The sequence below is a fragment of the Centroberyx gerrardi genome, chromosome 2, assembly GCF_048128805.1.
Source record: "Centroberyx gerrardi isolate f3 chromosome 2, fCenGer3.hap1.cur.20231027, whole genome shotgun sequence".
Taxonomy (NCBI): domain Eukaryota; kingdom Metazoa; phylum Chordata; class Actinopteri; order Beryciformes; family Berycidae; genus Centroberyx; species Centroberyx gerrardi.
In genome coordinates this window covers 30,577,532-30,721,710 of record NC_135998.1, presented here as the reverse complement: position 1 = coordinate 30,721,710, position 144,179 = coordinate 30,577,532, and the positions used below count along the sequence as shown (strand labels likewise).

General features: G+C 40.0%; 2 protein-coding genes across 3 annotated transcripts; one reads left to right on the top strand and one right to left on the bottom strand.

The window, feature by feature from the left end:
• Positions 1–24,767: 24,767 nt before the first annotated feature.
• Positions 24,768–81,210, bottom strand: pbx3a (pre-B-cell leukemia homeobox 3a). The gene is made up of 11 exons (XM_071917547.2): positions 81,008–81,210; positions 80,457–80,530; positions 47,027–47,268; positions 46,502–46,692; positions 44,537–44,672; positions 43,421–43,450; positions 36,474–36,639; positions 33,880–33,957; positions 32,126–32,238; positions 30,136–30,222; positions 24,768–26,649 (listed from the first exon to the last, which is right to left on the bottom strand). Exons 1-11 carry the CDS (start codon positions 81,208–81,210, stop codon positions 26,557–26,559), a joined length of 1,413 nt encoding a protein of 470 aa, XP_071773648.1. The 3' UTR covers positions 24,768–26,556.
• A 9,041-nt stretch (positions 81,211–90,251) lies between these two features.
• Positions 90,252–135,800, top strand: mapkap1 (MAPK associated protein 1). 2 transcript variants are annotated; one of them, XM_071917554.2, is made up of 13 exons: positions 90,252–90,392; positions 92,990–93,474; positions 98,099–98,137; positions 98,679–98,768; positions 100,513–100,661; positions 105,428–105,600; positions 107,856–108,032; positions 115,250–115,359; positions 123,333–123,440; positions 124,319–124,459; positions 128,893–129,030; positions 133,273–133,370; positions 135,160–135,800. In XM_071917554.2, the coding sequence occupies exons 2-13, from the start codon at positions 93,192–93,194 to the stop codon at positions 135,280–135,282; spliced, it is 1,629 nt and encodes a 542-aa protein (XP_071773655.1). In that variant the 5' UTR covers positions 90,252–90,392; positions 92,990–93,191; the 3' UTR covers positions 135,283–135,800. The 2 variants fall into 2 exon arrangements, with proteins under 2 accessions (XP_071773655.1, XP_071773656.1); XM_071917555.2 differs by lacking the exon at positions 98,099–98,137.
• The last annotated feature ends 8,379 nt before the right edge of the window (positions 135,801–144,179 follow it).

The following is a 144,179-nucleotide window of genomic DNA, read 5'->3' as shown; positions in this document are numbered from 1 at the left end:
TGGAGGAAAAACTGCCTGTCATCCATGCTTCCTTCCTGTGGCTGAATATGGAAAGACTCCACTGGAAATGCCATCTTTCCTTGCCGCTACTGATTAGCATAATCAGCCAGTATTAATTATTCACGCATGTTGCCGCAGTGCTCTGGGGGTCTGGCCTTTGCTCTGTCTAATAACTCGCTTTTAATATTAAAGAGGTACACAGCATGACTGATTTGCATTCCTTTTATCTTGCCTCAGGCTCCCATGGATTCAGGAAAGTTGCCTCAAGCTCTCTGGCCTATTTTTGAGGGTTCCCAACGTCCCTTAGTGAACAACTTCAAGTTTAAGTTCAAGTTCAAGTTGGTAAGGTGCACCATGGAACATCAATATAGTTGTACTGGCACATTTTCAAAAGCTTTCCAATATATATGAATGTTGTGTTGTCTAACCCTAACCCTAATCACTACAACATAAATAAATGACAGGGAATAATGAACAAATGCTATCATCTGCAAAACAAAATCTTATTGTATATTTACACTATATTCAAATGTCACAAAATAATTGCATACATTACTATAAATGTGGAAAGTCATTACTACCAAAAGGATATAAGCATACTAATCTCTCAAAAAAGTAGTTCTGAGAAATCACTAATGCGCTTACTGAACATGGACAGAGTTCATGCAGAATATGAGTATAATATTCTGTCTGAGCTGAGAAAAGGGGAACTTTCTTGGTTTTCATATGACTCTGCACTGGTCTTTACAACCATTAAATGTATGTGTCAATCAAAACATATGTGCAATATTTGGCACTTACAGGCTATCTTGCTGACTGTCATGCACAACCAAATATAAGACTAACCTCACCCACTTGCTCTTATTGATAAATGCCTTGTGATTGTTTCAATAATGAAGCCATCACGAAGACATTTCAGTGCTTAGCGCTGTCCTATCTAAATTCTATTACCGACCAGTTTCTACAACCTCTGCAGTTTGCTAGCAGGGCAAATCAGTGAGTGAATGGTGCGGTCAGCATGGACCTACATTTTGCCCTGGAACAAGACACCCCTTGCTCCTATACCAGGATCATGTTTGAGGAACACCAGCCCCTTTATCTGTGTGTAAATATTGGACTTCTTGACAGATTGAGGGCAATTAGTGCAGCTGTGACCTTACTGGTCTGACCTCCTTGCTGTGGAGGTCTTCTACTACCTGTGCATTAATGTACCTGGTGCTACCCCTCCATCAAATTACTCCAGTTTGCGAAAGACTCTACCCTGGTGGGCTTCATTACCAAAAATCTTGAGTCTGTGTACAGGCAAAAGGTGGACCAATTTATGTCATGATGTGCCATGAACAGCCTGGACCGGACACACTGAATTCTGTAGAGTTGAGCACTGACATCCAAAGGACCCTGCCTCCTCATTACCCCTTTGCGATCTATATGGCTCAACTGCAAAGTTGTTCAAACCCAGGGTCCACGATTACCCACACCTGGGTGAAAGCCTTAGAGAGGATGTTCTTCCTTCAGCAACGGAAGAAGCTCTTATATCTCAACCAATTCTGGTCCAATTTTACAGTCAATAATTAAAAACCTCTTCACATTCTCCATCACACTCTGGTTTTGGTCTGCTTCCTTTGGTTCCAAGATCATTGTCATCTGTCCTTCCATTGAGAAACTGCATGACACTAAGTTGAAGAAAAGGGGACAAAGGATTACCACTGACCAGTGCTTAATTTGTAAATGATGAGGTCCCGGAACACCAAGGGGTCGGTGTTCCCGCGAGTCGGTGTGGAGGGAAAAGGTTCCAGAACATATCAAGACAATTGTGCATTGGAGGCACAGTGGTGCTCAGTACAGCCATATAGGCCTAGCTTACTGTAGACCTAACAGCATAAACATTATGCCCGACTATATGACCTTAGAGCTCCGATTACTGGGGATCTATAACAATATTTGATTATTGCATAGGCTACATAATGCTCATTTTTACAAACCTGCCCTTCAAGTAGTAGACTAAAGATATAACTGCACTGTCTGTGCACAACATAAAAATGCCCACATAGGTTACTATGAGACATCCTAATCATACATAAAGGAAACTGCAATGGCTTCAACCATTTACCAGACAAATTCTGGCTCGAGTACTTACACATCAATATTCAATACAAATACTTTCATAGGAAATCAATTTTGAATGGAACTGTGGGACTTACAGGTCCGCACTCCAAAATATTTCTATTTCACAGTCATCTATGCAAATATGAATTTAGATGTTATTGTCCCAGCAGAGACCTAATAGATTACAGAATATGCTAACACCTTTACAAACAAAAAAAATCATGCTTACCTTGTCTAATTTTCCAAAATAATCCACACAGCGGACATATAAAGGACAGCAAATTCAACTTTTAGCCATGACGCTGTCTGAAGTTTATCATAACACAGCTCACATGTGTGAGATGATTACTATGCACTTGTTGCTACTTTCTAATATAGTAAACACCTGTCTTCATATGGAAATGAGACAGGTTTTTGGAAGGGAGGGGAAAGGAAAGAAGAGTCAACTATTGGGAGTATTACATCGCAGACAAAAAAAAATGTTTCATGCCACCAGGTGCCAGGTCCACGCAAATAGGTACCGGAATGCAGGTAGTCCAAAACTGCAAGGAGCCGGATCCTGTTCCGGCAGGATCCGGCACAAATCAAGCACTGCCACTGACTCTACTCAGCCAAGCAACCATCTGCTGGTTATCAACTATATGGTACACACACACACACACACACACACACACACACACAAACACACCCCACTACACCCAACAGGGGACATAAATTCAATTTTTTTGCATCTTTTTGAGAAGTGGTGTAAGATATATCCTTCTAAAAAATATGCCTGGGGGGGTACATCCTATCCACTACATTAATGCTAATTGGCCCTACTGGCATGTTTTGTAAAGACTTAAGGATAGAGTCTATGAAGCTATGGGGGACACCACTGGAGCTGCTCAGTGGGAAATTATTCTGTAGGGGTATGGAGGAAGAGTGTGTGTGTGTGTGTGTGTGTGTGTGTGTGTGTGTGTGTGTGTGTGTGTGTTCACATACGCTTGTGTGTATGTCTGGGAGACAATGAAAGAGAGTAAGAATGTATGTTTTCCCATCCCTGTATGGGGATATTCAATCTGTTCCCATCCAGCTCAGCATTTCTACACAAAGAAATGAGTCGAATCCAAATGAAAGTCATCACACTTCATCTTTCAGGCTCGCCAATCTCAACTGGCGCCGACAGGAAGGTATGCTGATCAAACACACAAAGGGAGCATCCTCCTTCACTTTGGCACCTTGGGCTGTGGGGGAGAAATTGAACAACCACTCTCAACTTATTGCATGTAGCCTTTGCGGCTGCAAATCAGTAAGACTAATGATCCAGAAATGGTCCTGTAGGCTTACCCTCTCTTTTATAATGTCACTGGCCAGGGCTCTATTTTGTGTCCTGTTTCTGACTCCTCCCATAATTTAACTACCACAGCTCATTTAGGTATAAAAACACAACCAATCTGTGGGTCCACAACATTACTCTTTTATGAATTATCTATAGAACAGCTGGAGATTTTACATGTTGCTTTCCTCACAGGTTTGAATCTTAGCTCCCTACATTCTGGCTTTGGGAGAGTTGTTCCTGTTTACAAAGATTGAACTGTCCTTGACCACAGGAATAATACTGTACATAAATTTAATTGGAATTGAGTGATATTCCCCTTTTAATAAGAACCTCTGTGGTGAGCACTGACCTCTTAGTGATAGTGAACACACAAACCAATATCAATAAATACTGACTAACCTCTTGGTGCAAAGCACTCATCCTGAATTAGTATTCTTCTTCACCACATTATTTAGCTGTTTCTGGCATGTCTGGAGCGGTATCAAATGTAGCAATTTTGAAGGCCTACTTTAAACTGATATTAACAATAATCAGATCTGCTTTGACCAAAAAAAAAGGGTAAATCCATGCTTTACCCTTGTGGATTGCCTTACCCATTGTTAATACTGTAGATCAGTGGTTCTCAATCCCAGTTCTTGGGAATCAGAGCCCTGCTGGATTTCATTCTAGAGACTTCTCCTGCTGAACCGATGCAGGTTGGTTGGACCAAACTGGACACCACAGAGAGACAGAGATGCATCTGGGAGAACTGCTGCTTGTACTGTGGCGGACCTGGCCACTACGAATGGAAGACCGAATTCAAAACACCCAGCGAGTACCTGGTCATGCCATTCGGCCTTACCAATGCCCCTGCTGTATTCCAGGCTCTGGTAAACAACGTCCTAAGGGACATGATTAACAAGTTTGTTTTTGTGTACCTTGATGATATTCTGATTTTCTCCCAGTCTGTTGAAGAACATGTCCACCAGGTGTGTCAGGTTCTGCAGAGGTTATTGGAGAACCAGCTGTATGTCAGTATGCTAGCTGTATGCCAGTCTCGTTCCTAGAGTTCATCATCACTGATGGGAGCATCCAGATGTATTTGGCCAAGGTCCAAGCAGTCCCGGAGTGGACTCCACCTACTATGCAGAAGGAGCTGCCCGCATTTCCTAGGGTTCGCCAACTTTTACACACGGTTCATCAGGAACTACAGCTCCATCGCAGCCCCTCTTCACGGCCTCATCTCCCAGTTTGTTGCCTTTGCATGGACCCCAGAGGTGGAGAGGGCTTTCTGCTCCCATTCTGATTCACCCCGATCCAGAGTGTCAGTTTGTGGTGGAAGTGGACACCTCTAATGTTGGGGTCGGTGCCATGCTCTCCCAGCGATTGTGCACTTTGTGCACACTCATTAACAGCAAATTACGTGTTGGTGGAAGGTAAAGTGTTAAAATTACGTATTCCCAGCACGAATGGTTACGTGAAGGAAACACAACTATAAACAGGAAGAAGTGTCACATTGAAGTACCGCAGTGGAAAGTCAGGGTGTTGTGGTCGGGATGGTGGATTGGCGTATGCGTTTGCCTTCAATGCTGGCGACTGGGGTTCAATTCCCAGCGTTTACAAAGGACATTTCAACCGTAAGTCACATTTTTATTTTTAACGAAAGTTTTTCTTATTTAACCATGACCAAACCATTTCCCTAACCTTAACCAAGTTGTTTTAGTTGCCTAACCATAACCTTAACCCAAACCTTAACCAAGTAATTTTACTTGCCTAAACTTAACCGTTTTTAACCCCAACCTTTGGAACGTAATTCAATTTGTGGCGGAGGAGCATATTTAAATTTGTGGTGGAGGAATGTATTTCAATTCATTGCGGGGGAGTGTAATTCCGTTTGTGGTGGAGAAATGTTATTTTCCCATAATACGCGTCCACAGCACGTAAATAGCCGTTTCAGAGTTCGTGTTCATTTCACCACTTGTGTACTTGTTCTATTGTGAAAATGTGACTTAAAAAATGTGATGTATTTCTGTCAACTACAGTCTTGTCGTCGACAAAGGTCAATAAAAGTTACTTAATGCCACTTTAAATATTTCAAAGTATTTACTCTCATCACATTCTCTTATTTCATCTCTTTCCTTGACAGCCATGAAGGTGTGCACTATTCCTCTATCAAAACATATCTCCTTGGCCTCCAACTCATGCATTAAGTCATGCGTGCCTCTATGTCCCGCTAGAAAATTAATAACCATCTCCTTCTCTGCACTATTAATAAACAAGTTTTTGAACAAGTTTTGCTCCATCCTCATATTGCCCATACCAAAGACATTCTAATGAGCTGCATATCAACCCTTCTTCAGCCCTGAAGCTATGTTTTTGTTAGCATATTAAGGATTTCTCTACAAGTTCACTACACCCTCTTTGCAGTTCTCTTCCTCACACCATCCCTGCTTCAGGGATCTAACTATTATTGATTTTGGCACTGTTAATTTCAGCAAAACAGGGATCACATAACCCCATACTTTTTCAGTTTACCTTCACCTTTAGAAAAATTTCAGTTCATTAGTTACTGTATTTATTACTATTCTCAATCACCTACTGCACCTCACCAGCCACTTTTCATTGTAGATCAAACTGCCATTCAGTATTGGTCTCAACTCAAAGAGACTCTAATCAGCTTTGGTTCCCCTGCTCATTAATTCTCTTCTCATTCCTTCTGTATCAGAGGTGCTACTGTGATGGCTAATAATGGCCTGCCATTATTATCAAACAACTGTTAAGATGTATTTCTAGTGCCTATGAGACTTGAAAATTATTGCTTCTAAATAATTAATTATTCTATAACCCAGCTTTAACCTGTTCTGCTCCAATCTGTATTGCTAAGAGTTAAATCTCCTTTAGTCTGACAAAATTCCTTGCTGCATCTTTGCAGGTTCTCCCTATCATCTTTATGCACTCTCTATGCAAATTCCTTCTTCAGGGTCTTTTAGGAAATCATGATCTGTCTTCTGCCAGTACTACCTAACTAAAGTAAGATTATCATGCTGACCCCCTGAGAGTTATGCAGCAAAACCTCTGTCCATAACAGAGGGACAGTATTTCTAAATAGTGAATTATCTGTGACCAAGGGTTTAACATTTCCAGGCGTTGTGTAGTCAAAATGATTGTGCATCTCATCACTGTAAGAAAACAAGGTACATAGTTGTACCTGGGTTTGTACCTTTTTTGTCAAAATGGTACAGCAGTGACAAAATGTATACGTCTGTACCACCTCTGCACTTTGTATAAGGTCTAAGATGAGTCACTCATGCACAATCTCTGTCTGCGACTGAGTGTATGTTTCTTCAAGCAGTGTGCACATAAATTCAGCCTGAGCATTGTGACCCACTCTGTTGGCCTATCCTCTTGCTCTGCTTGCAGGTTGCTGGCAGGCAGAGTTGGGTGGGTTGTTTCTTCAAATCAATAAGCTGCCAGAGAATAAAGGGCTGGTTTAACTTTATTTCCATTCAACGCCCTCCACACCCTCACTCATGCAGGGGATGAAGCAAAGAGCATGGGCCGGATTCAAACCGACGCTGCTGCAATTAGGACTCAGTCTTCATGGTACACGGTCTACTGGTTGACCGGTCACTGCGTCAGATCTGGTCACTGCGTCAGATCTGGTCACTGCGTCAGATCCTGTAACTGCTGTCCATGCTGAGGTGCAAGAGCAGAGTTTGACCCTTCAACGGTGGTTGAAAGTGACTCTGGTTACTTGCCTTATATTACTGAGGGTCACGTGTCACTGATGGGGAGTGATGCAAAGGTATTCGTCAAAATCTTGAGAGATACAGCTGTTAGGTTCCTTCATTCTTGACTCTGTGTTGACCTTTCTCTTCTCAGTCGGATACTGGAACTAGTGTTCTGATTTGGGGTATGGGAGTAAATGTCTTGTCTGTCCCTCTGCATAAGTTGACACTTTTTTCAGATCGGGTGCAAGGTGAAGTGTCCCTAGGAATACGCCCATCTCTGACAGTTGAAGGGGTGCAAGTGATCTTGGGGAACCACCTGGCCAGTGAGCACGTATGGGCTGACGTGCCACCGTCTCTGGTGGTGGTTGTCACACCTTGGGTAGACGAATCTGGTAAGATTGAACAAAACCACTCTGAGGTCTTTCCAGCATGTGCCTTAACACATGCTATGAGCTGCCAACCCCAATTCCTCTCCCTCTCTAGTTATGGAACAGGTTGTTTTTCCTTTGCCTGCCTTTCCATTGCCTGTGTCTCGTAGTGACCTTGTGAAGGAGCAGAGAGAGGACTCAACACTCCAGGAGCTGTTCAACCGAGTTCTCCCCAGTGATGAGGTGGAGAGTGCTGCTCAGGGGTACTTTCTCCAAGGTGGTTTGTTGGTTAGGAAATGGATGCCCCAGGGTGACTATTTTGCTGGAGATGAGATTTTCCAAATAGTACTGCACCCTAGGCTTAGAAATGTGGTCCTACAGACTGCTCATGATGGGGTTGCAGGACACCTGGGGGTCAGGAAAACCTTGTGGTACTTTTACTGACCCCGCTTGAAATGTTGATCGATTAATCAAATTTTCTATTTTAATATTCGATTCATTGTTTCAGCCCTAATATTTTCTATTTGTTCAGAGCAATATGCTTCATTTGCTATTTTACAAAGGTCTGTGTTTGTGTGTGTTTTCTTTCAAAGTAGATTAGAAAGAATCACAGACCAGGACCTTAAGAAGGCAGAGGACTTTGTTAGTGTAATGAGAATCTTATATACCTCAACTCTCTGTGTTTCTGCGGAGAATACCCTAACTTGCAGCCAGATTCTCCCGATCATCCAAAAGCTGGAAGACCACTTTAAAGTTTGAGATGACTAGGACTCCTTCACTGCCATTATCAAGAGGAAGTTCTAGGATGACTTCTCTAAGCGGTACAAAGTAAGTTATTTATGTTGGGCTTTTATAGGCCATGCATGTACAGATTTAGATTAGAAATGCATTTTTTTAACTTGTATTTGATTTATTGTATGCCTTATGTTGTTTGGTCTGACAGGAGCATAGGATCAGGGCATTACTGGAGGAGGCCACCGCTACGGATCAGCGATTTAAATATAAAGTCCAGGATGCTGCCGTGTGGCCGAGACTTGAGGAACAGGCTTGCTTGCTGATCGAAAGAAAGTTACTTCAGCAGGGTTTTTATCAAGCCAACAGGCTCTGTATGGTATTGACATTATTGTATATGAAATAATCCTGAACATATTTCTTTACATTTATAAAGGAGCATCAATCTGACGAAGGCCAGGCGGGGGAAGAAGAAAAGGAACCAGAAGAGAATGAGGAGAATGGTGAGGAAGATGTAAGAGACAAGGAAAATTATGTGCTGTTCTGAAACATTTCGCTTTCACCTGCTTTTTCCAGATCCCGCCACAGAAGAGACCAAGACCCCTGAGTGCACTCGGTGAACTCTTTGAGGAAGAAGACAGGGCTGTAACCATCAGCGGTAATGCAGAGGGCACCAGCAACATCACACTGGCTGACACAGTGAGGACAAGAAAGGAGTTGGAGTTGTATAAAAGCTTACCTGCTGTGATGACCTCAACCAATCCAGTGGTCTGGTAGTGGGAGAGAAAAGAGACTCTACCCATCTTGTTTGACTTAAGTGCTAAGTACTTGTGTCCCCAAGCATCCTCCACTCCTTCTGAGCGCACTTTCTCAACAGCTGGGGACACCATGAGTGTGGAAAGAGTCTGTATCCTCCCAGAAAAGGCAGATATACTTATCTTCCTCAAAAAGAACTGCTAACTGCTATCACAGAAGAGATTATCTGTTTAAATGCAAACCTGTTCCTTGATTTCCCGTGACCATTAACACTCTACCACACACACACACACACACACACACACACACGCACACACGCACACACTCACACTAACAGATTCTCACACGCACACTCAACACTCTAACACAGATTGTAACACACACTCTTAACACTAACAGATTCTAACAAACGCAATACAGATTCTAGCAAACACAATACAGATTCTAACACACACACACACACGCACTTAACACTAATCATACACACAATAACATTCTTAACACACACAATAACATTCTAAAACACACACACACACACACACACACACACAGTGCACAGAGTTGGATTTTCTTTGCTGTCCAAATGAATGTCCTAAACATTCATAATTTCAGACAGCTTTGGAATGGCACTTTATTTTCTTCTCATTCTGTAATTTTACAATGACAATTGTAAAATTATGTATATATAATATTATGTTTACATAATAAAACGCTCTTTTTAGAAATAGTAAAGAATGAGCTTCACTGATTTCTAGAACATAATATAGGGCTTGACAAGGCAAGCATTTTACTTGTGTTAGCTCCTAAAAATAACAATGTGTGAAAAAAGTCAAAAACGAATCTGTGCATATAAAAATGCCACAAATGTATTTTTTAAAACGCAGCCTACAAGGTTTTCATTCATACAAAGCATACTAACATCATATCATTCATACTAATCCTCGAAAAAATGATCGAATAGGTATCGGTATCAAATTAAAGGTATCAGTATCAGTAATTTATTGGTATCTGTAATAATTTCAAACGATACCCAGCCCTGGTCATAATCATTTGGTCAGTCAATACACTTGTGGCAGGAATGTGATTCTGGGACTGCGCCTTAATTATGAATGTATCTGTAACTATTCTTATGGTCCATATAGTAACACATTACTGTGACTCAATTAATTAATTAATTACTGGTTTGTTTGACACCAAATATTACAATGTTATGTACATTCCAAATTACAGTTTTTAACGATCGCTAGCAAGCGTTTTTCAATACTTATAATACTTTTTCTAAACTCTTCACACACCAACTCACCTACAACACACAGTTGGCAAAACAGTTAATTTTATGCTCAAAATCACATATTGTAAACTAAACACCAACACTAATTTTCAAAATGCAAGAATACTTTGTCAAAATACACTAACTCTACCAAAACACTGCAAACATGTCTCAAAATCAAATAATTCTTTCAAAACTCTAGCACATGTTTTCCTCCAACAGGAACATTTAGTCAATCACAGCACAATGACATACAAAATACTAACAGCAGATGGTATTACAGAAAATGCATTACTTTACATGTGTCAGTTCTACCCTTATACAATAGACAGTATATTGATAGTCAATTGTTTTTCGCACTGCAGTTTCTTTTGAAGTCACTCTACATTTTTCTTTTGAGTGTAGTAAATGTACGCATTTTTTTCTTGTTTTTTGCAAACATTCTATATCAAAAGTGAATGACTCATCTTTACTTTATAGAATGTACAGTATATGAAAAAGGAATAAGTGACAGAATTGCTGCAGTAAAGGCTTTATTTGCAATAGGAAATTACTGCAAGAGATCAACAAAAATCTGTAATATAGCTGCTGGTTACAGTGGTGTAAAAATAAAATATACAAACAGAAAAAGGCACAGAAGAAAAAAAAAGAAAAATACACAGTCCTACCCGGTCTTCTGCATTTGGCGTCTTTCCCTCTCTTTCTGCTGCTCTATATTGTTCTGTGTCCACATTGAACAAGATCAGTCCAAAGAGCTCCCCTTTTTACGTATATGGTCATGCAATTGAAAGAACCTCAACACCGTATGTCTTCAACTTAGATGGGAATCAGCTATGATTGGTCTATTTGCATAACTTCAATCAGTTGTTTCTCAATAGCAATAAAAAAAATATAGGACATATATTTGTGTTTCAATATACAATGTGAACTGCTGTTCACTTCAACTGTAGCCTATAAGTTAGGTTTAGAACATGAGGTTATCTGTTCTGACATACAGTGTGAAAGCATTTGTAAATTTGGCAGTAAAAATCCATAGTTTTGGTCTTGGTTGAGCTTGTGTGTAAAAGAAATTCAAGAGTTTTTAAAATGTGTTCACTGAATGCATTTTGTGTCAAAGGAACAAGAAATGTGTTAATGGTATGGCCCGCAACAGACCGATGTTGTGCTAACTGTGTTAAGAGTTATGAAAATGTGACTACAGAACTGATAAAAGGTTGCTAGCAATCGTAAAAAACTGTAAGATGAGTGGAAAAAGGCACGTTCCACACTTTGTAAACGTAATCAAACACACATGTAACACTCAATGTATTTCTCCACTGAGTCCTTGACATGAAGCCCAATTAAAGTATGTTATTTGGTATATTTAGAGAGTTTTGCACAGAGCAGGAAATATTCCTTTGTTCTTCTGCTTTGTGCACAGGTGAGGCACATTCACGCCAGATCTCTCTCCAGTCAGGTAAGACCCCATGGGACAGGGATCTGGACCTCTAGGGAGCACAGGGCTGTGACCAGACCATACTGTTGTTTAGGTTCTTTTGATCACAGATCCTTTAATTAGTGTGTAGAGTGGAGATCCTGTGGGGAGCTGTTTTTGCCCATGATGGGTTTTCCTTTGGCACTGTCCCTACTATAAGTGTATGGCAAGGGTATGGCAGCACTAGGTCCATGGCCAAACTAGCTTACTCAGAGCTCAGCTAGTTCAGAGTCAGAGTCAAGTTGACGGGCCGCAAGTTCACGCAAGTTACTGACGTGCATCGGCAGTCGGAAGTTGCTTTCAGTGTGTTTTTGGCTTCATGCTGACATTGAGCTGTGCAGTGTTGTGGGAGATAGTCAGCCCTGCAACAGCAGAAGACAGAGAAGGCAAGCTAGAGTGGAAAGAACTAAGCTTGTTGTGGCTGTGCCTGAGCCAGTTGAAGAGTTGAGTGTTATCCCCAGTGACATAACAAAGCTGTAGAGACAGGATCCCACTTTAAAGCTCCAGGGACAATAAATGTGTCCCTGATTCAACTCAAATCACAGAAAAAGGCAGAGAGGTTTTCATTTTGAAGGGAGAGCAGCTGTGTCGTCATGGTAGTTCCCCAGTCTTTGAGGTCTACAGTCTTAAAGCTAGATCATTCGCTCACCTGGGCAGGGCATTTAGGACAGCAGAAAACCTTTTCCAGGATGGTGGCTCGGTTTTATTGGCCCCAGCAATATGCAGACACAGTGCAGTATTGCATGTCATGTCCACAGTGCCAGCTGACAGCACCGCAGGTGCTGGAGTACCACAGGTAGTCTGCGACTATGCCACAAAATACCCTGAAGTCTTCCCTCTCAAGAAGATCAAGGCCCATCAGATCATCAACTGCTTGATCCAAATGTTCTCCAGGGTGGAGATTCCCAAAGAGATCATCATGGACCAAGGCACAAATTTAACCTCAAAGCTGCGCTAAGATGTCTAAAGCATGCTGGATATTCATGGCATGAAGACCAGTCCCTACCATCTTCAGACAGATCTCAGACCTTGGCAAAAAATTCAACAAGACACTCAAGTCCATTCTGAGGAAGTTTGTGGAGGATGCTGGTTCTGACTGGGATCAGTGGCTCCAATTCTTCCTGTTTGCATACAGAGAGGTCTCACAGGCATCTACAGGTATCTCCCCATTCCAGCTTCTGTATGGTCATCATGTGTGGAGTCCTCTTGATGTTCTTGATGAAGGAGGTGTGGGAAGGCCAGCAGCCTGAACAGCAGTTCAGTGTCCTTGCATATGTCCTGAAGATGAGAGATAAGCTGGACGAGTTTCAGGAGCTTCCAAACAACCACCTTGCTCAGGCACAGCAGTGGCAAAGAAAGAATGTTGTTGATGAGGAGAAGCTGCAGGAGTGGTATTTTCCTTCATCAGCCGATGCCCCAACATTCCCTGACCGGAGCCATCTCCCAGCAGACCATTCTGAGCTGGAGGATCACATGCCAGGAGAACTGTTTAGCAGTAAGCCAGTGCACAGACCTGATCCAGCATGACATCCATCTGGTTTCTCCAACTCAGCGGCCCACAAGAAAAACTGCTTGCAGAGTCCCATCCAAGCTCATGCCTGCACTCAAGCAAGAGGTGGAGGAGATTCTGGCTATGAGGATAATCAAGCCTCCGTGCAGTGAGTGGTGCAGACCAGTGGTCCTGGTTCCAAAGAAAGACAACCCTAAGATGAGATTCTGTGTCAACTTCTCAGGTCTCAACTCTGTGTCTGCTTGACCCTTTCCCCTTGCCACGGGTCGATGAGATGATCGAGCGGCTGGGGAATGCCTAGTTGCTGATGACCCTTGACCAGTGCCAGTTTCAATGACGTCAGTGCTATTAGGAAGATACCATTCTTGGGGTTTATTGGTTACTGCTGTACTGGTTGTCTTGCTGTAAAGTAAATGTTAGTGAACATTTGCTGTAATTTCCTGTGTTTCCTGTATTTTGGAAGGAGAGTTAAAGTGACATCATGTAAAATATTTCCTATTGTTAATGATATAACCGGGTTGATGCCTTTATATTCAGTTGTCTGTAGCTTTATGGGAGGATGGTCAGGCCATGCTGCTCTATACACGTGCCTTATTTTGAGTTAAAATTAACTATATGATGTGCAAGCATTGTTAATGGTATTCATATTTTACTTTGGACAGTGGAAGCTGGGTGTAGGCACAATAGGATTTGCACAGGTGCCATTTCAGGGTGGGGATAGGCAAAATATGGGGAATATATAATTTAGTTTACAAAAATAAAAGAGGAAATTAAAAAGGCATACAATGTAGGCCTGTGGTATGTTGTCATGTATGCAATGCACTTTCATCTCATTTCATGATGAATATCCCAGAGAACTTAAGGTTATACAGTTTAATGTTATTATTAGTCTCATACACTTTCCTCTTTTTCTGTCAAGTTCTGAATGAAGATTTACCTCTCACTAAGTTGTGTTCAAGAAGTTTAAAATACTTGTAACCACTGCAAATTCAGTTATTTTCTGCAGCAGTCATAGGTACATTTACTTTGACCAAAGAAGCCTTTTCAAAATTTTGAGGAAAAGGTTGGCTGGATGAGCCAAAGTCATTGCTTTTGAAATGCGAAAAATCCTCCATTCACCTGTGACAGCTGAGAAAGGTTAATGTAATGTATTGAAATTCCACACAAGAAAGGGAGACGGGAGTTAAAACTCAGATAAGGCCTTCGAATGTGTTAGACATTTCATCAATACACAATTTTCGCTTTTTCGTTGAGAGCTTCTGGATAAGTGGACTTTAACGTCAACGCTCACTTATGAATAAAAAGTCTCTCATTGATATGGGAGACACGCAAAAACCTTCATGTTGGCTTTTCTTCTCTGTCTCTCAGTTGGGGAGAAAAAGGTAAATAAAAAATTAAAAGCCTACTGCATGCCATTAGAAAAGACTTCATATTGCACCACTGACATTTTCAAAACATATCACCGATTCACAGCCTATCACTTTGAAGGATCGACAAAAACCATCAGTTAGTCTGACACTTTTGACATGGGATTTTGAAATATTTCCCACTAATCTCCCTGATTTACGGAGGCATATCCAGGTCCATCGAGAGCGATCACAGGTTTATCACCCTGCTGCTGGAATTATTAATGATCGTCAATTTGTCGAAGCTGATGATAGCGCAGTGGTGCTCGTGTGGTAGAGTCAGCGAAGGCTGGTGTTGTATATGTGTTGGATGGGGTTTTCTTCGGGATTACTTCATTCAAATGTAATTTATGTTTCTTCCCTCCTGTTAGCCACCTTGGCCTATGAGAATAAAGGGCTATGGGGCAGGTGAAAAGCATGCACTGAATTTTCTCAAGACATGCAAAGACTCAAGGGCAGAGAGGAAAGCAAGCTGTTCAAACAATATACTTCATTTCATTTTTCATTTTTTATGCAAAATTGGCACAGAGGAGTGAATTAAGATTAGTCTGTGACATCTAAGGTCACCATCAAACTCTTCCTAGCATGTTTATTTCAACTATAGCTTCATTGCATTGTTACGCTAACTTTTGCAAAAATATTGCCATGCACACTGGACAGGGGGAAAGCTCTACTCTTTAAATAAACAAGTTGTCTAAATAATGCACAAAATATTTTATAGTATTATGTAAATGCATCCAGTGATGACAACAACAAAAATTATAAGTGCATTCACCCACACTCTAACAACCATACATATATGGTTACACACATATGTAATAAAACACAGTATGGATAATTTAAGTGCAAACAGAAATCCCCACACACTTCCTTATCTTGCCAAGCATCTTAACCTCCCGAATGCATTAGCATCATGGCAGCTCGGTCTCATCTGTCCTCCCTTGGGACAGAGCACCCAGCAGCACTGAGAATGGAACTGGAACATGGGCTGCAACACTCCCACATCAACATGACCTAAGGCAGCTGGAGGTTTGTGACAGGTCAGCACTCCAATCCACTCATTTCCTCTTAGCTCCCTCTGCTTGGAGGGATGACTCACTGGAGTATTTACGCGATGTGAAAGATCTTCAGCAAACTGTTTACTGCCGGGCTCAGACAGACATGAACAAGGGTGGCACTTTGCCAGTTTGTGGCAGTGTCTCTTTGCAGACTGCATTGTTTTGACGCTGCAGCAGAGATATGCTCCTGCTAAGACCGCTGCCATGTTTTGCCATGGGCTAAGTTTGTGAGTTTTCTTTTTCCTTCATTGAGATTTGAAGTTTGTAACTACCCAGTTAGGGATTCTGGGGGTAAAAGTAACCCAAGAAAGCCTGAGGTACTCTACATTCCACGACTCTCACAGTTCAATGCCTTCAAAAACAGCCAGAGGGGAAACAATTGTGCCATGGTTCCTCTTTCTCAGGACTTTCTTTCCTGGAGCCCAATCCCTCTGTTTTTAAAGGGATTGGGCTCCCTCCAACATTCCCCCCAACATAAATCTACTGAAGTGCTTAGACGTTTATGATGATCCTTCATAACATAGAATTTTTGATTTGCAGTCATTCCTGCACAATGACCTGAAATCATTAAGCACCTTCCTGCACATAAATTATATTTTTCTATACGTTTTTTAACAACACAGAGACCTTCAAACTCATTCTCTGGGAGGCAGCATTTGAAACTTGGTCCAGGCTTTATGCCTTTTATTCAAGAGTTTGTTCCACTCTGACCGTTGACAGAAAAATCAATACAAATGCCACTGGCGAATAGCCGGGCCAGAGCAAATTGAGAAGTGACATCTCCAAGATAAGAGGCTTTGAGAGGGTGAAGGCCCGGCTGATTTCTCCAGAGAGAGAGAGAGAATGGGCAATAGGGTTGTAGAAAGAGACAAAGACAGAAAGATAGAGGTAGAAAGGGGGAGAATGGAACGGTCAAGAGAAAGAGAGCTTCAAAGACATGTCACTTTCCCACTGTTCAGCTTTTGGAGAAGATGAAAGCTCACAAGCTTGGCTTCAGCCCGGCTTTGCCTACGCCTCTCCTCACTGTCTTCAGCTTTTGATAAGCGGATGAAGGCCTGTCGAGGTAATTTGACAACTTTACCGTGGGGGCTGACATGAGAAACCTTCCAAAGACATGAAAGGTATCGGGGCAAACGAAGATGAGTGTTTTGTAGTGGACACTCAAGCATTCTCACAGCCATTCAGGCATCCTTGACAAGCCAGCTTTGACTCGCTGAAAGGAAAGAGACATGGATAATCAACAACATAGCCACTGCTTTAAGAGAATAGCCGGCCACGCTGAAAACAAAGCTTCAAGGCTTTACTGTTTCCTTACCTGCACGTCCCATCAACACTTCTCTGTCTAACAATACATCTGGAACATAGCTCTCATTGCTTAAACTGTGCAGAATTACAGTTCTCTATTTCTTCTCTTTATGTTACCATATTTGAAGAAAATGCTATGGACATCAAATGTGAAAAAGGCATTCAGCCCTCCTGGCAAACTAAAAAAATCTTGTTTTCTAATCCTCACCACAGTGGTGCAGTGGAGCTGAATGGCTCTTAACCGACTGTTCGGAACATAAAGTTCACAGCCCCATACGGCCAATTGACCCTAATTGTCACAGGCTCTCCAAGGATGGTGCCTTTATGTGCTGCTATTCCTGCCGACTTGCAATGGGAAAATGTATTTGGTATCTGCAGTAGGTCGTCCCCATGGGCATCGCAGTCTATGTACCTGATTAGGCTGTGAGCCAGCCATGCTGAGCTGTTGGCACTGTTTCCTGTTTCATCCGATTGCCTGTGACCTCCTGAACAAAATAAGGTCTTGAGGATCCCACACTTACCTGAGATGTTACATATAACCCCCCGATACTGAAGCATGTATCACCTTATTCTGTTGCCTATTGGTTTTACAGCTGTGTAAGTTCTTTTTGCATGGTATTGGTCAGAAGATCTCTTTTCTTTACCTTCTCTTTTATGTATTTTCTTATATCTGTGGGAAATAAAGATGCATTTAGAAGTAGCTTACCCCTAATAGGCCCTTATGAATATCAGGACAGAATAACGTTTTTTGCTCTCTTCAGTTTACATGTTACTTCTACATAATGCACATGCATTTTCGCACACAGACATTTTTCTGTACATGTGGTACCTCCGTCCTGAGACAGCCATTATTGGTGAATACATAACAGAAGTGAATACATTTGATAAGGTGTTTATATTTTTTGTATAAAGCCAGGATACATACCATGACACTATCTGTACATATATATGGCCGTCAGTAGACTTGTTAATGTGAATACAATGTATATTTGCACATCATGCTGCAAATTCACATACTTGCTTCTTCAGTTTTCACACATCTTTCTCATTGTTGTATTCTGATTATATTAATATTTTCATATTCAGTCCACTCAATCCACTATTTCCTGTGGTATACATACTGACATTTTATATTTTTATTACGTTATTACAATGCAAAGAGCATTGATCAAGTGCAACCAAGAAAAGAATGTGCTTCACAGTCAACATCCCACACAACTAACATCTCCTATCTTTCACAATTCTGGAGATTCACTGATAAGGGCACAAATTAATTTTTATACCAGTTCAATTGACACTGTGGAACTCTGAAACGTCTACCTGATTGGAGCAAATCATATTGTGGGTAGAGAACATGAGAAGGATCTGATGTTATTTTCTGAACCTAACAGTCTATTCAAAAATGATGTGTAGAGATGGGTGTTGCCCACCTTCATCGCTGTTTGCATCAGATGATGATGAGATATGATGATGATATACTGTAGCCTGACTTTAAAATTGCCAAACCAAGCTGAAATCCCATAGCATATAATAATTTCAATAACAGCCTGATAAAATAGCAGCATCACCTTCTGTTCCACCCCAAAGACTCTGAGCCTGCGCAAAAAGTAAAGGCGTTGTTGGATCCTAGAACACACACTTGACCTTATTGACACAGAGGCCGTTTTGAACACTCAAGGTGGGAAACTCAACCTGGAAGACTGGCATATAGCCTACTAGCGTTACTTCAACACATAAGTGAGGACTGAAGATGGACCTAACAGTTATCAAATTAGCTAGCAATCTCGGGAAGAACCACAACAACTGCTTGAAATTACTCGAGAAGTTAGTTGGCTAACTAGCTAGCTACCCAGGCTAGCCTCTGGTAGCTAGCGATAATGGGCCAAATATATTAAAATGTGAACCTATGTCTCTCTGGATTCTTGAGTTCCATTTGTTTCAGTGTGGAATGTTTTTCAGTGGAGAATCTGTGAAATGCTAAATGTTTGTATGATGTGTATCTTGGTACACAACAGTAGGATATAGCTGGGCTGTACTTTTGCTTCCAGGTAGAGTTTTCCACCCCGAGTATTCAAAATGGCCGCCATGTGAATAAGGTCAATTAACATGAACACTACAAGACAGGTTGTGGCCAATATAGACACCCAGATATTAATAAGAGAGGACCTGAATCAATCACATCATGAATCAATAACTGTGAGTTGTCCCCCACAATAATCTTTGGAATCAAATATTATTTCCTGGGTTTTGTCCACATTTACAATAAGATAGTGTTCGTCACAACACTGCACAAACTGCTGTACCTCTGACCTGTATGCAGAAATATCACTGTCTTTCTCCATCAGTCCCAAGATGGCAGTATCGTCTGCCAACTTCACAATGAAGTTGTCAGGGTAACTGCTTGTACATTCATTAGTGTACAATGTGAATAAGATGGGAGAGCTCGTACATCCTTGTAGGATACCTGTACTGATGGTCCTCTGGTTCACTCGGACCTGTTGGGTCCTGTTTGTCAGAGTGATACATCTGTCTGAGTTTTCTGAGCATGAGATGTGGATCTGCAGGGTGTTACATGCAAAACTAAAATCTATAAATAACAGTCGGACATAGGCCTTAGGGTTTTCAAGGTGATGTTGAATGAAATGCACTATGCTTAAAGAGTAACTAAACCCAACCCAAATTTGTGGTGAAGCCTACTGGTGAAAACTAGGGTACTGAACTGGCCATCTGCTATTGGCTGGTCTTTGGTGCCAGGTGATGTCACCTTCTATAGAGTACAACAGGTGGTGGCATCACCTGGCACCAATGATCAGCCAATAGCAGATGGCCAGTTCAGAACCCTACTTTTCACCATTAGATGTCAGGCTTTACCACAAATTTGGGTTTGGGTTCAGTTACTCTTTCAGATTACATCATCAGTTTATCTTCATAGGCAAACTGATAAGGGTCCAACTGTGTATTAACATCTGACTTCCACACCATCATCTTTTCATTACAATCGAGGTCAGAGCAACAGGTCTACAGACATTTTTCTTGGGAAGGGGGAAAAGTTAATAATGACTGCCTCCTTCCACAGAGTTGGAACTGTATGTGAGTCAACAGATTAGGAGGAAAGTTGATATAACATCGTCTGTTGCCTTATTGGTGCTGATTTGCTTAAAAACTCCCTGAGACTGCATTACAGTCATCAATAACAGTGTTGAATACATTCACACACTCAGTGAAGAAATCATGTGAATCAAACTTACAGTAAAAGTTGTTCAGTTCACTTGCCAGTAAATTTTCATCTATTGTGTGCAGTGGTTTCCCAGCAGAGGACATTTAGTAATGAATTTCATAGTAGCCCACAACTTCCTAGAGTTGTTATGTTGGAAAACAGCTCTTTTTGGACAAATCTCTGTAGTCCTTGGTCTTTATCCAGGAAAACCCACTTCTTCTGATTGATACAGTCCTTAAGACCACAGTAACATAGTAGTAACTGCACTAACAACTGTAACTCAGTCCACCTTAATCCATACTCCCTCCCCATATTTCCAACCAATGCAGTCTATGTAATGTGTTTACATTTTCAACAGCATACGTTTGTATAACCCCGAAATTATTTACATTCTATGTTATTGCTTTATTGTTTTATTGCTTTTATCATTTATTTTACTGTTTTTTCCCGCTGATTTTATGTTCTATTAGTGTGCTTATATTCTGTTATTCTATATATATTCCCAGGTGAATCATATTACTTTTGCTGTTGCAACAACCTGATTTCCCCATGGGATAAACTAGTAATCCAAAAAGACATTCCTGTGTATCACCATGATTTGTAAATACCAGCGCCACTTGGGTGACAGGGTCGAACAGGACTCTGACGTGGTTGGTCGCTTGACAGTGGCTCACTGCCTTCTTGATTATAATGGGGGTCAGGGTGGTGTTTCTATTTCTGCTTGTCTGAGTCACAGGATGGGGGGAATGAAGGGGGGGGGGGGGGGGTGAGGGGGTGCTGTCCTGATAAGTACAGAAGGCAGGCAAAGGGGGCTTCGCTCTCTGACACTATGGGTCACGCAGCCCTGTTGGTGGCACAAAGACTAATCCCATGTGAAGGTTTCCCTCAAACTGCCGAGAGTGCTGCAGCCAACAATAGAGATGGGTTTGTGTGTGTGTGTGTGTGTGTGTGTGTGTGTGTGCGTGTGTGTGTGTGTGCGTGTGTGTGTGTGTGTGTGTCAGACAGGCAAAGGTTGGCCTGAAAGATGGCTGGTAGGCAGTTGGACATGGACCAGCCTTCCACACAGATTGCTGTATGCCTAGCCCAATCAATTACCATCCCATGCAGAGATTTCAGAGTCAACCAGTCATCTTCCATGCTCATACTTGTCAACAGCAGGTGCGAGCCATGCACATATTTTACAAAGTTAATCCACGTTGGTTTAGTATACTTGGACATCCTGATCATCATCAACCTACAAAGTAACTAACTAAGATAACCGCTGCGAACTATGGAGCACCAGATTAGTCACAATTAAATACATAGGTCGGTGAAATAAATAATTACATAAATAAATACAGAAATATGTAATATAATCAGTAAATACATTTATAATTTATTGTTTTTTTCTTTAATTTCAAAATTATTAAATATGATTATTTCATAATTATTGTTTTCATAATAACATGATTATATTTAATTGTGTTTTTATTTCATAAAAACCTTTTTTTTTTTTAAATGGCATTTATTTTCTATTACATGATGATATTATTCAGAATTACATTTTTCAAAGTGGTTCTTTTATTTCCCTTTTTCCTTTTTCATTGCTCCCCTTTTCATTTCATAATGACACTTTTCACAATGTCTCAGCTGTCTGTCAATCAAAGTGAATGGGGCGAGAGTCATGGTCATTGGTGACAGAGCAGTCGGTCGGTCAGTCACTAATTCCGATGTCAGTCGGACAGGTGCCACCAGTGGGGCGGTATCTCAGTTTGCCTCAGTCATTGCCGACAATGAGCGGCCTGCCTAGCTAACTTTATTAACTTGGCTTACCATTAAAGACAACAAGTATCAATGAGTATGTTGATGATGGTTATTTTAGAATTTAATTTAGTTGTAGTTTTACATCATCCTATACAGTTAAAGCCTGGGAAACTGATTTAAAATGTGTCTGTCTCAGAGGCAGACTATTGTCTTATAGCATGGACAACACCCTATCCAGAATCATCTGCAGCTGCCTCCAAAGATAATTGATACACACGGAGAAGCAGAAAAGACAAAGAAGACAGGAAACAACCAGGAATTACCCAGGCGATATAAGATTCACATTCAAATCACATATATTTAATTGGTAGAGCTATTTGGTATTTTTGTTAGCTAGATATGTTGTTAGCCAATTCTGTCATGCTATGTTGACTTTTACACATTTGGCTGTCCCTGTTGTCAACAGAGCAAATAGTAAGAATTAATATCATTGTAATACTAACAGGTATAATTAAACACTGCTGGTGTTTTAGTTGTACCACTCAAGTACCCAGAATTTCACCTTCCACTTTTGCAGCATGGTGTAAAATTTATATAGAAGATTATTGGGGGTCTCTGATTAAGAAAATAGTTCTCCAAAGGATGTCATCATGGATACACCTGGCAAAGACTTTTGAGGGTTTTTTTTAATACTCAGCAGTAATGAGGTCCCACACAAATTTTCCAGTGTTAAGTGTTGATTTTTCAGTGAGTATCTGGAGTTGACAAGTGTTGATTGGAGTGCTGTTTGTCCACTCATACAGCTGATGTGGCTCTGGAGCAGCTGTTAAAAACTACCTAAAGGTGACAAATTCACTCACTGATGGGCATGGACTGATATAAACACTGGCCTAGTGTTTATTTTTACACTCTGAGTTAAATGAACACTGATGATTTTGCTGTGTATAGATCTGTTTTAAAATGGGTTAGGAGGCAATTGCACCTGATAGTCAGAAAATATATCAATAACGAAGTCATTAGTTACTATTGGTCTGCTTACTATAGGTTGGGTAGTGAAGGTAGACACTATGTCCACCCTGGAAATGGATAAGAATATTGATAATAGAATACATAATATATCCTTCTCAATCAAGAAATTTACAAAATTAAACAAAATGCTTCCTGGTTTGGCTGGCAAATCACAGACCAAACAGACCAAAAATCCACAATGGGGCATTTTACAATATAACACAATGAAAATCTCTGTATATTTCAGGCAGTGCATTTGGTGTATTTCCTCTTGAGCCTATATCCTTACATTGATAGGCTACATAATTACATACTTTTAACAGTCATACATTAATAGAGTAATCATGTTGCTGCTTCAGGATCTAACATCTTGACATGGTTCTGGAAAAGGCAGAAAGTACAGAGGTTGTAAGAAAGCTAACAAGAGAAAATCTGGATGTGGGTATTTCTACTTAACCTACCAGTTGTAGTTAGTCTGTGTTTTCTCAGATTGAAGGTATTGGGTGCTACTACTACCCCACCATACACCCTTGTCCACCAGCCCCATTAGGACACCTGACGCTCATCCCTCAGCACCCAAAACTGAAAACATCTATGGAGGTGTTTCAGAGTTGTTTTTAGGTATTCACTTGGTTATTAATATCACAGTGAAATACACAGTACGTAGTAGGGTTACCCAGTAATATCAAGAATATCTGGGAATAGGAAGTAAATGAATAACGCTCTCCAACTACCGTTGATGTGCCTTGAGCAATGCACTTGACCCACAATTGCTGTTCAGTGGTAAACGATAAAATTTTGTGTTTTCACCGGACATTTCCCAGGTTTTAATGTTTGTATCTGTATGAATGTGAAGCAAGTTGTTGCTGGAAAAAAAGCAGACATGTTCAGCAAAACCCATCCCTAGATAAATAAAGGTAGGCTATAAAAAATGAGAACGCATCTTGTCACAGGCCACTAAGGTACAGTTTGTTGCTGTTTTTGTCTCTGTTCAAAGATCAGTGCCAATGTCATTACCACAGAAGTTGAATGGATAGAACGGTCCTTCCACTGTTGGCTATGGTAAATTTGGCTAGTACAGCATAAAATGGCGATTCTGGAGTTTTAAGGGTTAGCTGCTATGTGACAACGCACGTCCGGGCATTCAGGCTGTAAAGTCTGTAACACTTGAGAACTTGAGAACTGTGAAGATGAGTCTGGCAAACTGTCAAAACTTAACTGAAGGCTAATGTAGCTTTATCAAAGATTGTACTTCTCTCTCTAGCTCTTCTAGTCAACGTTAGCATGTTAGCAATCCATGGCAGCAAGAGAAGCTCCTTGTAAAACCTCTTGCCTCAGTGACTTGCCGTAAGTTGGTCTATACAGAAGCTAGCCCAACGGTTCACATAAAAATGCACCGCTCTGACCGTCCTGGAATGTTGATTTAAATGGGAATGGCTGGTTGCTTTTAACTGTTTTTTGAGGGTTTGAGGAGTGGAGAAATGTTCACCTACTGACCTAGAGACCCTCCCTTTTAAAGCTGCTACTGCTACTGAAGGATGTGGTAAAGGAAGGGATTTTGCTGCCAGGTAGCCTATTTGATTTTCTTTCAGCTAGACGTGTTTTTAATGTTTAGAACTGAAATCTTGATTTAATAAATCAGTGAAGCAGACACATTGTGCCAGAATGAAGCAAGTACTGCAATAATCCTTTCCTCCACTTTCACATTTACGTGAGACAGATATAGACGGGAGAAAATGAAGTTAATCAAAGCATCAAAGGAAAAGTTTATTTTTGTGTTTGAAACTACATGTTGACTACCACAGAGTACTCCTTTTGGTTATCAAGTTCTCCACGTAGTGAGGTTAGAAATGAAGATAAAACATATTTAGTACTTTCAGACCACAACCACAAATATTCTTCTCATGATGTAATCAAAATGGAATACAATACAAAACAATTGAAGTGGAAGAAAGAAAAGACGTTGTTGTACTCTACCCTGTCAAACAGAGTCTGAATATACATTTGTGGATACTGAAACCTCTAGGTTTTTAATTCATATATTAAAGAGGTAACAAAAATCAGCAACATTCAAAATGTTCTTCAGTATTTACAACAGTTACACTGTTCACTAATGATATTAAACCACACCTGCAACAGTTCCCATGGGCATAACTGCCACTGTTGCTAAAGACAGACAAGATAAAATAAGCCACTTTCACCAACATAAAAGCCTTCATTAGATTCCATAATGACCAAAATTATGGATGTTGAAATCTTTGTTGCCAGCTCTACTGGAAGCTAGTATAAGACACATCCTGTATGGGCCTTGAAGTTTGGTGAAGTGGCTAAATTTACCTAAGCCCATGTCTTGGTTAAACATCACCAGTATGCTTTTTCTGTGAAGTTGCAATAATGCAACCCTTTTCAACAAATTCAAATTACACAAGAGGTTACATGAATGAACACAATAATTACTACACGATACATTAAAGTAATACAATTTAAAAAAAAAAAGATTTAAAAAAGACTAAAAGAAAATGGTAGTGAAAAAGTTTAGAAGAGGTAGTATGCAAGTATTGTAATTGAATCAATTTGTTTGATGGGGATGATGTTAGCAGGGTTTGGATAGGGTCATAAGTTAAAGTTAAATGTGATTTGCCAGTTTTAGGCAATCATAGCATAACAGAATGATAGAGTCCTCAACCATCTCAAATCAAAACATATTTCAAGTATTTTTAAATATTCTTTCAGCCTAGTTCTTGATTTGACATCAATTTTAGGCATCTTCTCAGTGGTTTTTGGATCATGAGTGCTATCTTGGGGTAAACAGCCAATGAAAACAAGACAAAAAAAAAAAAGTTTGACACTCCATACAGAAATAAACACCATCCAAAATATGTGTGGAGATCTAGCAGATGTTTTTGAATGCACAGTGCTGATTGGGGACCTTCCAATAATAATCAAAAAAGGTATAAATTCAGCTGAAGATCACAAGCAAAAGCTGCCATCAAATGTACTTTATCAAGTCAAATGGTCCACAAGTTCAGATGGGGTATGTGAATTTTCACCATGAGGCCAATTAAAAGTCATCCTGCTAAATTATTCATCTGCTGGACAAATATGTGTCTTGAATTTCCATCAACTTTCCAATACATACTGTATATGGTGTTATGGACAAAGTGCAACTCAATACATTGAACACCTTCAGCTTCAGAGTTAGTTGGTTAATACAGAATCATTGGCAAATGGGCACATTGGAAGGGTTGAGAGAAGCAAGGTTTACAAAGTCTACTTTGGATCTATATTGACTTCTCTCATAAATCCTTAATCCCGAGCTTTTGAAAATCCATTTTGTAGTCTGTCCGTGTATTCAATGTTGGCCAAAATATTCCAAGAATGTAGTTCCAACAATGTCTGCGGATGTGATCCAAGAAACACCAATCCTAAAATGCCCAACATTGAGTAGGAAGGGACTGGTAAACGTTATCCAGGCCGGTGATTGGTTCAGCTGGACATCTGTTTGGTTGAGTCCCATAAACGAAAGGTTCTGGCCGATGATAACGATGTGCTGAAATTTGTTGGTGAGGAGATCAGTTTGAGGTATCAGAGTGCACACTGCCCGGCCCCTCAGTAGGGGAGGTCACTGAGGAAGGTGTGGGGGCATCATGCCAGCCTCCATTAACCTGGTGGAGAGAGAGAGACAGAGAGAGAGAGAGAAAGAGAGAGAGAGAGAGAGAGAGAGAGAGAGAGAGAGAGAGAGAGAGTTAAGTTAAAAGGTTGCAGTTGTAATTACAGCAGTGAGCCTATGTTGCATCTATTTATCATGCAAGTCAAGACAGCACTTAAATAACTACGGAAGCCCTGAAGCCCTGAAAGGCAAGTGTAAGAAATAAAATTAATATTGTGCTTTTTTATATGGATAGTACACTCTGTTCTTGCTTTCCTTTGTCCTGGAAAGTGGAGTGTTTTTTGTTTCTACATACCATAATGATGTTATCAGTGCATGCATGCGTGTACGTGTACTATATATGGTTATGTGTGGTTTTGAGTGATTCTATAGGTGGACATGCAGTTAAAAGTCCGAACTAGTGGGTTTGGTTTTGAGCCAAGTGGGTTTGGCTATGAGCCAAGATTTATAGTTTTGTTTACTTTAACCTATATAAGTGGATCCTGAACTCCGTTCTTTGTCACTTCTTTGTTGCTTGTTTGCAACACTGAACTGAACCATGCATGTCTGAATAAAGAATCCACAGAAGACTTTTGAACCTTGCTTAGTCATTTTGACCCACAATGGGTGAAGTAAATTTTTGCATTTACACAAGGTATTTTTTTTTGCAGCCAATTTCTTGAATTCATTGTAATGTAATGATGCTCAAACGAGTGCTCTTACCAAATGCATATTGTTTACGTAATATAACCAAAACTTTTAATGATACAGTAAAATGTATTTTTTTGCTTAAAAAAAGCTTTGCCACTGTATGGTTTGCTTATTTTAAATGTAATATTTCAAGATAGTACAAACATCTTCTTGATGAGTAAGGATCTCCAGCTTCCTGCTACTTGGCTCATGGCTTGTGCTTCTATGTGACAGACTAGCTCTCCCTGCTGTCATTTAACATATCTTTCATACCTAATACACTCTCCCTCTCTTCAAGTCACACACATCTCCCTCCCCCTAGCTTCATAAATCAGTGTGCAGGGTGTTCTATGAGTATGTGTCATTGGATAAGGCATATCCACATCCTCCTTGCTCTCCCTGAGCCATGACCTAAATAAGAAATGGTGAGTGTGCGAAGGGCGGCGAAAGAAAGTGCAAAACGATGCACTTTGAAGCTGCTAGAGGTTGGCACATCGCTTCCACTGCCCAGGGCAAGACAGGGCGCTCAGCAAAACCAAAATGACACCTTGCTGTCGCTGTGCCTCTAATTACATGAGTTTATTTTCCTCTTTCTCTCACATTAGGGTGTTTGTTGGCATGTCGACTTAGATCTTGGTCAACAACAAGAAAGGCAAGTCTGAAAGGAGTGGTGCTTCTCAGAGTGGAGATAGCAGGACTTGTAAGAATTCTTGTTTTGGTAAATTGTGATTTTTGAAAAAGAAATATAATCCTGCACACTGTCTACACTTGCATGGTGCTTTATTACAATGTTTCATCTGATGAAGGTCCTATGGCCTAGGATGACCAGGCAAAGATGACCATCTTTGCATGATGACGGTCCTCTTTCCAAAGATGTCCAGGTAAAGATGACCGTCTTTGCCGGATGAAGGTCCTATCACCAAAGATGACCAGGTAAAGATGACCATCTTTGCCCAATGAAGGTATGACCAAAACGTTGTAATAAAGCACCATGCAAGTGTAGACAGTGTGCAACATTATATTTCTTTTTCAGTAACTGCCTCTTTGGTTTTTGTCCTACGCACCTGTCACTAAAAGACTTTTAGGTGTGCTAAAGTTCCTATTTTTCTTTAATTTGTGATTTTTGCTATGCAGCTTTGCAATTGCAGTTAGTTGAAGTTAAATCAGAATGAGTGTCATAATAAGAGAAACTTTTTTCATCTTTTTGAGTGTGAACACTGAATCTTGATGTGCATATCTGACACTTCTGCCTACAGTATGTAAGCTTTTATATTGTTAAGACTTACAATAATTATTCAACCCCAAAAAAGTCTTGAAACCAATTTTACAGCCTCTACTGTACAAGGCAAGGTTTTTGTCACGTTCCTGCGTATACAGACACAATTTTGCCTCTGCTCATCTTCCACCCATAAATTAATCTTTGCCATAGTAGCTTTGGATTTTCTGCAGCATTTTAAGGAGGCGCCTTATCAAGCCTCATCAGGAGAGACGATAGTCACATCTGTACAAGGCTGCCAGGCAATTCCACTTTCATCTTTCATTACTGTGATAAGAAGACGGATTGCAAATGCGCTCTCAGAAGCATTTCAGAGAAGTTAAATGAAAACATAGATTCACAACCACAGAACGCCCTTCCTTCCTTTCACACAGTGCTTTTCTACAGAGATATTATGAAATGCATTTGATAAATGGAATGAAGCAAGCTCTTTTTCTCATTTGAATTGCTACGTCTGATAGATATGAGACAGGAGGGTGTGTGTGTGTGTGTGTGTGTGTGTGTGTGTGTGTGTGTGTGTGTCTACATGTGCACCTTAGGATGAAGCCATACATTTATCTTGACCTTCTTTGGAGTGTGTCATCACAGTGAAACCATTCTTAATCTTACTATGTTGTATATTTACTCAGTGGTTTGATCACACTGTTGGCTCTGCTGAACAGAGATTACCCTATTTTATATTATTTAGAATATTATTTTTACAATCTTGCCAACCCCTGCTAGCCCTCTCCCAAATAACTGCATTATAGGGTCTATATTCTCTCTCTATATATATATATTATATATAGGGTTCTGTGTGTGTGTGTGTGTTTTAGAATGTTATTGTGTGTATGTTATAATCTGTGTAATGTTAAGAGTGTTTGTTAGAATCAGTGTGTGTGTTATATCTGTATTGTGTTTGTTAGAATCTGTTAGTGTTAAGAGTGTGTTAGAATGTGTATTGTGTTTGTTAGAAGTGTTAGTGTTAATAGTGTGTGTGTGTGTGTGTGTGTGTGTGTTAGAATCTGTATTGTGTTTGTTAGAATCTGTTAGTGTGTGTGTGTGTGTGTGTGTGTGTGTGTGTGTTAGAATCTGTATTGTGTTTGTTAGAATCTGTATTGTGTATGTTAGAATCTGTTAGAATCTGTGTTAGTGTGTGTGTGTGTTAGAATCTGTATTGTGTTTGTTAGAATATGTTAATATTATATATGTTAAGTGTTAAGAGTGTGTGTTACAATCTGTGTTAGAGTGTTGAGTGTGTGAGTGTGTGTCTGACACACACACACACACACACACATTTTTTCCCAGTGATTTCTGGTGTCATATTCAGTGTGGTGCTCAGTGTTTCTGCAACAAGAGTGCATCTGTGTGTCCATGCAGGAACATGTGCACACTGTGTTTGTGAACTCCTGTTTTGTCTGCCATTCTCCTTCCAACCTCCCATCAGCATCTGCCATCATCATCACCACTGCCATTATCGCGCTCGTCATCTTTGGCCTCGTCATTATAGACAATGACGCGGCGCAGTCATTCATCACTATGGTTACGCGTACTTACGTTGAGGCCATGTGGGCTATACAGGGGATGCCGGAGACCGTCACTGTATCCTACGGTCTGACTGATAGCATGGCGTGTGGTATCCCCCTGGAGGTAGGATGGTGGGAGAGAGAGAGAGAGAGAGAAAGAGACAGGAAAAGAAAGAGAGAATGAGAGAACGAGAAGAGATAAAGACCAAGTGAGAATGAAGTGGAGAGAGACAGCAGAAAAGAAGGAAATGGAAGAAAGAAAGGAGGTTAGAGGACAATTGGAGAGATAAATATAGTGGCTTAAAAACTTCAGTTATATGATGCTTTTTAAAAACCCAAGAGAAGCAGTTTAAGAAGAGAAGAAAACTGCATGAGAAAAGAACTATGAGAATAATATGAATGAAATGGAAGACAAATATTAGAAAAATGCAAATTAAAAGCTTTTCCATGACAATATTAAATGAAAGCAACCCTGTAAAAACACCTAATCCCCCTTAGTTTTCAGTGTAGATTTTTGAAAAAGGCCTAAGAGTGATCAGTAAAAGCCTTAAAATCAGTTCTAAAACACTCATCAGCGACCCCACTCCCCCATCCTGAATGAAAAACAAACATGACAACAATAAACTCGACAGAACAAATACACATGAATTTGGAGTAGGTGAAACACAGGCCAAAATATTATAGATTTCTCTGCTCTAAGGACAACACTGCAAGGTCATTTTGATTATATACAGTATATATTTACTAGTCACCCAGTTTAGATATTTACATTTGAAATGATATTCAGAAAGTGAATATCAAAGTTTTATTTTTAAAGCCAGAGTTGTCACCAAGTCAATTTTGCTCGAGTACCAAGTCAGTCTCAAGTCTTGAGGCACAAGTCTCAAGTCAAGTCCCAAGTCTAAATGTAGATTACCAAGTCAAGTCCAAGTCAAGTCCATGTCATTAATGTCAAGTCTCAAGTCTAAATGTAGAACAGCAAGTCAAGTCAGAACAAATCAAGAGTCCAGTATCAATTTAATATCTTAAAGAAAACTAAATATCTAGGACTTTTCAATGCAATATGGTTTTAATAGGATAAAAACTTGGTAAGAGCATCATGAGTTTGATTTCTAGAATCAGTTTCAACTTCAATAAATTCAATCATTCCATACAAATTCAGAAAACAGAATTTAAATTCAGTCGTCTGCTGGAACAAATCTCATCACTTTCAATCTAAGTCATTTACACAAACACAAGATCTCAAGTCAAGACTTTAGAAACCTTTTCAAGTCATCAGAGTCAAGTCCCAAGTCACCAGAACCCAAGTCAAGTCAAGTCTCAAGTCTTCTCTTCATACAACCTCTGTTTAAAGCACTTGCAGCCTTGACAGTTGTATGTCATCTCTATGCAGATATGCCACGGCACGATGCAAACAACACACAAAACATTAGTGTAGGATAACAATTTTGACAAACAACCAATAATATTAAAGGGCTTGACCCGAGACACTGTAAAATAACACATGACACAAAGAAACAAATAGGAACCAGTGACAAAAAAAGAATTATAGTGTCGTAAACCGAACTGAAAAATGGCAGTCGAGATGAACAAGGAATAGTACGTGACACACATATAGATATACATACAGTCATGACACTGGACAGGTTGAACTAATCCAGTGAAATCGAGAGGTGAAAATAAAATAAATTACATCAACTGCAAGATTTGATGAAAGTGACATAAGGACACAAGAATGGGGATTCCCAGGCCAAGAAGAGCTTGAGTCAGAGCCAAAAGCTTAATTAGTGATGTCCACCTACTGCTGGACATCACTGACAGACACACCTCACACATCTCAAAAACACCTTCATATGTATGAAGGGCTAAATTAAGATGTTTAATTATCATCTTAATTCAGAACTACGCACTTTACAAGATTCTACAACGATTCTAGTAATATGATAAAGTTCACTGATTTATTGCTGAGTGGCCCTCGTGCATGACCTGACTTCCTGGCCCTCGCTGTATTGGGATCCTACCTGGGTTTGCACATTGGCTCCGACTGGAGCCCCCTGGTAAGAGGCCCCATTAAGACTCTGCATGCTCATGAACATGTCCCCCGAGTTTGGGAGGCTAAAAGAAGCGGAGGAACCTGGAGAGGAAGAGATGGAAGCGTCTGAGCAGAAGGGCTATACTGAGAAGGAAAACACACACACACATATGCACACACACACACACACACACACACACACACACACACAAACAGATATACTAACTAACTGAATCAGTGTTTTCCCTAGATTCATTTAGCACTGATGTGAAAAATCCAACAGCGCTCCCAGCTAACTGAAGCTATGTCAAGCTCTACAGTGAGGCTGAAATTTTGAAAAAAATCAATCGTCATGATGGCAAAAACTAGGAAAGGCAGGTTGAAAATAATCACAATTATCCTTTATCGCTTACACTGCAAAAAAAACTCCTCCTTAACGAGTCATTTAGTCTCATATTCAGCCTTTCAAATCTTATTTAATTCTTCCAGTGAGGAGAGATAACTCCACTTGTTTCCAATGCAGCTTCACTTGTTTCAGGAGTTTTCTAGAAATGAGTGTCAGTCTGTTGAAACCAGTCAGAATAAGGCAGATCACTGCACTGCTGTCAAGAAAATGACACTTGATTCTACTAAATTCTTCAAACAAGTTGATTTGCAGTGGAAACTACAGACCATTCTTACAGGAAAATTATTGGCTTAGCAGTCTAGAATTTGTTCTATAGTCCTTATCCTAATAAGTTATAAAGTAAATTATCAAGTTATGGGCCTAAATAGCTATGGGAAATATTTGCAACTTCTGTAAATGAAAAGAAGCAAATTCCATATCATTTTTTATGTTGCCTAATGTAATTACATTAGTGGTGAAATAGCTTTGCCATTATTTTTCAGAAGAAAAGAAAATATTTGAAAAGAAATGTAGGAGCAGGGAGAAAGTGAGACTGCTTTTGGTGGCCTGTCATGTTAGGCATGTTATTAAAATTGTTTTAATTCGCCTACAAAAAAATAACATCCCTCTTTTTTTCTTCGACCGTGAAGTCAAATCAAACCTCAGAGAGCAGCAAAACTGTGTGACCTCATTTGAAATAGGAATGAACAGCAGTATATGCATTCCTTATAGATCTAGGCCTGAAAAAACTTTGTGCCATTACTTGTCAGTGAAATCTACGGAAGAGGATTAGGGCCACATGTGAAAAATTTGAGTTCTGAGTTTAAAGTCAGAATTCTGAGAATAAAGTCAGAATTCTGAGTTTAAAGTTAGAATTCTGAGTTCTGACTTTTTTCTCGGAATTCTGACTTTAAACTCAGAACTCAAATAACTTTTTCGCATGTGGCCCTAATCCTCTTCCGTAGAAACCAAATCCAACTATGCATTAAATAGTAAATTAAATACTGAATACTTCATGCTTTGGACAAGATCCAATTGGATTTTGAGGAAAAGATGCATAGATCAGTATGATCACAGAGCCACCCACAGTAAAACTTGTTCATTGGACTAAGAATAAGGAATCCTATGAATATGGCAAAAAGAGGAGGGCTGGACCCAGTAGAGTGAAGGAGAATAACGGCCTATGCTACATGTTTTTCCCCATGAAGCCTCACAACACAGACAAATTATCATCTCCCAAATGAAAACAAAACTATGAAATGGTCACAATGGAATCACTATGGACCAATGAGATGGATGGGTTTTACGTGAGTAGGATGACAACATATAGGATATTCTACGTGGTAAAGGGCCAGTACCAGTGAACATGTTGGTTAATATGGAGTTTTTGCTCTCAGCAGTATCCAGTTGGAACTCCTCGTCTTTCATCTGGAAGCCTGGGTGGGAAGAGAGAGGAACGGCACCACTTCAAAATCCCTGGACTCTAGTCTTACAATAAGTGACATCACGGTAGTTGAATATCATTTCAGCAGTGGACGTAACTTTGTAACTTTGTAACTTTGCAAACCTTTCCAAAGCTATCAAAAAAGAAGAACATACACTGTGTCCCCAAAAGCTTGGGGACACCTCATTGAATGTTCTATGTTTTTCATTCTCTTAAAGCCATTTTGATCTAAAGGCTTCTGCTTAAATGCTTGAAATGTATTTCTTAGACAAATATAAATAGTGAAGTTGATCCTATGTATACATTTCTTTCCAAAGCCTTTGCCTTTCCATCAAGGCAAAGGGCGACTACTTAAAAGCATCTAAAATATAAGATAGTTTTGATTTGTTTAACACTTTTTTGGTTGCTGCATAATTCCATTTGTGTTATTGCATATAGTTTTGATGTCTTTACTCTTATTCTAAAATGTGAAAAATAGTAAAAATAAAGAAAAATGTGGTGTCCCCAAACTTTTGACCGGTAGTGTATATGTGTCTAATCCGGATGCTGAACAGTAAGATCCACCTAGCAGCCCATATGACACTGCTAATAAGTAAATCTAGACACACAACACCAACTTCTCTACTTGGACAACAAGTGTGTTGAAAATAGAGGTCGACTGATTAATGTGTTTGTTAGTCAGGGCTGATTACAGCTTTCATAAATTAACAGTAATCAGTATATATCAGTGCAAATTATGGTCTATGGCACTGAAAATAGATAATTGCATAATTCCCTGATGCTGTGTGCGGGAGCTGTCTCTCGATATTTGGACGAAGGCTTTTCAAATGTCTGCTCCATATGGCAGTTTGGACTGTGAAAAGTCAAGGAGGCAGTAACTGAATCCTCCATCTATGGATTTGTTTTGGTGACATCACATTTCTTGATCAATTAGGAAAGCACACAAAATGGCAATTGTTTCATCCAATCTGTCAGTGATTCTAGTCATTCACATATAATTAGTATCTTTGTAGGCATATATCTGTCTTCAGTTAGCATTCTTTCATTCGTTTTCCTCCTTCTAGTGCGTGTATCTCTCTCTATCTCAGCTTCAGCACACCCATAGACAACTTTCCTCCTTTACCTCCTCTGATTTAATGCTCTTTCCATCTCTTTTTGCCTTTGATTTGAATAAGCTTTCTTAAAAGACTCGACAAACAAGGTCAGTAGGAGGAGAGAGCAATGTTTAATCACCAAGATAGAAATATGTACAGGACTGGCCAGGACACTTTCCGGGCTAAGAGACCATTTTAGAAAAATCATACATTCAATCACTAATCACCCATTTTATCCATTTAAAACATTCATATCATGATATTGTAAAAATGATGTGAGCCTAATTTATTGTTTTTATTCCCTGTTACTTCATTTGTGCAAAAACTCAATTTGTTGATCCCTAATTAGTCGACCTCTAGACAAAAAGAAATAATAGATTAAAAGTTGTAGCATTCTTTCCACTTTACTGTGGAACATTTAAAACCCTCTGGAAATGCATAATGCATACAGTAAGTGTGTTTTTGTTGATCAATTAGCACTTATTTAATAAAAATATCCATTTATACCACACATTTTCCACTTCAGATTTTACGTGGAATAGCTTTGAGAAGACTTAAGAACACTTAAGAAATTAAAATTTCATCCAATCATTGTGAACCAGAATCTGTGATGTTATTAACAGGATTAAAATAAGGTTTTACTCACCATTTGCTCAACATTTCTAAAAAAATATTAATAATAGTTATTTTCATAACGTTTGGATGCCACTTTATAGGCTTGATGGTTCTGTAACTCAATAGAGAGAGCCACTTCCCACTTGGGTCACCCTTGCTAATAATTTTTAATTGGAATTTGCCTTTAAATAATACATTTATGAATAGTTGACACTTGTGGAGTTCCACTTCATGAAAAACAAAAAATAGAGAAACTTAAAATTGTTAACTATGACTTACAAGACATACAAGACAATGGTTTGTTGTCAATATTGTTAATGTTTGGGGAAGATCTGCACAATAATTTCATGTTAAATTCATTATGAAATTCCTATGAATGTGTTATCTGCGTGAATGTTAATTTTAATGTTGGATGTCCCAGACCTTCATATTTGGCAAAGCTACTGTGTCTCATTACACAACATTACAGAGTATTACAGTGCACACATTTCAATACATTAGAGTTTTATGGGTGTAAATTTGAGCCTTGCCTGATCCAAACATGAAAAATTCAAGATAGAGTCCAGGGGATCCAGCTTTTTTTGAGCACAAACTCAAGTAAATCCCCAAATTCCATATTATTTTCTTCAACAATATTTTTCAACCAAAGCCTGACCCACACTCAAGCAATTCAATGAGAAATCTAGCTTGAGCTAACCTGAGCCCAACATGTCCAGTTGGGTTGTGTTGAATTGGGCGTACACAATAAGCCAAGTTCTACATTAGGACAGTTTTAGCTGAGGATAATGCCCCTACCTACCTGAGTTGGGTGTGGTGGGAGAGCTGGCTCGGCTGTTCTGGACGGCGGCCGCTACTGCGTGGGCCGCCGTCACGGCTGTCTTGGCTGCATAAAGATTGGCCTCTTCCTGGAACTTGCCGATGTTCTTCTTATACCGGATCCTCTTGTTGCCAAACCAGTTGGAAACCTGGTGTTCAGGGGTAGGAGGAGGGAACAGAGAGAAAAAAGAAAAAGACAGAGAACTTGCCTCAGATATGATCCATCCCAGTGTTTTCATCCCAGCATTTTGCCACAGCAGATCCAACTGTGTGTTTTGTCCGACCAATCAAATCATTTGTTCTTATTTCAATCATACTTCTTAGCCCCCTTTATTACTTTTCTACATTCCAAGTCTCATGAAACCATATAGAAAAACACTTTAGATTAGGGAGCACATATGAACTATTATAAGTTGCTTATTAACGCGCATATTAATAGTGTATTTGTACATTATTAGTCAGTACAAACCACTTATTAACACCTCATAACACATCATATTTTACAAGTATACTCCATTCCTTCAACAGCCTTTTGGGCTCTTTGTTCACTATGGGGCTTATAAGGTGCTAGTATCACAAGAATACGTATTCTCCCTTAATTAGGCTTTCTGAATAACTTAAATTCATATGAAACATTTCTAATGGTTTACAATACATTAAAAAAAGGTATCGGTTTCCTTCCCAAAATTGCACAGGAAATGTTTTTATCCATTTAACAAACATGAGAAACCAGCAAAACGTCATTACTGACTGCTATAAGCACTAATTAGGAGGCTATTGAGGGAAAACCCATAGTTAATATATTATGCTATGCTTGTAGAATACAATGTGTGCAGAATAAGGTGCTATTAAGTGGTTTGTAATGACTAATAATGAACCAATACACTACTAATATGTATGTTAATAAGCAACTTATTAATAGTTAATATGTGCTCCCAGAAAATCTTTCCAGTGACATGGCTGAAAATTGAAAAGTAAAGTATAAGTACTGTTGTGTGCCATGTGAGTACGTATGCAAATGTACAAGCATGCATGTTCACATCAGCCGCTGCCTCCAAAAGGCCTTTTCTTCGTAAGGTCACATGAGATACTAAAAGTTGCTGACTGCTGCCAGGAAATGTGACTCAACCAAAGTAGGCATGTTAACAAGGCCGTATGGAGAAATTGCTGGTTGGTGTTTCACAGCCATGCTGTTAATGGAAACTACACATAGGGCACAAATTGATAATACATACATATCCTCCGTAGAGTATGTTTATAGAAATCACTTTATTTTTAAAGTGGTATGACCACTAAGGTTCCGAACTATACATTTCAGCAGGTCATCATTTCATCCGTTTACTGGTATTGTAAATGTATTGTGCTGTTATTGCAAATGTAACAAGACAGAGTTACCTATGGTCAGCAAATCATAGCATTTTTAACAGAGCATTCCTTTATACATCTGTGATGCTTAGAGTTGGGTTAATAATGAGTAAGATACAACATATCCAACAGCACCTAAAAGATACAACCAAATCAGTAACGCTTTATTTTCCGGGTCCACAATTTCCTAATAATTTCCTAGAAAGGAACTGTTAATTTCTTAGGAAGTTTCCTGGAAAGAAGCATAAAATGATGTACTAATTATAGGGAAAATAGAGAAAAAGTTCAATGGTAGCTGGTAGTTGGTAAGTTCCTCCAATTTCTTCTGTTGTTTACAAGACAGAACCATGAAATTATGTAGCAGTTATATAGAAAAATTTGTAATTAAAAAGTAACTGAACATCAAACCAAAATCTGTAAAGCCTGACATCTACTGGTGATGTGTGAGGGTACTGCACTGGCAATCTGCTATTGGCTGGTCTTTGGTGCCTGGTGATGTCACCTACTATAGAGTACAGGCGGTGACATCACCTGGCACCAAAGATCATCCAATAGCAGATGGCCAGTTCAGTACCCTACTTTAGATGTCAGGCTTCACCGAAGATTTGGGTTTGGGGTTTAGTTACTCTTTAACTAAAATGAATTAAGAATACAACAAATAACTATATTATATAACTATATGAATAATGACGTCTGATAATTGACCTCTGCCTATTATTTTTCCAATAAATAGTTTATTGTTTTGCAGTTCTTTCCAGGAAACTCTTTTAGAAATGTACAGTATCTTATCGACTCCACCAGACTGCTGACATTTTCTATATAGCTACTACATCATTTCATGGTTCTTTCCAGGAAACTTCCAGATAAATGAACAGTTCCTTTCTAGGAAATTATTAGGAAATTGTGGACCCGGAAAATAAAGCGTTACCAACCAAATCAACATTATACTGGAGCTGTTTGTGTGTGAAAGGGGAGTGCTATGGTTAAAGGTAGGGTGGTGTTTATGACTAGGAGTGATCCAGGTCATCCGCACGGGGCTTGTAAAGAGCAACCAAGGATGGACAATAACGGAATACGACAGCTTAAAGGTCATTGGTCACTATGCATGTGTGTGTGTGTGTGTGTGTGTGTGTGTGTGTGTGTAGGGGCGGTGGTCTTTGTGTGTGTGCAGTGACATTTACCCAACAACTCTCTCTTGAATTAAATTGCCTCGACTGTCTTTTCCAAAATGTCTCTTTTTCTCTTCACTAAATCAAGGGTCAACAGCTCATTAACAAAGAAAACGTGACAACATGGGGAAATCCTATATAATACTGGATTATTATGGCAATTTTGGTCGGTTTTATTTGCTGTTACGGAACGCAATATTTACGAGTTTAAACATTTCGTATTTACATTTTCTTAAAGGTCCCATATTTTACACTTTCCAGTGTTTTATTTTCTGTCTTGAGGTCCATTCAAAGCTGTGTGTGTGGTGTCATGCACCAAAAACACTCTCAATCCATTTCTACACATTCATTTTCCAGCATCTCTCTGAGCCTTACCAAGAACAGGCTGTTTCTGTCGCTGTGTCTTTAAGGCTCATTAATATTAACGACCCTCTGTTCTGATTGGCTAACCGTTTCAAGAGTGAAACGTGAGACACCGCAACCCGGCAGCTACAGGTAGGGAAAACTCTCCGGTAATAAACAATGACAACCACTCAACTGTTTGAAAAAAACACTTTGTTAGTCTATTATTTCTTACAAAAATGATAATGAGCGAACCTTTGTGACGCCACAAAGTTACAGAAGTCCAAACGGCTCGTTTAGAGACTCGCTTTTCTAATATGGATTGAGTGGATTTAGTTGACGACCGTGTGTTTTGATACTTTCACCATGTTTAGATAGACCATCCAACTGCTTTATAATCAAAGAGGCAAGGGGAATCCTGTTTTACATGATATGGGACCTTTAAATATCCCATTATATTTAAGTTGTATTTAAATATAATGGGATATAATTTAATTGTTTCATGATAGATGTTACTCAAAATAAGTTTTTTTTTTGACAACCTCACAAAAGTCTCACTATTCAGTGATGCTCCATGTTTATCTGTCAGCTGTACTTTTAAATAGAAGAAAACATTGAGCTGTTAAACTGTACATATCCAAGGCCAATGTGACAGAGAAAGGGAGGAGAAAGAGAGATAGAGAATTAGAGAGATATGAGGTTTGGCGATGGAAGACAGGATGTTAGGACCTGACAACTAGGCTATAGCCTCTCTCACCAACTCACTGAGAGAAACCACATAACTGCACTAAATAATTTACAAGTGCATACTCTCTTCCTCAATTCCATTCTGCCGTGTAAATTCTGATGGTTGTGTCTTGAGATTTTAGATACTGTCTAACTGGGGAATTTGAGAATTTGAGGGAATTTGAGAAATGTCCAAGGATTAGATGACTCTTCTTCTATGTTTCTATAACTGTATCAGAAAGTTTAGAAACAAATCTGTCCCATCACTTTCAGGTAGTTAAAGAACTTGAAAGTTTCAATTGTGGAATCACATGAAATCATGAATCATGAGTCATGAAATGAGCACAATGAGTCTTAAAATACAAATACATGCACTGAGAAATATGTAAGGGTGTTGTGGTCAGGGAGATGGATGGGTGGATACATTTACCTTCAATTCTGACGACCCGGGTTGAATTCCCAACACATGCCAAGATTTCTACTGCGAGTGAAATTTCCCTTTTTAACGAAAATGTTTCTTATTTGACTATGACCAAAACTTTTCTCTAACCTTAACCAAATCATTTTATTTACCTGAACCTAATCCTAACCTTAAAGGATAAGTTAATCGATTTTGACCTAAGCATAATTCGTCTCTTACACACCTGTAGTACTTGGACCCGCAGGTAATATTGGCTCCTGAGTCAGTTGTCGGTTGAAACAGAGAGCTTCATTGCCTCTTGCTGCTAACAATGAGTCCAAATGGAGTTTGTCAAAATATCTCCAAAAAAGCCATTTGTAGGCTCCACAGGGGAGTTGAGAGTAAACGTACATAAATTTAAATTAGCTTCATGACACAATTCTACCTTCCACCACACTTTCACTAATCAGGAAATCACAGAACATTTTTTCTCTGCTGCAGCACAGACTGCTGTGGGGTGAAAGTGCATTACTGGCAGCGTGATCTAGTTTTGCGGATGGTTATAGCATAAACAGTTGCACATGGAGTTGGGTAGAGACACTATCCACTGAGTGGAAATGGTGCGGTGCTGCTGCTTTCCGGGCTGTGAATATAAATACGTCAGTTGATAGCCATATCGTTTTCACAGACTGGCTTTTTTGGAGATATTTTGACAAACCCTGTTTGAGGGTAGCGGCGGAGCTCACCATTAAACCAACAGCTGACTCAGGAGCCGGTATTCTCTGAGGGTTCAAGTACTATGAGAGAGTTTATATATAGGTCCAAAATCGACAAACTTATCCTTTAACCAAAGTTGTTTTACTTTCCTAAACATAACTGTTAACTAACCTTTTGATGTGGCAAACAGGTGAAAATGGTGTGTCCAATTCATGCTATTGTTACATCATCCAATGTGTGGTGGAGGAACGCAATGTTCACATATTTTGTGTCCACAACATGTAAGCTGCCTTACAGAGTTGGTGCTCATTTGACAAACTTTTATGAGATTGTGTTGTGTTATAATACATCTGAAAGAAAATGACAATGAAAGCCATGAGCATGTATTCAATAACTATTACATCAAAAAGGGATGAACTGACTTCCCCAAAAATAATTCTGTAATTGTTATCTTTGATCAATGTCCAATAAAATTACACTGCACACACCACCTTCATGTAGGCTACTGGCAAGTTGCCAAATCTTTGCAGTCTTTGCAGCCAGCTTCAGTATAGTCTACTTTTGCTCAATTTATTTTGAGGAACAAATTTGCAACAACAGTTAGCTGGTAGTCTTAACATACTGTTAATAAGCCAACTGCAATGGAAACTATACCACCATTATCATGGCTTTTTTAAGAATGCTTTTCTCAATACAATACTGTTTTACTGCAAGTCTCTTTGAACATGGAACTATGTTTCTACATCATAGAAAATGTTTTAATTCCAGCAAATACATGGAACCACAAAAGATGCTAACTTACTTTGAGTTTCAGCACATTTATTGAGGTTGACTGCATATTTGGCCACCAACTTTGCTATGTTGATTAAACATATTATTTGCCAAAGGTTTTCCCACAAACACAATTTCTTGTCAGTTCACTTGTCAAGAATAATCAGAAAATTAAAAAAATGATTGACCATATGATCAGTTGTTATCCAGGCTTTTAAGCTGGTAACACTTAGCTAGCAAGCTAATTTGTTAAAGACTAAGCTAAGATCTTGTAAAGTAATATTTCAGCCAGCATGTTTGTAAAAACAAAATAGGCCTATTGTTTATCTGGAAAAAAACTTGCAATTAATTAGATCCAAGTGTTTGCCTTTGTATCAGTCAAACAGCAAGGCCATTTTATTGATGCAAAGCTAGTAGTAAACAACAAAACTGCAACTACTTTTTGTGTGTGTTTAAAGGCCAGAGGTCATGATTAAAATTTACATTTCAGGTCATCAAAATAATAACCATTTAAATACTAAGAAACTGCAACAATGGGAAACATACTATAAAGCAGTGGTTCTCAGTGTGGGGTCCAGGGACCACCAGGGGGTCCCCAGCAAATTGATGAATTGTTAAACTTCACCATTATTTCATTTACAATAAGAGAATCTAGAAGAATGACTGTTTTGATCATTGTTTCAATGTTATCTCTCTACCTACAATACAGATAGTCATGGGATTCTGGACAAAATCATATCTAACAGTAGGCTATACAAATATTCTCAGATTTGGGTCCGAGAGACAAAAGATTCAAATGGGGGTCTGTGGATCTAATTTGTACTAAATTAGGTTGATATGAAAAAGGTTGAGGATCACTGCTATAAAGTCATGTTTTCTGTTTCACTGCTTGCCCAGTTATTACAGTCATTAGCCTTGTTGGACCTTACACTTCCCCTGATTTGACAAACTCACGATTTTGGATGTGCTCCTGGTTTTCAGCAAACTTGGTTTCAGTAATGTGGGGTGTGGGGCTTAATAGCATGACATGTGTCAGCACTCTGCCAGTATCACAGAGAAGAGAGATGCCACAACTGTTTCCGCATATACATTTTTCACCCTTGTTTATGGTGATCCCTCTTTCACCACATGTCCTTTTTGCTTAGCCTAGCACCTAGACAACTTAAGTGCCATTATTTGACTTATGCTGCAAGAGTAGGTGCAGCAAAACTCCCATTGGATTATTACTGGATACAACAGGAGAGAGTGTGCATGTGTGTGAATATCTGTGTGTTTGTGTGTACATTCACCAGTGTGAGACTGGTCTCACACTGTCTGTGGCTATGGCTGTCCAGTCATTGCACTGAATATTAACTGACTTTGAGAAAAACACAGGTATTTCACATTAACTAGGCAGACATAATGATAGACAGCAGATGAGGAGAGAGAATTGTGACATACCTGTGACACTGTGATGCTGCTCCCCCCGCCCTGAGGGCAAAAAAGAATGGGCTTTTTTACAGTGCTGGACTGTGCAGGCCTAATACTCCACACCCCCACCCCAACATAACAGACACAACACGTCACATTCGATGCTTCATGAGTTGACAATGAGAGATATGCCACATGGACAAGCCTATGCTAATTTTAAGACATACTATGAGAGCCCCTTAAATGAACTGTACAGTGTAAACTGAGGTAATCCTCATTCAAAACCAACTTGGGAGTGGTTTAGCACACTGGAGGTACCAGGTTAAATTCAAATATCTTGTTTGAAACACAGAATAGAGAATTATAGAGCACAGAGAGGGGTAAGCAGGCATGCTCGGGGAGCAACGTAGGGTAAAAAAACAACCTTATCCTATACCCAAGTGTGTGTTGGTGGGAGCTGAGGAATGGTGGCCACCTACGCAGATGCCTATACAAATCCCCCTGGCTTTTGTCAGCGTGTTAGCACTTGCCTAGCGCAGCGGCTACGATCCAGCAACTCACGCTCCAGTTGGTGTCTCAGTGTCACAGTGTGCATGAGGCTGAGCAGGTCTGACACACTGAGAGGACACACATACATACGACAGGTGAACAGTGTGCGGGGGAGGAGGCGTGATGATGCATTCGTGATGCATTTCGCTCCCTCATGACCACAAGCTTCCACCAAAATAAATAAAAAAATGAATAACAGGCGAGTAGGCCTACTATGTACCTTTTTTGAAAGATGTTTATTCAGGCAAGCGTTGCTGAGTATGCATGTTCATTTTCAGCAAGCTTTACATTCATAAAGTTTAACACATTCACACCTAGGAGCTGCCCAGTATAACCAATCAGCTGGGGATTAAGTGTCTTGATCAGGGCCAGCTTAGTGGTAGCTGTTGAGGCAGGAGAGATCATTACTTTCCTCACAGTGGTGGGGATTTGAACCAGCACCCTTCAGGTCACCAAAACCCACTTCTCTAATTGTTGGGCTACCACCACCTTGTCTTATCTACCATTCGCTTGCTAAATTAAGTCTCTATTGTTGGTTCTCATTGTTCTGTTTCTTCCTTAAAGGCAATATATTGGTTGCAGGTATTTTTTACCCACCTGGGAAACAGTGATGCTACACTTCTTAGCGAGCTCCTCTTTGGCCTCCTCACTGGGGTAAGGGTTGCTGAGGTGTGAGTAAAAGTACTCGTTCAGGATCTCTGTGGCCTGTTTGCTGAAGTTCCGCCTTTTCCGTCTGAGAGAGGACAAAGTCAGAGATAACAAAAGGGTAATTAATATACAAAAGAAAGTGTATAAATAGGTGTCAAAGCACATTTTAGAGTAGAACACTGTCTGTGCTAGAATTCCACTGAGATGAAAAGTTGCTTTTGTGCCACCATAATAAGTGACATGCATGGATTACAGTCATAATTTGTATTGAAAACTGAAATGCTAGCTCTAAGATTGAAAACCTCCATTGAGAAAATGATTACTACTATACAGCTCAACTATTGAGCTGTATGGACAATGTCCAAAGCACCAAATCCAGACTAAAAGCTTGAAATTTAAAACACCTTTATCGTCATGGCTTAGAGCCAGTGTGTTTCAACCACAACGTCTTCAACAAGGCAAGAATAGCTCCACAATGAGCAAGTCATAATTTAAAAGTACTATAACCAATCAAAGAGTAGCAATCACTCTACACACTCTACCTGACAGTTGATGAAGGTCTGAGGACCAAAAAGTTGTAACGTTTAAATAAAAAGAATGAAAGTGGGTTGCCAAAGTGTGGGACTTCTTGTTCAGTAGCCTCTATTGAACAAACAATACATCAATCACTTGTCAACGTCAGATAATTATCAATGAAAATTCAACTCTCATGTACACAGGAAAATGTACTGTGTAGTAACTGGGTACAAACAGACCCCATAGAACCAGTTCAGCGAGCACAGTCAGCACTTAGACACAGAGACATTGTAGAGCGAGTGCAATAGGGTCGTGGAGGTCTTGATCTTGGTTCAAGCAAACCTGCACTGAACAAATCAACACAAAATAGGAAGCTGATATTGAAACAAATACATCGGCAGGAGTAAGGGGCCAGATATGCCATAGCAGTTTCTTAAGGAGCTAAGGAGGTTGAAAGAACTTTGCAATACCAGCAGGCTCAGATGTCCCTTTGTTATTGAGGTTGATGGTGAGGGTGGAAATCATTGGGTGAGACATTGTAGGCTAAGTGTAGGTGTAATTGACCTTATTCACATGGTGGCCGTTTTGAACACTTGGGTGGGAAACTCTACCTGGAGGATTTGCTTTTATATACAACTAGCATTACTTCAACACATAAGTGAGGACTTCACATAGACCATATATCAAATTAGCTAGCAGTCTCCAGAACAACAACCACGACAAATTGAGCAGGGAAATTAGTTAGCTAGCTTAGTTATTTAGCTACTAGCTAGCTACCTAGGCTAGCCTCCACCTACATTCTCAGTGTCAAACTTGCTGTGTGTAACAAGTGGGGCTCTGCTCAGTTAAACTCGGCCCAAACTTACCACAATCCTTCCACCCCTGTGGTGAATCAACCATAATGTCACAGTGTTCATAATGATCTCTTAAATTAAATGAGCTTTAATCTTGGTGGACTCACCAACAGTCTACTGGACACACAACTGCCTACAGTGAAGTGAAACTGTTATATGCATATATTGGCAAACAAGATTCCATAGCAATTCCTTTATTTACTGAAGACATCCTAAGAGCAGGGAATAGTGTTATAAAGCCTCTCTATTTTAGAATACAAACATTTAACCGCCATTTTCTTCAACGGGGTACAGTTTAAACCTACTATACTTGAAACTCATTAGAGCAGTGGCATTGCAGACAATATCACTGCAGTTGTAAACCTTTTTTTTTTTTTTTTTTTGAGATTTTGGTGTTTTTACACAGCCATTTATCTGCTGAGTAAATTGAAAAACTTATTGTGCATTTGAAAAAAACAGCCTACATTGGTAGAAATGTTTTTTTTAAATTCCGAAAAGTCTGCTTCTTTTCATTTGGCAGCAATATTCAATGCTCCACACTCACCTAGCATCCAGGAACCTGGAGCGCAGGATCATGACGGCCTCGCAGGTGCTCTGTTTGAGCTGCATCTGGATGGAGCTGAATTTGCGGTGGATGATGCCCACCATGCGTTCGATCTCTTTCGGCGAGATGGGCCGCGTGCGTGACTGCTCCCTCAACAGGTTCATTACATGGGTGGTGAACTCGTTGCATGCCTGACACGGAAAAACACAAATTATTGAAAACCAAACTTGGATCGTACATAAGCCATTGCATGCTCCATTTCACTACAAACCTGTCCTGAAATTAGAGTTAATAATAATTCGCAAATTATGTACTACTGTGGTTAACGATGAATAAATTCATGTTTTGAAATTGTGAAATGTTTTAAACTGTTTAGTTTGTAGTATATATCTCACAAAATGCATCTTGAGTGATAAATCTTAAGATTGTATTTAATGGCTCCCTAACATACAAGTCTTTCAAGCACAATACAAATATCTAAAAAAAATTCAAGTGTTACCGGCACCTAAAGAGCGAGTGCCTCACCTGTTCATATTTCTCTAGTTCTGTGTGATAGATCTGTCTGATCTGTGTCAGCTTGGCTCTATAGTCCGAGTGTTCGATGGAATTATCAGCTCCACCGCCCACTGCTGCCGCTGCAGCTGCGGCCGCTGCAGATCCACCCCCTTTCTCTGGTCCGGCAACCCCCTCTGCCAGCAGCATGTTGTCTAGTCTCATCAGTTGGGGGTCTGGAGGGTCTTCTTCCTGTGTACCACGGATACTGAGACCTGGCAAACAAACACAGGAGACAGCGGTTACGCTATGATGTTACTATATGTAACTGGATCAATAGGCATTATTTGAGTGGAGTCAAAGAGAGGCTCTTAATTAGAGCAAGTAGATAACATAACAATAGAGTATAATGAGGATAATACAACTATCTTCGTTGACAGAGCATCATTGGCACTCCATATTATTAGATTTGCAGAGTGGATATGCTCTTATACACAGATGTGCACAGACATATGTACAGGTCATATACATGAATGCAGGGCAGTTGTACAGAGAGGTCCACAGCATAGCAGCAGAGACAACAGTTCAGAGTTTATACAGTGCACAGCATCCAGGCTTTAGCACCTTCCTAGTTGGCTGTTGCAGCAGGAAGGATTTGGACAGTCAGACGGCAGACTGCCAAACGGGTGCCTGAAATGCTCCTTAGTACACTTTGGGGGGATGAGCCAGAGGCACAGCCAGAGGCGGTATTGTCCAAGATTAAGTTTAGTTTGGACCTTGTCGTCATGTCTGCCACGGCCTCCTGTCCAGGCTCAGCCCTATGACAGAACTTGCCTTTTGTACTAGTTTGCAAAGCCTGCTGGCATCCCCCACTTACATTCTGCTTCCCTTTCTTACTACTGCAAAGAGCACTGGCCATAAATGATTGGTACTGCCAAGGGCGGATATTTCATTTCACTGTTGGGGGGGACAATAAACAGAAAAATTTCTCAAGAGCAATTCCTGAAGGGGACACCAAAGGTGCCGCCAAAAGTACTGTTGTATTAAATGTATATAGAGGTCCATTATGAAACATTTCCATAAGCACTTCATTCCTTTCTTATGAAGATTTTATCAAATTGCCTTTGATATTATTGGGGTCTTTCTACTTGGCGTTTCGGTGCACTGAAAAATGATCGGATGTCTGTTTTTCTTTTCTCTGCCATTTTAACTGACTGGCTGACAAATAGGCACACACACACACACACACCCCACACACACACACAGCATGCAGGTTATTTACAGTAGTAGGTGAGATGCAACACCCATTAACTGAACTAAAGCTAATATATGCCTAATTAGATTTTGTTTTCCCGAAAAAGCAGATCTCTAATGTTTTGCTGTCAATGTGTAAAAGTCCAGAACGCTATGAAGCCTGCCAGAAACTTACTTAATATTTTAACATAATGTTTGTTGTAATTATGTCTTTTTTATTAATTAAGTCTTCATTTATTTCCAAAATTATGAACAAAATAACATAGTGGCAGCCATTTTACATGCAGTAAGAAAAAAAGAATATACTTAGAACCTAATTACGTAGGGTAAGTTAATCTTAAATATTATATTATAGAAATATTACTGTTACCATCTACAAAAGATAAAGTATTTTGGTATGAAATCCCGCATTTTCATTTAACCAACTATCCTGTATCATAAATACATGTCTGGCATTTGTAACAAACCAAACCGCTTGAAAATCGGTCGAAAATTCAGTGAGTTATGAGGATTTTAATTGTGGATAGACCTCCTGCCTCCATACACACACATGCATTAGGAGACGCGGCTGCTCCGTACCAACACGCTGACACACAAGATTCAACCGCGAGGTAACGGAACAAAATGTAGTCTGATTACAACTGTGAATGTGTTTTATTCTATTGAGTGGTAGAAGTAAAGAAAAATGTCTGACACATCCTTTGTTTTAAGTTAACCTCAGCTACTTACTGGAGGTCTGCCACCACTGACACACTTCCAGAGATCCTCCACACACACTCGTACCGAGGGCTAATGTGTGTGTGTGGGGGTTCGGGGAGGCAGGTAGGCAGTGGACCAAACCACTGTGAGGCGTATGAGGGGGGGGCAATCTTTCGAAACTTAAAAACGCATTGTTTTGCGTCTATAATTAGCACAAGTGCTTTCAATGCATATTATTATATTATTTAAAATTATATAGTTATGTTTACAATGATATATTGAGGGGGACAACTCTCCGTTAGTCCCAGGAAGGGGGACTAACGGTCCCCCCCGTGATTTCCGCCCCTGGGTACTGCAGAAGATGCAGAGGAGTCAGGCACACATATTGAACGACTTGAGCCTCCTGAAGAACAGTCTCTGCCCTCTCTTACACAGAGCCGCCATGTATCAGTCTAGTCCAGTTTGTTGTTTGGTATGCAACCCCAGGAACTCGTAAGACTTCACCATCTCTACCTTCTCACCCTGGATGGTGACAGAAGTCAGTAGGAAATCCACTACCAGCTCTTTCATTTTACTGATGTTGAGCTGCTGTCCTTGTACCACGTGATGAAGTTCTCCACTAGACTCTTATAAACTCCACCACACTGCCCTCACTGATACATCCCACAACAGAGGAGTCATCAGAGAACCTCTGGAGGTGGCATGGCCCAGAGCTGTATCCGAAGTCAGTACAGTTCCCTGGGGCCTACGCCAACCCGCCATGTTCCTCTGTAGAATGAACATTGTCCACCTGCCTCACTCTGAACTCCTCCTCAAGAAGGAGGGGCTGGATGGTGTTGAAAGTACGTTGATTGCCACCAGGGCGATTTAGATGGGAGTAATCCCTGTGGAGCAGTTATATGATGGCATTAGGCATGGGCCGGTTTCTGGTTTCAAGGTATACCGCGGTTTGAAAAAGTCATGGTTCCAAAACCACTAATATTTCCCGTCATATCGTTCCGACGGTATGAGCTGTTTCCCCCCCTCCCCAAGTTAAAATGACTATTCTCAAAGAGAGAAAGTGCAGGGAATCCCCCAGGTCGCGTGCAGACTCCAGAGGAACACGCCCCTCCCCTCGGTTGGTACCGAGCAGTCAGCGCTCAGCAGTCAGTCAGCTGTGTTTACAACCCGTGTGTAAAGTATAATGGCCGAAGGAGGTGAACCCCCCGAACTTTTCCCCCCGTCGAAAAAGACTACATCGGCTGTATGGGAATATTTCGATTATCGAAAAAACACAGACGGCCACGGCTTAGAGGAGGAAGGTCACCCAACATGCAAAACATGCTGGTGAAGAGTGGCTGCTAGAGAAGGCAATACATCCAACATGATTGCACATCTACGGGAGCACCACCCATCGCTCTTTGCCAAATTCAAGGTAACGTTGTCTTGAAATTAACTTGATGCATGCATCGGACAGAAACCATTTTCCACCGGCAGGTTCGAGGAGTCTTTCATGGTCATGGGACTAGGGAGTTACCGTGCCTAGCTAGCTAGCTGACATTAGTGAAATAAATACTCTAGGCTAGCTACCGAGGCAGATAACATGGCTAATTAGCTAGCCAACATCAGCAAACCATTGAATTTTGTCGGAATTAATTCAAAGCAAAATGCCACAGAGCCAGCAGATCGTTTAACAAAACGTATTGCGCTGAAGACATGTACATAATGACCATGAAAGACTCCTCAAACCTGCCGGTGCAAAATGAGGCACAAACTGTGGCTATGCGGAGACTGAGAGAGAGCGTGAGTGTGTGTGTGTGTTATACGGAGAGAGAGAGAGCGTGTGTGTGTGTGTGTGAGAGAGAGAGAGCGAGAGAGTGTGTGTGTTTACGTGTGTATGTGCGTGCGCATCAACATTGAAACAATCAAAGTGTATTTTTTTTCCAGAAAATAATTCAATTATTTATGTTCTATATGTTATACCATGTTAACTTATCCAAATGTTCTATATGTTATTTAAAAATAAATTACATATTGTTCAATGGCAAAAAATGTGTGATTTTTTTTTTTTACCCAGAGATTTTACAATAACACATTTTAGAGGTGCGCAATACCGCGATACCGTGAAACCGTGGTATTTTTGCCTAAGGTTATCATACCGTCAAAATCTCATACTGGCCCATGCCTAGATGGCATCATTCAAGCCTATGTGGAAATAATACACAAACTGGAGACGGTCCAGGGAGTCCAGGGAGTCCTTCACCAGGGATCTGAGGTGCTGCAGGACCAGCCTCTCAAAAGTGCATGTGCACATCACAATCTCTCTTAGATAAAATGTTAAAACGTGTGGAACAAGTTGTAAATACAACACCAAAATGGCACCTGGGTACTACGCACAGACCAACTCACACCCACACACAGAAAAGAAGCAGTGTTTATGATGGAGCCTGGAGGCACGCTCGAAAACATTTGTCATTACCAAGGTCGTTTGTCATCTCTTTCAGACAGTGAGAGAAAATCTTTGCGGACGCCGGCTCAAAATGAGCTCCATTCACTTTACAAATGGCGAGCGCAGACACAGCACCCTCACACTGTCCGTTTGGATTTTTGTGAGGAACATTTGGCTCGCCATCAGGTGTGTGTTGAGGCCATGGGAATATCTGCCTTCTGTCCACCTGTCTGCATGTATCTGTTGTTCTAAATGGACGTGTGTGTGTGTGTGTGTGTGTGTGTGTGTGTGTGTGTCAGATTGCATGTATCTGTGGCACTGATCCAACGTAGCTTATTTGCAGTAAGTCATCCTATTTCCAAAGGAAAAACAAATATGATTGATATGGTATATGATATGGTTCACAAATACACAATGCTCTCTCTGCTCCCAATGTTAGTATTAGCCAACGTTACCCAACCCCCCACCCCACTCTGCTTTCCACCTCCTTTTTCCAGGTAGCACCGCTGCTGCAGTGTGCGCACCCAGGGGCTGATTTTCATGTCAGGTATATTAACTGTAACAAGGAGACCCGATGTGCCGTTCCACCTCAGTCCAGCTGTCACTTCCACTCCTCTCGCCAGCCGTCTGAGCCAGTTCACAGGAGGGGGAATTTCTGTTTCGCTGAGGTTCGTCCGGCTCTTCCATCATAGGCGTCTCCAGCCGCATGAAATCAAACGCTCACCTCCCTTAAGGCTTAGAGGGGTAAAGTAGGAAACCCCGCAGGCTGCCATGGGTAATAATGTACAGTAAAGGCTTCATTAGGTCCCAGTTCTGAACATTTAAGCTGTACATACATGTTAATATGAAATTATTTTAGCCACATTCTTCATAGAGAATGGAAGGTGAATGAATGAATCTGTTTATATACAATTAGATATTGTACCACTGCATCATACAGCAGCAGCCTTCTACCATCATCTCAGGACATCTACCTCTTCATAATTGAGAGTGTTATTTTCCCTGTTTTACTTTTCATTTCCATTCGTTGACACCCTCGTTTTTTTGTTTTTTTGAACAAGATATCTAGACTCTACTTTCACACGCCAGGCAAATGATGCAAATTCAGCACTTTGAGGTACCTTCAAGGCGACCCAATGACTCTCCTTTGTGCACTAGAGACTCTCCCTGCACTTAGAAGCGCCCTAATTAGTAGGCAAAGATTGAATCCAACCAGGTCACACGCTACGGAGCGAGTCTTGATGCAGCGAGGAGGGTGCATACATACATAAAGGATTCAATTTCCTACCACACGCACACACATAGGGCGTGCTGCTACACATTTGTATATATGACTGTATGAATAATTCTAAAGGAGGAGGGCACAGCACTGGTTACTGTTACTGGCATTCTGCGTGTGAAATGTATGCAAGTATGTGAATGGAATTATTGGATGGGTTTAGTAGTGGATTAGTATTGTACATGTGTGTACGTGTGTGTGTATGTGTTCTGAATTTGCATATGAATTTGAATAGAATTCAGCAGAGGCATGCCTAAATGGACACACACACACACTGCTGGATGAAGCCTTACTTAAAGTTCCCATCTGCAGACACAGGCCAGGATTTGGTTTTTGAGTGTAACTGCCTATACATACACAGTCGGCCACACACACACACACACACACACACACACACACACACGGCGTGGAGGAGAGTGAGGGAGCCCATTCTTTGCCATAATAAAGGAGAATCTGACTACAATTGCAAGCTTCTCCGTGGCCGTGGGTCTCTGAAACAAACCTGCCAAACCTACAGCACACCAATTACCAGACAGCAGACTGCAGCTGATCTGAAGGGAAGGAGCAGCTCTAACACACAAAGCCCGCCTGCTTACTGTGTCTCTATCCTCCGTCTGCTTCCCTCGCTTTCTTTATCTGTATCTATCCTCTGTCTGTTTCCCTCGCTTTCTTTATCTGTAGCTCCCTTTCCTTACTGCTCTATATGTGCTTTTCTTTCTTTCTTTCTTTCTTTCTTTCTTTCTATATTTGTGCTTTTCTTTCTATATTTGTGCCTTTCTTTCTTTCTTTCTTTCTTTCTATATTTGTGCTTTTCTTTCTTTCTTTCTTTCTATATTTGTGCTTTCCATTCTTTTTTTATATTTGTGCTTTTCTTTCTTTCTTTCTTTCTTTCTTTCATTCTTTCTATATTTGTGCTTTTCTTGCTTTCTTTCTATATTTGTGCTTTTCTGTCTTTCTTTCTTTCTATATTTATGCTTCTCTTTCTTTCCTGCTTTCTTTCTTTCTTTCTCTCTCTCTCTCTCTCTCTAGGGGGTTCTCTTGTTTTGTCAAAATGGTGCAATCCTGAGAATTTAGACAGTGCATGCCTATGCTTTAACATGGCGCTATTATATCATGGTGCTATTATTAATATTAATTACTATTAATATTATATTATCCAATTATCCAATTATATACTGGATATTATATATATTTGTGCCACCATTCATGTCTCTTAAGTTACCTATGTTATCCACTCAAAGACAAATTCTCTCTGTCTCTGTCTCTCTCTCTCTCTCTCACACACACACACACACACACACTAAGACACACACACACACACACACACACACACAAGCTCCCCTTACAATATACTAGCCAAGTAGCGACTCGGACTAGACTCGAAGCAACAATTAGCCAACCTCTCCACATAGCATCAGCTGCTTAAATTAAATGAACTGGATGGAAATAAACTGCTTTCAAACCAGAAGATCAGTCATTTCTCTGTTTTCATTTTTCTGCCACTCGATGTGGAGAGAGATGTGCAGTGGGAACAAGGGCTCTGATTGGTCGATTGACGGCCAATCGTGATGCTGGACAACTTTGCCCCCAAATAGGACTACCTATACCAAACCCAACACATAGAAGCGTGCCACTATAAGCGGGGTAGGGGTCGAGGAGTCCAGGGTCCGGGTCAAAGAACGTCATCTGTAAAATAGCACTTCCTAAATAGAGAAGGCATTTATATCTGTGGAGTACCACTCCAGTGCAAGGTGTCATCTTTCCAAAACACAAGTCAAATTTCAAATAACTCAGCTAAGCCGCTAGCAAAACACCCATTTGATGAGATTTTGTCTCTCAGACCCAAATCTGAGAATATTTTTTTTGTCAGATATGATTTTGTCCAGAATTCCATGACTATCTGTATTGTAGGTAGAGAGATAACAGAGAAACTGTAATCAAAACAGTCATTCTTCTACATTCTCTAATTGCGTTAACTTCTTGTAAATGAAATAATAATGTTTAACAATTCATCAATTTGCTGGGGACCCCCTGGAACCCCCTCAAGGACCCCTGGTGGTCCCCGGACCCCACGTTGAGAACCACTGCCATAATGCAAGCCAAAGGGAATGCTTTAGCCCTCCATTTCCAACCAGCTCTTTGACTGCAGTATTAATCAGAAACACTCTCGCGTCGCTCTGAGGAGCCTGTTCTCCTCTCTCTGATGTGGTAATGGTGAGGTGACACAGTTTAAAGATCTGTAAGGCAACCACACAACTGTCAGCTGAATGGTCTCTCTCAAGCATTATGATAATAATAATGCCCTTGATTTGTCTCTCTTCTTGTGCATTTCACCATTTATATGAAGCAGAAAAGTGCAGAAGAAAAGCTGAGCCAGTCCAGCTGAAGTCCAAATACGTCATATATCAGTAGCGATCACTTTTTCGGGTACATTTTGATAAAAAAAATTTGATAAAAGAATGGGGCAGGCCTAACCTTCAACACACATTCTTCACTGGAACAAACAGCAAAGGTTTTTCATTCAAAAGTCAAACACAGGGTTGAATCATCTACTGTGCACAGTATTCAAACCAAATTGCAGCCAATCCAGTGGCGTGATGCAAATTGTTTCACTCACCCATGAACTTTTCCTGAATGAAATGAACACCTATCATTGTGTGATCAATATGTAGGCATGTACGGTGGTCTGTTTTAGGCTTGCTTACTAATGTGCACAAGGGTTAACAAACTGTACTATTGTTTTACCATACTTTGTACTTTATACTGTACTTCTGATGGATCTTTAGTAGGAATCTGCCATAGGTAGATAATAATCTCAGTAAACTCTTGGACAGGATTTGAAAGTGGTATTATAGCGATGGGCTTACATTGGCAGTAAATATTGCAATTTGTGAGTCATTTCGAGTCGTCGCACTTTGAGTCGCAAGCGAGTCTCAATCATCATGTACAAACATAAGTAAAGTCACAAATCACCATAAAGTTGGTCAAGAACAGCCTGAGCCCTATGAAGGACAGTAATCTATAAACTAATTTCAGATCACTATTAGCTTTACCCTTGGCCACTGCATCATTTTCATTTTTTGCAGGCAAATGTCCTTGCTAAATGCAGATCAATAGAAAATAATCATGGGTGCAGGTTGGGGATGCAGGCACAATTTTGTTATTATGTTCCTGTACATGACCCTTTTTGAGGACGCAAGCACCTCAAATTTAACACCTTACTTTTTAAAATTGCTGGACAGAGCTTCTCTTCTAAAACACGCAGACAGTCAGTGTACTACCTGGTTACAATTCATGCAAACACACACACACACACACACACACACAGAAAATGAGGCAGGCCCTTACACCCCACACAAACAGACAAAAACATGGACACATAGTTACAGAGAGGTGGGAGAAATACATAATGCACAGAAATACATGTATTATCCAGTCCTGGGTCCATCCGGTAAAATTTGTGTTTAGAAATAAAAGTAGATCCGGTCTCCGAAACAGGAACTATCTCTCCTAAATCGTATCCCTCCGCTATGTTCTCTTCTATCAATAAAAATGTTATTTGGCGAAATTATGTTCTAAAACGTTGGACCAACAGTCAGTTGAAAATCACAGCAGCAGGATCTGTTGTTGAATCTGTTCACCAACGTGTTAAATGTCAGTTTTCAGTCTATTTTCTGGCCTCATTCAAATGAATGGGAGGTAAAAATCTGAACACTACAAACTCGTCCAGCTGCATCTGATCTTGGTGATTAGTTTATATTCTGGTTTTCATGGTGGTCAAGAGCCAAATAACCCCCATGTTAAAACTAAGTGGAATATTGCTTTAATCTTTTAGCTTGGTATGCTAAAACTAGCTGTATTAGATGAATGATTTCTGGTGGTCAGTTATGGTAATGCACATATTTTTTCAACAGATTGAAGGTGCCATTAATAAAGGTTTCCTATTTCACCACCACCACCCCATCCCCCCTTGCAATACATGAGCACACACACACACACACACACACACACACACACACACACACACACACTGCTTGATGAACTGGGGCGCCTGCAAGACTCCAGTATGTGTATATTAAAGGCGGTCACCAGGGAGCTGAGGTGTATCCTGTCTTTGGTGAGACAAAACAGATTGGGAGAGCAGGAGGGAGGGACGTGGGAATAAGGGGGGTGGGGGGGGAGAGAGATTAGGGGCAGAAACATGAATAAATATAGAAAGGAATAAACTGCATAATTGACACAGAGCACCTTTTTTGGCACGAGAGCCCATTATTGGCACAGCAGAAAAACAAATACACAGAACCTCCACCCTTTAAATCACCGGAGTACCCATTTCCAAGTATAATTTAATCTGTTCAGCGCAACACTTGATGCTGACTTTGCCGCGGCGTAATGGCATGGAGGGAGAGGGGAGAAAAAAAGAGAGTGAGAATTGTGGAATTGTATATTGAATGGGAGGCTGTGGGTGGTGGTGGATTTCTTTGCCAAGCGGCACCGATTGAAGCTGAAATGAGCCACCTAAATGCATATTTCATGCCATAAAGCAACACATAGACACGTTTTATCTTTCCCAAGCACCCCTGGTGCACTGTGTAGGATTTTGTTTTATTTCATGCTCGCTGATATCCAGCATTAGTGGGCCTGCGTGAGAAAATTAGTCATATAATATTGTTTTATAGACATGCTAGGTAATACAGTGTGACACGCCGATTATGAGTCAAAGCTGCTTCGTTTGTTTCTTGAAATAAATTAGCAAGTGAACAATCGTCCTGCCTCTCGCTATGGCAGTCAAGTGCTGCTATTGAAACTGGAGGTGTGATTTTGGAAAATGAGATCTGATGTACCACCGACATATTGGATTACTCCTTTGCTCTTCTGCGAGACTATTCAATAATTGATGTGGAACTGGTAATTGCTATTAGAAAACGCATAATGAAAAGAATATATTATAGGAGACAGATACATATAAATTCGGGTATGACAGACTGACAGAAAGACAGTTGAAATAATATTTTCAGAATGCCAACTCAGATCAATACGTGTCAAATCGCTTTCTTGAGGCTCACCTATATCTGACATGTTGATTTATAAGTATTTATAAGCATAAACCAATAAATGACTAGATACAAAGTTTAATGGTGGAAGATGTAAGCATGTCAAAGTTGGAAGGTTATGGCTTGACAAAGTCATAATCTTTGGTTTACAGCATGTTTGATTCATTTGCAGATAAGGAAAGATCCTTAAGTCATCATTATATTATTGCTGGTTGCACACTCTCAAGTCCCTTAAGGGCATTTCCTTTCCTTAAATGTTAAGGGGCCTTGCATGGTCTCTTAAGTATTTGTGCCCTTTATGCCGTTATTTTCAAATAAATTAATACAGTCAACAAAAATTATGTTCTATGTGTAGGAGGTATCAGGCTATCTATAGCCAAATATGCTCCCAGCTTTCTTGTTGGCAAGATTGAAATTCACCAAACTAGAAGCTCCTTCAATGCTTTTTCCCATTAGCTAGTTCAGATGAAGTATGTATGACATGGGTTGGTGTCACAGAAATGCACACTTTGAAGAAACTGCATGGGAAGTTGTGAGTTTTATAGATGTTGCACTTTTTTTTTTTTTTATCATATTATGATATTGTTTCCATATTTTACTGGAATATACGATTTTATCACAGTGACAGTACTGTGAAAATAATGTCCAGGGAATGTGAGTTGGTCATTATGCCATGCTTTTATCGTTGTAATAGTCAAATTCCTGCTACATTGTTTCTTTAAAGCAATACGTGGGCCTACTTTTAGCCTATGCTTCAAAAAAATAGATCAAGCCCGACACTTACTCATAGCCTAATCTAGTCTACACACCAAGGCAGTAATGGATTTGAAGCACGTAACAGTTATGCATTAAATAACCCTTTCTCTACCATAATTCCCCATTTTAATGAAAGGGAATTTTGTTTTGCTTATGATCATTTCCACTCTGAGACCTTTATAGGTCCATACTAACTCTTAATATTTTAATAACCACAATAATGGAAGCTTTTCCATTGAAATTAATTACTTTGATTTATATACTGTAAAGTAGTGTTACAAGAGTATTGCAACAAACCCAATGGCAGAATATAATATAAATATAATTTACCAAACCTATGCTGCCTTTTTAGCACGTTTTCACCAGCATTATAAAAACTTGAGTATCATGTGCAAGATGCTCTGACCAAGGTCTGACCAAGGGTTATGACAAAATACAGCCTGATGTGGCCGTCAATAAAAATATGATAAAATCGAGGTTAGGTCTTGCCTTATTTTTGTTTTTGAGTGCCGCCATTCCGATATTTGTTTGAAGCCAGTTTGTAGTTTCTGGCAGAGCAACCAACCAGACTATGCAAGAAGGCACATCTGCTTTCCATTTTTCACCAAATAAATCCCTTCATCTCCCTTCAATACTCCATGTTCCAACATCGACTTGTCAAAAACATTTACACCTTTATCCTTGCTGCCCTGTTCTAGCAGAGGGCACAGGGTGAGATCCTGCTCTCCTCTGCTTATTTATGCTGCTTAGTGGAAAGAAGTCTCCTGGCTGGAGAAAGAGGAATATGCTGACTGTGTTTTTCTAGCTCTGGGTCAAGCTCTGCAGGAGAAAAACCCTTTCAATTCTCTGACAAGAAAAAGGATGCTGGTGCACATACATGTACAGTAGGAATTCACATGGACCCGTATACATATGCATAAACATCACAGAAAGTGGCACAGCTCATTCACAGTTCAACACCCTCGTCTTAGCACATTCTCTGTGCATTATGTCACCCCCTCGCATGACATAGCAAAACTCTTCATCGGCCCGAACAGCCGTCATAAAATGGAATGGCACACCACCGACAAGAGTCCAACTCCTCCGCCTACAATAAAGGTGTGTTATGGCACCAGTGGGATGGTAAACTAGGTGTTAATGGGCAGTTGGCAGTGTTTACTGTTTAAACGTTGCTCGCTCAGATGCCTGGGAGAGCTGTTGGTGGCTCTGACTGTTTTCCTTCACACAGAAAAAATAGAAGTGCGAACTGGAACCAAAAATTGGTTCTTTGGGGTGATGCCATAGAAGAGCCATCTCTGGTTCCACAAAGAACCTTTCAAGAACCTTTTGGATAGTGGTGTGATGGCATAAATGTGGAAAATAACCAAACCCCTCCATAGTATATATTGTGCAATTGCAAATGAGGCTATACAAGGGCAGATAAACAAAAACGCAATGCAGGTGTCTAAGCAAAGGAGTGCAGAAATGGTTCTTTAAAGAACTTTGTGGAACCAGAAATGGTTCTTCTATGGCATCGCTCCGAAGAACCATTTTCGGGACCTTTATTTTTCTATGTGTTCTTAAGTCTCACATGTTTAAAGCCATAGGTTATAGATTGTAGAATTCGAGATGTACTTGCTAGATGACATCAACCCGTTGGCCTCATTCAAATGAATGGGAAGTAAAAATCCTAACACTACAAACTCGTCCAGCTGCATCCAATCTTGGTCAGTAGTTTATATTCTGGTTTTCATGGTGGTCAAGTGCCGAATAACCCCCATGTTAAAACTAAGTGGAATATTGCTTTAAGGCAACATTTACCCTACTGATGCCCAGTGCCAATTACATATTAGCTGGCGCTGCTGTTGCTCACAGCTCTGACGGTTGGCACTGAACAGAGCATTGGCACGCTCCCGCTTCGCCCAATCTTCAGTTTTCCATGCGAGGAAGTGACGGAGGAATGGAAGGCAGGGAGGTGGGGGTTGGTGGGTGTTGCAGGGAGGGGCCAGGAACCAAGCAAGGTAAGGGGGTGGAGGCTTCCCCAGCTGCGGCTTAATTTCCTGTGACTTGCTTAATCACAGTAATTAAGGATTAATTGGCGTTAATTATTCACACATAAGCTTGTAGTGAGTCAGGGGGTAAGTGTCTCTTCAAAGCTGCCTTGTAAAGGTGTGAACACACTGGAAAGTTGAGGGCGACAGAGATCCATCATCTTCAACTAAACTCCGACTCCCTATGCCTTACTGTAGACTGATATAAGGGCATATCCCAATCCTTTATTACAGATCCTAACAGTCTACAACATTTTCACATGGCAAAGTACTGCTCAATGTGAATGAATGGCAACAAAGTCTCACATAACTCACTCAGCATGCATGTCAGGTGCTGGAACACTTTTGTAAGTACTTAGTTTATTACATTATGTTTGTACGCTGAAGTTACATTGTGTTGTTACATGATTGTAAGTACATTATGTGTTAGGGAAATTTTCATCAAGTACCTACACAGTAGTATTGTGTACTTAGAATAGTTTTCCATAGGTTAATACACAGTTTAACACACTGGGATAAGACCATTGTAAAGTAGTGTTGCCAATCACTAAGTACAATAAATGTGCAGGAGTTTGTCTCAAATACGGTACAAACAGACAGTGCAAGACATACTATGGACAGTAGACTATACATCATATCATACTACACACTCACTCACACACAAACACATTCACACAAACACATACACACACACACTCACACACACACACACACACTCACACAATATTCAATATTCTACATGCATTCAAGCATTGTAGCATATAGTATGGCCGCAGGTTTAGAGGGAAGAGGATTGAGTGATCAGTAGTGCATCGGTCCAGTGTCCAGTGTACCATCATGAATGAATATGCATTAAATAACAGAATGCAATGCATGAAATAAAGTATGAGTGAAACTACTTTCCTGTTGCCAACTGCCAAAGTGTGTAAGGCCTGAAGTACAGAGGGTTGTGCCAACACTGTAGTAGTGCAAAAGACCCTTGGCTGGAAGGCTGGTTGAAAAAGGTGACAGCTGTGGGAAAGAAACTGTTGATGTGATGGTTGCTTTTTAAAGTTCTTAAAGAACGAGGGGGGTCTTCTTTTATGTACTATATGGAGGGTTTGTACTCCCTGACTAAGGTCTAATTCATGTGCAGCAGCGAGCCATAAAAGCAAATCTATCCCACCAACACCAAACGTATTGCTATGTCATAACCATTTATAAACTTATTAATATATATGTGAGTTGTCCTGACTGAAATGATCATTAAAAATGGACAGGATTGCTCATGAGATGTTGGGCTTCCTCACTTGCCACAGAATGCTCTCTGTTTGTTTCTGATTTGAAGTTGTTTTTGTTTTTTAACTACACTTGTTTATATATCTAGATTTATACTTTTTTATACTTTTTAACCCTTACTTCTCCTGTTCTTGTGTCCCTTTATGTTGGTTATCTTGTTCCTGTTATTTTCAGGAACAATATATTATTACTATATTTTTTTTATGCTGTTTTTTCATGTTTGTATAGCACTGTGGGTTACACTGAAATGTGTTGTACAGATGTGATTTGATTTGATCATCAATGGCTCAACTACAGCCACAACTGAGGATCCACTTTTTAATTTGCACATAAAAAATAATTATTTCACAAACAGACACAGACACACACAGACAACTACTCTTTCAAGTACAGGCACTAATACTGCCATTTCCATCTGCTGCCCCCCTCACATCCCACCCCCTCCCCACCTATGTGTTACCGAGCAACTACACAGTCTCCCTACATTTATGGACTTCACTCCCTGGATCAGGGCAATTAGGCTTTATATGTTAATTGGTGTAAATGGGAGTTGCCAGCGTGCGTTTGACTGCGGCGCTCATAAAGTCGTACAATATTCGTTAGAGCGGAGGCAGAGCGGAGAAGAAAGAGGAATGGTTACCCAGAGAGAAAGACCTAGTTAAGGAATATTCAGGGAGGAAAATATCAGAGGCAGAAATTCTGGTCAGCATCCAATCTGTTCCTACATATAAAATTTGCCCAGGTTAACAGCAAAAGATTTCCAAATACATTTCAGTTGGCTTTTCGACACGTTTGCTATTTCCTGACAAAGACTTGTGTGGGAGAATGATTACCTGCTTCCTGCCACGTCCTGCTCAAAGGAAAGGATTGAGATGTGCTAGAGTGAAATCTGCTCTCTCTCTCTCTCGACTGCCAGACTGTGATGCCTCTCTTCCCCCCATTAAGGAGAGACTGAACAAAACGGTGAGAGGGAAGACAGAGAGTGAAAGATAGAAGAGGAGTCGCTTGAGAGTAGGAGACGGTGCAGAACTGCGTCCTAGATTGACAGCGTGCTGTTTTAGTGGACTCCAAGTCACTCGACTGATCTGAGGTCTACATTGTTACAGTGTTGAAATAGTGTGGAACTCAGGAGGGCTACTGTGTCAGATGCAGGTGTAATCCTTAAAGTACAATTTACATACCAAATATTATGCAAACACCAAAAACTTGTGATAACCTCATACATACAAAAATGTAGAATCTCTCATTGCCACCTGCTGAAACTGATAGTCACCAGCCCAGAACTGCTTATCTGTCACGGCATGATGTAATTTGATTCTACTTAAAGGAACAACCAGTAATATTTTACCAGCTCATTGCACAAAATGACCATAATATATCAGTGGGAGTTCGTGTTGTTGATCAATGCCAGTCACTCCAACTGTTACCTCAATGGCTGCTGGGATTTCAAGCTTTCTAAACCAGCAGTCCGGTCCGTACTCAAGAACTTCTTTCAGTTTCATTTGCAAAACCATGGAAGAACGTACAGCGACCAAACAATCTGCTTTGCAAGAAACCGCAAAACTGCAACAAAGTTTAAAAAGCCTCGTTCTTAAGCCAAAAAGGCCAATGACAAAGCTGAAGACAAACCTGAGTGAACATTACTGCAGCATTTCAAAGGTGGAGGTAGCTTAGGACTCTGAAAAACTTCAAGACCGATGCAGAGTTGGCCTTACATTTGTTGGACAGGTAAGCCACACAAGCTAACTAGCTAACGTTTCTTGTTGATGCAACATGCAAATGTGAGCTTGCCACAGCTTTGCTGCGAATAAATACATATAGGTTAAGCAATATGGTAACAGATAACCTGTTACTAGTAAGTGGCTAAAAGGTATTGGCTAAAGCTGGTTAGCTTGAGCTGCTAGACCTCTGGTTTAGCCGATAGCATAGCATCGCTAGCTATTGATTCCATCTTTTTTTGACTTGCTGTATGTTTCTGTAACTCTGTGGGATGTTCTAAACAGTCTGCAATGCGATATGTTATCTCTTCACTTAACATTTCGACCCCCCAAAATTTCGAAGCTGTAACGCTACTAGGTGGTGTCTGTTGTGAAAACGCCACTTCATACTTTATGTCAGTTTTAGACCAACGTAGCTCACGGGGGCGGGAGGGGCGAGAGAGGTTGGGGCGGAGCTGGGGGCTTTGGCTGAGACTGGTGGAGGACACGCATTTCCCAATGTTGTTGTAGTTCCTATGTCTGCCATTAGATGTTACTAAAGAGTCAATATTACTGATTGTTCCTTTAAAGGGGATCACCTAAATCTCTACTAAATCTATAATAATCTATACTAAATTGCATGCCTGGTCATGACCCATGTTATAGTTTGATTGAAGTGAAAGCCACTTAAAGATCTCATACTCCTTGGTCCTGATTTCCTTAGATAACACCAAAGGTAAGTTAGAGTGTAGGGAGTGAAAGAGGGAGGACAGGAGGTACAAAATCAGTGCTAGATGACTGTTTTACCTCCAAAAACTCTTAAACCTATTTGCACTCGACTGCTTTCGTCAGTCTGGGTTTTTCCACATCTCAAACCTACACTTAGCCTCATACCCATGGCATGTTGTGGTGGTGGACTGACCAACCCTGCCTTCAGTGCTGGGGGATCAAGGCCTAGAAGCCCTCTATGGGAGACGACACATGCGACCAACTCACCTTGAAGCTGGTGCTTTTCTTGGCGTGACCTGAAAGGACGCATTGTTTTCCTGGTGGAGATGAAAGACCCCGGCTTCGATAGGCACAGCTCCCGGTTGAAACAACAAGCCCTCTCTCAGCCAGTGAGACTCCGAGCTGGGAATCCAGTGCTACACAGAGACGTTCTCTGTCAGATAATCATGCCTATAGCATTTACCCAGAAAAATATAGTCTGTCCTTAAAAGCTTGGTAGTCAATACAAAGAGGGCACAACTCTGTAACTGAGCTAATGTAGAATAAATCAAGTGATTTGAGTGAGCTGGCTTTCTTATGAAATCAATACAACTTCTGAGAATAACATGGACGTTTCTTGGCATGGCATCTTTGGTGAGTATCATCCATGGCACAACAGAAATGGATATCACTGAAATGCACCCTAAAAACATGGGCTGCTTGCCAAAGAGCTTTTTGTTCACTTCTATGTATCTTAGAGGCTTTCATCACCTCATGAGAGGACAGCTTCTCTGGTAGACAGTGCGATACTCTATTCTCACTTCGACTCAAAAGGGGTTTTCATTTGATCCTTTCCAGAGATGCTCGTCGTCATTTTGGCCTCACTCTATGCCCCCTTCCTGCCTTATTGCACAACTAACCCCCTCATGGAAAAATACTTCCCTCTCTTGGAAATATATTCCACTCTCCACTCTCCTTGCTGTCAGCCATCGAGTTACAAGCTTCCCCAGTGAACTCCCAAGAGACGAGAATCCTACTGTACGATGTATCCGTCACTTGGAGACGCTTAAAAAAAGGGAGAATGGTGGGACTATTTGACTTCTTTTTCAGAGGGGTGTGTGTCATAATTAGAAGAAGAAGTCAACTTGATTACATATGAATCGGCAGGTGAAAACAAACAAATGCACATCAGGAGGGAGCGATTTAGTGCCACCCTGCCCAACCCAAATCAAAGCTGTCCAACCTCAGTTCCCCCGCAGCTATCAATCAAGCCGGTAGTTCCTACTTGACCCCCGTAATGACGGTAATAAATTTCCATGAGCGTGACAATGGTGTGGTGGGGGAAGGGGGGGCTGAAACAGTTGGTAGTACTTAACTATGGTGTGTATGTGTGTGTGTGTATATATGTGTGCAGGTGAGTGAGAGAAAGATAAATTAATGAATGTGTGTGTGCACTTGCCTCGCTCATATTTGCTGTATATATTTGTGTGTATTTTATCATACACAGTATATGTGTATAAAAATAATATCTAAACCACATTCTACAATCTAAACAACTACATACTCACAAATAATATGTACAACAAAAAATAATTGACATCCTTTACCAATGGTATGGTATGCAATAAGGGATGCATTACAATCACTAATGGCTAGTACAAACTGATCCACTTAAAGGTGACAGTAGCTTTTATTATATGCAGTAACTGCATATCTGAGTTACTGCATATAGAAATTGAGATATGCAGTGCCTTTCAAACATGTTATCTTCAGAAGATTCAGCCTGAGCAAAACACAAACAATCCCCTTTTCTCTGGCCATGGCAGTAGGTGTTATCTATCAGAAAGCCTTGGAAACATTGCCACTGTAGCCCTATGTCTCCCTGCTGCCAATTTACAACAGGGCAAGGCAAACACATCAAGCAAGCAGTAAACAGAGCAGATTAAACATTGTCACACTTCTGTTGCCGTACATGTCGCCTTGCAAAGGGTAGGGAGTTGAATCTACCGAATCCCACGCAGTAAGTAGTTGAGAACAAGACGCTTTCCACAGCTAATATGCGAAGTTAACCCTCCAGCCTGCTATCGCTTATACGGAATATTGGCTCGTTCTTTTTTTCAGGGCACAGAAGGATAAGTGGATGAATAAAAAGATGCACTGGGTGAGGGGATAGATTATGGAGGCAAGGTTGGGTAGTTATGAAATACTTTTAATGGTGTTGTTTATTATAAATCCCCCCCAAAAAGAAACTGTATTCCAATATGTTACCTAAAAAATGATGTATTCTGATTACAGATACTTGTGAAAAATTTCTGCTAGGAATACTTTTAAAGTGGGGGTGAGAAACTCAGGCCATGTAAACAGTGGCAGGTGTTCTATATATTCTTTATAAAATGTGGCACAGAAGAAAATTTGTGTTTGTATGCAAACCTGACAAATTTCCTGCACTTTGGAATTTTTCACTTTTTATTATCGGAATTGCCGGTACTGTGCAGTGCTACAATAGTATGTGGTATTATGCGGTATTATGCAGGACTATGCAGTTCTATAGTAGCATGCAGTATATTGCGGTATTATGCGGTATTATGTGGTACTATGCAGCACTATGCAGTACTATTCAGTACTATGTGATATTATGTAGTACTATGCAGAACTATGTGGTACTATGCCGTATTATGTGGTATTATGCATATTATTCAATTGTATAAATTTGAGCAGCACAATTAATTACAAAATACCAGTAAATTGTCTCACTTTTAAGTATACCAGGTACTGCGGACATTTTAGAAAATCCTTTTGTGTGTTTCACTTAAGAAAGCGGCCAAGTGCAAATAATAAAGTCAAATACGAAGGTGTATAGTTTTTATTACAGTAATGTTCCTGTTTGCCCATCCTCAATACTAAATACTAACACCTACCACCTTACTCACATGTCCTCAGTGGTGAACAATGACTGTGGGAGCTGCCATGTCAGACCTGTGGATCTATGAGGGGGAGGGGTCCCGGTCAGTGTGGATGTCCTCTGGTCGCAACATGCTGGTCACTCTTAGTTGTCAGCTCTGATTTATTATAGGCAAGCTGCACAGTTTCATATTTTGTCTTCGTCGTATCTACCCGCCTTGTGATCATGCCATGCTGACCCTTGTAGGGCTCACAGGGGAATATTGATAAAACAATTATCTGCTCTCTGTTCATTTGATTTTCCATTTCAATTATGGTGCACAGAGGCAAGGGAAGAAGATTGCACCATCGATTTCTTCCTCCATCTCTTTCTCCCTCTCTCTGTCGCTCTCCGATGTTATGGCAGGAAAGAGACCTGACTTTTTCCCCTCATTCCCCTCTGATGACGTGCATCGGTAGAATGACAGAGGGAGCATGGACATAGAATTCTCAATGCATTTCTCACCATTGATGCAAAGCAAACATCTTGGTCTATAGACGGAGTTTGGTCGCAATGCAATACTTTGGCAAGATCAACATTTTGCTTTGTGTGCATAATATTTATCCATATTCAGGTAATGAGAAAACACAAATCAATTCATGACTAAATAAATTATAGCAAGATAATTTCTGTGCAATGCTCTACAGAGCTCACTGTGGCAGGATGGTAGCATTCTCTTAATCGTACATCATTTACAGCCCAAATTTCCTTTCACTCTCACCTCTCCTGTCCATTAAACCCTGCCAATTCCATTCTAAATGACCCCATTAAGATGTAATTGCCTCTGTAGGTCTGTGCCCTCACTATTTCTTTTGAGGAGGGGGTGGGTTTCTTTTCCCTCCTTTTTTCACGCTACGCATGTGTCTCTCTTTCTTTACCTCCCACATTCTCTTTGTCTTGCTATCTCTTTTTCTTGTCATAGTAATGCCTCAGCTGCGATGGTGGCCTGGTTTTGAAGATCAAGCAAAATGTGTTTTGGGTTCGCAAGACATCAGCCTCTCCCCAGATGCCTTTGCAATGAGAAAGTCAAGTTAAAAAGATAGCTCATTAAGACCAAATACTCCAGATCAGGTGGTACTTCAGTTCGGTCCCCAGCCCACGTTTCTGGTGTTTCTAAACTCCTTAATCATTAGTTTCACATTTGGAAAGATATGTACACTGTTTCTTGCCTATTTTGGTCTTGGTCCTGAATGGGACTTGATTTGCTCTGGTCTTTGCTCTGGCTTTGGATCTGGTCTTGACTCAAACTCAACTGGACCTGGTCTTGGAATTGACTTGGACAACAACTACGATGGTCTTGACTGCAACCCTGCTCTAATTTCAAGGTGAAACACAAACCCAGATGTAATCGTACAGTGACTCTACCCTCCTGACAGTCTGAGCTTGTTTCGTAGACCTCACCTTCGCCGGTGTGGCCCACTGTTGTGCCAGCAAGGCATATGAGCGAGCTAAGAGCCCTCTCTGACGCAGGGATAACTAACCAAGGTATGCTGGTTGCTCAGGGAGTTGACATGGGTGGCTAGCTCCGTTAGGGCCCTGACATTGATGTATTGCCACTGACTCCCAACGTCAGGCAGAGTGCGCCGGAGCTCACTAGACCTAGTGGGTGGGAGAGACTGACAGACTCCTTTCCACACCTTAACAATGTTCATTTCATCTATCGAGGCTGAGGAGAATCGCTCTTCAGCTCTACTTGGTCTTCTGTTCTTTTGCCCTGATGAACTGGAGGCGGTACTGTCTCATTCTGTCTCAGCTGACTATCTGTCTACCCACAGTCCATCTGTGGGCCTCGACACTCTTCACAAGTTAATGTGCACAGCTGAAATCTCAAACTGCTCCTCGCTACTCTCGCTAAAGTGTCCATTTCTACGTCAACTAAAGAGTTCTGCCTTCAACATGAACCGCTGCCTAGCGGATGTTGTTTACACCCTGATGAAACTTTGTCGAGATACTGGCTCATGACAGAGGTGTACGATGTTGTGATTCTTGTCCAGCAATTATGTCCAGAGGAGTAAGATTCATTTTAACCTCCGTCAAGTGTGGTAGAGTTCGCTTTATAGCTGTCCGCTCGCTCCTTCGTACATGCCGCGTTTCACATTGCTTGACAAAAGCACGTCAAAACCAAAGGGGAAAAACATTTCTGTATTGTTGTTATGTGGCTGTAACTTTTTGCCCATTCCTAGAGACTCTCTGCCACACCCTTCTTTGAGCAGTTCATAACAGCTTTAGAGTTGTTCAGTTTAACACCTTTATTTCATGGTTATAAAAAGGGTGATAAACATAAAATTGATAAGCCGAGATTAGAAAATGAGAAGTGCGGTGTGAAATCCATTTTTTTCTGTGTCCTCTCCAACTTCCCACACAATGTACGGGAATAATTTCATTGCATTCAATGTGAGAACACTGAATCCAATACACTTTCATTTTCCCTCCTTTTAATCTTTTTGTCTATATTTTCCATCAAATTCAAACAAAATGCATCAGAAGCATCACAATAAACTGACTGAGCACTTGAAATATTTACAAAAAACTATATATCGTTTTTGAGAAAAAAAATGGTACCTGTTTTTCAACGCTCAATATTTCAAAAATACAACTGCTTACAGTGTCTACGGTGCCACTATTTTATAAGAAAAGGCGTTTGGTTAGTCAATAACTTTAACATTGATCCACTGAGTTTTACTTCCATGCCAGCAATCTTTTTATGATTAGGTGTAATATTTTTAAAGTTGTTTTTAGCTCTTTGAAATTACACTCTTCACTTGTATATTTTTGAGGCTTAGTGTTCAGTTAACCTGGTAATAGACAAAAAAGTGGTGGCATCCAATTACATATGAATTGAAATGAGCAGCCATGAAGATAAAACTGTAAAGAAAGAGAACTGATTTGATGTTCTCTACATCAAGTCTACAAACCACATCTTCCTCAGCTGAGACCAATGAAATTGTTTGCAGGCATGAATCTCTTTGACAGAGTTATGTGAGAATTTAGGCAATATATTATATTACAGCAATGTCTCCCCTCATATTACTATGTGGGAAGAATTTTGAGTAATACCATGACATTCTCTTTAAAGTCAAGGTTCAATTTTCCTCTCCCTGAATCATTGTAATGCAAAACATAAATGCACATAGAGATGCAATGACACGTTATGTAAACAAAAGACAAAAAATGTATGTGTGCAACAATGAATGTAAAAAAATATGCCGTAATGAGGCATTAAATATAAAATATAGGTCTATAATTGAGAACATTCACACCCCGAATACAAAGGGAGTGGACTGAAGACTAAAGGTAAGTTGAAGCAGAAAAAAATCGAATCCAAACTTCATGAATCTTAAGATATTTTAAATGCACTTTTGAAAATGTCTGTTTTCATATTGATATACAATAAATACCAAGCTACCAATATCCACGCTCACATCAGGTCTGATGTTTTTCTCTCAGGCACGTGTTTGAATTGGATGAGGGATTTGGCTTTGGGGGTGATGCATAAGTAGCTTCTTATAAACATCCTCAAATAAAATAAGCCCTCCAGCTATTTTTCAAAAGCCCTGCAGCGGCTTGATTTTCACAGCTAGAGGCCCTTAGATCTTCTCTGGACAGCTTTTACATGGCCCTTTTAAGTTTTTATGCTTGCCTTTTGGCAGATGGCAAAGTGAAGTGCACTGAGCCTCGCATTGCAAGAGCACGGCGGTTATGATGAATTAAATATAAGAAAATCTCAGCCCGGCAGCCAATGAGAATTATTTGTCTTATTAAAATGGTAGAAAATACCGATTAAATTTTCATGCAGTTGCCGGCTTTTACGCGCAGCTGTTTTTCCCCCTTCAATTTAGCGCTGAAAGGTGGTGACATGTTGTTCAAAGATTACACAGGGACAGGGATGGCTGGAGTGATGAAAGGAGGAATTCCAGTAACGCCTTGGGTTGTGTATCCACTAGGAATCTCTCTTTTTCCTTATGATTTTCAATGGAGTTCTTGTACATTCCCCAACAGCGCTGAAAAATGTTTTAGTTTTCAGAGCACCAAGCAGTAGATGTTCTAAATGCTTAAGATTTTATTAAAAAAGCAGCACACTTCAAATGTGTTTTCAATAGTTGCGTGCAGTAGTAGCCATGAAGCACACTTCCTACAAGCATCTGTTAATTGCTGCTAGCTAAAAAAGTGGTGCCTTGTGAACATAAACACCTTGGCTGCATGTTCACCATTGACAAGTTGATCATGATAAATGGTCATGACATGGACACTCTCCATGTATGTCTCTCTTTGCTGGCTTCTTTTCCCAGTTATTTTCAATTGAAGAACATGTTCCAGACAGCGCTTAGAGCTTAGCATGTTTTTAGCGCTCAGAGCGCAGGGGCGTGTCTACAGGGTGGCCAAAATCTGATTGGCCACCCCAGGTGCCAACCCCAAAATCCTGAGTTATGATTGGCTGATGGCCATAAAGTCAGAATTCTGAGAAAAAAGTCAGGACTCTGACTTCCTGACTTAATCTCAGAACTCAAATCAATTTTTCACGTGGCCCTAATCCTCTTCCGTAGCCTTGTGTTCTGTATCCTCCAGATAGCTGGGAGCGCTGCTGTCCAATAGGTCAGCTATAAACACACGGCAAACACAATCTCCAACAGTTGAATCCAAAAAGCGATTAAAACACTTCCTTTCAATACAACACCCACACAGCAGTGGAACCTGCCTACGTCCTTCCTAAATGCCATTAAATTGAGTCTGTGCCCCACCTCGGCCTCCCCAGTCAAAATGGCCCGGACACGCCACTGTCAGAGAGAACACTGAGTTGAAAACATGTAGACTTTTAGCAAAAGGCCGCCACACATCAAAAATATCTTGAATAGTCTCACAGCAACAGCAGTGGCCACGACAAGCACTTACCACATACAGCTTAAAAAAGAGATGCCTAGTGTACACAGGGCTTATAGTGGAGACATTTATGTTCCTTATGGACAGCAATAGATCTAGCCTCGCTTTTTTCTTTTCATGAAGGCATGCACTACAAGTTCATGCACCCATACATGGAACAAATGTATTTATTTTATTTTTACGCAAAACTAATCAGTTGCTTAGTTATTTATACCATAATCAGTGCTCAATCTGAACAAATGATGGCTACAGTGTTTTAATTAATCAAAATTGCAATATTAAAATTGGAACAGTAATATTTTCTATCTGTTATATGTATGAAATGGTCATCTTTCTGTGCCTTGCAGCATTTCAATATTATGAAAAACCAAGGAATTTCAGACAGCGAGCGAATTACAATGTCTTCTCTGATTCACTGTTGCCACAAAATTGCCACACATTTTTATGACACAGATATAAAAGTTAGGATAAAAGTGATATCTTCCCTCAAAAGAGTTGGTACACAAAGTCAAAATATTAGACTTCTGTAGTTTAGAATATGACATTACATTTGATATTTGATAATAAATATAAACATAGAGCCTATAAATAGCAGCTTCTTCTACTGTACTTTTATCACTGCAACTGCTTTTGTAGCTCTGTTTATCAAGCCCTTTGCCCTTTTTCAAATTAACTGCCACAACAAAACACTTGCCCCAACTCAAAGTGCAGTTACATGTCACAGGCAATCAAAAAAATGTTAACTACACAAAGAAAAATTTCATATAAGTGCATTTTCAAGAACAAGGCTTATGAATACCATGAATAAAAGCTGAAGATTTAGAAGACGTGGCCAGAAATAATAGAAAGAGCAAGGACAAAATGACATGCAGTTGTATGTGTTATGATGTTGCAAGATAGGGACAGAGATACAAATCATTCCTTAATTCATCATCAAGAGGGAGGAAATGTGAAACGGGCACAGCGCAGATTCAAGAAAAGTTCACGTGATATTCTCCTCCATAAAATATACGGGCTTGAAACGGTGTCAGGTGGCTGCACTCGGAAGCTTTTATCCGCGGTGACAAAATTATGGATGACAACACATCACAAATGGTACTTAATGCATATACACATGTCACGGGAGTGGAGGGGGGGGGGGATGTAAAATATTGAAAGTGGCACTGACGCCGGGCGGAACATTTACTTTTCAGAAATGAAAATTTAATACCGCAATACTTGAGCGCAATTTAGTTAACCTGGGGGGAGGGGTGTGGGGGGGGGGGGGGGGCAGGGTTAGGAGCAATGTCGAATTCATCAGCTGCCTGTTTTTACGGTGGGATTCCTGCGTGTGCTACAAGCGCTCCGGCGGGGGAATACATCAAGCCTGATGCCCCCGCGCTTTAAGAGGCTTTGACATTGATAGAGCGCTGTTGGCAGTGGCTCGTCTCGCCGCCGTGCCAAGGATACGTCACGTAACTCTTTAGGGGAACAACGGGACAGTGTAAGGAATGTCATATGTACGAACCAAAACATTGCCATGTGGTTAAGTGTGTTTTTTTAAATTAAGCTTTGAATGAATACTATTTCAATCTACTACTTCATGAATACTACTTCACAATCAGTTTTGACCTGCCTGTGCAGCCTCGCCACCTCTGTCATCAGAGGTGTGACCAAGTCAGCTTTGCTCGAGTCCCAAGTCAGTCTCAAGTCTTGATGCACAAGTCACAAGTCAAGTCCCAAGTCTAACTGTAGATTACCAAGTCAAGTCCAAGTCAAGTCCATGTCATTAATGTCAAGTCTCAAGTCTAAATGTAGAACAGCAAGTCAAGTCAGAACAAATCAAGAGTCCAGTATCAATTTAATATCTTAAAGAAAACTAAATATCTAGGACTTTTCAATGCAATATGGTTTAATAGGATAAAAACTTGCTAAACCAGTCAGTGCAAGTCAAGTCAAGTCTCAAGTATTCTCTTCATGCATCAAGTCAAGTCTCAACATTGTGACTTGAGTCGAAGTCATGTGACTCGAGTCCCCACCTCTGTCTGTCATTAATGAATTAATGATTAAAGTGTTCTTTTTTTTAAGCGCCATATTCTCAAGAAAGGAAGAAAATCCATACAACTTGAAGAGACATGTTGTGACCCCCCATTTAACCCCAATTTATAACTAGCAAAAACACAGATAGCCTTAGGCCTGTGCTTTAACTCAAGAGAGCATTTTGTTAGTTATCTCAGCATCCAACTAGTGTGTAACCATTTTCACTAATCAATTCTGCGTCTTTGACTTGATTGCCAGTCAGTCCTAGCCACCACCCCCAGAACAAAATTCCACCATCCCTGTTAAGCTGCATTAACAAGCTAAACGTGCAGCAGGGAACGTTTAAAAATAGTTGCAGGATGCTAATTGCTACACTAGTTGCCACGGAGGCTCATTAGCATAGCTTATGCGTGGGGAAAGAAAAAAAAACATTTCCATAAAACCCATTTACAATTTCAACAATTACAGAGGATGAGGTGCTTTGTCTGAAATAACATACTCAAGTGTGTTTTTTTATGCTTTATGCAAAACCTGGAGGCGGCCACAAGACAGATGGAGGTCAGTACCGTATCCAAACCAGCGCATAACAATCTAGAGCAAATTGCCTGTGCCAGAGCTTAAACCATGAATGGAAGGAGAAATTACAAGTTGTCCAGCGAACAAGAGGACATGCTCTGCTGCTTCCCAGCCATAACACAACGAGCCAGTGCCACAGTGGAAGCGGTTCATGCTATGCTTCAAGGAGCAACAGAAATCACATCAGGGATTCTCACTGATAATGTTCACACTCTAGTCTATTTTCCAACCCACTGGCTCATAAGGTCCATCTTAACAGTTGTCAAAGAACCAGACAGTGGTTGTAAATCCTCTGACAGGATATCTGTTAAATATTGATGATGACACCAACATATAGGAGTTTTTTTTTGTTTTTTTTGTTTCTTTTTTTACATTTAGATATTGTTGTTGTTATTGGCATACTGGACATGTAGACAGATTTATTCATCTCATTAGCTCTCTGTTTGATTGCCCTGAGACTGAATGTCCCCCACAGGCTTAAGAACTGCTTACCTCAGTAGCCGGTAAATCAACTTAATGATTTCAATTGCCCTCACTTCGCTTTATTACAATCTAGGCGCGCAATTGATTTAGTCCAACGCAAACGTATATGGAATGTCTTTATGAATCTATGTGTTTGGCGTAATGCAAATTTTCTGATGTTGCCCCTGCAGCTGGAGAAAATAATAATAATTGGTTATACTGGGTTAGAGTGCTATAAAAGTAAGCATATAGGTCTCAGCTGAATGCAGAGCATTGCATTGCTGTGCAAGTTGTTCTGTACCTCTTGAATTAGTGGAAAAATATTAAAGTCACACTGAGCTCACTTTCCTACAGTAACACCACTGTAATTAGCACACTGATGTGAAGATATCTGGGACAACTGCAAATATGCCCAAGGCTCTATTATAGGAATCTGCCAAAACACATAGGAAACCACCTCCATCATTTTTCTGCCTCACCAATCACATCTATGTAGGCTACACACTAGGGTTGGGTCGATACTTGATATTATCGTATATTGCGATATTTCTTATTATCGTGATATCGAATATCGCCAACCATGGCACCATGTGTTGCTTAGATCACAATTGTACAAGCTTTTAAACTTATAAACCTATAATCTACTAATGGTACAATAGTAAAAAAACAAAAATAATCATACTTGAAGTGAAAAATTTGTGTTTTTAATTCAAGTGGGTTCCCTTTTTCACAATCAGCCCGTTTTTCTGGAAATAGCAGAAATGAGCAAATTATACCAAATGGTTAGTAGTTTCCTCCAATGCTTCAATGTAAGATCAAATTTCTAGGCTGTTAATAAAAAATATTAATATTATAGCCTAGAAATTAAATGTAATTTGGAAGAAATAAAAAAAAAAAAAAAACTGGAAACCACCTCCTCCCCCCGCGACAATATTGTATATCGCGATATTCTGGCGGGACAGTATCGCGATATTCAATTTTGGATTTCGCCCCAAAGCCTACTGCACACCACTGTCCTTCGAGGAATACTCACAAACTTTTGCTAGGAATAAGACAGACGTGATTTAAGTTGGTGATCAAAACACCACAGCGAGCAGCAGGGTGGTCAAGACCGGACGGCCTCGGGTTCGATCCCCATCATCCCCAACTGATTACCTTGAGGAAGTGTCCTTGAGTGAGACACTGAACCCTCACCTGTTTCAGTGCTGCTGCTCTGTGACTGACCTGCACGGGACATTAAGGTGGCCTGATGGACTCAAGAGACCCTCCTGTAACTGGAAGGTCACATGTTTGGTCCTTTGCCACAGACAACGTGTCCATCCCTGTCAATGTGTCCTTGGTCCAGGAACACTGCCCCTGACCTCTGACCCCTCTGGTGAAATGAGTCTCTGAGGAGGACACATCTATAAAACAGCATGCCTCAGATGGACATGCAACAAAACAAACTCCTAATTACAGTCTGTGAATTACGGTGGATGAAGTATTCCAACATTCCTCCGAATATTTAAAAGAAAAAAATCACTTCTCTCCATTTTCAAAGTTGAAAGTCATTTGAGTCCACAACCACTGATTTGGCGGTGACCATTCATTTCCTCTGAACCATAATTAACATCTGATGATGGTCTATAAATGTAACAGTTAATGAGTCAAGTAGGCATTATGATGCTAATTTGTTTTTATAGCTGTATACTTTTAGATAAAACACGTTATTAGTCTCTAAACCTGATTTGTAGACTTTCTAGACTGTAACCCAATGACTTACTCTTTTTTTATATACTGTTTTGCCTTGTTTTATGTTTTTTATGCTGCTTCTGCCAATTTTTGCTTTTATTCTATTTAGCCTTTTATTGTTCCATCTCATTGTTGTTATTTTACTTTTTCTCTTTTAGTAGTTATTATTGCCTTTGGACTTTCTTTTATTTGACTATAAAGCACTTTGTAACTGTGTTTCGAAAAGTGCTATATAAATTATTATTATCATTATTATTATAGTAATAAATGAAACAGCAAATCTGAAATATGGCACTGAGATTTCTTTTGTGGCTTTTTACTTGGTTGTCTTCTCATACAAAAATGTGCTTTACTGCCAGTAGCACTGTAGAGAAGTCATTGGTTCATTTTGATTTAATAGTACCTATGATTTCCAAAATATATTTTATTCATATAGCACTTTTCAAAACAGTGTTCCAAACTGCTTTACAAACAATTAAACAAAAAATGAATTAAAGCCAGTAAGATAAACAATAAATATGCTGCACATGAATTAAACACAACCTCGTATAAAAACGAAAGAGGAAAATATGAACAAAAAGTAAAACGCGTGAAAACAATTTAAATGGTGAGTCCTTGGTATTCAGTAGAGAGGAGGCAGGTCGCTTCATGTCATAGACTGTGTGTCTTTCTGTTTTCTCTCTCTACTACACAACTCTCAGCAACACACACACACACACACACACACACACACACACACACATCCCTTACTCTAACCTGCCTCTGTCTCTCTCTGCAGCGGTCCCTAAACACTTTTTAACATTTGTTTACATGGTTACCAGGCAAACACTTCACAACCAATTGCTCCTGCTCACTCCGAGACTGCTGCCTCAAACAAGGAGGCAATGTGTGCACTTCTGGATTTAAACCTTTCCACATGCACAGTGATGAGGCACTTACTGTATCTTTCAAAAATTTTGCAAAGAAACGGTCTTGTAAAATAAAATTTTTTGTCAGATCAAGGCAGAAAGCATCGCTCCCACTATAGCTTCAATTAATCTGGTGTGTCCATGGAATCCCACCACCAGCAATATATTCCCATATAGTGTATGCAACCATAACTCATGTATATTGTGTATTTCCACACAATGTTCAGCACCCTCCCTGCTGGAGTTGCTGGGTGCTGGAAAGTCCAATCACAGTTAACATCCAAGCCTGGCTGAAACATACTACGCATGTTTGTGCTCACAGAGTAAACACAATTTAAATCAAACATTTAAACGGAGCATGAGATAAAATATAAAACTAAAAAATAAATAAATATAACTATTGTGTTAGGGTTAGTTGTAACTTTTTCGGACACACTAAGAGAAAGAGACAGATATCACACATCATCTGGTAAATACAGTTTATCGGCAACATCTCTGACCCTTCTTATGGTTTTGGTGTTGCATTTTTTTAAGTATCACCTGCTTTGTTGCATACAGGTGTTACAAATATAACTGTCGTTACATATACCAGCTTATCCAGCCTATTATGGAGGGCTGTTTAGACTGAAACTTCTACACTAAATATGAAAATTGGATGGATCTAAGTGAAGTTTTCTCTTTTCCATATGGACTTCATTGTACCTTCAGCAGCTTAACCCTCCTATTATGTTTCATTTCATTCAACATTTAACGTGTCTAAAAACACGATTAACATTACTTTTTCAGCTTGATACTTCATGACTTTTCCCAATTTCATGGGGAAAACTGGTAAACATAAAATTTAAAGTGATGATACGTTTTCAAGGTCCTGTACATGCTTTGTATACAACGGTAGCCTTATAAAACCTGAGTGAATATCAAAGTTTCACACATATTTTCTTACTCTTTGTTTTGACTGATAAATAAGGGAACTTTCCCATGTAATTTTTTGATCTTTAAAAAACGTTCTGATGCTTTAGGGCCCATAACATAAGACACGCAGTAAATTTTTGTCCCTTCTTTGAAGACGTAGAGAAAAATATGTTTGAAACATTTCACTCTGCTTTTTTGCAGCAGTACTGGTACTCCCCTTCTCAGGATTACTAATCATCTCCTGGGGAATGATCTCTTTTCGTGCTGCTTCACCTCTAGCACAGCCTTTCACACAATTGATCATGCTTTTCTAATTGATAGACTGAGGAGCTGCGTTGGTATCTCTGTTACTACTCTGGAATGGTTCACATCTTTCATTCAGACAAAACTGTGGTCCTTGTTATTGACCCTGAACCCATCTCTAGACAATTTTAGTTTTTGTACAATACAATAGTTTCCTGTTAGTTTTAGAATTGATTTTAAGATTTTACTTACTAGGGCTTGACTAGCTACCTATATCTCTTTTATTCTTGTTGTATTCGCCTGTTTTATTCTTTTGTAAAACTGTAATTTATGTCTGGTGTTTTTATTGTTTATCTTGTTGACGTTTATTATCGGTTTATTGCCTGTGAAACACTTTGTAACTGTTTTCAGTCCATTTTTTTTCGATAAAAGGGGCCTAAAAAGACTCCCTACTGTAAACAGTTTGTATTTCATGAAAAGTAGATATTTTTTTCTTTTTATATGCATTATTTCATAATAATAGGTTGTGTTTTTTTCTCTTACTGTTCACAGTATGTGGTTAAAATTTTGGTTTTGGTGTTTATACGTTTGCATCAAGATTCCCTGAACTATTGTTTGGGGAAAAAAAATAAATAAAATAAAACCTCCATGATAACCCCCATGTAGGCAACACACACAGCCTTAGTGTATTCAAATACAAATGAAAGTCAATTACAGAAGTGAATATTTAATTTAGTATCTCTATCTCAGAAATGCAAAGCCCAAAACACATAGACAGGCACTTTGCTCATAAGTAGGCTAGGCTACACACACATCTCATGAACATAATGAATAATTATTCAGTGCTTCCAAGTGACACACCGGCATTACCACATCTCTCAAAGGGGACCACTTTGTCCCCTTTTGTGAAAAGTTGGGGTACATGTACCCCAATGATTTTTCTTGATTTCATGATTTCAAAACCCTACATGTGTCCTACATGTGTATTTTTGTATTGTGAAAAAGCTGCCAAAAAACTATTTTGACCCCTCTAGAGGGTTAATAAGCTATTTAAAATTACTTAAAAAAAAAAAAATAAAGCAGTGAAGATGAACATGTCTGTGCAAATGCCATGGTAACCATGGTAACCTTCTCGCGCCACAACAAGCGTTCCATCACCTGTGCAAGGTGCGCGTGAAAGTTGGGCTATCGGCGGGAAACTGTGGAAAACAGTCGACTGCTGTCTACTTGAGGTGAGGGACAAACACAAAAAAAATCAAAGGTAGGCTAGTCGAGACTACAACTCAACGGCTAGACAACCTTCCACGAGATAAACAATTTAACACGTTTGTGGTGGACCAAAGCACTCAATAGCTTACTCGTATTAAGTAATATATCATTATTACTCGTAATACATAATGTGGTCTGTAGCCTATATTATACAAGCTAGTAGCCTTAAGAGGAGAAAGCAGCATTTGTTTTCTGTGTTTCTGCTTTAATAGCATTGTGTGAATCATTTCCCTTAGATACTGGACACATTTTACGTCCACAAGTGTGAAAAATGGAAAGATAGAGGATGGAAGATGTTGTAGCTCTTGTTTAGGCTATAGAAGACACAATGAAGCTCTCACCTGTTTTTTCCTTGATTTCGCAGAGGACGCTGAAGAGCGCAGGTTTCATCCTGTGACAGTTCAATCCATGTTTCCTACCACAGCAAACATGGACAGATGTATGAGAATAATATCCTAAAAGCTGATGTATTTAAAGAGACTACCATTTTTAACAAGACATAGCCTACCCGAGTGATGAACAAATGAATAGCCTATATATTCCACTCAAAATGCCATGGGATAAAGCCTTAAGAAGAGGCATTAACTAGAAACTAAGGAGAATTTTTCAAGTCAAGTTGATTTTGTGGAAGTTTATAGCTATAGGGTCCTGAACTGAATGAATCAACTGATGAAACCTAGTCTACAATTTCATATGTTCCTTTAGGCTACTATCACTACTTAGGCTATGTGATGAGAAAATGTCCACAATTTCAAAAGTTTCCTTCAGAGAAAGCTGTTGCAAAGCCGTTATTGTATTGAACCTAACACACATCTTAAATAAAGTAGGTCTGTCTCTGCTTAATTAAACTATGTTTGCATTCATCGACTATAATGATTAAAAGAGGACGAACTTTGCCTGCGCTTCGTCCAGACTCTGGTCAGTGATGGTCATGATCTGATGGAGAATATCCCCAATGTCTTGCTTCCTTCCATCCCCGTCGGTGCCGTCGTGTATGTGCGGCAGCGGTAGTCCCATGCCTCCCTGCACCGGGTGTCCGGCCAGAGTCACCCCGCTCAGAGCCTGCATCATCCGGCCTTGCTCCTCCAGGTCCATGCCGCAGCACAATCAATGCGCTCCGTTTTCAGAGAAAAAAATATCGGATTTCCACTCGTTTACGTCCGCAATTATAGTCCGACAGAGAGTATACGCCTGAGCAGGAGAGGAGGAGGAATAGAATCGAGGTGAGCGAAATAAAAACGATAGGTAGAAGGGGTCGAGGCTGTGTCCGACTAAAAAAAATCTTCTGGGGATGTGTTCCGTTTTGTACTTTTCAACTCCAGTGCAAGCAATGAGGATGGTGGCTGTTTTCCTCCACCACGCAAAAGATCCACCTCTGGTAGTCTACATGACACATGGAAGGGAAGCGGTCGGCGGAGATTGCTCCTCGCTGCGTTGCGTCCGCGGCCGACTGTTGTCAACCGGGCTACCGATATTCCCCGTCTCGGTATTATCCTCGCTCCAGTCTGGCTTCAAACTTCCAGGATCCCATTGAACCAGCAGCAACAATGCAATGACAAATCCTCTGACCAGACAATGTAGATGACGGGTGTGTAGAAGTTGCAGCGCAGTGCCTGGAGCAACACTGAATGATGATGTTGATGATGCGCACCAACCAGTTCTTATACTTATAAAAGTTTCAGTAGGTTGCTTAAATGGACAGACCTTTATGATCACGCATCATAGAGAAACCTTAGAGCGTAATTCCTGTGTAAATATGCATCAAACTGCTGCCTGATAGTGAACTCTGCATTTGACAAGGTGCCAGCACAGCAAGGATGCGAGGAACTGAGTGCAAGAGAGGGGCGCTCAAAAATAAGAAATCTGTATGAAAATGAGCTCCACCCCCTTCGAAGGATGTGCGCCTTTGGCACTCATAAGTAGGACACCCTGCACACTCCCTGGTCATAGCACACCTATTGCCTATAATAGCAGACAGTCGATTTTGCAGAAGATATAGTAGGTCTGCGTGTAGGTTAATTGGATAAAATATCCACGTGCATCTGGCGCAACAATTCGTTAAACCCTAAGCTATGGCAAGGTTCCTGCATATAATATAATTTGCCACCAAAACTTCCATATCTTCTTATAAACATGAATTTTCTGAATTTTTTTATGTGATTTTCAAATAAATGTTTGTGTTTTTTGTTGCTTGATATTTGCTCTATATCATTGTAAAAACTATATATGTGTAGGCTATGTGGAGAGAGAGAGAGACAGAGAGAAAGAGAGAGAGAGATATTGATATTCATCTTGATGCTTTGGCAATATTGTCTGTGAACTTTCATGCCAATAAAGCACATTGAATTGAATTGAATTGAGAGAGAGAGAGAGAGAGAGAGAGAGAGATTCATGATTAGTATTTTTGTAATCAGAACCCCCAAAGGGGAAATAATATTAGTAAATTATGTAACATATTTTAAGTCACAACTGAAATGTATTTTTTTTCTAACTGATAAATTGATATTTTGATCATTGCACTATAGTATATAGTATATTTTATATCTTAGTGGGCCTGAATGAGAGAGCAGTACAGACCAAATCTCAAAGTGTATTTACAAAAACTTCCAGGTAGAAAGCCAAGACGAGAAAATGCCCAAATCTTGTTGTGTTTGGGGAAGTAACATGACCAGTGACATTGTGGTAAATAAAAGGGGGATAAACAATGACCTAGAGTTGGTGATTATCATAATGCAAACAATCCAGCATATCTTCAGAAAAGCATTTATTTGTTTGTTTTTAACATCCATGATGATGTTAACTATAAATTTACCTCATACTGATTTATGTCATGCTACAAAGATGGTAAGTCACTCACTGTTGAGGGATCAAATCTGCACTGATAGCAGGAACTATACTTTCTGTAGATCTTATGTTGTTTTATATTGACTACATGCCCAGACACATCATAATTATAAGCATCCAGTGACTTGTATGCATGCAAAGTCCCAAGAGTAAGCGGGCCTCAGGTGTTCATTAGTTATAAATGTGCATGTACTGGACAGGAGACAGCTGGAGAGGGTCAGGGTGCCACACATCACTGAGTAGGGGTGAGGCAGTGACACAACATGATCATCAATGAAAAGCTGTAGTTACTGTATATACTGGTCATAGTCTGTTCTGTCTAGGCCAGTAGTTCCCAATGTGGGGTCCGGGGACACCCAGGGGTCCTTGAGGGAATTCCAGAGGGTCAATTTAATTTCAGTATTATTTCACTCCCTAGAAGTTATCACAATGAGAGTTTGCATAAGGATGACTAATTTGCTCATAGGTTTCACTCTCCACCCTGTTAGTATCAATTCACCTACAGTATACAGTTATATAAGTCTGTAACATATATCATATTTAACAACAAAAATCTTCTCAGATGGGGTTTCATATAGGACAAAATCTTCAATCTTATTAAATGGGGCCCATGGTCTAATGCAGATCAATTTGGGGGTCCGGCATTTGAAAAATTGCCAATTTGTCCTGATGGTGATGCTATTCAGCATGACTGTGTAAATGTGGTCTGACATATTTTGGGGCCCCTTGCAAACAGGTGTGTCAAGTTTGGATGGTCTAGCATTAAGCATTCAGGAAATCTGCCTCCCTCCTGTTTGTGCATCACCGTCAACTTCATTTGTGTGTCACAGTTCCAATCGGAATTCGGGGCATTATGCATAATGACATCCTCCTGTTTAGAAGTGGGCAGCTGTTGTGCTGCAGACGGAACATTCCAAATAGTTTTGTGATTTTCTGCGCCTGCCACCTTTCTCTGAAAATACAGTTTCACAGGCACAGTTTGCTGCTCTGATACATCAAGTAGTGTGGATACACTGACACGTGTGAATATTGAATATGTAAAGGCTCATTAACATGTTGATTGTCACTGGCTTTCACCTGGGCAACCGCTGACAGTAGTGCCATCAAGTTTGCGTGGCGCAAAGCTGTTACCGCTGAGTTTTATGAATATGGGCCACTGTGTGTAAAGTCTGGTGGAGAAAAAAAAAATTATTAATAATAATAATAATAATAATAATAATAATAATAACTTTATTTGTATAGCACTTTTCTAAAAACAATGTTTACAAAGTGCTTTACATACAATAAAACCCAAAAGCAGCAATAATAGAAAATAGGAATAAAAGGTAATATATGAGGTAAACAGGTACAACTAAAAACACACAAACAAACAGAGATACAATTAAAAACAGATCGAACTTTACATAAAAGTGTGTGCCAAAGTAATAGCTGCCATTGCAAGGTTGACCTGATGGTGGTGCTATGGAGTGTGACCAAATGTGGTCTATCACACATTGGGGTACATCCCAAATATGTATCTAGTGAAGTGTGGTTTGCTCTAGCATCAAGCTTGTAGGAATTATGCCTCACTTCTTGTTTGCACGTCTTTGCAAGTCATTTGTTCACCAAGGCCAAACGGTTTGGATTTTCAAAACTCTGTGCAATAGCTGTAATCTAGCAAAAACATGTATGCCGAGACTGGATCAAGTTTTCAGGAGAAACAACGAAAAATAAATTTCAAAATGGCAGAAATGAAAATTTGTATGTGCAATGGATTCGTGTTAACAAAAGAATCTGAGGGAAAATATTTTTTGGATTCTAGACCTTACAGTTTAAGAGTTATTGGCCAAAATGTTGCTTGTTATAGCACCACCATCTGGCCGATCAGTGTAATTTCTGTTGCCTGAGTTGAGTGGGGGAGATTTGAAACCTATTTACCAAATTTTCTTGCTATAGGTTGGATTTACAGTCTCTGACGTACAGATCTTTTTAGGGCAGAAAAAGAAGAAGAATCCTGATAAATACAATATGGTTTCAGTTCTATGGGCTTGAACCCCTAGGAAGGCATTTCATATCTTCACAATATGTTTAGAGATATGTTTCAAAATGTACAAAAATTGGCCAAAAATATATTTGTGCATAGATGACATCTATATATATATTTATATACAATATATTTTGGATAATGGAAATAAATATTTCTCCTATACGCAGATCACAACATAGATCTGCAAGTATCCAAAATCTTTTGGCCATATCTGAAACCACTACATTTTGTCTCTTCTTTTGTTTTAGATAACCACTGAGCAATAAATGACCAAACCTCATGAGATGGGGGTGGCACACTCACAAACCTTGCAGGCCACGGGGGCCTTGGAATATTTGGTAATGCGGAAGCAAATTACAATGGAGAAAGATTCGATTTTCATGAAATAATGGATAAAATTTTGTTTTTTTTCCACTAACTATCAGAAGACTTGGATTATGCTACACGAGCTGTATGGAGTCATTTTATGTTTATTTTTTGTTATTTTTGGAACTCTAAAGATTGGTCCTTGAAGACTTCAACTGTTTTGGAGAAGGCTGCTACAGAGTCGTGCTGGAAGCTCCGGGAGTGTTATATGGACTAACAAATTTCACCAGAGTTTCAACTGGCATGGGGGTGAGTAATGACTGAATTTTCATTTTTGTGTGAACTATTCCTTTAAATATACTTCTGCTAAAGCACCATCTATGCAGTGTGTGGGCAAAATGACACGCCTGGCAAATGGAGCCTCAGTTGGAATTGAACATCCCCAATTGTATGCATTTGAGGTAACATATTGTGTCGTGCAATGTGAAGGATAGTCAGACTTCCCTGTGTTATGGCCCAGCTCTTGTCCACAACAAAAATGGAGACACATACACAATTTGAGGGGATTTATTAATAAACTAATCTATAACTGAATAAAAAAAACTCTTCTCAGCAAGGCTTGTCAGGCTATTATAGCAATATTCCACATAGTTTTAACATGGGGGTTATTTGGCACTTGACCACCATGAAAACCAGAATATAAACTACTCACCAAGATCGGATGCAGCTGGACAAGTTTGTAGTGTTTGCAGCGTTTGATTGAGACCACGAAAATATCCTGAAAACTTAGGCCTTGTCCACACTAAGCCGGGTAAATTTGAAAACACATCTTTATTTCTTCCATCCACACTAAGACAGCGTTTTCGACCACCGAAAGCGGAGCTTTCTGTAAACGCTCTCCAAAGTGGATAAATTTGAAAACGCCGGTTTCGTGTTGTAGTGTGGACGGGGAAAACTGAGCTTTTCAAAAACGCTGACATGGGATTGCCATGTGATCTCAGGCGATAGTCACACTCCCAAAAGACTCCCAGTCTATATTCTCCGTGGCTTTGGCGGTCTTGTAGTTGTTCGTTACTTTCAAAAGCAGCTCAACTTCGTCGTTCCAGACAAAGAAGTCTGGCTTGCTTTTGTCCATCTTTTGTCGTGATTTGGATATCTTGTTGGCGCTTAAGGCTCTGCTACTGCAGCCATGACAACACTTTCGTAATCAGTGGTAACCACGGTGGTAACGACATAAACGTCAGGGGTCGGAGGCTTGTGCATGCCCAATAGGGTAGATTTCACCGTTTTCCTATATTTTTTGCATATTAGTGTGGACGGGAAACTTTTAGAAAACGGCATGGAAACGGTAGTGTGGACGGAAACGCAAACGACACGAAAACGCCATTTTCAGATTTACCCGGATTAGTGTGGACAAGACATGACTGGAATATTACTTTACAGGCTAGGAAAGGAAACCCAGGCCAGGTGTCTTGGCTCATGTTAATGGTTCTCCAGTTCTGCCCACATCTGCTTGGCCACAAACGAGAACAAAACATAGGCCCTGGCAGATAATCAGAGGGCCGTCACACCTGTGTATGGCACGCTTACTAATGCGTGTAATGTCATGCAGACAGAGATACAGAGGGCAGGCAGGCAGATAAAAAGGTAGAAGGGCCCGCAGACCTCTGTTAAATGCATTGGCATGAATCTGAAAAAGGTCACCCTTCCCCTAAAAATGTTATGGGGGTCCAGTTGGCATGCTCCTGCAAATGCTTCCTCTGGAAACTCATTCACCAACTCATTTTTGGTGATGTTTTAGAAAAGGATGATAATGATTTTAAAACTGAAAATCGGGAGGACATGCACTCAAATCGTCGGCCACTCATTGAAAACAGCCACAACTGCCCACAGTAATTGCTCACCCACCTGATTCCTATCCCTCTGATCATCGATCTAACAGCATATATGTTCCAACAACATGACCTTACTTTGCAAACAAAGTGTCATGCCGACCAGTGTAAACACTGTAAAGTTTACTACACTCGAGCATTAAACTCGAATGCACTATGGATCCATTGCAAATCCATGCTTCTGACGACAACTTCCCCGATGAGATTCCCGGAGCTCCGTTAACACCATCAGGCCTCTGGCGCCAGACCTTCCCCCAAACCAACAGCCTGTCTGCAGGGTCCGGTGGTCTCGTCCTACTTCCGACCGAGCTTCACAACCTGCCCCGCCAGTCCGAGGCCGCCCAGCTCCCCAGTAGACTTTGCTCCCACAGTCAAACCCCAGCTTCACAACCTGTAATGGAGTCACGCCTCAGGCCCCGCCTTGCAAGCTCCACACAGGCTGCTCCAATCTCCAGTCTCAGTCCCATTCCCCTTGTTATCTCCCAATGGACAGTGGTCAAACTGCAAAGCGAACTCGAGGGACTCCATTTAGTCGTGCTGAAAGCAAGGCCCAGCTATTTCAGTGCTACAAGGATTCCTTGTAGGGGAAACCCCTCCCTCCATCCCAGTGCCGTCACTACCCCCAAGGGTCTCAAGGTCCAACCACTACTCATGTTTCCCTGTCAGTCCAGCCCTCCCAAAACCACCCCCTTCCCTTGTCCAGCCCAGCTGTCCCCATGTCCACCAACTCCATGGTGGCCAATGAACATCTCTCAGCTCCTCAACCTTCCCTGGACCCTTTCCTTCTATCTCTCCTGCATCCAGCAGTGCCAGCAGCCTCTGAGGTCCCCTGCTCACACTTGATATGGCTGAAGCTTTTAATCATCATTTTATCTGCTCTGGCCGCTTATTTTACAGGTTGCCTGCTGATATAATCCCAACCAATTCCTCTTCTGAACCAGCAGTGGTAGCTTTACCTGCTCTGTCTCTTTCTATGAGCAGCAAATTCTCTTTTAGTCACTTATATAAAAGTTTATAATGCACTGGCAAGTATAAATGCTTGACCCTTGTCTTCTGCATCTTTAATTGCCACATCTATTACTCACATCTTTAACCACACATTCTGCTAAGATTCTAGCTGTATGGAAAGCAGCTCAGGTTGTCCCTCCGCAAGGTGGTGACATTAACAATTTAAAAAATTATTGTCCATTATAGAAGCTCTCTTGACTGGCCAAAATCCTAGAGTTACTGGTTAACTCTCAACTACATGCTTATTTAGAGGATAACTGTAGTCTCCAGCCACAGCAATCAGGGTTTAGACCAGGACATAGTACAGTAACAGCAACCGCCCTTGTTTTAAATGATATTAACTCTCTGGTTAGAAAACAACATTGTGCCACACTCTTTGTTGATCTGTCAAAGGCTTTTGATACTGCTGATCACAGCATTTTACTAGTTGCATTCTTTTGGATTGGATGATCTCGCTCATGGCTAGTCTTATTCATTTATCTGACAGAACACAACCTATTGTTACTGACGATATCAAATCAACCTCCCTTGAAATTAGTAAAGGGGTTCCACATGGGTTTATTTTGGGTCCTCTATTATTTACAATCTATATTAATAACATTATTTCTCTGACCCATAATTATAATGTTCATTTTTATGTGGATGACACCATCTTGTATGCATCCGGCTCTACTCCAACCCAAGCCATGACTAGATTACAATCTGTTTTTCTCAATCTCAAACTTGTTTTAAACACTGATAAGACTAAGGGCGCTTTCACATCAGGGACCCGGGCCCGGATCCAAGTTGACCCCAAAGTCCAGTTCGTTTGATTAGTGTGAACACTGTGTACTGTACCCGGGCACGATCCGTGCGGTTCAGTACGGTTCATGTGTACTCGGGTACGGTTCGCATCTGGTGTGAAAACTATTGTACCAAAACACGGAAGTGGACTGCTATTTACAATGTGACGTCATAACTATTCGACTGTCCCGTTCAAAACATGACCGCGAAAATGACCGCGAAAGGATCTCTCTGGTCTACTGAAGAAATAAAATGCTTACTTGAAATTTGCGCAGACGAAAACATACAATCACAAATGGACATTACACACAAAAATGCCAAGATTTATGGATTAATTTGAGAGTATTTACATGCGCGTGGGTACAATAGAACAACAGAATAATGCCGTGACAAACTAAAGAAAATGAGGCTGCAATATCAGAAAGTGCGGGCTTGGGATCTTGCGATTGGCGCGCTTTTCTACACTGGAGCGACAACATAAACAAATGTCGCGTAGTTAATGACGCAAGTGTACTCTTCTTCTTCTTCTTTGTGTTTATTGGCGGATCGCAAACCAACTAGGTGCATACCGCCACCTACTGTATCGGAGTGTGTAGATACGCAAGTGTACTCGGGTACGGAACAACATTACTAATGTGAAAGCTTGATCACTTGATCCGGTCTGTGTGTAACTTCCTGTGACAACTCAACTCTCGCGAGACTTGGTTACACACAGACCAGATCAAACGAAAGGTAAAGAAAAACGTTTCATTTCTCTGTAGGGTCCTTTCCATAATGTTGTCAGACACTTATAATAACAATCTGAGCCTGTCAGTGGCAAAAACAAGCACTTTTAGTGGACGTACATTGACGGTGCGATTTGCCCCGTCGGATTACATTGCAGCCCGTTTCGCAGCTGCCGGCTGAAGCGATCTCGCTCAATACTGGACCAGTTTCAAAAACTGTTGTCCCCTTTAGTCACTTAGACACAAAAAGATGGGAAAAAAGGGCCCAGGTTGAAAAATACCGAAGTTACCCTTTAATTCCTTGCTTTATAGTATGATTACTGTGTTTTAAACTAAACTGGATAGAGAATGGCATTTCTCTCTTCTTTAAATGATTTTACCCAAACGTGAAGGTTTCTCTTTCCATTCTATTTATTTGGTATTCCTTACTATCAGTCTCCTGATTAGCTTTCATATTAATTTGAACTATCATTGGTGCATCTGGATGTCAGTCAAACAATAGTGTCTGTATAGTCTTCAACCGGAACTGCATCTGTCAATAGAGGAAACACAGCTACATAGCTACATGGTCCTGCTGTTTTATTGTGATTTTGGCGTCGTGCATTATGCTCACTGGTCATTGTCACTACTGGGAGAATGCACAGATAATATGGAGTTGTGTGGATATTTATTTTGCTCGACGGATGCATAAAGGTGGGATACAGTCTTCTAAATAACGTCTACTAACTATCCAAGCTATGATAGCAGCTAACCACAGCTAGCTAGCTAGCTATCACTACAATCAGGCCCAACCATAGGCAGCATCACTGACGTTAGCCAAGGGGTCTACACTAGTTATTTGCGACCAGTGCCATTTCTAATGAGTGGAGAAACTTAATGAAATGAAATAACAATAATGCAATTTGTTTAATTGCAGTGCTAAGTAACTTCCTTGCTGCTAGGTTATTTTCAGCAAGCAAACGTTAAGTTTATAATCTGTGTAGTGAGTCAGGTATCCAGGTTCAAATTTAGCTCAGTACTTGAGCTAACGTTACGCTACGTAGTGAACTAACACCGGCTATCCAGACTGTTGGGTGAAGATGTGTAATGCCATTCAGCACAGGCACCAAATGTCAGCCACTTTATCATGGAATTGGCGACTGTGTTAACATTAATTGGCGCAAGTGACAAAGCATGCATTTGAAGAACTTGACACCTCACTGTTCAGATAGTTTAGCAGTAGCCACGGCTAGCTTCAGGAGGAGAAGCCCTCTGCGAGCTACCTTCAAACAAGCAATAAAGCTATGGAAACTGAAAGATGGTTTTAACATGAACTGGTTGGCCAGCTGGCGTTAGTTTGCTAAGATGAGCGAGCTGCACGAGCCTGCATTTGAGATGCTAGTTGCTCAGTTAGGCTAACGTAGCTTCATAGGATAGCATTGATTTGCCCTTGCTTGCAGCTCCAATCTTCATGTTGAAATTGTCAACAGCGTTGTGTTCACAGTGTAAATACTCAAGGCAGTCAAACAGGTTTTGTTTGTTTGGTTTTTACTACATATAATGCATGTGTTTATTGGTCAATACGAGTGTCAAAAAATGGTTTTGTGTGCAGAATGACTGTCCTAACAGTCTTGGATGTTATGATAGCTCCAAATAACATCTCTTTAAAGTGAGTGAGTCTATTCACAGCACAACCAAATTAATCCAAATCACTGAAAACCTGGCCAAATCACAATGAATATTCCCACAAGAATGTGATTCAGTGACATTTAGTAATACACAGGATATGATGTTACTATCCCTTGTGCTAAAATTCACGGTGAGCAATCATATAGAGGCCCAATTCACAGTTTATCAGAATGAAACACTACCATACAAATGAGTACCATAGAAAACATCAGGCTATACTGTCATAAATCTACAGCACCATGAGACAGGACATTCACCAGCTACCTACTCTAGCTTTCAGGGTGAGTTAGTGTAGGCAAATCATTGGTGTTATGAAGTGGGCACCTTCCACTACACTACTGTCAGCTGCACCTTTGTTACCAACAACATATCTAATCCGTTGGAGGGTGCAGATATGTGGGATATAGGAAATAATGCAATATAGGAATATGCTCTTCCCTCCCAATAATTAGCGCCCAGTAGATATTTCAGATTGTGTGATAAGGCCACTGTATTATACATTCAGTGTCAAGGCCAATATTCTAAAGTTATGTATGGCTGCTTCACCAACAGATTATGCACAGATGGCTGAATAAGATATTGGAAACATTGAATTCAACCAATGCAGCTATGGGAAGCATGACATTTTGCCTCACCCATCCAAAATTCAGTGATTGATTTGCAAACAACTTTTGTGGTTGATAATTTTGAAATGTATCTAAATTCTAATACTTATTATTAGGTTTAGGTGTTATAATTCTGTTTTTTATGTACTGAGTGGATGATATTACTGCTATCAAGTACCAAAAAAATAAAAAAAGTCATTCAGTTCCAACTTTTGATACTTTATTCTAAGATAGACAAATATGTTGTCAGAGGAAGTCCTTTTTTGCCACTCTTCTCACAGCCAACATCACTATTAGTGTTGTTTCAGTTTTGCTTGTTAATGGCAAAGCAACAACGTGAGGTATAGGCCTATATATTTACGTTTACATAACACAACTCATTTGAAAAAAAAACAAGCAAACCAAAAATATACTCCCTCAGTGTGCTTTGAATAACTATTTTACTGTTCAAAGAGAGGGGGTCACAGATGTGGTTAGATAAGGATGGAATATTGCAAAATGAAATACAACCCATGCGATGCAATATGGAAGAATCCAGACTGCAATGCCACAAGTACTCATGACTTTGTCAGTGATGGAAACATACACTGACATGCTAACATTAACTATAATTATGTATATGTGATTAAACATAATGGATTATCACAATTTTGTTTCCACAGTTAATCATATTTGAATATTGATATATCAGTAATAATAAAACATTTAGGCTAATTTATAATGCCTGCTGTAGTTGAAAATAGTCTAGTTACATTACATTAACCTACTAACCTCACTGACTGGCAGCTGTTGCTGTAATGATAGACACCTTAGGTAGTACCCTGGTGGTGGGAGATATGTTACGACTTACAGGATGTTTGACTTAAGTACAGTATATGCTACAATGTGATATACAGTGTAATTTTATGTTGACTTAAACTTGTGATACTACATGGATTTATAGAGACTCCAACCTTTGACGTCAATGCACTATTGCCAGCCTGCACCACGTAATGACTCTTAACTCTTCCCAAACAGGCAAGCACGCATTTCCTATCATGGAGCAGACAAAATAACCCACAGAAGGAGAAGAAAAGGACGCCTGCTCTCCACTCGTCGTCTTAAACCCAAGGATTTAACACTCTTACAGAAAGAGTGGAAGGGGAAGAAAGGGAGAGACAGAGGGGGAGACTGGAAGAAGAACCATCCAAAGCTATACAAGCCAAACTCTAAAAAAGAAATGGCTTTCTTAGACAACCCGGCCATTATTTTGGCCCACATCCGCCAGTCTCATGTGACCAGCGACGACACGGGCATGTGTGAGATGGTACTAATCGACCAAGATGTGGATCTGGAGAAGTGCCAGCTGGCTTTGGTGCCCGGCAGCAGCTGCGGGTCAATGGGGTCGGGCTCCCTGAGCGAGGGGGGCAGCAGCGTGGGTGACAATCATGGCTGCGACCTCTCCCAGTCCATGGACATCACCTCAAGCTGGGACTTTGGCATCCGCCGGCGCTCCAACACAGGTAGGCTGATCCTCAGGGTCTGGCTGGTTTGCAGGACAAGCTTTCTACCAGGCGGACCGCACTCCTTCCATGTTGGAGGGGGGGCCGGCTAGAAAGCGTATTCTGCTGTTTGTCTGTGGGGGTTTGTGTGTCAAATCTGGGTCAGTGGTTTAGCGAGGCACAAGGCAAATCGGGTGGTGTTGGAGAATGCAGCAACAACGCAACAGGTTGTTGCTGCACAGGTGGAAAGCATGGGGTTAGATCACAATTCACTTTAGTCATTAATGTCAATAATTGCTATGAGGTGACTCCAGCTCAGATCACATTAATAATGATTGATGTGTCTATTGTATGCCAATGCCCTTTTGAAAATCAAGCAAGCAAATTGTTCTCCTTTTTGCCACTTGAGAGGTTATTGAGTGGCGCTTTACTAAGCTGAATTCAAGTCAGTAGCTGTGGCAAAGGTGTTAGACTCTGTTCCTACGCTTAATTTTCAGTAACAGGTTCTATTCATTGTCTATAGGGAGGAGCAGAGATGGGCATGGGATGGTGAGAGTGGTGAAGACAACTTGCTGCACTCTGCTGTCTGCCCAAAAAAAGCTGACTGGTTGACTGGTCCATAGGGTACATAGGAGAGTGAACGTGTCTGTCTGTGCTCAGTAGCACACTATGCATTTACACATTGAGACCATGAGTGGCATTGAAATTCGTGGAAACAAATTTCTCTCATAATTACCGAAGTACTGATGTGATTATTTCACTAAGACAGGAGACGGCACAGAATGGCACTGTTTGGATTTAACAGAAGGTGTTGTGCCTTCCATGCAGTCTGCCTTCACGTAATGTTTTTTGCAGAGACAGCAGGCCCAACTCATTATGCAAAAATGAAAATTGCCACTTGACAGTCAATAAATGTAAAGATGTTTGTGTGAAATGCAGCTACCAATTTGAATGAGACTATCACACAAGCTGGACTCCTGGTATCATATCCCATTTTGAATGATACTGTTGTTGATGGCTTTAAGCCTTAAACAGGCTAATGAAATAGACGGACAACTTTACCAGGCCTTAGGAGGGACAACAAATGTAATAGGCTGCATATTGGAAACGGACCTATAACCTATGGCTAATCTAATCAAAAGACGTAACATGACATCACATGGCAGCTGTGCCTAATATATTAGTGCCTACAACCTAATTAAATAACTAGATATAGATGCATAATAACAAGAATACTGTGAGGGCGCTTTCTCACCTAATAATCCATTTGCTTAGTCCAAACCAGCGTGACATTGACACATTGTTTACTTTTTTTCAATTGGTCCGATTTGCTTTTACACTGCTCTGAACCAAGCAAAATACAGCTTGTAAACAAAAGCCACATGTCTTTTGTTCATTGGTCAGAAATGTAGCAGATAAAAAGAAAAACAAACCTACTCAAGGGATTAATACACCGCAATATATGGAGCCCTGTATCACAATACACTGATGGCGGTGATCAGGTTCTGAATTTACCACCCGCCAGGCACCAAATGCAGGTGGTAAAATTTGTCTTTGGTGGATAAATCTTTTAGTGTCACCTGCCGCATTTGAATGCCTTTGTTATAATGAGTTCTGTTGGACTTAATGACGAATTACAAACTTGAGTCATTGCACAGCCAGCTACACCTGGTACCAGCCTTTGGCATTTGAGCCAAAAAGCTGATCTTGGACAGTGCCAGTGATCGTTCTATGGTGTTCTTAGTTTCGAGGAGAGCGATCAATATGAATGGCTCCGGGTGGTAAATAATGTATTGATACATAAGTTCCGAAGAAGACGTGCTGCCATCTGATGGCAATTTCAGCGAAGAAGGCTGGAAGTGATGCAACATTTTCATGACCCGGTTTACAAGGAAGATGAGTGAGCTAGGCTAAAGCTTATATGCAGATTGTCAACTGAGCAGATGAAAAATGTCTGTACAATGTCCCTGACAGCAACAAATCACTTTACACACGGTGTAGTGTTTAGTCTGAATGATTTTCTAACCTAAAACGAACCAAACGCTCCAGAATTTGATTCAACCGCTCCAAACATGGCAGGTGTGATCACACCTAGTTTGTTTTCTGTGGTCTGAAGCATGCCAGAAAAAGATACATTGTTGCACTTGGCATATAGTTTGTTTAGGGTTCACACTGCCTTATTACAAATTAGCCAAGAGTTGTAAACAAAGGTCACATGGGCTGATTCATTCATTGGACAGTTTTGGTGACCTGTCATCCTGCGACATTATCACACTTTTTGGGCAAATTATCATTATCATACTTTTTTAGCAAATTACACTGCAACTTAACTGTCCTTGCAGGCGTTATTCATCTTCTCTGGTGGTCTTACCAGCTAAGAGCTTTATTTTATTTATTTATCAATTTAGCCTATTATCCATCATGGGTTTCAATATCACACTTCACTGTCATCAGTGGGCATTATTAGACTAGTTTGTTGCTGGGGGATGCGCTCCTAGGCTACGGCTACACAGTTGTAAGTTCAGTCTTCTATGCTGATGGTAGCAGGGTGTAATTTGCTAGAAAGCACAGTGGGAAGAATGGGTCAATTCTGTAACCTTTCTGGTCCTTCCATAATTTGCAGATTAGGCTGCTTTGCAAGTTTACTTTGAAAATTCATCATAATGCTTTGTTTTATGGAAGCCTGCAGAACAGCAGAGTTGGACATAACTGTAACCATGACGTCGCTATAAAAAATGGTAGTACACTAGCATCATAAAGACTCTGAATTAAGCAAAATAGTCAATCTGAATTGATATTGTGCATAGTACAGCTGCATACATTAAATGCCATACTACTAGTGTTAATTTGGGTCCTTTCCTCCATTACCTCTTAATGTTTAGATCCACCAAATCTACCCCACAATTCATAATGAACTAGTCTATTGAGGCATGTCAGTTAAAATCCTCTTAATATGCCACATTTTGCTTTGCATTCCTTTGTCTATGTACATCCAGTCTGCTACTCACTTAGCACTTCCGCAGACTGTCCTGGTTTGCCTGCCGCTCTCTACACACACACGCACACACACACAGCTCTGGCCCCACCCCATTTGTCTGTTATGCACTTGTCTCTTATTTTCATTATCTTAGTTTTTGACCATATTTGTGTCCTTTTGTTTTCTTGCTTGAGTTAAAAATGGGATTAATAATTTGAAATATAATATGTAGCCAAATAATCTGGGTCGTTGTTTTAGCCATAACTGTGCAGCTTTACTGGGTAGTGTAAAAATAATTCTTGTGCACTCTTACATTTGTGTAAACGTTTGTTACAATTAAAGTAGCCTGTGTCTGCTCTCTCAGAAGCTCTCTACAAAATAATTTTCTTCTAAAAGAAGTATTTTTAGTTACTGTCCCCTGGTGTTGACTCATAATTTATATCAACGCACAATTATAGTCAGTGCCAAATCAATGTCACATACTCCACAAAACATAGCTTGAAATTTACTATGGTACAATAATATCTAAATAAATGCTGCTGATGTTTCTAATATTTTTGATAATTTCGGTGCAGTACAATGAATGTGATGTTGAAGAATTAATCTTGCAATCTTATGAATGAAAAGTGCACATTTAATGTTCATTTAGTAAAACAGTGAGGTGCTTGAAAATCTTTATGTACCTTAAAGCTTGAAAAAGTCTTGAATTTGCTGAACAATCTTTGTAGATGATTTATTTTTGTAATGATGGCTTGAATTGCAGTTAATACTTGACAAAAGTTGCGGTCAGCTTGGGTCAAAAAGTTTCAGCCGTGAGAATTTTTGTTTTGTTTTGCTTTAATCCCTTGGTTAAATAAAATCATAGAAGGATACACTAATGTCACTTTTACACTGTCAATACAAAGTGTATGTTTTGTCCTTTTTTTGTTTTGTCATTGGACAAAATTGACTAAAGTTAATCAATTTGTCTCCATTAAAGAGATGTAAAATTGATTGTGTGACAAAGACAGCAAATCAAGTTGCTTTGCTTGTGATCTGTTTGAGGAAATTCTCTAATACCTAATATCTGTGTGCCACCAGTATTGGTGCATCATTTAGACTAAGCACAAATATAGTTATGTTTTGTTTGTTTTGTGTGCACATGTCTTAGCATGGTATGGAAGTATATATGTGTGGGGTAGGTGTTAATGTTATGTCTGTATGAATGTAAGAAACGGGAGCTGGGGCTTTCAAGTTTCAAGTTTCAGGTTTTTCATAACATAGGCTTAGTAACCTGAAGGTTTTCTGCAAGCCCAGACTTAAGTCTGAAGGTTAATCAACGTAAAATCATCAAATCAGTCATCAAATGAGTATGCTATATTTCAATCAGGTTGTGTGTGTCTTCAATGAAGTGTGGCAAGTCAAAGGGGAGCAGGGTCAAGTGACTTGGAATGAAAAAGAGTGTGAAACAATTATAAGTCACATGTGTGGGTAGTTAATTTTGATGGTAAATTTGGTGTTTTGGTGACGGAGGGAGTCCAAAGGTCGGTATCATATCATGAACATATCTCCTTTTGGCTCCATTGGCTTTTGTAAGTTTGGGGGAGTGCTGGTCATGGTTTTGGTTATGGGTAAAAAAGCTGCAAGTCTTTTTCTTTAAGAATTGATGTGTAGTGGCTGTCTCATCAGGACTCCAACAAGACAGGCGCGAGAAAGCTGGGGTTGCCGGTAAGATATGAAGGGCAAGCAAGAAAACCATGTCCTCTAAGTTCACTGAATGTCATATATGAAACTTGTTCATGTTACTGATTCACATTTTTGTGAAGTATGAATGCTTTCGTTTGATGTGGACCTTTATTGGTGTGTACATGTTTTGAGTGAGTGATTGTGTCTTTATTCGGTGGGTCATGTCAGTCTGCTGTGTGTGCATTGCAACAATTGACATGATGGTAGCGAGTGTTTACTTGCCCATCCAGCCCTTTGCTCTTTGTGTGAAATGTACTGCAAATAAGCTTTTCTGCTATTGTTGCTCTCCTGAGCCCTTTGGAGAAAGTGAATGCTTTTGGACAGCAATGTACAATGGACAGCAATAAAATGGTATTTTGATGGTGTGATTTACTAGTGAATTTATTGTACCTAATGTTAACCATTTATATTTTCATTAGTCACCATATACAAGTCACTATACCCTTTGATTGTTAAGAAGCATTGCCATTTTTTGCGTTGTTGGAGTGTGGCAGGAAATTAATCTTTTTTTCTTCTTTTCCAGCACAAAGACTTGAAAGGCTAAGGAAAGAACGCCAGAACCAAATCAAATGCAAAAACATTCAGTGGAAGGAGAGGTCATCCTCGCAATCAGGTAATGTTCCTTGCCAGTTTTTTTTTCCCAAATGCATTACTTAAAAGAATAACAGCTGTACGCCTAATCCACCACTACTAAGTCCTTGTTTCACTTTTGTGTAGATACATTTCCACACGGTGTTAAAGTGAAGGAGGTTTAACGTCTTTTTTTTATGGTAATTTCAGAACCACTGGCTTAATAAATGTGACGTTAACCTTATATTAACATTAACTATGCTTTTCTGTGATCAGCAAATGTCTTAATATTTGGTAACAAATTAACAGATAGTGTAACAGGTAGCATATGACATCTTCATTAATCTGTATATATTTGTTCTATTACTTTATCTGCATGTAATGAATTCATGTAGCCTTCCTGGGACAAAAATCCTGATCATTTAATGTCATTCACCTTAATCTTCCATAATGAGCAGATGTCTAGAGTCTGTCATGCTTTCTTACAGCCCTTATATTCTGAGTATTAATAAAACATTAATTATTGAAAGACAAAAATATTGAAGAAGATGCCCAATTGGTAGACACAACAAACCTAGTAGACCCAAAACACTCAGTCACACCTACAGCCAGACCTATTTACCTATCAGTAAATCTTGCTTCCATCCATAATGTCCAAGCCTTCTATAGATGGCATAAATCAAGGAAGGAAAACTTTTGAACTCAATTAATAGCCTTAATATCCCTCATCCTTATGTTTTTTTCTCTCTCCATTCGCTGCCATTGTATGGCGAAACAGGTCTGAAAATCACACTTCTAGCAAATAAACCACTGCGAACAAAGCAAATTCTGACAATATTTGCAAAAAACTAGTCATGCTGCTGAATTGTGGTTAAGTGAATCGCTTTTTTTCTGTTTATTAAACCTTTCAGTTCAACACCGAAATCCAGTCGGAGGAAATTATGTCAATGGAATGAAGAAAATCATACGTTTACAAATAATTGTAAATAGGCAAAAAAAAAAGTGAAAAGTTCAACATCACTTTAAGAGGATGAAAGTATCCTACCACACATTGAAGGCTTCAGACCTCAGTGTGCAGTAGAATACTTTCATCTTCATATATTTAATATCTCTCTAGAGCAACAATAGATACATTGGAGCAAACTGCTTCATCAGGTTCACTCATCAACAATCAACAGGTTATAGGTGTTGTATAATGTGTTGACAAGACAACTTTTCAAACATGATACTATGCATATTCAACATGTAGAATACACAACTATATTTTTAAAATGTGTTTTTTTCATTTTCAAACATTTTTAATTAAACTATATCAGTGGTAGGCTGCTGAAGAATTTGTTTTAAAGACATACTCTAAAATATTTTATAAAATAATTAATGACACCTTGAAAGGATTTAACCCCATATTAACAATAACAGTAACAATACTTTAGGCTATACTTTAATCTATCAGTTATAATCTGATGAATGTAGAGGGCCCCTTCTTGTCCACCTCTTCTGTGATGGCAGTGTGGCTCTTACTAAAAGATCCAATGTTAAATGCTCAGTTGCTCAATATTGGCCTTGATCACAAGATAGAAACAATTTTTTCCTCACCTGCATGAAAGCCATTCCATTTACTCTGATAAGCTGCAGCAATAGTAAGAGTAATTAATAGAAGGTTTTCAAAGGACTATGTATGTGAGTTTAATGGAAACTCAGTAGCTTGATATTTCAACCATAAATTAACTTATATAATAAACAAGTGTTTGCTGCATATTGTTCTTGTCCTCATGCTTCCTGTTCAGTGGAGGACCTTGGGTCTCTGTTTGAAAAGCGGGACTTCAAAGACAGGCCACGGACCACAGGTACCAAATCTACCCTTTCCCTCCGGCTTGAGCAGTGTCCCCAGCAGCTGAACAACCCCTTCAATGAATACTCCAAATTTGACGGCAAGGTGAGTTATTCCAGACTTTGCTCCAAATTGTTAATTTGTGTCTGCCTTTGTTTTGACCGTATTTGATTTGAAAGCATTTCTATAGTTTACATTTTTGTGTACAAAGGAAATACATCCGTGTTTCAAAGACATCAACACATCTGTTTTGACTTTATACCATTCTTCTTCAGATTCTATTCTTCTGTTCATCCAATGCTGCAAACCTTCTGTGTTTTAAGATACAAGCATTTAGACTGCAATTCTTAATGGAGGGTGTTGGGATGTACATTGCCGTCTTAAAGCAACTCCCCATCACTATTGGTACTAGGGATGGGTATCGTTTAGATTTTGCCGATGCCGGTGCTAAAACAATACTTTAAACATGGTGCAGGTGCCTGAACTGATACCTTCTTTAAAATAAAGCACAAACAACGACATTTGCAAAGGCAAAGAAATTGAACAATATATTATATTAGTTTCAATTATACTTATAAATAAATACAAAACCCTATTAATAAATTTACATAAATAAAATCTAAGCCTGCATCAAGGAGGAGGGCTTTGATATACAATAGAGTACATTTTAAGATAAATGTGCAGACAGGTAAAGCAGAGACTTGTAGCATCCTTCCTGGAGGTAGATTTCTTCCCAGAAATGTTCACTTGAGTAAATTTATCTATGAATGACAATGACCATGAAGTCTTTCTCTCAACTGTATCATTATTTATTTCGTTATTTACTCACTCTCCTGGAGTTCTACAACAATTGAGCATAGTGCTGTGACATTGACATTCGATAATTGATCAATTATCGAACGCATTCATTTATTGCCATATTCGAACATCAAAGGGAATGTTCGATATCGGCTATCCAATTGTATTGCATTTGATCACTCAGTTTCACGTGATCAAAATAGCCAATACAACTGGATAGTTCAAAACAGGAAACAAAACTTGAATAAGTTGAAAAATGGCTACTAACACTTGATGAAAAAATTCTTAACACACCAGAGAAAATTGTTGTACTGTTTGGTTTGTCCTACTTTATTTATCTTCTGAGAAAATGATTATTAAAAGGAAAGGGACAGCGAAAGACTTTGACAAATTAGCGAAATTCAGCGAAATCATTGCACACATTGTTGAATTCCAAATTCATGTTCTCCATTTGCATCCTGTCTCATTGAAATGTCAGAATAATGGCTTGTTGCACGATGTTGGTGTTTCCTACTCTCTAGAATTAGAAGGTGAAAGAAATGTAAGCATTCCTAATGATATTTTTGAGATAGTCACTACACCATTTATCCAGAAATACATAATGGTACAAATCAATATAATGTGTGTTCAGCTTTCTTACTAAGGCATTTTGTATTGTAGGGGTGGGTGGTCTTTGGTAGTTTCCCAGTTTGGATGACACAGTGATCAATCAAAGGCGCCTAACCAAAAGCATCACCAGTCAGATGGGGGAATTTATCTGTCCAGTACTTAAGAGCACTGATGTACTCCTGAATGAAGGGGTGCAATTATGCTACTGTTAGGATCATTGGCAGGATGGCAGCAAGATGACAGCTATTCCATGAATCAAGTCATATTTGTACAGTAAATAGTCACTGATTTGATTGATGTATGAATTTGAAATGTGATACACACAGTCAGCTTATACCAGCATAAGCAGACTTTCTCCATCCATTCATGCCCTTCTCCTTCACAAGTAGCCTCCTAGTCACTAGTGAACATGTCCTTGCCAAGAAAAATCTTACCACCCAGGAGGAATATAGAAATTTCCTTTTGTGAGCGTTGGCAGTCACCGAAAATGATTCAACCACCCCTTTCAAATGAGGGACCCAAAGTAGCTCTTTCCTACAGAGTAAATCACATGTTGTCGTCATTCTTACAATGAGTCTACATTGTAAGAAGGCGACCAAACAAAATGCATCACCAGTCAGATGGTAGAATTTATTTAGTTAATTAATCTAGTTAACTTGTGGGATGAATCTAGAGGGGAAACACCCTTAGCATTGTGGTATTTATTATTTGGGGTAGAGGAAACCTGTTTTGAATGAAAGGTGATGTTTCTCTGGCCCTTACAGATACAGTAAATGTTTTAACTTTATTTGAATTGTCTGTGTAGAAATGTTTTGTCGACTTTACCCTATACCTCATCCCCTCTCCCATCTCTTCAGTATTTCAGAGTTCCCATACCAAAAAAAAACACTCTGAAATCCTCTAGAGCCACCATGGCTGAGGAAAGACTTAATGAAGGTGTTAATTGTCTTTTTGACCATATCATCTTGAATTCTCTGCATTTCAATTTAAGGGCAGGACCTATTTGTCCTATCCCTAGTGTTTTTGTTCTCTTTGTTGGTGGCTACTGTTGAGAAGCAAGAAAGATGACATCTTTGCTTTGTGTTCTCTGTCTTCTCCTCCTTCCTTTGAAACCTGGTTGAAAAATCTCCTGGGGCCAAATTAATTTCCAGGCCTTGGCTTATTGAACCATGCTGCTGCCATGTATTAAATTTAGCCCTAGGTCCTCCTCACACCCCGGACCCCTAAAAGTCCTACCTGGTCTTGCGCATCACAAATAGCCTCCTCCTTCATTCCCTGACAGGTGTTGCCGTTTACATGGCAGATTTGTCATTGTGCATCATTTCTAGGTTAGTGCCAGAGACCTATTTCCCTTTTAGTTCCTGCTTTTTCTTTCTATACTGTTTCAGGGCCTTATGCTCAAACTCAGATGCGTTGAAGCTCTTGGATGCATTTGAACTAGTAAAGACACAAGGACTGCAGACAAAAAGGAACCAACGTATTTGTTAATAATGCAAATGATACAGACAACACAACCTGACTTTCCCTCAATTTTTCAAAATTTTGATTGGCAGATGACATCTGTGTATGGGGTTTTGCAGGTGCTGCATTTGCAGTGGTGATTTGATCATTGTGTTCTTTACTTTGCTAACCTCTTCAATCCTCTTTTATCAAGATTACTTTTAGTGATGTCTGCCATACATTATATCCATCCCTCCACATCCATGTAGATAAATCCTAGGGCTGTGAATCGATTAAAAAAAAAAAAATGAACTAATTAATCACACAATTTGCTGTGATTAATCAGTCTTTTTCTTAAGACTGAAGCTTGTAATCATGGATATTTAAATGTAGAATCACCAAATTAATCACTAAATCACTAACTAATGTAGAATCAACACAAAGGAAGTAGATTTTAAATCAAATACTATTGTTTAATGGCATGTTTTTAATTGAAAACACAAAATGCTAGATCAGCAAAAAAGAAAGGTTATTTCATTATATGCACCAACAAAAAAAAATATTCCAGCAACAGCTAGCGCTAGCGCCATGGGGGGAAAAAAAAGCACAGATCCTGTACAGGCACGGCGCGTTTTCAATTCAATGCGATGCATTGAAGCATTGCGACCCGGTTATCAGTTAAATGACCTAATTCCACTAACGTTACTTAAATACCTACCTACATACTTAAATAGGTATTAACTTTACCTACCGTTAAAGTTAAGGGCAGCAGAAGACGTGTTATCAAGTTAGGCTACTCTTTACAAATCCCGTTACTAACACAGGCGAGTTTGGAGAAAATTGTGGAATGTGATGTTTCACTATCGTTTTCACAACGGGAGACTCTGTCGGATTGAGTGCAATGCTACTGTTCTACTGGTCATCGTTAAATGACAAACATGGCGTGATCTGCCTGATAGCCTGACCTGGATATGCCTTGTGATGCCCTCGGCTGCGCTGTGGGGAAAAAAACAAAACGATGCTGCGTCAATTGTGTTAAATTTTTTTAACGCGTTAAAAATGTAATTAATTTTCACAGCCCTAATAAATACATTTTAAGAAAGCATCTTGGAGTAAGCTATCTCAGAGCCCTAAACATACGCTAGTGGGTGGAAGATGATGTGTTCTGGACTTCCATGCCATAGTTTACACTTCTTTTTCGCATCTCAAGAATTCCTAACCAGTTATAATGTACTCGAGAATAATAGTATGCTAATGGACAAATTTGACTAGAGCCAAACTTTGAAAAATTCTTCTTCGCAACTCTTTACTCATAGCGATGGTGGTTTAAGGGATGTTTTTCAGTCTCAAAACCAAGTAAAATATTAGCTTTACAGAAAAAAAAATTACACAAATGTTTACACAGGTGCTTTTCAAGTTTGCATTCAAGTGGGTTGTGTATTTTAGAAATCTTCTATGTATTATACATTGCATTCGCTAAAACACTGATATATTTCTTTCTATCACTCATTCACACGCAGTTGCTTTCCTTTGTTTTATCACTGAGTATGTTTACATGCACACTAATAATTTGATCTTTTCCTGATTAACGCAATACTATATTGAAACTGTCATATAAGAGAGCTTTTATTTCATTGTCTTTATAGGGTAAGTCATAATCACAGTAAGCGTAACCCAGTTAACACACCTAGATTTCTGCTCAATCTTTCCATTTATTAGGGTATGTAAACTCTTTAGATTTCTTTCGGCTTTTTCAAACTGCACGTCAGTCTCCAGATTTAGAAGCCTGGATGTTGTAATTACAAAGCAAACAACATGCAGCAATGCAGTGGAGTGATGATCGGTAGACTGATTATTAAATGAATCCATGTAAACCAGGTTATTTGAGAAATTGCGTTTACCATGTATCAAAAAACAGGAATCAAAATATTTCCTTAAGCTGATTACTCCCAGTACTCCCAGTAATCCCCAGGGTATTGATGACCATGTAAACATACTCACTGTCTCTCTCATTTCTTCCTTAGGGCCACATAGGTACAACCGCCACCAAAAAGATAGACGTCTACCTCTCAATGCAGATGGCCCAGGAGAAACTGCATCCAATGATGGTGGTGACCATTGCCAACGCCCGTGTGCATGATCTCATTGGGCTCATTTGTTGGCAGTATACCAGTGAAGGACGAGAGCCCAAACTCAAGTGAGTACACACAATGCATACATTCACATAGATACAGGCACACACAAACAGAAATGATTAAAAACCAACATTCAAAGGAATACACACGTTTTGTGTGGGATTCCTGTTATCAGGACCCTATTGATTCTTCTTCTTCTTTCTGTCCACCATTTTTAATTTCCGTAAACTCCTTCAAATTTGGCATGCATCATCTCTGGGCTTATATGACTAAAATGTATCAAAATATTGTTGAGCCATAACTTGTGAACACAAAGTGCAATCTCCACAAAAGCTGACCTATGTGGTCGCTCCGTCATTCCACCTCAGCATACCTAACTCCAACTCGCTCTGTGTTATGTGGATATACAAACTTCACTGGTGTTAACACTGACATGAGGGTGAATAAATAATGAGCAATAATGAATAATTTTTTGATGAACTATTCCCTCAAGACAGTCCTTGATTTTTTTTCCCCCAGAAATAGGCTTAGCATAGAGCTATTCTAAATTATATCGTTTTATTATTTTGGTTGGTTTGGTTTTGTGTCATAAGAAATATCAAAATTCTCTATCTCATATTTAGAGTTAATATAGGCCAATTTCGATCACGGGTTGATTGATCTGTGCATCCCTATTAATAATTAATAGACACACAGAGGTGAAACTGCTACCAATCTTCTCCTGACAGAATGGTAAGTTGATCAAAGCTTACTTAAAGCTGAATAAAACTGAATAAAATTCTGTTCCTCAATGACCAGAGGAAACGTTTTTTACTTTTGGAACTGGCACTCTTGACTAGAGCACATTCCACTTTTGTCCCCATTTTCTTACTTTACGTCCTCTGGTGACCACCAACATTCCCACACAGTTGTTTATCTTATACCACCTTAATAAAAAATAAAAAAAGTCTCCATAGCTCACTCTTTCCACTGCAGAAGAATGCAACTACTTGGTTCCGGGATGCAACAGCAGTATTTACTACAGTCGTACTGAAAGTATATAAAGTTCAGGGAGAAAAAAGACAAAAGGAGACAGAGAGAGAAAGGGAAGTCTTCAAATACAGGAACAATAAAGCAACCAGTCAGTGGCAGCAGACAGTTGGGAAGCAGAAGCAGGACCTGAGCTGCATAACAATGAGGATGCATTCTTTGGAGTACCTTTTTATATACACACACACACACACACGCACACGCACACACACACACACACACAGAGGAAAGGGGTTAGTTACTGATAGGTAAAGAACAACCACTAATATGCCCAAGAAATAGATGCGATCTCTGTTATTTGTTCCTGAAGTGCAGCCCGAAGCAAGTTTTCATCCCTATTTTCAAACAGCTGTTCTACTGTTCCCTGTTTCTGTTACACTGATAGTATTTTGGGAATGCGAGTCAAGAGCTGTAGTCAGCTCCACCAGTCAGAAGTAATGTAACCCTGGCATTAAGCAAGTAGTCAGTTCTGCCAAGCACCCCATACCATAACTAGATTTTCATAAGTTTGTTTTAGGTCTAGCCACTACTTGAATATTTCCCTACTTGTCATGATTGGGCTTCAAAGACACGCACGCTTCCAGGCCTTCTGGGAACGAAGCGACGCCCCAAATGAGTATAAATGAGGTGACTTTTGATCCTGCTAGCTAAGGTGGCTCATCTACAATCTATCACTGTATAGTAGTGTGGCGATAGCAGATTACAAAATAAATTATAACATGCAAAATGCTTTTAAATATATATTTTTTTAATTCTTAAATTTTATTTAGGCAATTCCAGTGGAGTCCAAATTTCCTTCTTTTCAGATTTACTTGTATCCTTTTTTTATCGAGCAATAGCTAACTACTTCCGTTAGCCAACTGCTAATGCAAGCAGTGCTCTGTTCAGATCTCAGAGGATTCCATACATTTGCATTTTTTAACTGTTTTGCAGCAAAACAAAAATCCCACTCACTTTTCAGCTTCATTACACTCTCACACACCCATCTTTTGCTGTGGTTGCATATATGCGCTGATGTTCAAACAAATATCTTTCTTTCTGTCTGTGAATCCATAAGAAAGAATTTTCAGTGGCAGGAAATCTCTGTGGGCCCACAGAACTTCATTTACTTTCATTGACGATCAGTTTACTATCACTCTGTTTGCAGACAAGCTCATTAATCACTCACTCTCTTTCTCTTTTCATACTTTTTTTCTGATTTCTCTGTTGTATCCCATTTCTCATCATTCTGTTTTTTTCTGTCTTTTTCCCCTCCTCCTCCCGTCCCTCCCTTCACCTTTTTCCACAGTGAGAACGTGACCGCCTACTGCCTCCACATTGCGGAGGATGACGGCGAGGTGGACACCGACTTTCCGCCCCTGGACTCCAATGAGCCAATCCACAAGTTTGGCTTCAGTACACTGGCGCTGGTTGAGAAATACTCCTCACCTGGTCTCGCCTCCAAACAGTCCCTATTTGTGAGGATGTGAGTAATACCATCTAACCACCATTGGAGAACATTGGTTCTCCAATAATGATTGTATTAATTAATTAATTGTATTAATATAAAAACCTACTTTTTCTTTTACAAAACAGTCAACATTTCAGAATGAAGTGTTGACTGTTCTGTTGTTGTTGTGTTGAGGCCAGTGTGCTCTACAAAATAAACAGGCCACTGCATGTTGGACCACAATACCAGGAAAAGGTAGCTGGTGCTGACTCTGTCTGATGAGACTGTAAGGTGTTTTTGTACATCTGCTCATATTTTCCAATCCCAGCCTCCCCTGGCTGCTCTAACTTGTGCCTACTCAGTAATGATTCATTTCTGGCCTGTTCTCTTTAAAGTCAATTTGATGCATTGAGTTGTCATAGAGCCAGGTGTAAACATGCTGTTCAGAATAACTTTTGAACCACTCAACAAGTTAGTTAACTTGTTGAGTGGTTCAAAAGTTATGGCATCTGGCTTTACTAAGCTAAATGTATCACACCAAATAAATAGCGAGATAGGAGGGATGAATTATGAGAAATATTGGCATTGTTGAACCATTGGCCCTATCTAAATGTGTAAGTCCTTTCAAATTTTAAAATGACTCGTCTATCATGTTACAATCAACTACATCTCATTTGATAGTATAACTCCAAACAGTCACCTCCTTAGTTTCCAGAAAGTTATGTGATTAGATTCTAAAATTAAGCACTTCAACTAGTTTTGCAGTAGAATAAATGTATTCCAGCATTCTGTCCCCAAATAACTTTACTGATATATCTGCATGAAGTACAGACATGGACTTTTCTACATATCTTACAGGATATATCTCTGAAGTCATAATTTTGTAGCCTAAGTTAATTTAGATTGTTAAATTTGCAGCCAGAACTTGATGTCACATCTCAAAATGTGTTTTATATCATAATATTTTATACCTCTAAATTTACAGTGCCAAAAATGAACCAAAGTAGAACCAATTAATACAAGATGTGTACTGAATTGTGAGTTGTGAACTGTTTCATCTCTAGTGCACATGCACTATAATATTTATTATGCTCCTAATGGAGCAAAGCGTACGGTCAAGCGATAACTGAACAACACATATACTCCATATTCGAATTTTGGAGGAAAATACATTTAATCGGATATTCTTATCTGATAGATTTCAAGATTTCAACTGTCATTGACCACAACATTCATGCATGAACACATGCCAGATCTGATATGACTAGTAGAGACCATACTGCAATGATGAAACCATGTTTTCCAGCAATATTCCTTACCGTATTCAAATGAAAGGGTCCATCCAACACCTAATATGTGATGACTGTCAGATCAAACAAGCAATAAGATTCTGACTGCATTTACTCGCGCCTCGCAATTATGGCTCTGTTTTCAATTTTAAAGTGCCCATGTTTAATGTCCATTTCTTCTCTCAGCAATGTACAGTGTGTAATAAAGCACATGGCCAATAATGAAAAAGGGACTTTGCCAGGCCTATGAGAAATGGCTCTGTCATTAGTTGTAAATCCAAAGGAACCAACTTCCCCCTCAGGTCCCCATGTGATCCACTGCCTCTTTTGCTGATACTCCCTGGCTTTTCTTTAATATTTATCACTGTAATTTGGTAATTCCATACCTGATGTCAGTAGTAGGGATAGTTTGATTGTGGGGTTAGTATCAGTTTCCTTTTTGGCAGGAGACTTTGCCTGGAAATGACTCTTATTTTCTCTTGTACTTCTAGAAACTGTGTTTTTGTTTATTGTTCCATTTTGATATATCGTAAGCTAATGGATGAAGTAAAATAGTGCTATTTCTGGGACAATTTAGTAAATTGATTATTTCATTTCATTTTCCTTCAAATCAGGGTCGAGGATTTAGGAGAGAATTGTTGTCCTGCTTTTGTTGTTGTTGTTTGTTTTAGTTTGTGGTCAGGTTTGGTTTGTATTCATTTTCAGTGCACATATTTGAAGAAGTGTGGATAGTGTTTAAACAAAAAAAAAAGAAAATCTTTCTTCATACATTTCTTACATTTAATATTTAAAGAAAATATTGATATAGAAGGGTGTGTCATTATCATATGAATAGCCATATCAATTCATGGTTTGAATTGAGGGGAATAACCTCAACCTACAGCTGGGGTGTTGTAGGTATATATGTATTTGTTTGTCATCTTCCATCTGTATGCCTCCAAAATAACTTGGCCAACAGAAACGGAGCAACCTCAGCCAAAAGAAAAAAGTGGTCATCTTTTCCGCTGTCTCCTAGTGCTGGAGCTCATTTGAAATGATGCTCTCTCATTGCACCAAAATCACCAGCTGAAACTTTATTTGGTGCGGAGATGTTTTTTTTTCTCCCCAGTACAGTATGGTACAAGTACAGTTATCCCATTATATTCAACTTTTTCCATTCTTGAAGTCTTAACAGTATAGAACTAAGTTTCCTTTGATGCAAGCCAAGATTTCCCACTAATTCAAAAGACATGTTGATATCTGAGAGTAGAAGTTAGCTCAACTTGACAAATTTCTTTCCGAAGTCGTTTGTCATGCTGGTGCACAACGACTAGACTCTAATTTGTCAGAGTGAGCTTTTTAAGGATCTCCTTTTCATTTTAATTGCTAATCAAGTTTGGAAGGGCCTGCTCTGCCAGAGAAGAACGGCTTTGGGGTGATGTAAGCAAGATGCAGCGTAGCAGAATAGTAAACAACAATGGCAGTGATGGAGTAGCAACGTTGGCTGTCGATTAACCTATATCTTCAGTTATTTCAGAATCTGAGGTTTAAATGCATTAAAACAAGAACAAATACCCACACTGAAGGCATACCTTTTGTCGGAGAATATGTTTTCCATGTTCTTCCTACCAGATTCGGCAAGAGTTTGATCTATTGGATGTCTAGGGTGCCTAACCCAGATCTTCACTTATATCAGCATTGGGGGTTGTATTTCACAGGTACACTCTCACACTAATGGTCTACCTAGGTCCAATCCAACCTTTTTTCTCAATGTAGGAGCCTTACACTTAGCCTGCACCAGGCAACACAGAGGCATCAACCCTGAAGCAGCTTTGCTGTTCTTGCTTTCCAGCTGCACTTTGGAATGACAATGATGGTGCCTGGAAATAAGTCTGAGTGAAAACTCTCTGCTTGTTCCCCCTCTCAGCTTGCATGCACTCCTGCATGTTTAACAACCTAAATTGCAGCTTCCCTTCAGATCCACTTTGCAGACATCCACAACAGGAGATTAGCATTTTGCGCTGGCCTTAAAACACCCGTTGCTTTCTTTACTCAGCAATTCCCCCTCCAGAGCTCTTAAAGCTCTCCATCTGGAGGGTAGGCCAGTTAGTTAGTGCTTAGCACCGAATCTCTGCTCTTGCATGCTGTAGCCTTAGAAAAACAGCTGTCTCTCTATTTGCTCCCTCCCAATTCAGTCCTTTCTTGGCCTCAGTACAGTAAGTGGCAAAAAGGCAACAAAAGGGAGAGGCAGCGTTTAATTTTTGACCCATGTACTAGTCTCTCTCAACAAAATGAAAATGATTGAGAAATGATTCAGCTCTGAATAAACACGTTTATTCTCAGTTGGATGGACTGCAGCGCAAATATAAAAAAACATTAAATAAATGTTGCGTAAATTAGTCTCATTTACGCAACCATGGAAGCACGAACTGCAACAAAGCCTAAAAAGCCCGACAATGTCTGCAATAATACAGCCCACTCCAAAACCAGAGGGAACACTGCTGCAGCATTTCAATGGTGGAGGTAGCTTAGGACTCTGAAAAACTTCAAGACTGATGCACAAGTCGCAGACCAAGTTGGCCTTACATTTGTTGGACAGGTAAACAACCTATGATGTAGCTAACGTTAGCCAGACAAGCATACATAGGAAATGTTGGCTCCAGTGTTTCCCCTATACTTTTTTCTTACAGCGGGGGGGGCGGGGGGGTTGTCGTTCTTTCCACGACCACATGCTGCTGATTGTCACTTCGATCATGAAGGTGTGTCTCGTCAGAAATACATTTGATTTTAAAAAATCTAGCGCATTTTCAGCAGCGGCGCCACTATTGAATGACTTAAATGCACATAAATATCTGTCAAGCAATATGCTACCAAACAACCTAGTAAGCGGAAAAAGGGTATTGGGTAAAGTTGGTTAGCGTTAGCTACAGCTTGAGCTGCTAGACCTCTGGGTTAGCCGATAGCATAGCATCGCTAGTGGAGGAGGAGGAGGTTTGCCGATGTTGTTGTAGTTCCTATGTCTACCATTAGATGTTACTAAAGAGTCCATATTACTGATCCCTCAACTTAATGATTTATTTGAATTCCTAAAAACATCTGTATATTAATTAATTCAGATTTATTATAGCCAATAATTTGCATGTGTCTGTGTTGGTATACTGTAGGAACCTTATAATTCTGACCTATTGATTCAGGCCAGAACAAAATTGGTGCGTCATTACTGGCTGCTTTGGAACTTTCGAGTGAGTTGAGTGTGAGAAACGAGTCAGTGTAGACATACAGATGTACAGGAGCTAGCTAGCTAATCCAGAGATGAGAAGATTTTCCATCTATTTTGAAGATAAATATTTTCAGTAATGGTTTGCGCCCTTGACGTAAACGACCAAAAAGCCTACTGTGCAGTTTGTAAGAAATCATTTAAGCTATACACTATGGGCATCAATGCAAGTGATTTGTTCCACTCCATTCTTTTTCATCGCTACAATGGCCCTCCCACTGGTAAAGCACTAAAGTGGTTCTTGATGGGGTCACCTTAATGGGTGAGACTGAGCTTGGTTTTGCTTTCACATACTGCTTTTGTGTAGCCTTAATGGTGTAATCAGTTAGGGCTCAGAGTGTCATTAAAAGGTCTTAAAAGTGGCATTAAAAAGGTCTTAAAAAGCATTAAATTCAATTTGCTGATACGTGCAGATACCCTGTAATATCAGTTCCTCAATAGTTGTCGATTGAAGAGGGTAGAGATGGCTGGTTCTCTGTAAGATGAGTCATTTTCTTTCAATTTTGAATACATTACTGTATATGGGTTTACTGGGATTTTTAGCCTGAGGCATTAGGCTTTTTGAGACAGTCAAAAGGGTAATCAACTACTAGACACGCCTTGAGTGGCAGTGACAGATATCTTTGAGCTCATTAACTGATTCCAAGATAAAAGGATGGAATAAGAGAGGAGTTGCAATAGACAAAATTGAAAAGAATGAAAACGAGAGATCTTGCATATGGGTTCTCAGATGTGACATGTCAAAAGCCAGCTGCCCTCCTCCAAGAAAGGAAAGTGGCAAGGAGTGATGAAAAGAAAGAGAAGGACCGAGAGACTCCCGGCGTGACCCTAAGGCTGGTCAGTGGTAGCGCTTCTTTTTGGCCGCACATACAAAGCCAATGTGAAGGCTGGCCACTGATGCTGTCAGAAGCAATTGACCTTCCAAAGACAGCAAAGCCTGGAAATTGAAGTAGACACACACACACTAATCCTGCTTGAAACATGGACGAATGGACTGTTTTCTCCCTTTATTTGCAGCCTGGAGCTGTTGATCTTTCTGTTGTCATTTTTCTTGTTGCAACTTTAGAAAAGTTGTCTTCTACATAAGAACTACCACTGACTTTAGTTGTTCATTCAGTATTGTACAATGGTGATACAGAGTATGGCCAACATAATGGACAACCAGCATAACAAATCCCATCATTAATCATATCTCTGTAATGGTGTGGGAATTGCATAATTCATTTCAGAATCTTCCATATATTTTCAGTGGTAATCTTAGTAATTGGTCTTGGCATATGGCTACCATTATAATAAGTTGAACAGTTGCACCTTGCGTTGCATCATCATCCCTCTCTCTCCGACTTCTCTCATTGGGCAAGAAATGCCTGGAATGAAATTGAATGGTTATCTCGAGGCCATCCTCTGGGGAGGGATTGACCAAAACCATGTTTTTTTACACTGAGACAATGCAATGTGTGCTAGAAAATTTACACAAGAAAGGATTTGAGAGTCAATTTTATGTAGCTTTCTGCGATCAACAACTCTCTTACACTATCAGAATTGTTCTGGCAAAGTAAACCCCACTCAAAGCACTCAACGACAGTTAAAACAAATTCATCATTAGGAGCTGATCTTTGGTGCCAGGTGATGTCACCTTTTAATAGAGTACAACACATGGTGATGTCACCTGGCACCAAAGATCAGCCAATAGCAGATGGCCATTTCAGTAGCATGCTTTTTACTATTAGATGTCAGGCTTTACACAGATTTGGGTTTGGGGTTTCGTTACTCTTTAAATACCTTAGACTTTGGTACCATTTATCATTTAACTGCTTAGTTCTTTTTGGTGTGTTGCTTACTCAAGCGCTTTGGTGACTTGCTTGTAATATGTTATATAATAAAGTAATGGTTACGCCTTCATTTCCTCTGTGTATAGTTATATTTTAGATATAAAAATGCAAACACTGATTTGGTTATTTTGTTTTTATTCCAAAGATTAAGTTTTACAGCATGGTGTTTTATTTCCTTTGTACATTAGGGTATTAGACTTTGAACATCAGCTGTAACACTGTGCGGTCTATTGGCCTCTACTTGGCTGGGGGAAGGCCGGGTTAGTCCAACCTTTATAGTGGTTAATTGACAGAACAGCATGCGAAAGACTGCTGTACAAGATATAGCCTAAGCTGCGGTATGCTACCAGTATACTGTTAGGTCTCTAATCATGATTAAAGGTTGGTGGGGCATATTACAGTCAGTGAAACAGCTAAGAAAATTTCTAAAAGCTCAACTCAAATAAAATAGCCTTACAATGTGCTTCTGTTGGTCACCTACACCATCTTTAATGGTTGCATAAATGGAGGCTCTATGTTTTAAGGGTCCAAAATAATGTGTCCCACATGGGGTTTATAAATAAGAGTGAGTTGTATGTTGACATTGTGACAAATGCAATGCATACATTTAGAATAAAAAAATATGGTCTCACAGTCAATTTTAATAGACTCGTCAGATATTCATTTCACTGAGCCACGGAGGATGGGTTTTATTGTCATCTTATACAGTATATTCTCTCTTTGTCTTTGGAAGTAATGGATCCGTCTCTCATTTCTTGTCCCTTCCAACATTGTCCTTTCTCATCTTGTTCTCCCTCTCCCTTTTCCTCCCTTTTTTTCTTGCTCTCTCTTTTTCTCTCGTCTCTTTCTTTCTCACTTTTTTTTTTCCTATGACAGAAATGCTGCTCATGGCTTCTCTCTAATCCCAGTGGACAGCCTGAAGGTAACGATGAAGGAAATTCTCCAGAAAGCACTCAAGAAGAGGAAAGGCTCGCAAAAAGGCTCAGGTAAGGACACGTCTACAACAGCGTGAACTCACAAGTCACAGACAGGTCAAATAGTTGTCCTAGATACTTATCTTATTCAATGAGTGCATTTTGTGTGTGTCCATGGGCCTTTGCATGACCTTAGTTGTCTGTGTATACACCCCCAATTGTGCGGTTGTCTCTCACAAAGCACATTTCCCCCGTTCCCCCCTATCAGCTGTGGGCGATGGCAGAAAAGCCATCAGGCCATGATCCCCGATAGCACCGTGCACGGCGCTGCCATATGCCATTTAATTTGTCACGCCCGAATGGACCGACGATCTGATAGCGCTCTGAGGTTTTAATACAAAAATCGGACGTAACGAATTGAGTCTCTCCAGGACACTGATAAAGTAGGGAGAAACTCTTGAGACGCGCAGACACACACACACACACACACCCCAGCGCAGAGATAAGGCCCTGGAAAGAGATCATGTCAACTAGCGATGAGGGGGCCCAGCATCCGACTTCACACACAAGGAGGAAAACAACAACTCTTAGAGGAATTACTCACGAGACGCTGGGAGCCAATGATCCGCAAAGAACATAACGAGGAGAGGGGATCTACATAATGAATATGCCCCAGTGATTGAGGTGATGATAGGGTCTCGGATAAAGAGAGGTGGGTGGGCGTCTTCTCCCATTGTCTGCCCCCTTCCCCTTCTCCCCAAGGTTATACTCCGGCTAGATTCCACAATACAGAGGTCCCATGGGTATGGCCAGCTGGTAGTGGGGATTGACATCACCGTACATCTTTGTGGTAGCTGTAGTGATCTTGCACTGAACGCTTCATTTCACCAGTGAAAACCTTTGTGTCTGTTGTATTTGTTGGGATTATTAGTAGTAATCATCATTATTTTATTTAAATAATCTTTTTGAATATTGCCAATGTCTGATGCAAAGCTTGAGTCCTTTTTTTCAGATTGAAAGTCCATACACTTTTTTCTGTTAATTATGCAGTGTGTTTTTGCAATTGGTTTGACCAAAGTTGTTCAACCCATTAAGTACCATGTAGCCTTTCAATTCAAGTAAAAACATAGAAGCAATTAAAACTGTATTTGGGAGGTTTTCATGTGAGGGCAGTGAGTGAATATGGATCAACTCACTTGACTATAGATGTTAAAAATACAAAAGAAACAAAAATAATGATCTCTGATGATGCAGTAGTTATCCACTCAATCAAAGACAGCGAGGAAGAAAAGTATGTGTTAGGTTCAGGTTCTTCCATTATAAATGCAATTTGTGCTAAAAGCATTCCTTAGGAATGTGATGGCATGTACACCTTCCAGCTACTGAAAGCAGTTCCATTTAACAGCATGAAATTTGAATAAGGCTCTGGTAGTTGGGACATGTTTACTAAATGGGATGAATAAAATGACTGCATCTACTTTTTAAGCATTTCTCTCTGAAAAAAATAGTACAGTGCTTGTATGTAGCAACCTACTTTGTACTCGCAAAGTAGGCCCAGGTTTTACAATGTCCTTTAGTAGTTAAGTTCATTACACTTAACATTATGTTCCTATTCCTTGTGTAGGTGACACAACTCTATTGCAACTAAGAGAGTAACACACATACACACAGGCATACACACACTCCACCCCATAGAAACAGCCTTTTGAAAATCATTAAGTCAACAATCACATATATTTCAGAAATTAAGCATTTTATTCCCACCTCTGTAACTCAGAGATGACAAGCGACATAACTTGTCCCTCCCCTCTCAGCTATGCTGGTCTGATTTTCCATTCAGAGGCGCACTTGGAGGGAGTTTGAGGCAGCCAGGGGTTGTAATGGTGATGACCGTGCTGGCTTTGCTTCTCTTAAAGAAGGAGGATGACTAATCCTGGTGGCATAAAGGGAAACAGATGTAGAGGGGCGGGCACCAACCACTTGTTATGCTGTCAAGATTTCACTTCTTTTACTTTTCACTTTTTTACTTTTTTTTGCCTTCCTTTTACTTTTTTGTTACGTTGTAGCTCTAAATAGGGTATGTGTGTTGACTCTAGGAAAGCTCTGGAACAAAACTGAATTCATGCCCTTGACCCAGTAACTCAAAATGTCTCAATGACCATTTCTGCCATATCACTCCAAAACCCATTTCACAATGAAGACAATGTGCAACACACCTATACACAAAGAAGAATGTCCAAGGATCATTCAGCCTTGACCACCTGCTACACAATTATTCACCAATGTTCATTTGATTGAAAGAAAACAAACTTGAACTCATTTCACCTCGAGAAAACCCACACACTGCCTATAACTGCCTTTAAAATGATATGACTGGTCTCCTGAGGCAGAATACCTCGCCATTTAGCATCCATATTCTAGCAATGGGGGTCATTTCGACCCCTATTGAATTATCCCCGCAAGGTTGCCTGAATTTGCCTTTACGTGTGCAAAAATGTCAGTTTAACTGTAATTTGAGATGAGAACTGGAGATTTTGGCAATTGAAAAGATTGAAAAAGGATCCTTGTAGTGGTGCCATCTTAGATTAACAGTCTAAGAACTCTATCCAGACGTTTTTATATTATCCAGACGTTTTTATATTTCGCTTTGTCTCTCCCCAACACAAAATCATGGCACTCGTGGTTACTTTTGGCAGTAAACTACCTAGCTTACGATCTGTTGAGAAATCTTTTGTTGACATTGTTTTGGGGACATTGAAATGTCCAGCTAGCTATATTAACAAACATACTGTCAGGCCATATTCGCAGTTTGCTAACAGATGACAATGTTGGTGACAGTAAGGCTGACTAGCCTAATGTTTGCATGCTGGCTCAGTGCCGTTTTGAATTAGAGAGCAGCTGTCCCGCCAGGTTTTACTAAGGATTGTCCTGTTTGCAGCAGTGGTACATTGTTGTTCCCACAGCATAAGAATTGTATGGTAATAATGCATTGGGAGTTGTGGTGTCCCAGGATATAGCCAGAAACAAATAGGCACAGTGCAAAAATGGTTAAGAAGTGTTTTGCATTCTAAATGCCTTTTGTCTTGCCTTAGTTAATTTACTACTTCAACGGTGAGCCTTTTGAATGCAAGTTTCCTTTATTTTTTTATTTTTTTTCTAGTTAGGATGTGTATGCATAGGTAATATAACACTGACCGAGCAATGTGTTTGTGATTAATGGTAATAATGGATAATGGTTAAAATAGCAATGATCTCAGTGTACACAAAACCATACTTGGACACACCAAAGACCTTGAAAATTGCTTGTAGGTCGGATGAAGCCACTTTGAAAGAGAGAGAGAGAGAGAGAGTTTGCCTTAGGGTCGTGAGTGGCTTGCCTTGCAAAACAGCTCTGGGATGATTTTCTTGAACGTTGTGCACTAGCGTTCGACTAACAGTATCCTGCATCGATCAATATTAATGTTCATTAGACATACATCTGTAATTAAAGACCATAAAATGGCAAATTTCAATGGACTTAGGATGTCAACTCTATATCACCTCTCTACATATGTATGATCTTGTTTTGAAGTGTTTCTTTAGAAAGGAAGCAAAGGTTTAAGAGTACAGCGAAACTGTATTCTATTTTACCAGAGGCTTTGTAAGCTGGAAACAAACATTTGCTACTTTGTCCTCCATCCATTATTGTGACAACCGGGATTCAGTGTTCCCCTGAAATTCAACGCTCAAATGAAATCAGCTGTCATTTCAGTCTGAGAGCTTTACGGCTGTTTCAGTTTGCCACAACAACTCAATCTATGAGGCAATTGCGATTGTTTAATTCATAAAGTTGCATTTAGCGTCAGTTTGATTAAATTTCATAATGAATGAGTCTCAGCCATTTTTATCCAATTGACCCCCTCTGTTCTGATGCCATTAACCAACACGTGTAGTAGATAAAAAACCCCACAAAATCTGAGGGAGAAACCTGTGAGTTCGGCCAAGCATGGCCGACCTGCCCCTGGCCTCGTCTGGTGGTGAGTCCAGGTGACGGTTTGGGGATTTATTTCTATATCTAGTGCAGGACCCATATCTGAAAGATGGTGATTAGGTTGTGGCCCAATGTCTGTGGCAAATTGCCCAGTTGATAACCTAACCCCCCCACCCCCTCATACACACACACACACACACACACCCAATCAAGAAAGGGCTTTCTCATTTACATTTAGATAAGTATTGATCATTTATTTACTCACTAGAGTGAGACTCTTTTCCAATCTTCTCATTCTCTCCTTCTCTCACACGCACACTTTCTTTTTACAATAAGAGTTCAAGGTCTCACGATCTGGCTGTGGTCGAGTGACGATTTCTACCTCCTCACCGGCAGAGTCCAGTGATTTACTCTCAGAATAGGATCAATAGAGCTGAGCTTGACTCAAAATACAGCTTGTATTGGCAATTTCAGCTTTCATTATCTACCAACGTGACATATTTATCCAGAATCCTTTGTATTCACAAACCTTTGTGTTATTTCTCATACATGGGCATAAACACAAGCAATTTTTAAATCGTCAAATTAGTCCCACTTCTGCCACCATGGAGAAATTATTTGTTAAAAAATAGGAAAAATCTGCACAACTACCAAACAGATTTACTCACTGGAACAGACTCCATTTTGGTTGTAGCTATATGGCTATTTTATGTATGAAAATCATCTTTTTGTCCTCTGCAAGGTGACGACCTCTTTCTCCTTAAGAGCAGAGCGCTTATCGCTGACAGCCCTCCTCCCCGCTCTCTTCCTTCGAACGCATTCATAATCAGATGTCTCCGGCGCATAAGGGCATTTCGAAACACTTGAAAATGCACAGAAATATCACAGGCTATAATTCTGAAATTCTTAAGCCAATACCACGCAGAAAGTGCTAATTTTGTGGTGCGCACCGGCGAGAAGGAATGAAAAGAGCAGACACGGATGACTTTAAAAGGCTGTGAAATATGATGTCTGGGAAGGTTGCAGCGGAATATAAAATGACTCGGTCTGTGCCAGTAGATAAGGGGGTGCTGAATAGTGCTTGTGCACATTATCGGGCAAACTGTGGTGACATTTGGGTAGGTGGTGACGGCTGGGCCTCAGATGATGGGGTGTGTTTGAACTGCAAATGAGGTGCCAGAGCTTAGAGGAGGAGGTAGGTAGGTGTGTGTGTGTGTGTGTGTGTGTGTGTGTGTGTGTGTGTGATTGTTTTTACAGTATTTTTGCATTTAGTTCTCATAGGGTACTTAAATAAGTAGTTTAAATGCGGAGAAGGGGATATTGAATTCCAGTGGAAACCTGTGCTGTGGTCTGGATGTAGGTAGTCAGACAGTTGTGGCTACAATTAGGCTTGGGCCGATATTCAATATTATCGCATATCGTGATATTTCGTGAATATCGCGGTATTTCCCGCACCTATAACCCTGTAATCTACTAGTGGTAGGACAGTAAACTAACAAAAAGAATCATACTTTAAGTGAAAAATGTGTCTTTTTAATTCAAGTGGGTTCCCTTTTCCACAATCAGCCCATTTTTCTGGAAATAGCAGGAATGAGCAAATTATACCAAATGGCCATTGCTCCAATGCTTGAATAGTAAGATCAGTTTCTGGGCTGTTAATAATACTTATTATAGCCTAGAAATTTGCTGTAATTTGGAAGAAATAAAATAACCCCCCCCCCCCCCCCCCCAAAAAAAAAAAACGACCCCTGTGATAATATCATGTATTGCGATATTTTGGCGGGACAGTATCGCAATATTACATTTTGGATATCGCCCAAGCCTAGCTACAATGCAGTAGTGAAAGTGAATATTGTTTTGCTCCAGACTTTATGGGCTCTTTGAAACCACTTCATGTTCATACACTAACCAAGTCATGTTTTAGCCAACTTTTTGCTCAAGCATGTAGATATACACACACACATACACACACACACATACAGGCAGACACACGGTTTCTCTCCTTCCCCATGTGGTTTTTAGTCAGCAGGACTGTAGCCCGTTTGAATCCTGGAGGTCACAAATTGTCCTTTTCCGAGGTTCACCCACTCACCATGGATCGCCGCACGAGGCAGGCTTCGAAAAGGTCACTTTCCGTGTTCGCCATTAGTCACAATCTTTCACCCTTCCATCCCCCCATCCTTACCTCCTTCCCAACAACTCCTCCTCTCTGCCAAATGACCATCACGGTTCGCAGCATTCCTTGAAGAGACGAGGAAATCCTACATGTGCAACGTTAAATTCATGACATGAAACCAGGTAGCGGATTGGCATTTCTCAGGCAGGTGACGATCACAGTCAGGCTCGCATCCTTCTGTCATCCATGCACAGTAAAGCTTTGGCTTTAGCATGTTGTTTGTCACGCTTATTTACCTTTTTGGACGAGGATCTCCTGGAGTGCTCAGAGGCATACTCTTTTCATCCTCATGGCGGCTGCTGGCTCGGCCCAACTCAGGCTGACATTTTAGAAACCCACGGTATTTGTTAAAGGGTAAATATTGCCCAGAGTCTTTGCCCTAATTTGACTGGCTGCTTTCTTATAGATATGCTTCTCCCCTTCTCTCCCTTTTGTGGTGAAGAAAGGAAAGGAGGGGACTCACACTTTTCATTCTACCAACCCTCCCTTCTTTGATCTGTTGGATAGACTTTCGGACCATCTTACGTCATCAGAACATTGCGTTGTATGAGATCGCAGGTAGTACAAACAAGTTGTCTACCCCCTGCATGGTCTCTCAGAACATGTATCAATCCAGAAGGACAAGCTGGATTAAATTACTGGTACATATCGCTGGTTCCTGCTTAATTTAATGGTTATATTTGACTGCTACTCCTTTGACTCCTTGAGGAATCACCAACATAAGTGCATTTTGGGCTTAGAGATGGTATACGTTTCTTATGCATCATCTCAAGGCTGCACCGTTGCCGGAGGTCACATTTCTTACCCATGTACGCCCTTACAGTAAGCCTGTAGCCTCCTGATCTGAACTCCATCGCAGCGAACAAGAGTAAAGGCATTACTATAATAAAAAAAGCCAACTGATGCCAATTCCCTTGGCTGGCTCCTTGGGTAGTTTTTTTTGTTTTTCAGTTGTTGTGTATTTTTATTTCATTGTTGAGGGGATATAATTGCATTATGCTGTATCACAGAGCCAGAGAGGTCACCCAAAAATAGGTCCACATTACAGGAGCTGGGAGTCACAGGGAAGAAAGGGAAGAAGGTTGGGAATCTAATAATGGACAGAGGGAGGGAGACGGGCTGAATACAAGCTTTTGTTTGTCTGCGTCAAAGGAGCTCGTGGATGGGATGGGATAGGATTGGGTTGAGGTGGAGGAGAGGAATAATGACCCAGGTGACCTTGGGCTTGATGAGTGTGACAGGAGCCAAAGAGCATTTTGTGTGTGTGTGTGTGTGTGGGAGCGCACACTAAATCTGGATTCCACTCCTTTCCTCTTCTGTGTCTGCTCATCTGATGAATGTTGTCTTCCTGTTCACCTCTTTGTGCGATGGAAACACGAGTAGAAGGTATAAATTTCAAATGAACAGAGAACAAAATGCCCAACAAAACTGTTCTGTGAATGCATTGCATTTCTGCAATGTTAATAAGGCTGACAGTTAGTTGCCACTTTTACCAGGTTTTTCTTCTCTATATCATGATTGTCATTGAAAAATAGCATTTTTAGAGCATTTTTAACCTATACTGAAAAACTCAAAAATGCAGTTTTTAATGCTTGTCACATCTATTTATCTACTTTTCTAACACGTTGGTTCCTCATTGAAAAATTTGATAATTTAATCTAACCTGTGTGCTTGTTAGATCCTGTTTACATCAAGATAAATAGTGTTTGTCATGTCTTGTTTGTGTGTTTCTGTATGTCTATCCACCAATATTTCTTAGCAACAGTTTAAGACAGAGCGATGCAACAAAAACAAGAACACTCAGAGCAGTCTCCGTGCCAAATCCATAACCGAGACGGGTGTAGCTGTTAGTAGAGACACCGGGTGTTTCCGTCTTCTGACTGCCTTGTTTTCCCTCAGGTCCCATGTATCGTCTGGAGAGGCAGACCGAGCCCAACGTGGCAGTAGACCTGGACTGTACATTGGAAAGCCAGAGCACCCTGGAGTTTTGCCTGGTCAGGGAAAACAGTAAGTATAATCTCAGTAGGTCAGCACCGCTCCACCAGCACCGCCATATATTCTCAATTTACGAATCAGATTCCACAGCTGGATACCCTTGACCAGCTTCACTTGATAACCCGAGAGGAGTTGTAGATGTAACAGTTTGAGACGTTATTTCTCACCTGCAGAGATGGGAACTCGAGTCACATGATTTGGACTCGAGTCACAGTTTGAATAGCTTGAGACTCGACTTGATGCATGAAGAGAAGACTTGAGACTTGACTTGACTTGGGTTCTGGTGACTTGGGACTTGACTTTGACTTGTACTTTGATGACTTGAAAAGGTTTCTAAAGTCTTGACTTGAGATCTTATGTTTGTGTAAATAACTTAGTTTGAAAGTGATGAAATTTGTTCCAGCAGACGACTGAATTTAAATTCTGTTTTCTGAATTTGTATGGAATGACTGAATTTAGTGAGAGTTTTTATCCTATTAAAATGATATTGCATTGAAAATATATTAAATTGATACTGGACTCTTTATTTGTTCTGACTTGACTTGCTGTTCTACATTTAGACTTGAGACTTGACTTGAGACTTGTGCCTCAAGACTTGAGACTGACTTGGGACTCGAGCAAAGTTTACTTGGTCACACCTCTGCTCACCTATGATAAGGATAGCTTGGGCTGCAGGTTTTTGTGTATTTGTCTGTGACTAGAACAGAAAACTCACTGGCATCGGTTGAAAATAAAAACAGTTTTTCTGGACTAATATTTTGCTTTCTCATTGAAGGGCTGTGCTGAAAACAGAGAATCACATCCTTTTCAAATATTTGTGGGTGTAATCCTCATATTTCTTTTACTTTTAGCTTTGGTTGTTCTTTCTCTCTCTCTCTCTCTCTCTCCAGGCTCCAGGGGCGAGGAGAGCTCAGAAGAGGACCCTCCTATTGACATCACCACAGTCCAAGACATGCTGAGTAGCCACCACTATAAGTCATTCAAGATCAGCATGATTCACAAGCTGCGTTTCACCACAGACGTTCAGCTAGGTCAGTGAAAAAAGTATATTTTTAAAATGATGAACACTAAGCACAAAAATTTCCCACAGTTTAGTTTAGTTTAATTGCACAGCTATAAAACATCAAAATTGAAAAATATAATTATTTAATAAACATGTGCAGGTGAGACTGAAAAAAGGGTCTTATGCACAACTATACAAAAACAAATAGGTAGTTAGATAGACAGATGGATATATAGATAAGTAGATAGATAAATAAATACACAACAAAAAATCAGGCTGACAAGCAAAGACCCAACTGAGTTGGATAATAGAAGTGATGACAGACCACAACAGAAAAGACAAGAAAATATGGTGGATTGGAAGATGCAGAGCATGAAAACTGCCCTGATGTAGAAAATGAAATTGTAGGGGGAGTGAGAGTGTAGTAGTGAACGGGACGAGTGTGTTAGTGTCAGTGTGTGTGTGTGTGTGTGTGTGTGTGTGTGTGTGTGTGTGTGTGTCCTGAGTCTGTATTTGAAGTCGCTGAGACATGTAGATCATATGAAGGACTGGCAGTGATTAACCTCAGCCTCAGCCTGTTGTTAGTACACTGCAAAAACTGACAACCTCAAGTTATTTTATCTTGTGTCCAGACTTATCAAGCTTATTTTTAGGATTTTTTGTCTTTTTTTATGCACCACCAAAGCATGTTTAATGGGTGCTTAAAGAACTTTTGGACTTGATCGTATTGACTAATCTCCTTGTCTATGAGTCGAAGATCTCATTCACTATTCCATCATTTTTACACACAACATAGCATCACGTTTTGATATATGCCCACAATTTTTCTAATTTAATCCCATATTATTGAACAGAGAGCCAGAATTCTAGTTTTTTGATGCTCGTCTGAGAAGTAAGGGGACGTACACCCCCAGTCACAGTTCCTGGTGTTCATTTGAGATAGCGGCCTCCTGGAGTTTCAGAGGCTTTGTCAGCCAGTGAACGTCTTGCCAGATGCGTTGGCCATGTCAGATTAAATCCAGTGGGTAGTGAATAGAGAGGGGGTAAAAGCAGTAGTAAAGTGCTGTTAAGTCGTGCTGACAGACCTGTGAGGGTTTTTGTGCAGTTGTACCATACATATGCGAATTCACTCTCATTCATGAATTCGGCAGTGTGTATGTAGCGAACATGTGCCGACATTTTCCAGGAATAATTAAACCACCAGAAAAAAAAGAGGGAAGAAGCTGTGGTACAGGGAAGATTAAAAAAAAGAGTTACTGAGGCATGGAGAGTTTCAGAAACGGGGGGACTCGGTGGGAGTGGCAGGTAGAAATTTTCATTTACAGTGGCTGGTACAGAAAAAAGTTAATTTCAGACCCTGGCCCCCAACCCCCTGCTATTCCTTGAACTTTTTGTTTTCAATAATTTACCACTAATGAAGTGCCAAAATTGTTAAAAATGATTTTGTTCTAATGTCGCTAGCGACTCGAGATATGTAATAGTGTAGTAATGTTATTTGCTGCTGCTCCTCAAGGGGACACTGGAGTTTCATTGATACTTTTGACAGGCAGTGTGTGTGTGTGTGTGTGTCTGTGTCTGTGTCTGTGTCTGGAGTCTGTCAGATATGAAAAGGTCAGCAAGGGCAGGTCAGCCAAGACAGATGAACGGCAGGGACTGAGGGTGTTGGTAGGCATTTCCTCCATAGTCAAGAGCGGGACGTATTCCTGTTACACCCCCACACTTTCATACTCCTTCACCACGCCTAACGTTCCTCGGTCTAGGGTTACGTTCTGTGTACGGCTGTGATTTTGCAGTCCTCACGGTTTAGATTGATGAGCTTTTACCAGGCATTGCAATTTCAGCCACTTTTCTTAAAAGCCATAAAGCCACTGCTGCTTGAATAATTTCAAAAATACAGCTTAGACTTTACCCCCATATGCTAATAACTAGAATCTACCTCCAACCGCCCTGATATGGGGAATAGGCGTAGACCCTAATTGATGCAAATGAAAAAAAAAATCATGCTGTGCTGCCAGTTTAATAAAGCTTGTTAACTGCAGCAAGGGAAAAGAATGGGCCAAATTACAGGGGTGGTTATTGAGAACATGTCCAGAACTGGACATGTTCTCATTACAGACTGAGGTTTGCTTTGGTATCTTGACCCACACCCAACCCACCTCAAACAGAATGGGTTAATCGTTTTGGAGGGCAGTTACAAACAAACAGTGAAGGACAATCCTCTTCGTTGAAGTCAGTGTTAAGAGGGTTTTTGGGTTTTTTTTTTGTAAATTTTTCGAATAACCCGTGATGCGATGCCCAGTCTGGCCACTCACATTGCATTAGGCAGGGCCTCTGTCACACAGTTGGATTAAGGCTTGTTACAGCAACCAATTCCATGTGGCCACCTTAAAAAGCAATTTAATAACCATTATCATCAATACAAGTGACCGAGTCCATATTGCATCAGCAGCAGTGATGTATAGACTTGAAGTGAGAATAGGACCTTTGGGGACCGGTGGCTCAATTCTCTTTCTGGAGCGATTTGTAATGTAAAAACCATTACAGAATTCTCTCTTTAGTCTGATGTTCTAGCGGAGATGTTAGTAAGATACACATAGGACACATAGTTCAGTTGAGGAATTGTCTCCCATCCATCTACATGTCATTGCCGTGACAATGTTTGTCAGGTAGCATGCAAAATTACACGTTTTACATTTGTAAAACACTGGAAATTTTTAGGACTTAAGGACTGATTGGCCATAATTTCAGTGCTCAAATACATCTCCAAACTTGACTTGACTTGACTTGACTTCATTAATTCATGCTTGCAGTAAGACATATTGAAAACAGCGCAGAATTTTACATTAAAAAAAAACACTAAAATCATAAATCATTAACACAAAGAGAGCACATTTGTACACGTGAAACAAGACAAAGTACAAAAATATAAAGATTAAAAAAAATTAAAAGATCAGCAGAATGAAATTTATAAAAAATTTATAAAAGTATATGTACATACAAGATTACTAAGACTAAGTGTAGCTCAGAATATATTTTAAGCATGACAATGTAGCCTCTAGGGGACTGTTAAAAAAAAACATAAAAAAAAAAAATAGAAATATATCTATCTATCTATCTATCTATCTATCTATAAATATATATATATATATATATATATATATATATATAGAAATTAAAAAAAATATTAAAAAACTTTTGGAGACTAGGTTATCTTAGTTGACAATGATATCTATAACCCCAGGTCATTTTCTCAGTCAAAGTAGCAGTGCTCCTCGCCATTTCCCAGACTTCCATGCGGCAGGCTGGCTGGCTCAGTCTCACTCCCCATGGGAAATGGGGGACATCATTTGATTGACACCTGGGTTTATCTCATCACTCTTTGTTTGCAATCCCTCACATTCAGCGGTGTGATTGACAGCTGACATACCTGTCATAGACCAGCACTTGTGTGTGTAGAGGATAGAGTGTGTGTGGTGTTTTCTCTCTCTCCTTACACACACACACCTATATGACACATTCCAGACACACACACACACAGTCTGACTCTGTAATTCGTAACTCTGCTACCTTTATGAAGAGCATCAAAGTGCACACAACACAAATGGCTGGCCTGATAACCAAATCAAAAGAGAGAGAGGTATCCTACAATGTAAACACAAACCTGTCACTAGCGGTGGCATTGAAATAGCTTGAGGTGTCCCCATTCTGTCGAGTCACCCTGTTTCAGGAAATTTAAGGTGCTATTTTTTGCCATTTAAAATGACAAAATAGGAAACTAAACAGTAACTACCAAATTGAAAACAAAACTGTGCTTTTGAAAGAAGTAGTTACATCAGCCTAATAAAAAAACAACACTAAATGATTTTTATGAGCAGTTTATTTGTAATTATGTTGTTCATCAGAGAAGTGTTAAGTCAGACTTTAGACGGAAAATAGACGGATAGATGGATAGACGAATGAATGAATGAATGAAAAAATAAATGTCACATCAGGCGCCAGGACTATGTTCATATGACAAATGATTCTGTTTATAGTGCATTTATGCTTTCATTCTCACAATCATATATTTACAGAAATGCAGTTAAATACACACACATCTAGTGAGTATACTGTGTAAGGACTGTGTATCAACTCCCCAAAAGATCTAGTATCAGTAGGGTGAAGAACAATGGTTTGGCCCAAGCACCAAAAACAAAGGATTTGAGCTGAAAAGGGCCATTAACACCAAAGAGCCATCATCATTTTTTATGATTCCATAAAAGTTATTATGCAATGTTTCTTAGCAGCGATCAGGAAGAGATGATGTAGTGTAAAAAGGGGACCATGCATCCGTAATTGGGTCTGTGAATTGTAAGGTTAAAAGCGGTAGTTGGTAGTTGCACTTTTGGGTGTTTTTTTTCTTTGATTGTCATGTGTATGAAATCTTTTCCAGTCATGAACTGACACACATCTTTCTCTCAGGCATCTCAGGAGAGAAAGTGGAGATCGATCCGGTCACCAATCAGAAAGCCAGCACGAAGTTCTGGATTCGTCAGAAACCTATCTCCATCGATTCGGACCACCTCTGTGCCTGCGACCTCGTAGAGGAGAGGAGCCCTAGTAAGTGCATGACCAGAGCCACCCTATGATCCTCATTTCCAGTCCTAATACACATGTGGAAACCAGAGCTCCCTCCAAACCAGTGGTATCCAGTGCAGTGCCATGGAAGAGAATGGAGGTTTTCAGTACAACAGCTGATATCATTGATTAGTACATCTTCAACCAGAGAGGAGGAACTCGTCAGTGAAATCACCTGCTGTAGTGTTTGGTTGGAATGAAAACCTGCAGACTCTTCCATGAAGCCGAAAAATCAAATGGATGAGCCTTACGATTTGTAAAGCAACAACTTACATGTGTAGATAAAAGCTGACTTTAGTGTTTCTCTAAAGATTGCTCAATGAAAAACTCCCACCCTCACAAAATTTAACAGTTTGCTGTCAGAAAAAATCAGAGGTTGTTCCTCCACCACTCAGTGCAGGTTTGCATACATACATAGACTCTGTACAGCATACAGAGTGTGTTAGTTAGCCCAGTGACTGGTTCTACATTACTTTTCATGGAGGGCGGCATGAGGATTAATGTATGGAAGCCCATTCCCGCCACTCAATAAAATAAAAAACGACTGAATTGTGAGGTTTTTTTCTCGAAATTGTGACTTTATTTCTCAGAATTCTGTCTTTATATCAAGGAATTTTGACTTTTTTTCCTCAGAATTCTGGCTTTTTTCCTCCCACTTCTGACTTTATTTCTCAGAATTCTGACTCTATATGTCACAAATCTGACTTTTTATCTCAGAATTCTGACTTTATTTCTCCCACTTCTGACTTTATTTCTCAGAATTCTGACTCTATATGTCACAAATCTGACTTTTTATCTCAGAATTCTGACTTTATTTCTCCCACTTCTGACTTTATTTCTCAGAATTCTGACTCTATATGTCACAAATCTGACTTTTTATCTCAGAATTCTGACTTTATTTCTCCCACTTCTGACTTTATTTCTCAGAATTCTGACTCTATATGTCACAAATCTGACTTTTTATCTCAGAATTCTGACTTTATTTCTCAGAATTCTGACGTAATTTCTCAGAATTCTGACTTTATATCTCCAAATTCTGACTTTTTTTCTCACAATTCTGACTATATCTCGGAATTCTTCTATATTAATGTTATGATTCCAAACAAGTTCATAAATTTCATTTGAATCCACAGTGTGCCTATAATGAGCCTGTGTTTTAGGCAGCCGTTTTGCTAAAGTTTTCATTTTAGTCTATAGGATTATTGTTTCTGGGATACTAAAAGCAACCCATAGGCTTGTTCAGTGTAGTTGGAATTGACCTTGGAAATAAGGTAGACTGTATTGTGCTTACAGATTGGAAAGTTGGCAGGCTGTTTAGACTACTTTCAGAAAAAAAACTTCTCTTAACACTATGATTGTAGTTTTTTTGCTTCTCTACAAAGGTATGTGTTAGTCAAAATATGTCAAAAGTTATAGTTGATGAAAAGGTCATGAGTTCTTGTTGGTTTGGCACCGCCTCCTGAAAATTACAAGACTTAAGTTGAGCACAAATGTTCAGATTTACATGGCTCAGTGTTTTTTTTTTAGTCTGATACATAAACCTGTGCCACGACTATGTCGCATTTAAGTAAAAGTGACACAGCTGAGCTTGTGTTTTCATAAGGTCAAGGCCTGCGCAAAGACACATTTTGCTACCCTACATTTTGTTATGCATATTGGGGTGACTGAAGTGGACGTTTCTCTAAATTTGAATAGGGGGAGGGTGAGGGTAGACAGAGAGCCTTGTGATTATACATGATTACACTGAAACTTGAACTCGGCAAGTGCTCACTTTCTCACTGGTAAGCTGGGGTGAGTGGGTGGGAATGCTGTGTGTGTGTGTGTGTTTGTAGAGGAGGGGTGGGGGGTATTCATTTTAAATGGGAAGCATATGTGCCTATGAAAGACTCAAACATCTCATTCGTTCCCAAATTTAGTTTCATGCCACACCGCTGTTTTGGCTTGGTTCTTTCAATCACCAAACAAACAGTCACTCCATACACAACCCCTCAATCACTTTCCCCAAAACCAAACCAAACACTACTGACAAGGGTGCACCTGACAAGGAAGTCTTAACTGTAGGTGATGGTCTCTGTTGCTTCTTTGGTGTTTAAAAGGCCCTGTCATTGGAGAACTGGATTACATTTTTGCATTTAAAAAGTGACAGAACCCATGATGCCATGAATACAATCAGATACAGTGAATATTCAGTTTGCCTTTTTTGCCATGTAAAGCTATTTTCATATTAAGTATCGCACCACAGTATTTCTCTTATTATAGCGCCCTCCTCTCAGATGATAATCCAGAGGATTCAGCTCACCCAATCAAATTGACATTTTACCTAATCTTAACAAATTCCTGTCCCTTAACGCATCAAGTGGCTTTTCTCTTTGCAGCTCTGTTGAAAATTGAGTCTTTTTTGATCCTGCACACCTCCCTCAGCCAGTCCTCTCCTCAGCTCTGAGTGGATATGGCACTTACATGGCTTGCCTCTCAAATCACACAAAGTCGTGATTGATGAAGTGCAGACGGCGAGAGAAGGGGGGGATAGTCGCGATCTGTGCATCGTCAGATGTGTTTATCGCTCTTCTAATGTATTCATCCGCCACTCCTCAAAAAAATGAGGTCCCACTGCCCCTTGGGACCTCTCTAGAGATTTTTGCAGAGGAAAAGCAAGAGATGGGGGGGGGGGGTGTGAGCTAGCTGCAGGAATTATTCTCGGTCATTTTGGTTGGGTGGACTCTGAGGTAACCACACCCCCAAAAAACAAAACAAAAAAAAACAAAACTGGGAAAAAATAGTATTGTATATCCCCGCGATAATATAATATAGGGCGGGACAGTATCGTATATTTTGGATATCGCCCCAAGCCTTCAGATGACCAGACTGTTGATTTCAATTGGTCTCTATCTGTTTTAATGAATGGTGTAGCCATCACTGAAAAATGATTTCCACTTAAGGGTTTTCTCAGAGTATAAGGTCCTGATCTTGCTAACAAACCAGTGTTAGGGAATACTGAAATGAAGGAGAAGTGTGTAGAGGGCTCCACCATGATTTTCAGCAGTGTTTGGAAAGTCTCTAAGGAAGTACTTATAATTATGATAAGTGGTCATGGTGTTGTTATACCGTATATACCATGGGAGCCCAGCTACTACTGTGTGTTTGCGTGTGTGCATATACAGTATATACTTATATGATTTTATATGATTAAAAGCCATTTTCTGTTGGGAGTCCATTAGCAGGATCTGTTTTTCCCTTGGCTTTGACGTGTTGTCTTTCCAGATTGTATTGCCCAATATGCATGATTCTTGGGGTGCAGTGCATAGGCAGAAAAATTAATTAATACTGACCACGTAAATCCCTGTAACAGATTGTAGCCAATTGGACTCAATGATATATGAGTGATGGAATTCTCTTGGGGATTGTCAAATTTGCATATGTTAGCCTTCACTGGTTTATCGACCCCCCTGGTTAATTTATATCTCAGTGCAGTGCATTAACAGTAATGAATGGCTTGTCCAGAGCATAAGGTTAGACATGAAATTTGAAACGGGTACAAGAGAGAAAGGAGAAAAGAAAAGAAAGGAAATTAGAAGAAAAATAAAAAAATAGAAAATTAGAAAAATTGAAGAAAAAAAAGGCCTGTGATATTTGTGGATCGTGTCAACATGCTTGTGGAAGAATTTTAAAGGCTTCTCCATTTGCTCTTTCATTCTTCTTTCTTTACTTCCAAGGGTCGTTTCTCTTTAATGAACTCTTGGCTCCTCAACTCACTTAGTTCCAATAGAGTGAGTGCATTAACATACTAATGAGCTTAAGAGAGTCTTCCCTTATTTCTAGATAGAGCTGCCGGTGTTGTACAGTAAGTTCAAGTTTGCATTTAATGTGATGAACCCAACTTCTCAAAATACACCAGCAATGCAAGCAAGCAATAGTGAGGAGTGCAGGAGTTATACTGCCATGACAGTAGACACAACAAACTATTCCTGTGACCCTGAATGACCATGGAGGATAAAGAAGTATTAGGGATACTAGGTGAAATACTTGATTTAGTGATTTGGAAATATTTTTGAGCTTTGCATGTACTATACAGTGCCTACAATTTGTGCCCAAGCCTTTGTCATTAACTGGAAATAGCATGAGTCCTTGTCCACCAAAGGGACATGACGTTTCATTTTTGTGTGAATACGTCTGAATATTTCTATTCCTGTCTCATTAAACAAACTTTTCTTCCTTGTCTTACAGGTCATGCAATATTTAAGGTCACTTATCTTAGCAACCATGACTACAAGCCTCTCTACTTTGAATCTGATGCTGCTACCGTCAATGAAATTGTGCTTAAGGTAAGTTATTGCTGCGCCCTGTACCGCACACATAGCAAGCACTGGAAATAAATTGTTTTTCGCAAGCACTTCATGCACAACTTACACACCAAGTAAAGGCTACAGAGGAACACACTTTCCTATTGACCCGTGCTAAGAGTTCGACCATATTATCATGCAGTCCTTCATTTACCCCTAGTTTACCCCTAATTAAATGCACTTACATAGATAGGTGAAATATTCTATTAAAAATGTAGATTAAGGCCATTTCCTCCATGGTCTGTGATAATTCAACTGTAACCATTAGAATATAGAAAATAATGCTACATTCTTTAACAAGTATTAATAATTATTAATTGGTGTGAGAAAGGGATTGAGTCTGATGGAGTGAAAGTTGTGGACGATGGAGAGGAAGCTGGTATTGTGTTCTCTGGGAATCTGGGAAACGTAGTCACTCCATACACAACCCCTCAATCACTTTCCCCAAAACCAAACCAAACACTACTGACAAGGGTGCACCTGACAAGGAAGTCTTAACTGTAGGTGATGGTCTCTGTTGCTTCTTTGGTGTTTAAAAGGCCCTGTCATTGGAGAACTGGATTACATTTTTGCATTTAAAAAGTGACAGAACCCATGATGCCATGAATACAATCAGATACAGTGAATATTCAGTTTGCCTTTTTTGTCATGTAAAGCTATTTTCATATTAAGTATCGCACCACAGTATTTCTCTTATTATAGCGCCCTCCTCTCAGATGATAATCCAGAGGATTCAGCTCACCCAATCAAATTGACATTCTACCTAATCTTAACAAATTCCTGTCCCTTAACGCATCAAGTGGCTTTTCTCTTTGCAGCTCTGTTGAAAATTGAGTCTTTTTTGATCCTGCACACCTCCCTCAGCCAGTCCTCTCCTCAGCTCTGAGTGGATATGGCACTTACATGGCTTGCCTCTCAAATCACACAAAGTCGTGATTGATGAAGTGCAGACGGCGAGAGAAGGGGGGGATAGTCGCGATCTGTGCATCGTCAGATGTGTTTATCGCTCTTCTAATGTATTCATCCGCCACTCCTCAAAAAAATGAGGTCCCACTGCCCCTTGGGACCTCTCTAGAGATTTTAGAGAAATGTAGTCCAAGTGTGACCCAGGAACTGGCAGGGTAATAACTGCCCCGACCTCCGATGACTCCATGTCTCCGGGCCAACAGTTGACTCCTAGGGTCCCATTCAGAGCAAGAGGGCAAAATTCGAGTTACGATTACATCATCACAAGTTAACATTCGCTTAATGTATACCTCTCTTGTCTGAGTAAGCTTTTGTTCTCCATACTCCATCATCATAAAGGATCTGGAAACACAAATCACAGTTGCCCACCTCCGACGACGTTATGGATCCCTTAACATTATCCATGTCATCATCACCTCCACTCTCCCAGCTCATAATTCTGCCTTTTATGAGCTTGTTCCTGGGTTGCTTTATCTCCAGGTTTCTTATTTAAATATTATATGGTCGTGTTGAGTGACACCTACTGGATGTGACAAGGCAAGAGTGGCAGATGAAACTGTTAGTAATCAGATGGGTGAAGCTATCTTCCCCTAAAAATGACAAGGGCATTACAAGAAACCCTGAAGATTTCACTGATCGCATATCAATAAAATGTGATTTAATTGTGATCCTGTAAAAACCCAGGTTTTTCAGTATGTCTATTGTCGAGGCCTGTGACTGTCAGAGGGAAGGATGAATGGATCAAAGTGTACATTTTAGAACATTCTATGAGCGAAACTGACGTTTTCTCCATTTCCAACTTCAGGTAAACTATATCCTGGAGTCGCGGGCCAGCACCTCGCGGGCCGATTACTTCGCCCAGAAGCAACGGAAACTGAGCCGCCGGACCAGCTTCAGCTTCCAGAAGGAAAAGAAGAGCGGCCAGTAGAGAGACTTAAAGCCCTTCAGCCACTGTTTATCTGCACGGACGGACAGGCACACACAGACGAGGCCTGACGGTCTCTTCCAGAGACACCGGTCCGAGCGGAGGGTTCGGGCCAAACGAAATAGGAACGAGGGATGAAGACTGACAGGGGAAGTCAGGAGCAAGGGGAATGACAGGAAGAGACAATGGGAGAAAACGGAAGAGGAAGACGCTTCTTGGTGTCAGTTGAGCAAGGTGGTACTAGCCTCGGAAACTCCTACAAGCAAAAACATTCTCTCCAGCTATTTGTCATTTTTTTCAGAATGTGAAGACACGTCGTGAAACAGACTAAATGTTCTTTTTCTAAAAGAGACAAAAGAATTGTCGGACTGAGGGTTTCGGCTGTAATGTCACTGTCAGTTTCCACTGCCTCTGAATTGAAGCTCCTTTTTCTGTAGGATGGATATGTATAGCTCAAACAACTTGGTCATATGTGACAACGACAAGAGACAAATGAATATAAATCTAATCTGCGTACTGAATCCCTGTTTCTTTCTGTCCTTAAGCATGCATCAAGATGTTTTCAGACTTTATACAACAGCGATGTAAAGGGAACACCCACGCATTTTTGTTTGTACATGCCAAATTTACATGCAGGATTTGAAATAATAATGACAAAAAATGAAACTGCTTTGCGCACAGTAATTCATTACGTGGGAGAGTCACATCCCGATACCTGCTCTGCTGCAATGATGCTGCAAGGATGTTTAAAAACAGATGGAAAACCCTTGAAGATGACTTATTAACAGCCAGAGTATAGACTGGTTTTGGAGAGTATGATGATGACAGATTTTTAGGATTTTAAACAAAATATTAATACTAGGAATGAAAACTTTTAAGAGAACAACATATAAGAAAAACGGATAAGAGATGGCAAATGCTGTTAAATCAGTAACTTTTTGAAATGATAACATTTGAATGCCTCAATGATATACAGTTTTGGTCTTTGCCTGTTCTCAAACTTTGTCCCTGCTGGCCACCGTACACTCTCTCTGACCATGAGCCAATCAAATCAAAGCAAAACAATGGCTTTTTATCAAACGGGCTGCTGATTGGCTGCCTGTTGCGCTGCGCTACACAAAGCGGTAGCATCTAATTTGCTGATTCTCCACTGCCTGGATGGTTAATTAACTTTATTCCCATGTAGTGACTCATAGCAGGTATGGGATCCCCACAAAGAAAAACTGAAGATCAAGACAAGTAGAAAAGAGTGAGCAAATTGAAATTGAAACTGTAAATCTGTTCTTGTCACTTTATTGAATGTTTCACGCAGTACCTGATTTTGTACATGAAATGGCATTGACAACAGGTAGGTTGACATATGACAAAATGATATGCTATGAAAAATGAATATTAATTATTTTGACTGGTAAAATTATTCTTGGCAGGTAAATACTTTTTTAGTTCCCCCACTGTCTCCCATTTTTCTTGTTGTCTTCTACTGTCAACTATCAAATAAAGCAAAATGCCAAAATATCTTACAAAAAAAAAGTACAAAAGTTTTATCAAATTGTGTACATGACTTTGACCCCACTTCCAGCCTCTACCAATTTTCATGAATATACTATTTTTGTCATGTGCATGATGTCCATGATGAAGAACTTTCAAATACCCGTTTGGCTTGAAGAAATCATTTTCTTTGATAAAAAATAAAAAATACACTTGGGTTGTAGGCATATACTTAAGAAAACTGATGTATTCCCCTCTATGTAACATAACATTTTAGCATATTTCAGATGGGTAATCTGTCGATCAAGTTTTATACACAAGGTCGCATCTGGTTCCATCTGTCTCAACCCAAAGATGATGGAGGAGGTAAGAAAGGTCACTCTTGTTTTTTTTCCAATGAGCTGTCTATTCTTGATTTCTGGAAAAGTTGATAGAAGTCTTGGTATTTGTTTAGTTTTATTGAGATTATAACCTCTCACCAATTGTTTACTCTTGTGCACATAGAGTGGCCACTGGTAACCTTGCAATTCCCAACATCAGTGTATTTCCTACATCCTGACATTAGTACTGGTAACTTATTTTGATTACTGGTGTGCTAAATTGAAAACAATTATCAGTGTCTTTACCAGCTTGTGCTTTGAGTTGTTGGTGGTCAATTAACTAATTCAGACCACTTTAGTTAGTTGGTTCTCATGCACTTCCTCCATTATGTACATATTGTTTTCAGCCATGTTTATTTAGTTTTCTAATGTGAGCTCGCCAAGGCCATGTGTTCCACACAGTTCTCTATATGGCTCGCTCTTGACAGTGGTTTAAATAAAGCAATTTCTCCCCAAAATACTGGCAAATCGATGTGAGACAAATTGCGATGGCTCAATTTCTGCAACAATATATAGTCATTTATTCAGTTCAATAAACTTGATAGATATTACCACTTAGTGAAAAACATCAAGTCAAATTTCACTGCTTGTGTACAAGTGTCTTGAGGAAAATATAGTTACTAGTTTTAGTTAGTTATAGTTAATAGTTTTACAGAAAGGCAATAAAAATGCAGTCTGAAACTGTGGAATAGTCTGAGTGGGAGACAAAAAAAAGACATTTAACAGCGCAATCCTCTTGAGCCACTTGAAGACGCATCATGGCAAGAAATAAACCTATATTATGGCACTAGCAAGTCTCAAGGAAGAGGACAAAGCCAACTTTCACCCATCCAGCCGTCAATTAGCAAACATTTTAAAAGCTTCAAACCATTCTTCAGGGACAGATTACCAAGGATACATGGAAAAGTCATGGAATACATATGCCTTACTATCCATCTTTTTGTTGAAGAAAGTAGTTTATTCAGACAACTTATGATGACCCACTGACAATTTTTGGTGTGGTTGCTGGATTAGTATTTAAGCAGCAAGTATACTTTTAGTGCTACGTCCTCGAGGAGAAGCACAGTCACCCCTCTGAGGAGCTAGATGGGAGATAAAACTATTACACAATTACTTCAGCTGCAGATAAGGACATTTATTTAAGTTTGCTCAGGCAGTAAAGGCAATAAATGTCAAATCTAATAACAAAATAGTAATATGGAGAGAGACAAAGAAAGGTGTCCCACCTAGTCTAGCCCTCTAACAGACCAAAAAGGGTCTGGAAGGAGTGGAGCCAAAATGTAAACAGATGAATAACAGATGCCTCTGAATTGGATGAATCTTAAGCAAAGATTCCTCTTCTTCAAGAAATGCCCCTCCTTCACATCAAACCATTCAAAATCAACCAATTATCACTTCGTAAGCAAAGTGTCATCCAATAACATCAAAAGTACATATTAGAATGAAATCATATGTCATGGCCAGGGCTTACTAATGGATGGGAACGAGATCATTATGTTGTGCCAAGACATGGAAAACCCAATTTGTTGTTCATTGTTGACCAATCCGTACAATGCTAGCATTATAAAAGTAATAAATGTAGGCAGAGGTGAGGTTCTTCTCCCATCTTGGATATTTGCTGGGTGTCCTCTTCTTGGGCACCGGGACAATGCAGGAGGTCTTCCACAGCTGGGGCACTTTCTTCAGCCTCAGAGAGAGGGTGAAGAGGTGTTGGAACACTCCTGCAAGCTGCCCAGCGCACGCCTTGAGCACCCTGGTGTTGTTGATGTCTGGACCATTAGCTTCGTAGCCCCCCCTGCATAAAATGTATAGCAACGGGGTATGCTTGGTCAGTGAAAATAGTCAAAATTCCCATCCCTGATTACCTGCATTCTATTTTGTGAGTATGGAAAAGGAAATGAAAGCACTGTCTTTCAAACAGATCTTAATATTTGTTCAGGCTGTCTCCCATCTGGCATGTATGACATTTTTGTAACATTTTGTTGATGTTAATACAATGACATATCACTTCAGCTCATGCTTGTGTGGTATCTCTCTCACTTGTTTTTGATAATGTGCTTGAGTTAAAATCAGAAGAAACAGTACAGACCTTATAGATATGTAATCACCAAGACATTCTGAGGATGTGACTGAATTCCCTCTTCCTCCTGCACTGTAATGTTATGTAGGTTAGGTTTGCATACCCAACATAGAAAAAACATATTTAAACATATAAATCCACCATCTGAAAATTCTCCCATCTCTCCCATTCTCCCATCAAATCTATTGTTATTTCTGTCATGCTTACTCAGAACTATTTTGGACTCTGTGGCTGCAGGGAGCCATAACGAGGTGTGAGTTTTTCTCACGCTTTTCTCAGCAGTGGTGGCGTATAAGTGATGTTTAATGAACGGGACTCTGGGGAGCTCTAAACATGAAGCGCTCTGTCAGTTACCACCTAGGAAAATAAGCCGGGCAAGGTCCGTGATTCAGTGACTTCAGAAGCAGCTGTGACAGTAGCTCTGTCCTACGTCCCCTCCCTATGAAAGTACTCCCTCCCCACCTTGCAAACTCGATGAAGTTGCAGTTTGTCTACTGTTCCAGCCAAATAGAAGGCGTGTGTCTTGGAAATTGAGTGCTTTATAAGCTTGGAATATTGTAGGGATAATTTAGATTAGAGATTCACCTGGTTTGGATGCTGTAAAGGAGCATGTAAAACAACAGAGTGAACCAGGCCTGTCCTCCCATAGACACCCAAACCTAAAACAGTGACCATCAATTTATTACCGCCTTATTAAATATAAAAACATTATGAAAATCCATATGGAATTTGAAAATTATTTCCAAGCCTGAGAAGGTGTTGGGAAATACAAAATGTCCCTTATCTTTTGGAAAAGTTATAGAAAATTGTCTCATAAATATATTTTAAATTGTTCATGTAACTTATAAATCCTGAAAGTATGCATTACATCAATTGGTCATGATTGGGCACTTAACAATTGCTGGGGCTTGGAAGCAAACAAGGTTACAAGCAGGTGGGTCAAAGTTGAAACTTGAGTGAAACCCCTTGGGAAGAAAACAGTAATAGTTTTCAGTTAATGCTATAGTAAGCAATACAGCTGGCTACTGTCCGCTATTGAAAGGTCGCTCTGTTGATTGCGTTTGAAAATACTGAAATACTGAAACTGAGTTTCCTGAGGAACACCAAGACCCAAGATCACCTCAATACACATTGCGACAACACATCATTTGAATGACAAGGTCTATTTTTCCCAATAGGACTTAGTCATTTGCTTGGTCATTAGCTTAGTCATTCTTTGTATGTATTTCACTTTTGATACCTATATTACGTTTTTGGAGGCTTTATCAGCAACACTTAATGAAGGATTGTTTGTATGTCTTTGCAGTCATCTTCACGTGGCAAAGTGAAAGCATTCACTTTATATGGACAAAGACCAGGAGCAGTGACTAACGTTTTACCTCGGGCTGTTTTCCAGCTGTTGACCAGTCACAGTAATTCCCATTGTCACTGACTAGGTCTCAGTGTAAGACTTTCTGGGCCAGAGGGCAGCCAAGTGTTCCACAGAAGATATAACTGCCATCACACTTGATTATGTGCCATATCAGTGGGGGCACTGACTGAGCAGAAGCATCATGATAAAGCGTATAAATTAAACACCAAGTGGTTTGATGAGAAATGCCTATTATTTATCGAGTGCACACAAATTTGTTGTTTGTATTTAAGAACCTTACATGTCAAATACAACAAATACACTGAAACTTGGTGACATTGCGAGGACATACCAACAACTTAAAGCAATATTCCACTTAGTTTTAACATGGGGGTTATTTGGCTCTTGACCACCATGAAAACCAGAATATAAACTAATCACCAAGATCAGATGCAGCTGGACGAGTTTGTAGCATTCAGGTTTTTACTTCCCATTCATTTGAATGAGGCCAGAAAATAGACTGAAAATTGACATTTAACACGTTGGTGAACAGATTCAACATCAGATCCCGCTACAATTGACTATGGGTCCAACATTTTAGAACATTATTTTGCCGAATAGCATTTTTATTGATAGACAAGAACATAGCGGAGGAATATCATTTAGGAGAGATACTGCTCTGCTGCTGTGCAGATCCTTCACGGAGGGCATAACAGCTAATCGCCCACTCAGTCACAACATGTTAGAGCCTGTTCTTATATTATAGTTAGTACATCAAGGCCACTATACTTAAAAAGGAATCATTGTAGTCGTATAGCCAGCCTGTAGATAAAACCCAGTGGTGATGACATTTCAGCCGCTACAGAGGGTTTTCAGATGACGTAACACACTCTGGCAGCCATACTGGAGATCAGCTCTTGGGCAGCAACAGCTGTGAACAGCTGATTGCATTTCCAAACATACAATGTGCCCATCTCAGCAGAATTCTATAGACATGGTTAATGGTTAATGTCAGATTGTTAACTAGCAACCCATAGTATCTGGTCAGCTAACCACCACTGTCTTGTTGTTAACACAGCTGATTTGCACACTAGTTAGCGTATCTAGTAGAAGCTAACATTAGTGTTAATAGTGACTAGTAGTCTCATTCATATCGGCTACTAAACTAGCTAAATTAGCTTGCTGGCTAGTTAGTGTTGTAGCCTACGCCTGAAAAGGGGAGAGAAATCAGGTAAGTGACCAGATGCAGTGTTCCCTCACCAATGTCTTTATCATGAATCAACAATATATTTTTCCATATTTCCAATATCTGATAAATAAAAATTATTTTGACCCATGTAACATCCCTATCCAACAAAACATCATGTTGCAATGTTGTTCATGATTACATACATTGTTTTAACTATCACATTAGCTAGCTAACAATGCCAAAAAACAGGTATGCGTTTAGGTTAAGACGCTTCTTGAGCTAGGACAGTTAAAGTAACCAAAATTGGAAACAAATCTACTTTATCAAACTATTCACGTCTAACAATTCTGGACACCTTTAACCAAACCCGACACACACACACACTCTTTGATACGTATGTGTGTGGACTTGGCCAAGGTTGTCCGGAATTAGCCACTGGTACATTACTTTATAACATTTCTGAATTGACCTTCACCCACACCGCAACAATCTTTTTCAGGTGTCTCTCTTTTTCTAGCTTGGTTGTTACATATTTAGCCATTATTTGCGCACAGCCAATTGACTAAGGAACCTCATGGTGGCGCACGTGGTTGCTAGCGACACAACTGCGAAGCCTCTACTCCTCCTACAAACTGAACACACACACACACACACCGCAATTACTAAGAGGCTGAGATGGGCAGTCTCTCCAGTGAGATTATGGTTCAGTGAGCATGCAGTGGCATAGGAGTGCTAACACAGGCAACACCCCGAGGGCAGAGGAGGACAGACAGAGATCAAGATTCACCCATCTCTAACAACAGTGTACCTATGTAATACACTCCCTCGGCTTCTATCAGATCATCCTATTATTCTGTTAACAACGCTACAGTGTTTAATGAAAGCTTTTGTTTTGAGTGGCATTGGTTGTTATGCCAACTTAATGTTATGTTGGATGGGGATCTCGATGATGCAGGGATTTGTAGGGAAAGATGATCATCGGTGCACCTAAACGTCTTTTTTGTGTTTTTGTTGGTCTGTCATGGTGTTTGTCAAATTGACTATAGTATATTGGGCTGTTACAACTATCAGATAACAATAAGAACCTTATGTAATGTAGTATAATATAATGTAAACTGACATAAATACAGACTGGTAACATCCTTAGTCAGTTAACATTCCCCCCGCAAGTTTCTCTTATGTGAAGGGACATCTTGTGACGAACTCCGCTCTGTCCCCTGGTGTCCTGTCTTGTGTTGTCTTCGCTTCTTGCAGGGGCCTGGCGGGCAGAGCAGACGGGGTCATTAGTGGCATGAGACACACCTGGGCCCGGCGTGTCCTCAGGTTTAAAAGGCAGAGTCAGGCTGATTATCAAATCCAAGAACTCCAAGTTGATACTTGTGTCCTTGTGGAGAACGTTCTTCCCACGTTATCTTGGGGAGAACGAGCTTCTGATGAAAGTAAGCACAGAGAAGCTTCCTGACAGTTTGAGATGGACTGTGTGCTTCACATCGCACGCTGATTAATTAAGACACACAGCTGTTCATTTCCCCACCTGTTAACTGGCTCTGTACTGCAGACTGCAGCGCTGCTCGGACGTGATGCATCGTTGTCGCAATGAGTCTTGGGGCTTTCTTTCTAGTCGGTCAAGTCACCATCTGATGTGTCCTCGATATTTTGAGGTTGGCAAGGAAACTTCCGATGAAGCGGCAAAAAGGCCACACCTGCAAAGTGCGGTGTGACGATGTAACTCCTCACGGTCATCGCACAGGTTTTTTCCCCTTTTTCTCTTATTTAGATCCTTAGACACATAGTTATAGGTGTACGCTACTGTAAAATATTCATGTCTGAACATTTGCTGTGTATACATATTTCCCTATTCATATGCACATTTCCTTAGCCAGATTCTACATGTTTTAGGTTAATCATTTCCATCAGAGCAGTCCTGACAACATCAAACATTTGGAGTAACCTATGCTAGCTAGGTTTTAGACAAATTGTTTGTTACCAATTTCACCACCTTGATACTGCACCATTGCACCATTGAATTAACCACTTTAATGTCACAAACAACACAGACACATAAAATACTGGTTCAGCACTAAACATTTATTAAATACACCACAGAATAATTACACAGACCATACATAACTCGTTTTTTGTCTCCCACACCTCAAAGAGTGCTGCCGGGCGTCGGCACAGTATTTATGGTTGACTGATGTCATTAGGCGCTACCATTATGTGGGTTTCTGTTTAAAAAAAAATGGCTTTTGTCATTGTGTCATTGACCCTTTGTTGCAGTTAATAATGCTGTCCATAATTTGTTTGAAGGAAATATTACATAGATTGTATATGACTGCTTTAGGTTTGATCCATTCATCCAGTGTCGTAACATTTCACTTTAATTCTCTGTGGTGTAACATTGTTAACTAA

Excerpts from the sequence above, each read along its gene's own strand:
- pbx3a (XM_071917547.2), bottom strand. The coding sequence starts at position 81,210 with ATGGACCTGGAGGAGCAAGGCCGGATGATGCAGGCTCTGAGCGGGGTG. Across the intron at positions 44,673-46,501 it reads TCCAGGTTCCTGGATGCTAG|ACGGAAAAGGCGGAACTTCA; the intron begins GTGAGTGTGGAG and ends GTCCTCTCTCAG. Across the intron at positions 26,650-30,135 it reads ATAGCCCACATGGCCTCAAC|GTTAATGGAGGCTGGCATGA; the intron begins GTAAGTACGCGT and ends TCTCTCCACCAG.
- mapkap1 (XM_071917554.2), top strand. The coding sequence starts at position 93,192 with ATGGCTTTCTTAGACAACCCGGCCATTATTTTGGCCCACATCCGCCAG. Across the intron at positions 124,460-128,892 it reads CACCACAGACGTTCAGCTAG|GCATCTCAGGAGAGAAAGTG; the intron begins GTCAGTGAAAAA and ends TCTTTCTCTCAG. Across the intron at positions 129,031-133,272 it reads CGTAGAGGAGAGGAGCCCTA|GTCATGCAATATTTAAGGTC; the intron begins GTAAGTGCATGA and ends CTTGTCTTACAG.